The sequence below is a fragment of the Oncorhynchus nerka genome, linkage group LG4, assembly GCF_034236695.1.
Source record: "Oncorhynchus nerka isolate Pitt River linkage group LG4, Oner_Uvic_2.0, whole genome shotgun sequence".
Lineage (NCBI taxonomy): Eukaryota > Metazoa > Chordata > Actinopteri > Salmoniformes > Salmonidae > Oncorhynchus > Oncorhynchus nerka.
In genome coordinates this window covers 63,008,379-63,152,557 of record NC_088399.1, presented here as the reverse complement: position 1 = coordinate 63,152,557, position 144,179 = coordinate 63,008,379, and the positions used below count along the sequence as shown (strand labels likewise).

The 144,179-nt window shown below is 40.9% G+C and overlaps 1 protein-coding gene across 1 annotated transcript; it reads left to right on the top strand.

Moving 5' to 3' along the window:
- Positions 1-27,898: 27,898 nt before the first annotated feature.
- Positions 27,899-112,625, top strand: LOC115128773 (POU domain, class 2, transcription factor 2-like). Its single transcript, XM_065017734.1, has 15 exons — positions 27,899-27,998; positions 90,845-90,910; positions 91,615-91,649; positions 92,254-92,310; positions 100,792-100,905; positions 101,252-101,470; positions 101,712-101,820; positions 102,050-102,147; positions 102,478-102,639; positions 102,861-103,151; positions 103,452-103,643; positions 104,119-104,167; positions 104,372-104,519; positions 105,116-105,189; positions 105,746-112,625. The coding sequence occupies exons 1-15, from the start codon at positions 27,899-27,901 to the stop codon at positions 106,042-106,044; spliced, it is 2,013 nt and encodes a 670-aa protein (XP_064873806.1). The 3' UTR covers positions 106,045-112,625.
- Positions 112,626-144,179: the final 31,554 nt, after the last annotated feature.

The window sequence follows — 144,179 nt, the reverse complement described above, 5'->3', positions numbered from 1 at the left end:
ACATACTGTACCACCATCTAACCCTACATACTCTATATACCACCATCTAACCCTACATACTACATATACCACCATCTAACCCTACATACTGTATATACCACCATCTAACCCACATACTGTATATATACCACCATCTAACATACTGTATATATACCACCATCTAACCCTACATTATATACCACCATCTAACCCTACATACTGTATATACCACCATCTAACCCTACATACCACCATATATATACCACCATCTAACCCTACATACTGTATATATACCACCATCTAACCCTACATACTGTATATATACCACCATCTAACCCTATCTATACATATACCACCATCTAACCCTACATACTGTATATATACCACCATCTAACCCTACATACTGTATATATACCACCATCTAACCCTACATACTGTATATACCACCCCTACCATCTCTAACCCTACATACTGTATATATACCACCATCTCTAACCCTACATACTGTATTATACCACCATCTAACCCTACATACTGTATATATACCACCATCTAACCCTACATACTGTATATATACCACCATCTAACCCTACATACTGTATATATACCACCATCTAACCCTACATACTGTATATATACCACCATCTAACCCTACATACTGTATATACCACCATCTAACCCTACATACTGTATATACCACCATCTAACCCTACATACTGTATATATACCACCATCTAACCCTACATACTGTATATACCACCATCTAACCCTACATACATCTACCATACTGTATATATACCACCATCTAACCCCATACTATATACCACCATCTAACCCTACATACTGTATATATACCATCTAACCCTACATACTGTATATATACCACCATCTAACCCTACATACTGTATATATACCACCATCTAACCCTACATACTATTATATACCACCATCTAACATCTATATACCACCATCTAACCCTACATACTGTATATACCATCTAACCCTACATACTGTATATATACCACCATCTAACCCTACATACTGTATATACCACCATCTAACCACCATCTATACCATCTAACCCTACATACTGTATATATACCACCATCTAACCCTACATACTGTATATATACCACCATCTAACCCTACATACTGTATATATACCACCATCTAACCCTACATACTGTATATATACCACCATCTAACCCTACATACTGTATATATACCACCATCTAACCCTACATACTGTATATATACCACCATCTAACCCTACATACTGTATATATACCACCATCTAACCCTACATACTGTATATATACCACCATCTAACCCTACATACTGTATATATACCACCATCTAACCCTACATACTGTATATACCACCATCTAACCCTACATACTGTATATATACCACCATCTAACCCTACATACTGTATATATACCACCATCTAACCCTACATACTGTATATACCACCATCTATACCACTATCTAACCATACTATATATAACCCTACATACACCATCTAACCCTACATACTGTATATATATACCACCATCTAACCCTACATACTGTATATATACCACCATCTAACCCTCTACATACCACCATCTAACCCTACATACTGTATATATACCACCATCTAACCCTACATACTGTATATATACCACCATCTAACCCTACATACTGTATATATACCACCATCTAACCCTACATACTGTATATACCACCATCTAACACTACATACTGTATATACCACCATCTAACCCTACATACTGTATATACCACCATCTAACCCTACATACTGTATATATACCACCATCTAACCCTACATACTGTATATATACCACCATCTAACCCTACATACTATATATACCACCATCTAACCCTACATACTGTATATATACCACCATCTAACCCTACATACTACATACCACCATCTAACCCTACATACTGTATATACCATCTAACCCACATACTATATACCACCATCTAACCCTACATACTGTATATATACCACCATCTAACCCTACATACTGTATATATACCACCATCTAACCCTACATACTGTATATATACCACCATCTAACACTACATACTGTATATATACCACCATCTAACCCTACATACTGTATATATACCACCATCTAACCCTACATACTGTATATACCACCATCTAACCCTACATACTGTATATATATACCACCATCTAACCCTACATACTGTATATACCACCATCTAACCCTACATACTGTATATATACCACCATCTAACCCTACATACTGTATATATACCACCATCTAACCCTACATACTGTATATACCACCATCTAACCCTACATACTGTATATACCACCATCTAACCCTACATACTGTATATACCACCATCTATATACCACCATCTAACCCTACATACTGTATATATACCACCATCTAATACCACCATCTAACATACCCACCATCTAACCCTACATACTGTATATATACCACCATCTAACCCTACATACTGTATATATACCCATCTAACCCTACATACTACATACCACCATCTAACCCTACATACTGTATATACCACCATCTAACCCTACATACTGTATATACCACCATCTAACCCTACATACTGTATATATACCACCATCTAACCCTACATACTGTATGCCACCATCTAACCCTACATACTGTATATATAACCACCATCTAACCACTACATACTACTGTATATATACCACCATCTAACCCTACATACTGTATATACCACCATCTAACCCTACATACTGTATATATACCACCATCTAACCCTACATACTGTATATATACCACCATCTAACCCATACTCTATATACCACCATCTAACCCTACATACTGTATATATACCACCATCTAACCCTACATACTGTATATATACCACCATCTAACCCTACATACTGTATATACCACCATCTAACCCTACATACTGTATATATACCACCATCTAACCCTACATACTGTATATACCACCATCCATCTATATACCACTAACATACTGTATATACCCACCATCTAACCCTACATACTGTATATATACCACCATCTAACCCTACATACTGTATATACCACCATCTAACCCTACATACTGTATATACCACCATCTAACCCTACATACTGTATATACCACCATCTAACCCTACATACTGTATATACCACCATCTAACCCTACATACTGTATATATACCACCATCTAACCCTACATACTGTATATATACCACCATCTAACCCTACATACTGTATATATACCATCTAACCCTACATACTGTATATACCACCATCTAACCACCATATACCACCATAACCCTACATACTGTATATACCACCATCTAACCCTACCTGTATATACCACCATCTAACCCTACATACTGTATATATAACCACATACATCTCTAACCCTACATACTGTATATATACCACCATCTAACCCTACATACTGTATATATACCACCATCTAACCCTACATACTGTATATATACCACCATCTAACCCTACATACTGTATATATACCACCATCTAACCCTACATACTGTATATATACCACCATCTAACCCTACATACTGTATATATACCACCATCTAACCCTCTACATACTGTATATATCTAACCCACCATCTAACCCTACATACTGTATATATACCACCATCTAACCCTACATACTGTATATATACCACCATCTAACCCTACATACTGTATATACCACCATCTAACCCTACATACTGTATATACCACCATCTAACCCTACATACTGTATATACCACCATCTAACCCTACATACTGTATATACCACCATCTAACCCTACATACTGTATATATACCACCATCTAACCCTACATACTGTATATACCACCATCCATCTATATACCACCATCTAACCCTATACTGTATATATACCACCATCTAACCCTACATACTGTATATACCACCATCTAACCCTACATACTGTATATATACCACCATCTAACCCTACATACTGTATATATACCACCATCTAATACCCTACATACATATACCACCATCTAACCCTACATACTGTATATACCACCATCTAACCCTACTGTATATATACCACCATCTAACCCTACATACTGTATATATACCACCATCTAACATCTACATACTGTATATATACCACCATCTAACCCTACATACTGTATATATACCACCATACTTATATACTAACATACATACTATATATACCACCATCTAACCCTACATACTGTATATACCACCATCTAACCCTACATACTGTATATACCACTACATGTATATATACCACCATCTAACATACTGTATATATACCACCATCTAACCCTACATACTGTATATATACCACCATCTAACCCTACATACTGTATATACCACCATCTAACCCTACATACTGTATATATACCACCATCTAACCCTACATACTGTATATATACCACCATCTAACCCTACATACTGTATATACCACCATCTAACCCATCTACATACTGTATATATACCACCATCTAACCCTACATACTGTATATACCACCATCTAACCCTACATACTGTATATACCACCATCTAACCCTACATACTGTATATATACCACCATCTAACCCTACATACTGTATATATACCACCATCTAACCCTACATACTGTATATACCACCATCTAACCCTACATACTGTATATATACCACCATCTAACCCTACATACTGTATATATACCACCATCTAACCCTACATACTGTATATACCACCATCTAACTATATACCACCATCAAACCATACATACTGTATATACCACCATCTAACCACCATACATACTGTATATACCACCATCCACCATCTAACCACCATCTAACATACTATATATACCATCTAACCAACTAACCACCATCTATACATACTGTGTATCTACCACCATCTAACCCTACATACTGTATATATACCACCATCTAACCCTACATACTGTATATACCACCATCTAACCCTACATGCAGTATATATACCACCATCTAACCCTACACGCAGTATATACACCACCATCTAACCCTACATACTCTATATACCACCATCTAACCCTACATACTGTATATATACCACCATCTAACCCTACATACTGTATATATACCACCATCTAACCCTACATACTGTATATATACCACCATCTAACCCTACATACTGTATATATACCACCATCTAACCCTACATACTGTATATATACCACCATCTAACCCTACATACCCTCTAACCCTATACTGTATATATACCACCATCTAACCCTACATACTGTATATATACCACCATCTAACCCTACATACTGTATATACCATCTAACCCTACATACTGTATATATACCACCATCTAACCCTACATACTGTATATACCATCTAACCCTACATACTGTATATATACCACCATCTAGCCCTACATACTGTATATACCATCTAACCCTACATACTGTATATATACCACCATCTAACCCTACATACTGTATATACCATCTAACCCTACATACTGTATATATACCACCATCTAGCCCTACACTATCCCCAACACACCCCACCACCCCTTCCCACTACTTTGGCCCTAAGAGATCCTAAACCAGGTCATCGGCCTGGGAGGCTGGAACCACTCCTCTAAACCCCCCTGTAGTTCACCCAAAATCTTCTCTGCTGCTGCTGCTACCAATTCCTTTCCATCTGTGCAGTAAAATTAATAACCACATTAATGAACGCCAAGAAGCCAATGTTACTAACGCACAAACTGTTCGGGTCACTCTGTACTGGTCTACTAATCACAGGGACCCTCTCAGGCTCCCTCACACTTAGCCCACCATCCTCTACTTTCCTAACTGCCTCAGCATATGACACTTTCTATCACACCCTGATCTGTTTCACCTATCTTTGTGATTGTCTCCACACCCTCCAGGTGTTGCTGATTTCCCCCAGTGTATTTATCCCTGCGTTTCCTGTCTCTTTATGCAAGTTTGTCTTGTATGTTTCCAAGTCAACCAGCGGTTTTCCCGTTCTCCTGCTATTTGCATTTCCCTTTTTCTAGTCCTCTCGGTTTGACTCTTGCCTGTTTCTGGATTTTGTACCCGCCTGCCTGACCATTCTGCCTGCCTTGACTACGAGGGTGTCTGCCACTCTGTACCTCCTAGACTCTGATCTGGTTTTGACCTTTTTGCTTGTCCACGACCATTTTCTTGCCTACCCCTCCGGAGAGCAATGCAGGACACAGCTCTCGTCCCGAGCGACAAAACGTGTATCGCCTGAGGCTAGCCGTCACACAAGAATTTGGTTCTGGGGTTCGAGAAGATCACAGGTGTATCCTAGGGAAGGTTATGTACTGAGCTGAAACGTCTATGTTTTTCATATAGTTTCTCTCGTGAACCTGGACATGGCAGAAATTAACGATCTATAAAATATGCATTTGGCTATTTCCTATCACAGGCTTCATACTCCATTTTCAGTGGGCCTACCCCATCTTTTTGACATTGTTTATTTTTCATTTCAGAAATTCAATGTGTGAATGTCATATATTCAATTGGCACTGTCTCATATTCAATGCTGTAATAATTTGCTTATCTGGTTAAATGAATTCAAAGTAAATAAATGAAAAGTACTGTATTGACATTCACATTATATTATAGTCTTGAACTTTCATTTTGCATGGTTATTGTTGAATGAAACCTTACTTTAAAGCTTAGGCCCACGTAGTGGTTGGGTCATAAGCTGATGACCATCACCTGCTGCCCCGGCTTTAATCTCCCTCTGTCCACACACACAGACACGTGCCCCCTTTCCCCCTTTCTCTCTGCAGAGCCGGCAACTCAGTCGTCATGGAAACAGCCAAGATGCCGAGTAAGAGCGAGAGGGAGAGGGAGGACGAGGGCGAGATGGAGCACAAGAGCTGTAGAAAATGTAGCTGAAGTACATGTATATAATGTTTTTTTGAAGGCTACTTATGTATCTGGTGGTCCCCTTTTAACCCACCGGGTCTTAAACTGTGGCTGTTCAATGAAACTGCCTCAGTGGCTGTGCCCCCCTCACACACAGCAAAACTCAACTTACCTACATCTGCTTTTCCCTCAAGGCTGCTTCTCTCTCTCTCAAACCCCTTCCACACTTTTGCACTGCTGTCTTATGTATTAGTTTCACCACTTTCCTCTCTCACCTGCTTTCTTTCACTCTCTCTGTTTCTCTTTCTCTCTCTGAAAAAGCCAGATGGACAGAGGCCCTTTTATTCACAAGGGGCCTCATGCACGTGCCTCGGATAGAACACCTTAAAGCGTTTAATTCATGAGACAGCCCCCCCTCCTTCCTTCCTTAGAAGAGAGGCCCCAAACATCCTCCCTTACTCTAACTCTCTTACACACTCTCTCCCTCTCCTTTGACAGTGCAAAAGGCTAGACCAATCACTGATTCGCCATGCTGTTAGCTGGGAGAGGAGGGTGGCCCTTCCCACCAACATTGAATTGCAATCTGGCTATCTAAAAACTAAAAGTGAAGTTACTAGCTATATATACTCCCTCCTAAAGTGGAGCTCATATTTTACACCGTTGTATTGGAATAACTTCTGACTCTTTTTAACCTATTTGTAAGATTGTGCATTTTAACATTTTCACGAAGAGGTATTCCAAAAACGGTGTTTTGTCTTTGTAGACCTATGTGGTGGTTGTATCAATCCATGTATACACACAGCTCAGTTTCTGTGTGTACTTTACAAAGATTCAGGTTATATATTTTAAGATGAAGGTTAGCTACCACATAGCAAACTATGGTGAATGAAAAAGAACAAAGCTCTCCTGTATTTGTTATGGATTCGATTTTATAGACGTTCAGGGGCGTCCAATTGAATCCAGAAACCTTCTCTGAAAATTGAAATGATCTATCAATAGGAGCATGTAGTTAGAAAACATATTTTAGACCGTATGAAATAGGCCACGCGTACAAGGTTCAGTTACTAGAACATTCCATTCCTATAACACAGAAAATGCTTGATAATATCATTTTCATCAACTGCTATCCATCAATATTGCAAAGAAGATCGACAATACGACAGAAGACCATGAGATATAAATGAGTTACCGCTATTTAGCTCAATGTGTATGCCTTTCTAACTATATATTTATCCTCGTGTTACAATTCTGCCACTCTGAGCTGACTTGTGACCTATGGCAACGCACAGAAGATGGTCAGTCAGCCATAATGTTGGGGGTAAACTGCCGCTGTAGGCCACACATTTGGACACTGCCCACGCCATAGGTTCTGACCTGCAGGTGATCCACGCCACCATGGAGAGAGTACATTCCTCCCTACATCAACAAGGTTTTGTAAAGCTTAACATTTCACGAGGAAGGCTACCTACATAATCGAAATGTATTCGATTGAAATAGATGCGTTTTTACTGGTAGAGAGAAGCTATTTAATGATGCCTCAAAGTCGCACTGACGGTCGAGGTGCCTTTGTCCCGGAAATTGGATTATTTACTGCCATTGAGACGTAATTGTTATCGAATGTGGCCAATATTTATTCGGGAGCACTCCAGATGACTTCGGTAAACATGAAAATAATAAGGCTCAACGAGCGGACCGGTGTGTTCGCGGATATCCAAGGCCGATACGCTGTCATGGGAAAATCAATGAACACACTGAGTTAATTATGAGAAATCAATTAAGAGGAGGGAATTGTCCCTTTAAAAGAGCCGCAGCCATTTATACATTGACAAAGACAGAGGAGAGGAAGCGACTCACTTGGCTCGTCTGTCCGCATGCAGTTCAAAGCTCCTATATCCTTCTTACCCGCGCGTCTACTGTACGTTCTCTCGGCTAAGTGAAGCACAATGGGAGGAACATGGGAATCCGGTGTCTGTTGTATGACACTTGGCAGTTGATTGAAACCTAATTAAACTTGTTCATGGTATTATTTAATGTCAAGTGTTCATTTGTTGGCAATGTGAACGCCATTATATTATCTCTATGTCTCTCACACACACACACGCACACGATCACATGCACAGTCATTACATTGTCGTAGGACATATTATCACGACAGCTGTGATGTCAGAGAGACTAACACATATCATCTGAAATGTGCAGTGACCACAAGCCACTACTGTGTGTTCTAACACAGGTAGAACACACAGTAGTGGCTTGTGGTCACTACACATTTCAGAATAATTTCATTTCAAGCAGAAGCTATAAGCGGATAATAAAATGGAAATCCTATCGGCCAAGGGTGTGCCCCACAAGGGCAATTGGATTTCACGACTAATTAAAAACGGGGTAAATGTTTGCAGGGTTAATAACATAGCCAGAAACACATTTGCACTTTTCATTTTACTCGCAAAAAACAATGCAAAGATTGAAGTCACTAATTCACTAATTCTTCAGGCTGTTTTTGTTTCTATTATTCTGATTATTGTTATTATTATTGTTATTAATACTACATGCCAAACATGTTTAATTTTAAAGGCCCATACATAGCGTAAAGCACTATACCGTCAGGCTTCAATAAAGTAAAGAGTTACCATTATTAGTATTAACTTTTAACTCGTGTAAAAGCTACATGGTTGTAGATGAATTAACTGTGGACCTCATTTACATCCTTTGCTTCGATCTCAGTTTTATCCGGTTTCATCCATAGTTAGTGACGAGTTTGCGCCGCTATTCTATAGAAATTTGAAAAAGCTGACGTAAGTACACTTAGTTGGATATCAATTATAGAAATACAAATAAACCTAATGTGAGCGTTTTTTTTAACCAACCCTATTGAAAGTTAGCCTGCTTCATGTATTTCAGCTGCTAAATTCATATTTGATAAACACATTTCAATGTTTCTGCATTTAAAATGTCTCAAGTAGATATGCCAAATTATGTTAATATTCATATTCATATTGTAGGCTACCGAAGTGTGCATATGCTCACATGCAATTCATCTTAGTAGCCCTATGAATTCATTATTAAAGTTCTCTAGCCAAGTATAAAGGCAATGCGGTTGTATTTAAACAATTATTCATTGTATGAAGTGGGCTCTATTTTATTATCTCTGATTTTTTTTTATTCCAGTAAATTGAAGATTCATTCCAAATAATATTGAATTAAAATGCAATGCAGTGTAGCTGTAGGCAACAGGCTATTTGTCATCGTGTATTCGTTCTGATCAATGAATAGACGATTTGAATAAACTTGTCATGCACTTGGAAATGCGGCTTCATTGGTCAAGAGTTTGACTCATGCCTATGAACGAGAATGTCCTTCATGACTCAGTTAGACGGATATAGAAAGAGAATGAGCATGCTTCTCTTTTTACAAAGCAACACACGTAGTTAGTTGCTTCATGTTTTAACATTCATTTTGACACGGTTACATGTGGGAAAAGGTCAAACCTCATTGGATTTAGTTGGAAATTACCGTCAAAGCATTTTCGAATTTTGTTTACATTGCTAATTATTTGCATATGAATATTGCCTCTGAATTATGTGGATTAATATTCTGTATAGGCATGGTCGTTACTTTTGTCTTCTTCTTCAGTGTTGTAACGGTCGGAATGAAATGACAAACTGTTTCATCATTCTGCTGGAAATATATGATTTTCCAATCCACAACTGTGTCAAATGCATATAAACCAATTAGTAATATATATAATAATAACAATCACCATATTAATAATCATAATATACAGATAATAATTAAATAATAATATAATACTGCTATTTGAATGATCATATTAATGCGTTACGGACATTTCATTTATAGCTTTAACATGCATGAAAATAACGTGCGTGCCCTTTATACAAGCTGTGAACCAACATTTTCGTATCTTGAAGTAGGCCTCTACTGAATGTAGGACAACCTATTGTCCCAGAAGTCAAGGTTTCTCAAGAACGACCGTACCGCAGAATAACTTAGACAGATCCTCAAAACCTAATACACGCATCGAGATATAGCCTTCCCACTGCAATAGAACTGCAGAAATAATGGGCCGACATTTAACACAAGGAAACATCAAAACCAAACCGGTAAATCATTTCTGAAACTATTTTTCTAGATTGACAAGAATCTTTAAGCTTGCAGGAACCCACTAAATATCTAACTTATCATGGTAGACGTGTTGTTATTCCCGAAAGAGGGTGTTTTTATGAGTATTGTCTGCTTCATACATGTTGGGAGAGCGTCTGTCACCTACCGCAGCCAGACCCAGCCCATTAGAGGGACCAGGTGTCAAAGGGCAGGTGGTCACTCTCGCGATTGACGACAGACCGCAACTGCAACGTAGGCAGGCAGCCTCTATCGCGTCCCCATTGTGCTATAACGACGCTTTGTGCTATGTGGACACTATACATTTTGGTATGGGTTTTGTATTGTAGATATGTGGTAGTTGAGTCGTGGCCTGAGGGAACACATCATGTAATATTTGAAATTGTTTATAACTGCCTTAATGTTGCTGGACCCCAGGAAGATTAGCTGTTGCGGATCCTTAGTAAATACAAATATAATTACTATCGGCACCACTAACGACTATCAATATTGACCTTGTTCAAGTTTATTTTACACGTAAATAAAGTATTTGGGGAAAGCTATTGCTCTTCGGTAAAGGAATATCATACTGGAATAGTCAGCAAATGGGCAGCTTTTCCCAAAATTATATGTTCGCCTACAAGGTAAATGTGTTTTGCTTTTATACATGAATTCTGCAGAATTTGAAACTTTGACATTTATTTTATACCATTTCATAATTGTATTTCTCATATACGCAAGGAGTTATGTTTAATACGGGAGTTATTATGTTTAATAAGGGAGAGATTCTGTTTAATAAGGGAGTGCTTTTGTTTAATAAGGGAGTTATTATGTTTAATACGGAGTCATTTTGTTTAATAAGGGAGTTATTATGTTTAATAAGGGAGTTATTACGTTTAATGGAGTTATTTTGTTTAATAAGGGAGTTATTATGTTTAATACGGGAGTCATTTTGTTTAATAAGGGAGTTATTATGTTTAATACGGGAGTCATTTTGTTTAATAAGGGAGTTATTATGTTTAATACGGGAGTCATTATGTTTAATACGGGAGTCATTATATTTAATACGGGAGTCATTTTGTTTAATAAGGGAGTTATTATGTTTAATACGGGAGTTATTACGTTTATAAAAAAGGAGTTATTATGTGTATAAACTCCCTAATAAACAGCTACATATAGCCTTAATTCTCGGCAGCATCCATATACTCAATGATTCTACAGTCGCTAGTGTTACTCGTTGAATCGTGGAAACACTATCAAGAGCAGAGTCAGATAAATATGAATAACCCGATGGAAAGATTTTGACATGGGCCATTGGTTGTCAGACCACGAGTGGACTGGACGTGCGATAGTAAGCGACATTGAGTAGTCAATGTCCCTATGTCATGACTATTAGTATTAGTAACCAGAGGGTGATAGTGAAGCACCAGATATGACTTCTGACCAAAGAAAATGGCTGCCGCTGATAATCCACAGTGAGGAAATAATTCTGAATGAGAAATGGAAAGTCAATATTGTGTTAAACATCGATTTTAACAAGTAGCCCCATCTATACAAAGTGGTGAATAAATAATGTAGTATCTTGTACACACACACTATCTCAAACCCATAGCCACCACTGTCTGCAGGGTTCATTGTCCAGGTGATCGGGATGCAAGCAGGCGATCAAGCAGAGGGGGGGGTCAAGGTTCAATTTCATCCCAGACGGCTGACCTCATTCGACTGAGGCTGACCCCTGTGGTCAAGCTGCCGCTAGCAGGGGATGTGGAGTAGAGAGAGAGGGAGAGAGAGGGAGGAGGAAAGGGGTGAATATCTAACTTGCTCCCCCTGGACTGCTCCTGTAGCTCAGCCACTGGTGTGGTGGTCACCACTTCCTCTCCCTCCCTCATTCAGTCCTCTCCATACTACATCCCTCGATCCCTTTCTGTGTGGCGAATTAACACTTGACCTTGACTGGTGTACCCCGGCCTACTCCCTCAACCCCTGACCCTCCTCGCACCCCATACACCTGCTCTCTCAGCCCCTGACCCTTCTCACAGTCCTTTTTTAAACATTTTAATAATTTAGCAGACGCTCTTATCAAGAATGACTTACAGTACATTTTTGTACCTTTTCACACTCCACACACTCTTCATCCCTCAGCCCCTGACCCTCCTCACTCCACACACTCTTCATCCCTCAGCCCCTGACCCTCCTCACTCCACATTTATTTTTATTTATTTCACCTTTATTTAACCAGGTAAGCAAGTTGAGAACAAGTTCTCATTTACAATTGCGACCTGGCCAAGATAAAGCAAAGCAGTTCGACACATACAACGACACAGAGTTACACATGGAGTAAAACAAACATACAGTCAATAATACAGTAAAAAAAACAAGTCTATATACAATGTGAGCAAATTAGGTGAGAAGGGAGGTAAAGGCAAAAAAGGCCATGGTGGCAAAGTAAATACAATATAGCAAGTAAAACACTGGAATGGTAGTTTTGCAATGGAAGAATGTGCAAAGTAGAAATAAAAATAATGGGGTGCAAAGGAGCAAAATAAATAAATAAATTAAATACAGTTGGGAAACATACACATACTCCTCATCCCTCAGCCCCTGACCCTCCTCACTCCACACAGTCCTCATCCCTCAGCCCCTGACCCTCCTCACTCCACATACTCCTCAGCCCCTGACCCTCCTCACTCCACACACTCCTCATCCCTCAGCCCCTGACCCTCCTCACTCCACATACTCCTCATCCCTCAGCCCCTGACCCTCCTCACTCCACACAGTCCTCATCCCTCAGCCCCTGACCCTCCTCACTCCACATACTCCTCAGCCCCTGACCCTCCTCACTCCACACACTCCTCATCCCTCAGCCCCTGACCCTCCTCACTCCACATACTCCTCATCCCTCAGCCCCTGACCCTCCTCACTCCACATACTCCTCATCCCTCAGCCCCTGACCCTCCTCACACACCCCACATCCCACATCCCTCAGCCCCTGACCCTCCTCACTCCCCTCATCCCTCAGCTCCTGACCCACCTCACACCCCTGATTCCTCAGCCCCTGACTCTCCTCACACCCCACACCCTGACCCTCCTCACACCCCACACCCCTCATCCCTGACCCTCCTCACACCCCACACCTCACACCCCTGACCCTCCTCACACCCCACACCCTGACCCTCCTCACACCCCACACCCCCTCATCCCCTACTGCTTTAACACATGAATTCCATCTTTATGACACATGTTCACTCTGCAGTAAAACACACTCACATACACATGTAACGGATGTGAAACAGCTAGCTTAGTTAATGGTGGTGCGCGCTGAATAGCGTTTCAATCGGTGACGTCACTTGCTCTGAGACCTTGAAGTAGTAGTTCCCCTTGCAGCTTTTGTGGAGCGATGGGTAACGATGCTTCGTGGGTGACTGTTGTTGATGTGTGCAGAGGGTCCCTGGTTCGCGCCCGGGTATGGGCGAGGGGATGGTCTAAAGTTATACTGTTACACACACACAGACACTTTTCAGACTGCTACAGTTGCTGGTCGTCAGATTAGGAGTTTTGATTCTGTGGCGATAATTGAATGGCGTAAAAACTCACCATTTTGCTAAACTCACAATTCTATTGGTTGCTCACTGTTGTTATATTATCCTTTCAAAATACTTTAAACATTTTTTTAAAATTCACAATTACTCCCTTTACTGAAAAACTGTTAAGATTGAGCGAGACACATGTTGAGTGGAACACGTGCCCTCTAGACCCCCTTTGACACACCCACATCTCTGTAGTATACTAGTGGGGAGTCCCCTCCCAGTCACACCACTGGAGGTAGAGGTTTTCCATTGTCGACACAGAAGGCCCAGACTCGTTTGTCTGTCAAAAGAGTTGACACAACCAGGATATTTTGGGGGGGCTGATTCTCTTGGCACGGGGACTGCAGTGCAGTGAGAGACCACCGTCAAATGGATGGCGCCAGCGAGCGCCTGCCTCTCTCAATGTCCCCACCAATCTCACCAGCCCAGGGGTACAAATAGAAAGGTAAAGGGGGGGCGGTTTTGGAGGGGCGAGCCAATGATGAAAGGAGGGTGGAAATACGCCTCACGAAGCACTTGTCTTGATATCTCCCCCCCCTCCCTCCCAAAACACCCCTCTCTCTTTTTCTACCTCAATTTTGACTCGAATCCCTTCCTACTCCCCTGCATATGTTCCTTAATCCCAAATGTGTAGGACCCCCAGTCTCCCTTCTTTGTGCCTGTAATTCCGTAACCTCCCTTGATTCCTCTCTGGGCTGGACTCTGGCTCTCTCTCTTATCACTGCCCAACACTCTCAGCATGTCCTGTCCATGCCTCTCCCCATTCCTCACAGCACCTCGTCATCTCTGCTTTTTTTTAAATCTCTCTTTCTCTGACAAATTTCAGTTTCCTTCCATTTCTCTCTCGCGCTGTTGTCGTTCTCTCTCGCCGTTTTTGCGGTTGCTAGAACACGTTTGTACGCACTGGTTCATGGTCGCACACACACACACACACACACACACACACACACACACACACACACACACACACACACACACACACACACACACACACACACACACACACACACACACTTTATCCCTCCCCTGTGCTTTCCTATTGTCGGACAGAATTCCCATAGCTTTTGTCAAGCGATGCTCGAACACGTTAAGTCATGTTATTTTAAAGCCCCTTGTCAATGGATTTACTTGGAAAGTATCTTGCCCTATCAAAGGAGAAAAGGAATTAACAGAATAAGCACAATAAATCTAAACATTTGTATTGTATACCGTTCCCTATACCCGGCTGGTGTACTGCCTCTCACCAACACTCATAAAATACCTGCTTGCGTTCTAATTAACATCCTCGTCCAAAAACAAATAAAGATTCTACGGTGCCTCAGCAGGGCCATTAAATCCTGTGAGTGGATGTCTCTTAATCCGACGTACAGACATAATGTTCTGAGACTACCATTCTGAGGTAGAAGCAATTGCACCCCATTTTCTCTCTGAACAGGGTGTTCGATGCTGAGTGCATTTATTTCTACAGTGGAATGCTGACAGTGGAGAGGAACTGGACGCTGGCCCTCTTCCGTTTTTATAGCCGAAAATGATGTGCCCCTATGTTTGTCTATTATACATGCATTAATAGACATGAACATATCTATGTATAACAAGCAATATACATTTTTGTCAATTGTATTCAAATAATACAGGTATAATACGCTATGAGGTGGTTAATTATAGTGCGCTGTGAGACTTAATAATCCCATATAATGTTTTATTAATCTCCTAATGATCTTGACTAAATAACAACTATTTTGAATCTGTTGAAAATGTCATTGACATCCATATTATAAACAATATAAAAGGTTTAACTAAGTTAATTTTATTGAACTGGCTGGATATGTTCTGGCCATTGGCGGTTAGTTGTCAATATCAGGATTCCATTTAAAACGTTAAAAAAATAATTGAACTAAGTGAATACATTCTAAACAGGCTGAACTCAATTTATGTCATTCGTATTACTCTTTAAAAAAATCCTAAATAGATTGTTTAGTCTGCACAAGGTGCAGTGTTTTCATGAAATTATTTCTATAGTTGTTATTGAACCTTTTGCTCATGTGTTTGTATTTAGGCCTTTATTCTGTCTTTCTCTGTCTCTGTCTCTGTTTGTGTCTCTCTCTGTGTATCTGTCTGTGTCTCTGTCTCTCTCTGTGTCTCTCTCTGTGTCTCTCTCTGTGACTCTGTCGGTGTCTCTGTCGGTGTCTCTGTCTGTGTCTCTGTCTTCTTTTCTCGCTTTCTCTTTTCCTCTTTCTCTCTGTGTGTGGATCTGATTAAAATACCTATGTGTTCAGCTAGGTATCGGGGTATGGATGTGATTATGCAAGTGTGTGTGTATGGGGGCGAGTGTCATATCGATAGGTTAATAGCCCCAGTGTCAGATTCAATAACTCCCTGATTAGTTGTCAGTTCACTAATCCACCAACAAGTGAGGAGTTATTGGCCTCACCATTGATTTTTGCACCACAAATAATGCCAGGGAAAGCTGGGGTTCGGCGAGGGGGTGTAACTATTGATTGACCCCAAATAAACCCTGCACGCCCCCCTTTCACCCACCCCGCGGCACCCCTCTCTACTTTCCTGATTGGATACTAGTAGATACTATGGCGGAAAGCCGGAACCCTATTGGTTGGTCATAGCGTTTGGGGTGTAATAACTGATGATGTATTAGTTGGACGTGTTGATTGACAGGTGGACTCACATGGTCACACATGGATGAGTGACCCTTCATTTGGCCATCTGATGGACCGTTGAGCCAACTGGCCATGCTGACCAAGCAACACTCAGCAGGCAGACGCCACTTTATTCACACAGTGACCGTTAATTAAAGGAGTGAACGACCACCATTTTGTTTTTGTTTTCTCTGAAGATCCCCTTGAGCAGCGGTACGGCGTTTTTTTTGGTTTTCATTTGAGTGCCCAACGACTGCTACATGTTGTGAAACATCTTGAGTAAATTGAATCTCTCAGTCCTTAAAAGACGTCTCTTTTATTGTCAATGTCCTCGTTTCTCTCATATGGATACTTCTGTTCTTCTCACCACCTCTCTATTCTGTTCTTCTCACCACCTCTCTATTCTGTTCTTCTCTCAACCTCTCTATTCCGTTCTTCTCACCACCTCCATTCTGTTCTTCTCACAACCTCTCTATTCTGTTCTTTTCACCATCTCTCTATTCTGTTCTTCTCTCTTCTGTTCTTCTCACCATTCTCCAATCTGTTCTTCCCACCACCTCTCCATGCTGTTCTTCTCACAACCTCTCTATTCTGTTCTTCTCTCAACCTCTCTCTTCTGTTCTTCTCACCTCCTCTCTATTCTGTTCTTCTCACCATCTCTCTCTTCTGTTCTTCTCACCACCTCTCTCTTCTGTTCTTCTCACCACCTCTCTATTCTGTTCTTCTCACCATCTCTCTCTTCTGTTCTTTTCACCTCCTCTCTATTCTGTTCTTCTCTCGATCTCTATTCTGTTCTTCTCATCATCTCTCTCTTCTGTTCTTTTCACCATCTCTCTATTCTGTTCTTCTCTCGATCTCTATTCTGTTCTTCTCACCACCTCTCTATTCTGTTCTTCTCACCATCTCTCTATTCTGTTCTTCTCACCACCTCTCTATACTGTTCTTCTCACCACCTCTCTATTCTGTTCTTCTCACCACCTCTATTCTGTTCTTCTCTCCATCTCTCTATTCTGTTCTTCTCTCTATTCTGTTCTTCTCTCCATCTCTCTATTCTGTTCTTCTCTCCACCTCTATTCAGTTCTTCTCTCCGCCTCTATTCTGTTCTTCTCTCCATCTCTCTATTATGTCCTTCTCTCCATCTCTCTATTCTGTTCTTCTCTCCATCTCTCTATTCCCCCTCCTTCATTCCTCACTCAACATGTCCTTCCTCTCTCCTTTCACTCTAACAGATTCCCAACAGTACTCTCATCTTATCTCTCTCCCCCCTCTCTCTGTGTAAGCAAGAGAGAGGTTGTTAAACATTTTTCTTCTCTCTTAATTGTTTTGACTTGTGCCACTGGCATCCCGATTAGGGCTCATTGATTTCCCAGTGCTAAGTGCATTGATTCCTACATTTCTTATTGATCCTGGTTCTAAATCTACCCACACACACAGTCTCAGTGCACATGGCCACAGCACAGAGTGAATGAGAGTGAATGAGAGAGAGAGTGACAGAGAGAGAGAGAGAGAGAGAGTGAAACAGAGGGAGTGCAAGTGATAGAGGTTAGAGAGAGTAGGTGACCCGATTACATACAGTAGAATGAAAATAACTTGTCTGTGTTTAAATGAGATTCATGTTAAGAGTGGATATGAGAGAAAGATTTCAGAGGAAAATACCACACACACACACTTTCGCCTATAGCTACGGTCTCCGACCAGATTGAGCAATAGTGTCTCTTATCCCCTGAGAGTAGCTAAGGCTTTCAAACCGCCCGCCCTCCACAATGGCTGTGATCGAGGGGGGTCTACTCCCTGTGCAGGCCAGTCTGCATGTCATTGCATTAGATGGGGCCGTGATGCTCTGTTAGCACTAAGCTATTTGGACCCCCGGCTCACAGGACTCGGCATAGGCTCCGGCAGCATAAAGGCTCCACCAGGTGTGGCCACGAAAAGTCCCTTTTGCATGTCTTCAATCCATTACACCCCAACACAGGGATGAAAAAGGATGCGGAATATGTGTGAAATGTAGACTGGGGTGGAGGGAAGCGTGAGAGAAAAAAGTCTCAATAAGAATAAGAATGTGTGTGTGACTGTGAAATACGGATGTGCTCAGAATATGTATGAAATTACTTGGACAGTTAAGTTGGACAGTTTAAATTAAGGACAAGAACAGCAGGCTATGTGTGAAAGGAAGGCCGAGCCAAAGCCCACATTTGACACACATCCTTACTCTGACTTTGCCATGTATTCCATTGCATCAGCTGAGCTTGCAACCTGTCAGTATGGGTGCTGGTGTGCTCATGGCGTTGCTGCGGCGATGATCATGCTACTTGTGCCGTATTGACTGCTAACGTTTTACGGCCATGTTTATTTGTCTTCCCGCCGGTGTAAGTATAATAACGGACGCGTAGGGTGACTATTGGCAGGGGCCGGATGGGCTATTGACAACGTGTCAGCATTGATCATTTAGTCAAAGCTGCAAGGACAGCGAGACGGAGAGAGCGAAAGAGAGAGAGACCGAGACAGCGAGAGAGCGAGATCCTGGTAGATAAAATGTCAAAAGGACAGATAAGAAGGAATTGACGAGAGCTTGAGATGTATAATTGAATTGTTTTACTTAGAAACTGTGCGTGTGTGTGTGAGTCAGGGACAATAGAGCTCTGTTTCTCTGTATTAGGGGCTTGTTAGAGTAGCGAGCGAGGTGGTGATATAATTGTAAGCTGGTATTGATTGGGGGCGCCTTGTTATTGATGAGAGAGAATTTAATTCGGCCAACTCGTTTGTCAACATGACATTGCCATTTAATAATGAACTCTCTCTCTCACACACAGGCATGAGCAGTGTGTGGGCCAAATCACTAGGGAAGCCAAGCCCCACAAAAAAAGCCATATTGCAACCTATATGCTGTGATAATTGTGTTGTTTTCTCTATAAACTGTTAGTTCATATGTCACGTGACCGTGATATATAGGCCTAAAGGCCGAGACAATAAGAAGACACAGTGGCAGAATAAATTCAACCACACCTTTGTTTCCACAAGTCCACAAAGCATGTTGCCTGTAACAAACATGACCTACAGCACGGTCAAGTAAGTTAACGTTTCCCACATTTTCGGACTACTAAACAACTATTGATTTAGAACCACGGAGACTTACCGCATGTCGCAAAGAAAACAGGAGCTGCTTCCACTATTCCAGCACCATTTCAACTTCAACATCGTCAAATCACCTCATGCTTAATCTAATACAATTTTGTCCAATCAATGTAGGCTAAATATGATGCTAAATATGATGTGTGGGTGTGTGTGTGTGCAAGTAGAAAAAACATGTTGACTCACCCTACTTGTAGAGAAACGTCAACGCCATCCTCATCTATTTCATGTTGACGAAATGGTCTATCTCTGTCATACAGTACACACTTATTTTTTGTTGTCTTGGGCTACCTGGCTAAAATGTTTACTCGCTAGCCTAACTTCCATTAATGGGGAACGTTAGCTAGTTAACACTAGCCTACTACATCTAGATACGTATTGAACTTCCATCCTCTCAGGCAAGGTGCACAACAATGTAGGAATTAATGGTTGGATCAGATTCCCCGTTATAATCATTGGTCAGTACAGAGAATTAAGTAAAACCACAAGTCCAAATCCCTATCCCCATCCATGGCTTATTTAGGAAAGGGACTATTTTAGCTAGCTAGCCACCGGAGGACAACAACACAACGAGATGCAACAATTCAAGTTGTTTCTGTCAATTATCTATTTCTCTTGATGCAATGTGATAGGAGTGAAGCCAAATCCAAACTGGCTTCCCTTGACACTGTTTTTTTGGTGCGCCAGGACCATTCACAGTTGAACTCACTCAGTCTCGCTCAGCTCAATACTGATGGGCTATTATGCCAAATGCTCGATGGCTTCCCTTGCGTTCAATGCTACGGGCGGCTACAACGTCAACATATTTATGACCAGACAGCATCTGATAGATGGCCTACACATACAGAAGGGGCTCTGTTTCGCTCGCTCGGATGCTTTCTCCGGTGAAATACATTTAGCCTCTTGCAAATTGATGGAAAACTATGAAAACACAGAGAGATGAAAGATAAATTATTGGAGTGTTTTTCTTTCTTTCTTGGGGAAGCTTGGCTTCCCTTGGCTTCCCTTGCGCGCGCACACACACACACACACACACACACACACACACACACACACACACACATCGTCATTACATTCTCACAAGACTAACAAATATACATATAAATATGCATATAAAATAGCTGCAAAAAGAGTAGCAAGTTTTTCTATGTGCCAAAATATTAATTCACATATTTTTATATATTTTTTCATTTTAGTCATTTAGCAGACGCTCTTATCCAGAGCGACTTACAGGAGCAATTAGGAGGGAGTGCCTTGCTCAAAGGCACATTGACAGAGCCTTGGAATTCAAACCAGCAAACTTTCAGTTACTGGCCCAAAGCTCTAACTGCTAGGCTACCTGCCGCCTATAATAAACATATATTTTTTTTAAATAATTTAAACCAGAATACTTAACATTGCATATTGGGATTCAGTGTCATATATCATCTTGATATGATTTCAAATAAATAGATTATGGAGAAGAAGAGTCACATGGTGGTGATGAAGATGATGATAGGCTACACATACCTATATGTTCACTCACCTTATACAATAGCATGCATTGTCTGCATTTCCCAAGCTCTTTCTTCCATGATGTGAAAATGATCTGGCACAAAAGCAGACGGTTTCCCCTGCGAGCAACCAGCGTTTACTGAGCCTGGGCCAGCTAGCCGACTCCGGGAGTGTGAAAGAGAAGGCTGAAGGCAGGCAACATACTGTGGTCTACTACTCGGCTGTAGCCTGTGTGTGTGTGTGTCTAGTTCAACCTGCTTTAGTTTGTATGATGTTGACAGACCGTCTGTAGACAGGATTAGCAGGTGTGCCCAAATTACAGGAGTTTAAGTGGACCACTGCTTGGCTTCTTTCAGGCCAACATGGTCTCCGAGAATTTTGTATTATTCTGTACGTATAGCCGCAACACTCCATTTAGTAGGATATGTTACGTTTCATATGGTATGTATTAATCCGTCATCCATTTCGTATGACATGTTACAAATGACAATTTGTATGATATGTTACGAATGGCAATATGTACAATACAGTGCCTTCAGAAATGATTCATACCCCTTGACTTATTCCACATTTTGTTGTGTTACATTCTAAATGGATTAAATTGACTTTTGTCTACCCCATAATGACAAAGTGAAAACATGTTTTTAGAAATGTTTACAAATTGCTTGAAATACAGAAATATCTAATTTACATAATTATGCACACCCCTGAGTCAATACTTGCTAGAATCACCTTTGGCAGCGATTACAGCTTTGAACAACTGGATTGTACAATATTTGCATTCTTCTTCTTAAAATTCTTCATGATCTGTCAAGTTGGTTGTGGATCATTGCTCGACAGCCATTTTCAAGTCTTGTTATATATTTTCAAGACGATTTAAGTCAAAATTGTAACTATGCCACTCAGGAACATTCAATGTTGTCTTGGTAAGCAACTCATTTTGCCCTTTGTTTTAGATTATTGTCTTGCTGAAAGGTGAATTGTCTCCCAGTGTCCGTTGGAAAGTAGACTAAACCAGGTTTCCCTCTAGGATTTTTTTGTGTGCTGAACTCTATCACGTTTCTTTTTATCGACAAAAAAAACTCCCTAGCATAACCAATACATGATGCTGCCACCACCATGCTTAAAAATGATAATGTTGGTACTCAGTGATATGTTGTTTTGGATTTGCCCTAAACATAACGCTTTGTATTCTGGACATAAAGTTAATTTCTTTGCCAATTTTGTTTGCAGTTTTACTTTAGTACCTTATTTCAAACAGGAGGCACGTTTTGAAGAAGAAAAAAAGAAATCTGTACTGGCTTCTTTCTTTTCAATATGTCATTTAGTTTAGTGTTGTGGAGTAACTACAATGTTGTTGATCTATCCTCAGTTTCATCCTGTCACATCCATTCAACTCTGTCACTGTTTTGAAGTCGCCATTGGCCTCATGGTGAAATCCCCGAGCGGTTTCCTTCCTCTCCGGCAACTGAGTTAGGAAGGACGCCTGTATCTTTGTAGTGATTGATACACTATCCAAAGTATAATTAACAACTTCATCATGTTCAAAGGGATATTCAATGTATGCTTTTTTTTTACCAGTAGGTGCCCTTCTTTGCGAGGCATTGGAGAACTTCCCAAGTTAACTTTGTTATGTCTAGTCTGAGACTATCAAATCAAATCAAATTGTATTTGTCACATGCGCAGAATACAACAGGTTTAGACCTTACAGTGAAATGCTTACTTACAAGCCCTTCATCAGCAATGCAGTTTTAAGAACATACCTAACATTTAAAAAAAAGTAAGAGTTAAGAATAACAAATCATTAAAGAGCAGCAATAAATAACAATAGCGGGGCTATATACAGGGGGTACCAGTACAGAGTCAATGTGCAGGGGCACTGGTATTGAGGTAATACTTAGAGTTATTAAAGTGACTATGCATAGATAACAGCAGCGTAGAAGGGGAGGCAATGCAAATAGTATTGGTAGCCATTTGATTAGATGTTCAGGAGTCTCATGGCTTGGGGGTAAAAGCTGTTTAGAAGCCTCTTGGACCTAGACTTGGCGCTCTGGTACCGCTTGCCGTGCGGTTGCAGAGAGAACAGTCTAGGACTAGGGTGGCTGGAGTCTTTGACAATTTTTAGGGCCTTCCTCTGACATTGCCTGGTATAGAGGTCCTGGATGGCAAGAAGCTTGGTCCCGGTAATGTACTGGGCCGTACGCACTACCCTCTGTAGTGCCTTGCGGTCGGAGGCCGAGCAGTTGCCATAACAGGCAGTGATGCAACCAGATGCTCTCAATGGTGCAGCTGAAAAACATTTTGAGGATCTGAGCATCCATGCCAAATCTTTTCAGTCTCCTGAGGGGGAATAGGTTTTGTCGTGCCCTCTTCACGACTGTCTTGGGGTGCTTGGACCATGTTCGTTTTTGGTGATGTGGACACCAAGGAACTTGAAGCTCTCATCCTGCTCCACTACAGCCCCTTCGATGAGAATGGGGGCGTGCTCGGTCCTCCTTTTCCTGTAGTCCATAATCATCTCCTTTGTCTTGATCATGTTGAGGGAGAGGTTGTTGTCCTTGCACCACATGGTCAGCTCTCCGACCTCTTCCCTATAGGCTGTCTTATCGTTGTCGGTGATCAGGCCTACCACTGTTGTGTCATAGGCAAACTTAATGATGGTGTTGGAGTCATGTTTGGCCGTGCAGTCATGAGTGAACAGGGAGTTCACATGTTTGGGACTGTTCACGCACCCCTGAGGGGCCCCCGTGTTGAGGATCAGTGTGGCAGATGTGTTGTTACCTACCCTTACCACCTGCGGGCGGCCCGTCAGGAAGTCCAGGATCCAGTTGCAGAGGGAGGTGTTTAGTCCCTGGGTCCTTAGCTTAGTGATGCGCTTTGAGGGCACTATGGTGTTAAACACTCATCTGTAGTCAATGAATAGCATTCTCACATAGGTGTTCCTTTAGTCCATAGAGATTGCATAATCTGTGGATCTTTTGGGGCTGTATGCAAATTGGAGTGGGTCTTGGGTTTCTGGGATAATGGTGTTGATGTGAACCATGACCAGCCTTTCAAAGCATTTCATGGCTACAGACGGGAGTGCTACGGGTTGGTGGTCATTTAGGCAGGTTACCTTCGTGTTCTTGGGCACAGGGACTATGGTGGTCTGCTTGAAACATGTTGGTATTACAGACTCAGTCGGGGACAGGTTGAAAATGTCAGTGAAGACACTTGCCAGTTGGTCAGTGCATGCTCAGAGTACAGGTCCTGGTAATCCGTCTGGCCCTGCGGCCTTGTGGCTATGGAGTGTGTGATCACACAGTCGTCCGGAACAGCTGATGCTCTCATGCATGTTTCAGTGTTACTTGGCTCGAAGCGATCATAGAAGTTATTTAGCTCATCTGGTTGGCTTGTTCAACTGGGCAGCTCGCGGCTGTGCTTCCCTTTGTAATCTGTAATAGTTTGCTAGCCCTGCCACATCCGACGAGCGTCGGAGCCGGTGTAGTATGATTCGATCTTCGTCCAGTTTCTTAGTCCTGTATTATGTGCGCCAATGTTTGCCTTGGTAATGTTTGTGTAGCCTATGTTTGGCCATTGTTTCATTGGTGATTATGGCCAGGAGACTAAGATGGTGGCAAACCACATGCATGTTAAACAATGGTTATAAAATTTCTGAAAATTAAAGGAATCCCTTGATGGGTCTACCAAAATGTTCCTCTCCTCTCCTTCAAATCCACACTCCTTCCGCAGACGCACAAAACATACTATATTCTACCAGAAATAATTGCTTTTGTCTGGAAGGAGTTTGGTTGGGGGACCGGGGGTTCTCAGCGCGTGCCCTCTCTGCAAGGGGGGTTCGTGAAGGACAACTAGTCGCTTCTTTTTTTCTCCCTCTCCCTCGTTCGTTGGACATGCGGATGTCATCTGTCAAATGGAGAGGGGCGTAAACGGGGGAGAGGGGGAGAACGGGGACAATAAACCTCACCGCACCATTGTGGTGTCTATGCGGAGATGAAATCAAAAGCACGTCCAGAACAGATCCCCGTCTCCATTCTTAGGCTTGATAACGATATATATACAACTAGGAAATAGTAATTACGCTTTATCCACAACCGAGGTGATATACATTTTATGACTTTTTCACCCTCCAGTTTGGTTATTAGCATTGGCAATGCCTCAGGCTTTTTATGATATAGGCCCATAATTGATCGATAACTCATTAACAACAGCTCCCACCACAGAAGCACTGCGAGGGAGAGGGGAGGGAGCGAGAGAGAGAGAGAGGGGGGAGATCAGGCTCAGCGCTTTCGATTTTCCGGTATTGACTGCGATGTTTAGCGTATAGATTTTTCTATTTAAAAAAATCTATGTCGGCAATAATCTTGAGTGTAAGTGCGCGCTGTGGCTTTATAAATGACAGCATACAATGTATCGGCGGAGGGATGGGAGGGGGTGTGGCTGTGGGAATGGATGCCTATCCTCGGATGTACACGCTGGGCTACAGCTGTAGAAGTTCACCATTAAACTGACCAAAACACATGAGGTTAACAAATGCCCCCCCCCCACACACACACACACACACACAATTTAGCATCTCTATATCTCTAGTTCAATTACTCATACCGTAACACGGTGTTGCTATGCTGGCAATGCTGACCGTAACCTTGCATTGCGTAGATATAGCACACGTACATGTATGAGAAGTGCGAGAGACAAAAAAAATCACCTGCTGAAAAATATATCAAAGACCAACTCAGAATACGTGTCTATTGTGTAACCTAATCGATTAGGTGACCACCACGATTATCGCCGTCCTTATGATGAAGTGTAATCAAGAGATCAATACAGAGAATAAGAAGTCGTATATGGGGTTACTAAGAAAAGGGAGAGAGCAGGGGTAGAAGGGAGCGGGGGGAGGAGAAGAGAGAGGGGGAGAGAAAGAGGGGTGGGGGAGTGTAGGCTGTACGGCGGGTGCTCTCTCGCCTCAATGTTGCGAGAGCAGCGGTGTCAGAGCGCTTTCAGACTGGAGGGAGTCGGACCGAACGAACTGGGGTTCCCAAATAACTGGAACATAGAGACAGACACACAGACGGATGGCGGGACAGAGCCAAAGAAAATATACCGCATAACGGGTACCGTGTTTGTTTTTCGTTCAGCTTTCGTTTAGTAAAAAAAAAGAAGAAGCAGGTTTATGTATTTATGTTTTATTTATCGATTGATTGCGTTTTAATTACCGACCTGTGAAAGAGAGAGGGGGAGGAGCAAAAGCCAGATGGGGGTCCCTGTGTAGCCTTACTTATTATTTAATTATTTAAATGTATCAAATAATTTAATTGTAGGCTATATTTTATCATAATGCTGCTTTGTGTGCATGTATTCGTGAGCTGACCGCTAATAACCAAATATAAAGAACCCCAAATAACAACTTCACACTGAACAGTTGTTAAGCCTTTCTATTCCGACAATACACCTGCTATAACAGTAAGTTAAAAAAAATAATCGTTTTTTTAATGAAAGTAAAACTGGAGAGATGTTTATTTAGAAGCTTAAACCAAAGCAAAGCCGATCGAGGAAAAGGAGGCCGCACACCTGTCTTGATAAGCAAAACATATGGAAATACTTTCAAGAATATAAGAAAATAAAATTCGATACAGTTGATATCTAGGATGTTTTGTAGCTACATACAGACCGAACTTTTACCAATGACAAAATACCAGCGTTAGAGAGTCACACTACGTATTCTGTCAATGACTATCAACAGAAGCCTATTTTACATATAGCTGGCCTGGTGTCCCGACTGTCCGTCTGTGTGTTATTCTCAAGTGATGACCGTTGTCAGATCTATGGAGGGACCATACATCCACATCGATATGACAGAGGCACAAAACCAAAAATGTGAATGTAGCATAGGCTAGATACCAACTCAACCAAATATTCGTACCGCTCAACATATTTCGAAACGTCTACCTGGAAAGCATACGAAGAAAAGCAAAGAAGAACAGAAGACAAGCGCAATTCGAAGAAAACTGCAAATAAAAACCAAGACGACAGCGGATCATGTTTGTTCCCTTGCCGGTGCCGTTCGTCTTTCAGAGAACTGCTTCCGACTTCAGCGCCTGGCGTCTCAAGTCCCCGCTGGCTCTACGCTCCAGCTCCGGTAAGACCTTTGCTTATCCCGCTAGAGCTGTTTCATTGGCCATGCTCCTCCACATTCCACATGCATGAAAAAAACAGAGTCAGGAAATACCTGTCCACTGAACTAGCAAGTCCTTTAGATCACCTCTTGAATAATCAACAAGAATGAGAACATTTGGCTTGAATGGTTTATTCTCTCCGAGTCGAATCACCCGCACCCCCCCCACCCAAAACACATTCGAATGTTTGTATAAAAATACAAAGTGCAAAAAAACATCTTATTCCCCAAAAAATTTCAAGGAAATGTGGTTCATTATTTACATCCTTTAAACAGTTGCCTATGTGAGGTGTCCCACGCTGTTCCAAGACCCTTTTCTCTCCCCACTTCCATCCCCATCTGTCTTCTCCGCTCCGTCTGCCTCTGTCTATGCACCCGTCTCTCCCGTTTTCGTCTCATGGACGGTTAAGGGATTATTCATGTTAATTTATCGATCTGGCGGAGATCGATCCCATGGCCGCGGAAAAAAAGAGGGACAGAGGGTGAGACATCTTGCGACAAGGCTGGGAGTGGAAAAGATTGAACGAATTACAGGCCATTCTACTTCACTTCTCATTTTCTGCGTAAAGTTGATAGTCCTAGCCAATTTATGTTATCAATCAATACAATTAGGATGTTTGTTGTTGTTGACTGTTTTGTTGTTGCAACAACCTGTGGAGTATAATAACTATCTTGTCTTGAAGCATCTTTGACACTTTTTGGTGGTGGTGGTTCTATCTAACGACGAGAGCGAGGGAAGGGGGGCGGGAAGGTGATGCTGTCCCCGTCTCCATCCAAGTGGAAATTTCAAATGACAGATGGGACCGATTATAGGCACTTCTCCCGGGTTGTGATGATCATGCAGGCTATCTCCTTAACTACATGTCACCAGGAGAAAACGGTTGACATTTTTAATGAGTGCTGGTGGTGGAGGATGGCTTGACAGGTGCCCTGTATGTCCATTGCTTTTGCTGTGACCGAGAGGGGTGGGAAGAGGGGGACAGCCATTATAGGTCATTATTAAATGAAAGGAAAAGGTATAGGTTAGGAGGGAATAATAATGGACACATTTTGGAAGATGTTTAAAATGGAATAAAACAAATGGTGACATTAGTGATGCAGTTGAGGGTAGTTTGCACCTTTTTATTTTGTGAAAAGGGGTTATCCACTGATGATGCTAGATAATAATTGTATCCGCTTATGGGTTTACCCACGTATTTACCCCTAATGTTCAAGGTTGACCCACACATCCCTGGGTAACACGTTTCGTAGCTTATTCCAGTATAGAGGTGCATATAAAGTGAACATACTCCCATATGCATACTTGAATAGAAGGGTCTAAGTCAATACTCATCTAAAACATGAGGGCTAGAAAAGTGAATATACCCCCTCTTTTTCTTCTGTCTTCTTTCATTCCTCCAAGTCCCATGAGGAAATGGGTAAAAACATAACACAAAGATGGTTGGTCAGCTAGTAAAGAGCATCTCTCGCTCTCGCTCTCTCTCTCTCACACTCTCTCGCTCTCTCTCGCTCTCTCTCTCTCACACTCTCTCTCTCGCTCTCTCTCGCTCTCTCTCTCTCTCTCGCTCTCTCTCGCTCTCTCTCGCACACTCTCTCGCACACTCTCTCGCTCTCTCTCGCTCTCTCTCACTCTCTCTCAATCTCTCTCTCACTCTCTCTCAATCTCTCTCTCGCTCTCTCTCGCTCTCTCTCAATCTCTCTCAATCTCTCTCGCTCTCTCTCAATCTCTCTCTCGCTCTCTCTCTCTCGCTCTCTCTCAATCTCTCTCTCGCTCTCTCTGGCTCTCGGTCGAGTTGCCTGGCCTTCTGATCTAAGGATCAGATGATGGAGAGAGAGGGGGCTGCTGGGGGTTCAATCCCAGCATGCTTAGGGAGAGAGAGAGAGAGGCTAAAGTGGGGGTGTTAAGGAGTGAAATAACTGGAGAAAGAGGGAGAGAGATTGGGCTACCAAGTATATCTAAGCTAAGAGCTTATGGGTTGCGTTGAATGCTGTATTTATGGCAAACCCACTAACCCCATAAAAGGGTTTTTCCGGAAACCATTTCGACGGCAGTTTGTAATTATCGTGGTGTTTTTGTTTGGATTTGCATGTCCAGTCAGCAAACACCGCATTAGGCAAAATGAGATTGGCTCAGATTTGGAGTTCAGATTTGGTTTGAAATGCATTTGGAATTGGTTTAAGGGTCAGTTTCCAAGTTTAGAAGAAGCTGAAGTATAGTATCAGAGGTATATGTGTAGAACTAATAACATAGTAATACCATATTAATAGTAATAGCATATGTTATTATATCCATAGAAACATGAGGGAAATGTTACCGAAGTCTAATTGCAATAGATGGTTTTGGCAGAAATAAGTCTACAAAACGTCTCGTTTCTCAGGTACTTGACCTGCCATTACCCCGTTAGTGCCTTAGGCTTTGACGTTGGTCGAAGCCAGAACAAAGAAAACAAAATGCTGTTTTATTTGGCTTTAAATGTTCCAGAGTTCTTTTTGCCCATGAAAAGCTATCAAATTCAGAGTGAGTCTGTCTGTCTGGTAAGAAACTGTGAATGTTTGCAGCTGTGGTGATTCTTGCAGTCATCGAGTAAACTCCATGTTTTGACTGTCCAGACAAATTTTCATTGAAATGACGTGGAAACAACGTTGGTTAAACCAGTGTGTGCCCAGTGGGTAGAGTTTATTTGAAGAGTTCACAGTTGCAGAGGCATAATATCTAACAGGCACATTTCTGCTCCAGCTATCCGACCACTCCACCACACACTGTTACCTCCATGCTGCTATAGAACTGCCTCCAGCCCACACCCCAACTCCTCACCTCTCTCTGTCCAGGAGGAGGCTGTGCACCTGGGCTTGGCGAGGGGAGAGAGGGGGGTGGATGGGTGAAGGCTTGGAGGCCTGCATTAACTGGTTAGTATTTGTGTGTGTGTGTGACAGCTCGGGTCTGCGAGAGAGGACGGACAGGTTGTGTACTTGATAACCGCACATTGAGGGAAATTATAGAGTTGTGTTTTATCTGAACCAGTAAGAATTCACAGTTTTTTTTAACCCTGCTCTGCTATTGATCAGGCTTCATTGACTACTCACTGCCTGTGTGTGCGTGTGCGTGTGAGTGTGTGTGTGTGTGTGTGTGTGTGTGCGTGTGTATAGATCGGATTTAAGCGGAACTTCAGCGAGTCCCAGTGCTAACATGATTGCGAATGACAATATGTCCACCAGGGTTTGTTAGGGACATAATGGGGAATCAATAAACACAACAGAGATGTCAATACAACATGCTTTATTGCATTAAGCCACCTCTCCCATCTCTGCCCCTAACACCGACCCACTCTATTTGTCTCTATCTGCCTCTCTCTTAAACACACACAGTCACACACACACTTAAAAACATTTTTTTATTTTTTAGGTCTGAAGATAATGAACTCACTGCAGACCATTGATGTAGACTAGTTGTAGAGATGAGAAATATAAACGGAGCTCTAGATCAGTGTTTCCCGACCCTGGTCCTCGAGTATCTCCATCATTACACATCTTCGTTGTAGCCCTGGACAAACACCTATTGAGGGCTTGATGGTTAGTTGACAAGTTGAATCAGGTGTGCTTGTCCAGGGTTACAATACAAATGTGTGCTGTTGGGGATACTGGAGGACCAGGGTTGGGAAACACTGCTCTAGATATGTGAGGTAGATTTCGGCTCCCTAGCTTGGCTCCTACTGCCCATGTTACCATGGATACATTCATAGGCCATTAGATACATATAGTAATAAAGGTGAACACTGTCTCTCTTCTCTCTCTCCCTCCTCCACTCAGCTTCCCTTCAGAGCCTTGATGGTCACAAAGACCATTAGGAGCCAAATTGGCCTTATTCAGGACACAATGCTATATTTGACTAGCCTGAGTGAATTTGTGTACCGGTGTGTGCACGTCCTTGTACATCTTTGTGTGTGTCTATGTGTGTCTCCATGCAAGTGTCTTTGTGCATCTTTGCGTGCGTGTGTGGAATCTTTTGAGAGTGTGTGAGTACCAGTGTCCATCGCACATTATCCAAAGGATCGCCAAGCACAGCAGGGCCTCCTTTTTCAATGCACAAACCTCTCAGTGTTCAATGGTCAGTGTCTGTACGCCCGTGGAATGGAACTCATTCTCAACCCTTAATCGAATGCACTTGGTCACAGGCCCCCTTTTCTCAAACAAACAAATAGCGTACAAGCAGGCACGTTGTAGGGGGAGCAAGTAATGTTTGTGCCCACATCTCATTCTACACTCCCCTCTCCCTCCCACAATACATTGCCTTGGCCCTGCAATAGTACTGGAGATGAATAGACTAGCGAGCTAGCCCGCCGACTACGCCATAGTAAAAAACCTGCAGGCTTTTCTGCTGATTAGCGGCTGATCTGGGGTCAGGGTTAGCCACCTCTTAATTAAACAGAATAATTTGGTTTCACACTGTACAGCAACATAACACGGGGAGAGAGGAGGGCGGTGCTTTGGCCCTTTGTGACACACGCCAGGCTGTTATCCCATCCCCTCTTGTGTGCTTCTCAATGAGGCCTGGAATGAAAAGAGGGAAAAGTGCCCCGAAGGAAAAAAGGGCCTGCTCTTTTGATTCCCGGGGGCTTATCATAACGAGGAAGAATGTGGGACTTTTTTCTGTTTTAGGAAGCGAATAGCACCGGGGCTAAAGCACCTTGCTGATGAATTCAACTTTAGTTAGGGTGAGATTAAAAGGAAAAGAGAAGGATGCACAGTGTGTGTGTGTGTGTGTGTGTGTGTGTGTGTGTGTGTGTAGCTCCACTCCTCTGCACACATGTTGGCAACAACAAGCCGTATAGTTGGATTGAATAGACCCCAGAAACGTATCCTTTGTGTGGCCGTTTCATGTGTTTGTGTGGCCGTTTTGTGTGGTCATGTGTTTGTGTGGCCGGTTCTTGTGTTTGTGTGGCCGGTTCGTGTGTTTGTGTGGCCGGTTCGTGTGTTTGTGTGGCCGGTTCGTGTGTTTGTGTGGCCGGTTCGTGTGTTTGTGTGGCCGGTTTGTGTGTTTGTGTGGCCATTTAGTGTGTTTGTGTGGCCGGTTCATGTGTTTGTGTGGCCGGTTCATGTGTTTGTGTGGCTGTTTCATGTGTTTGTGTGGCCGTTTCATGTGTTTGTGTGGCTGTTTCATGTGTTTGTGTGGCCGTTTCATGTGTTTGTGTGGCCGTTTCATGTGTTTGTGTGGCTGTTTCATGTGTTTGTGTGGCCGTTTCATGTGTTTGTGTGGCTGTTTCATGTGTTTGTGTGGCTGTTTCATGTGTTTGTGTGGCTGTTTCATGTGTTTGTGTGGCTGTTTCATGTGTTTGTGTGGCTGTTTCATGTGTTTGTGTACCTTGGCGGGCAGACTGTTGCGGCGGTTGATACTTTTAGTTAATTAAAAGGGACTTGGTCCTGTTTGATTGAATGCCACCCCCCTCCCCCATTCCCCTCCACTGGTTAGGGCTGTTTTGGGAGAGATTTAGGCCCCCCCCCAATTTAATTTAGCGGATGGGAGTTATGATAATGAACGGATGGAAGGGGGGGGGGGGTCCCTTATTTACCTCAGGGACACTCTGTCCTTCCTCCCTCCTTCCTCCCTCCTGCCGTTGCGAGTGCAAGGGGTGACTGCCAGGGGTTTGAGTGAAAAATGTAATATCATGCACCCACAAATGTATGCGTGCAGCAGACAGAAGTAACGTGACAACAATGGAGCGGAGGCTCTGCGTCCAGCTTTTAATAAATCGGAGTGGTCGGGCGCTTCAAACTCTTCTGCTGTGGGCTTTCACCCCCCCCATCCAACCCCACCCCAGCCCCTCCCATTCTCAAATGCAGATGCACTTTAGATACACGGCACACAGTATGTACATACACAGGAATGTATTAACACTTGGTTGGACCAGAGTACCTGGAGGCTGTAGACAAGAGTACAGATACACAGATGCTACAGACACACCAAACTCATGCTCGTGTATGAACAATCAGATACCAATAGGCCATTGAGGAGTTTTAGTGTCTGCTGAGTGTGCTCACAAAGGGTAGTCGGCCTTTAATACGGACACACATTTGCTTATCGGAAGGAAAAAGTCCTTTCCTCTGTTCCGTGCCCGCCGCCTTATCACAGTCCCCCTCTGTTCTTTTTCATCCTCTCGTTTTGCTCCAGGAGAGGAGTGCTCCGTCCTGAAATGAAATGAATCTGTTGTAGTACACCGCCTCCTCCTCTCCCCCTAGCTCCCTCTCTTTCTCCCCCTCTTTCCCCCTACCCCCAGCTCAATGTCATTCTCTCTTTACAGTATGGGAAGGGTTGAAGTCGTCACTTTAACCTCTCCATATTGGATATGAATCTTTTAGCCAGCCTCACTCTCGCAGTAATACTATGAGAGCCCTAATCCACACACACATTTACACTTGCATGTTCATACACACACACACACACACACACACACACACACACACACACACACACACACACACACACACACACACACACACACAGTAGACAAACCCTCCTCTGGCCTTTTCTCCGGGGGGCTTCAATCAAACACATGGTTATAAATCTGTGTGCCTCACCAATGCAGCAGCAACACTTTTTAAAGGCTACATCATTTTGAAGGCCCCTAGTGTGACAATAGGTATTTAGAGACCCCTTTCCAGCCTTTCTTCTCCTCACAGCATATTGTTGTAGCCTATTTGGGCTGTGGCCTTGGTTGAAGCTACCCTTTATTAGGAGGAGTGTATTGAATGAGGAGGAGCCTGCATTACATAAAGAAGATAGAGAGCTATTTCTCCCTTCTCCCTAATTGCAACCCTCAGGGATTTGGGAGTGAAAGCATGCATGCATAGTGCTGAAGTAGGATAGGTAAAGCTGAAACCCCCATCACTACTCCACCGTATGAATATGGTAAATCTCCCATTCGCTCGTGGCATAATTCTCTATAGAAAATGGGTCCTAGTATACCGGTATTCCTAAGGGGGATTTCCTGAGAAGATTCTGTTATTTAGGCTAGCTCTCCCTTCTCCTTTTTCTGGGGGGGGCTTTTAAAAGGCTAGCTAGCTGCTGCCCAATCCAACTATCACAGTGTTGCACACAGACCAGAACTGCTGTAGTAGACCCAATGTTCACTCACTAGCCCTATCGCTATCTTCTTCAGTCCGCGCATGGCTTTTTGCAGTCGTCGTTCCCCATCCCTACGCCTCTGTGTAGCTAGCTAGCCGGAGCAAGGTACATTTAGCCGCTGCCCTAAGGCAGTACAGACCGTGGTCAGGCACTGATGATTTTAAACAGATCATTTGCATTCTTAACATTTCCACTGGAATTAAGCTTAGAATTATTGCCTACTCCCTCTTGACCCCTCCCTCTTGGGTCAATTCGAAGATGTCTCAATATAATGTATAATGAGTCTGACTATCTATTTACGAATTCATATTTTATTGTGCCAAACATGCTAAATATTGAATGGAGGAATAACGTGTGTTGTCCGTACAGACGTCCCCTAAATAGGCTTCAATCCCCATTTCACCCTGCTAGATATGCACAAATATTAGCGTTTGAATTTAGCTATGCTAAAATATGAATGCTAATATCCTCAGATGTTACGTGCCTCATTCACGTGAGCTGAGGCGTGAGTATGCGTTTAGATTAAATGGGCTAAGTGTGTGTGTGTTTACCAGCCCCCCTCTTGGAGCAAAGTCTGTGGCCCTAACCCCTCTGCCCTCTTTTGTTTCGCTGTGAGGGGTGCAGGGGGGGGGGGGGGGGGGGGGTTCGGTGGGCTGACCTCTAACCCTTTTCCCTCCTCACTGCCCCTCCCTCTGTTCTCCCTCCTTCTGCTAATTCATATGCAGCCGTCCCATCAACCCCCATTCTATTCTCCTCTTTCATCTGTCCACGCCTGGCCTATCTGTTGTGTCACGTCTCAAGTTCAAGGCCCGGAGCTTCGCAGTAGCTGGGCTATGCTGGCCATGACATTGAGTGAATTAGCTGTCTACTCTTTACATTAAAGACACCGATGAAGATATTTAGACATGGGGGTTGGAAGTGATCTTTTTATAAAGGGGGCTTGAAATTAAGAAATGGGTGTTACATTTTTGTTATGGACTCAAAGTGCAATATAAAATGGAACGGATGTTGGAAAGGCTTTCTGAGCAGATAGAGAATGAGCAGATGGGATCCAGATTAGTTGGATATCCACTGAGACTAGTTTGTTTTGTGATACAATTCTTAGTCAGATCGTTAGTTTGGTATTTTCTTTGTTACATTTGCTAGTGTTCCTACGTGCAAGCTTTCCAGTCCCGTGTGGCTCAGTTGGTAGAGCATGGCGCTTGCAACACCCAAGGGTTGAGGATTTGATTCCCACGCGGGACCAGTATGAAGAAATAAAAAAGTTGGAAAATATATGCTCTCACTCTGCGTAAAGAGCATTTGCTAAATGACAAAAATATCAACTCATGTGCACCCACACACACTGTTTGTGCAAATGCACACACTCCATTGCCAATGCTAGTACTTCGATGGTTCTCATTGACATTGAACATAACATGAGGACCAAATGTAAAACCGCTACGAGAAAATGTCTCTATTGTGGACCCACACTGGAAGAAAAAGCCAAATGATCGCAATGAATGAAAATGGCCATTGGGTAAAAACCCACATTCTGCGTTCTTTGTGGAAATTGCAGCCACACATCTCCCAAGGATGCCCGTCTGAATGCAATGGGGGAAGCCATTTGTGGCACCTCCGAGTGTTAGCAAATGACTGTGCTCATGGTATTCCTGGTCATAATGGAGCGCCGAGCAGCATAATTGAATGATTATTAAGGTGAACTCCAGGTGGTGCTCCTGCTGTATGACTGTAGTCGGGCCGTGGTCCAAGAGCTTTCCAGACGCGGTGGAAGTGTCACACCGCATCCTACAAATCTCACAAAGCACGGTGGCCGCAACCACAATACAACTGTATTTTTTCACATTTTTTACTCTTTTTTTTTTTAATGGTTCGTTGTAAACTATTTTGAAGGGGGTGAGCGAGAGCAGTAGAGAAAGAAGGCGTAAGCTGGGATCAAACCCCCGCCGGCTGGGGGGCATATACAGTCCAGGGTCGGCAGCACTAATACCATACGAGCCCCCGGCACTATACGACTGTATTTCAGGCACAAAGACCCTGTATTTCCCTGTAGTTTACCCTGTATTTCATCACATAGGAGAATATGATACTCTTTAGGTAACCTGTCAAATCTTTCTTTATGTCATGGCTCGGTAACCGGGAACTCTTGGCAGTCAAGAAGGCTCTGAAGGCGTAGAGGCTCTGGCTGGAGGGGTCCAAGCACCCTTCCTGGTGTGGATGGACCACCGCAACCTGGAGGACATCAGGGCAGCGAAGAGGCTAAACCCGAGACAGACCAGTTGGGCACTATTCTTCGCCAGGTCCCAACTCACGATTTCCTATAGGCCAGGCTCGAAGAATGTGAAGAAGGACGCCCTGTCTCGCCTCTATGACGCAGAGGAGAGGCAGGGAGAGAAGACCCCCATCATCCCTCCGTTCCACATCATCAGGCCAGTGGTGTGGGACATGGACGCCGACATACGGCAGGCCCTGCGTACAGAACCCGCACCTGCACAGTGCCCGGAGAGCTGCGCCTACGTGCCCACAGGTGTGCTGGACCGCCTCCTTTCCTGGGTGCACACGGCGCCTGTGTCGGGTCATCCTGGGATAGGCCGTACCATCGCCTGCCTGACAGAGAAGTACTGGTCTCTTCCTGCTCCATCAGTGCTCAGTCACCCAGACACCTCCTTTATGGAAAGCTCCTTCCCCTGCCGGTTCCACAACGACCCTGGTCTAACCTCTCGTGGACTTTGTCACTGACATTCCCATCTCCCAGGGGAACACCACCATTCTTGTCATTGTGGACCAGTTTTCCAAAGTTTGTCGCCTCCGTCCTCTGCCTGGGCTTCCGTCGGCCATGCAAACCGTGCAGGCTCTTTTTACGCATGTCTTCTGGCACTATGGAATCCCAAAGAATATTCTGTCAGATCGTGGCCATCAGTTCACCTTAGGGTATGGAAGGCGTTCATGGAACGCCTGGGGGTCACAGTCTCACCTCCAGGTATTGGGTGCGGAATTGAAGAGAGACATTTTATGAATTTGTAAAAATGGCCAAAAACCTGTTTTCACTGTGTTTTTAATGGGGTATTGTGTGTAAATTGTTGAGGGGGAAAAAATGTATTTAATACATTTTAGAATAAGGCTGTAAGGTAACACAATTTGGGAAAAGTCAAGGGGTCTGAATACTTTCCGAATGCGCTGTACAAGCTGTTGTATATGTTTATATTTGGATACACCGCATCACACCTTACAAGAAAACGTTCCTTTACTAATGAACCCAATTTTTTTAAACAGTTTTGTTTTTCATTGAATTTTGGGGCAGCACCCAACAAACTCAATCGAACGACAGGAGTTTTATTTCACACATCATATCTCTCATTTCTCTTGCACACTCTCTCGCTCGTGTAATGAGTACTACTGTACTTAAGAGGGGCTGTAGGGAGGATAGCAGGCTAGGAAATGAGAAATGACCCCCTCCAACACTCCTCTCCTTGATCCTTCCCCCAGGAAAGAATGAGAGAAAGAGAAGAGAGAGGTAGGAGGGGTGGGTCGGATGAAGGGGGACAGACAGAAGGCATTAAAATTCATGGGCTTTTTATTTTCTGTGCTGAAAATCAATACTGTCTACTATGGATGAGGTGAACAGTGGACAAAAGTGGTTGCGGGCCAGGGAGGGAGGGAGGAGTGGAGGAGAGAGGGGGGGGGTCGTCAATATTACCAGTGACACAGCCACTGCAGGCCAAGGTAAAAATAGGGCTGGACAGTGGTGGGGGAGGGGAACCAAGGGTTCATTAAGTCTGACCAACGGTGTTGGCTGCACAACAGGCCCTATTGTCTGAGCATCAGGACACACCAAACAGCACCCACACACCAGAAAAGTCCAGCCCTGACAGAGGACCATATAGGATTGTACATGTGCATACATATACCTGTCAGTCGGCATGCTTTGAAACAACACTCCTTGCCGTTCTATAGTGGTGGTAGTGGTGAGCTAGAGGGAAGATCTCCGCTGCACACACACACACACACGCATATATATATATATATATATATATATATATATATAGCATGAGGACCGGTGGTTACTATGGCGATAGGTGTGCACTAGGGCCGGTGGTTTTGAGGCGTAAACCGTCATAAATAATGGATCCACATTGAAATGCAACGGGTTGCACCTCTGGCATGTTGGGTAAAATTGGCTTTTTGAAAATGTATTTTTCATAAGGATCATCTCTGCACACGTGTGCTTTCCCATTTACATACGTTTGCATTTGAATTTCCTCAACAGGTCAACGAGGATAGATAAGGGTTTATTAAATTCAGTCACTCATGAATTGGGTGCCAAAGCAATATCAAAGTGACAACTAGTAACTAGAATGTCTTGTGCATAATATTTTCCAAACGTATTTGATTTTGCCGCAGTTAGAATGTTTTATGCAAAGTGAAAAGCTGGAAAATAAATTGTTATATCTTTACGTAATTATATTGAATCTCAAAGCATTCTGACTCTTTATCCCATTAATAGATATACAATACATTTTAGAATAAGGCTGCAATGATGAACTTACAGTAACATTATTTATCCATTTTGATCAATATTGATCATTATTTATATATATATTTTGCCAATACGGTGGTGTGTTCTTCATACTCAGGTGTGTCCTCAGGAGAAACATGCCAACGTCAGCTGAAGAAATGAGCTGGAGATTCAGTCAAAATATGGATGAGGCAGCTAACTCAATATGACTGAGAGAGAGTTGGTATGTGGAGACTTTTTGAACATCATAGTATAAGAATATTTGAGTGAAGGTTGGACATATATGAGTTTTTAGGGCACTTGGGAGTTGGAGTGAGTGAAATGTCATATAGGATGTATGCGATGTGAATGCATGTGCCTGCATGCTTACATGTGGTGCATACCTGTGTGGGCACTATATTAGGAGAACAGGATCCACGGCTAGATAATGCCAATAGCATTGGTTATTTCTCTATGTACCAGAGTATGGTCCACTTAGCTCCCCGAGAACGCAAAGTGCACAGAGTCAGAGTCTCAGACTCCGTCTGCGTATTGATAAGTAGGCTAATAAGTAGGCGTCCAGTCTAGGCAGGTGCAAGATGGATGTCGTGGATGGGAGGAACCATTTGAAGTGGCAATGTGTCTGGTTGGCAGTGGGCCAGGGCATCAATAAAGCCAACTAGAGTTTGAGAGCCAGTGAGAGCCATTGAAGGTCCATTTGTCTCAGGCGCAACAGCACTCCCCTGGACCCCGCAGTGACACAACCCCAAATTAGAACCACGGTGGGGGTATAGCACAGCCTCATTAACACTATACTGCAGGGGATGGTGCTCTGTGTGTGTGCGTGTGCGTGTGTGTGCGTCTGCGAGTGTGTGCAACTAATGAATTGCAAAGATAGAAGTGTCTCATTATGTGAAATAACATAGTAGTTATTGTTTGTGTTAACATATAGAAGCTATTGTGCGTGTTAAAAACTAGTAGTTATTGTTTGTGTTAACATATAGTGGTTATTGTGCGTGTTAACATATAGTAGTTATTGTGCGTGTTAACATATAGCAGTTATGTTACATGTTAACATACATTAGGTATTGTTTGTGTTAAGATATAGTAGTCATTGTTTGTTTTAAAATTTTCTAGTTATAGTTTGTGGTAACAGATAGTAGTTATTGTGCGTTTTAATATATAGTCGTTATTGTTTGTGTTAACATGTAGTAGTTATTGTGCGTTTTAGCATATAGTAGTTATTGTGCGTTTTAACAGAGTAGTTATTGTGCGTGTTAACATATTGTAGTTATTGTGCATGTTAACATATAGTAGTTATTGTTTGTGTTAACATGTAGTAGTTATTGTGCGTGTTAACATATTGTAGTTATTGTGCATTTTAACATATAGTAGTTATTGTTTGTGTTAACATGTAGTAGTTATTGTTTGTGTTAACATGTACTAGTTATTGTGCGTTTTAGCATATAGTAGTTATTGTGCGTTTTAACAGAGTAGTTATTGTGCGTGTTAACATATTGTAGTTATTGTGCATGTTAACATATAGTAGTTATTGTTTGTGTTAACATGTAGTAGTTATTGTTTGTGGTAACATGTAGTAGTTATTGTGCGTGTTAACATATACTAGTTATTGTGCATGTTAACATATAGTAGTTATTGTTTGTGGTAACATATAGTAGTTATTGTTTGTGTTAACATATAGTAGTTATTGTTTGTGGTAACATATAATAATTATTGTGCGTTTTAATATATATTAGTTGTAGTAGTTTTTGTTTGTGTTAACATATAGTCGTTATTGTGAGTGTTAACATATAGTAGTTATTGTGCGTTTTAACATATAGTAGTTATTGTTTGTTAACTTATGGTAGTTATTGTTTGTGTTAACATATAGTAGTTACTGTGCGTGTTAATATACATTTGTTTCTGTGCGTGTTTACATATAGTCGTTTTTGTGAGTGTTAACATATAGTAGCAATTGTTTGTGTTAACATATTGTAGATATTGTGCGTGTTACCAAATAGTAGTTATTGTTTGTGGTAACATATAGTAGTTATTGTGCGTGTTAACATATAATAGTAATTGTTTATGTTAACATTTAGTAGTTATGTTACATGTTAACATATAGTATGTATTGTTTGTGTTAACGTATAGTAGTTATTGTGCGTGATAACATATAATAGTTATTGTTTGTGTTAACATATAATATTTGTTGTTTGTTTTAACATACTAGTTATTGTTTGTGTTAACATATAGTAGTTATTGTGCATAGTAACATCTAGTAGTTATTGTTTGTGGTAATATATAGTAGTTATTGTGCATAGTAACATCTAGTAGTTATTGTTTGTGGTAATATATAGTAGTTATTGTGCGTTTTAATATGTAGTAGTTATTGTTTGTGTTAACATATAGTTGTTATTATCAAATCAAATCAAATTGATTTTGTATAGCCCTTCGTACATCAGCTGATATCTCAAAGTGCTGTACAGAAACTCAGCCTAAAACCCCAAACAGCAAGCAATGCAGGTATAGAAGCACGGTGGCTAGGAAAAAACTCGCTAGAAAGGCCAAAACCTAGGAAGAAACCTAAAGAGGAACCAGGCTATGTGGGGTGGCCAGTCCTCTTCTGGCTGTGCCGGGTGGAGATTATAACAGAGCATGGCCAAGATGTTCAAATGTTCATAAATTACCAGCATGGTCCAATAATAATAAGGCAGAACAGTTGAAACTGGAGCAGCAGCACGGCCAGGTGGACTGGGGACAGCAAGGAATCTTCATGTCAGGCATGGTCCTAGGGCTCAGGTCCTCCGAGAGAGAGAAAGAGAGAAAGATAGAATTAGAGAGAGCACACTTAAATTCACACAGGACACCGAATAGGACAGGGCAAGTACTCCAGATATAACAAACTGACCCTAGCCCCCCGACACATAAACTACTGCAGCATAAATACTGGAGGCTGAGACAGGAGGGGTCAGGAGACACTGTGGCCCCATCCGAGAACACCCCCGGACAGGGCCAAACAGGAAGGATATAACCCCACCCACTTTGCCAAAGCACAGCCCCCACACCACTAGAGGGATATCTTCAACCACCAACTTACCATCCTGAGACAAGGCCGAGTATAGCCCACAAAGATCTCCGCCACGGCACAACCCAAGGGGGGGGGGGCGCCAACCCAGACAGGCAGACCACAACAGTGAATCAACCCACCCAGGGACGGTATGAAAGAGCCCCAGTAAGTCAGTGACTCAGCCCCTGTAATAGGGTTAGAGGCAGAGAATCCCAGTGGAAAGAGGGGAACCGGCCAGGCAGAGACAGCAAGGGCGGTTCGTTGCTCCAGAGCCTTTTCGTTCACCCTCCCACTCCTGGGCCAGACTACACTCAATCATATGACCCACTGAAGAGATGAGTCTTCAGTAAAGACTTAAAGGTTGAGACCAAGTTTGCGTCTCTTACATGGGTAGGCAGACCATTCCATAAAAATGGAGCTCTATAGGAGAAAGCCCTGCCTCCAGCTGTTTGCTTAGAAATTCTAGGGACAATTAGGAGGCCTGCGTCTTGTGACTGTAGCGTACGTGTAGGTATGTACGGCAGGACCAAAACAGAGAGATAGGTAGGAGCAAGCCCATGTAATGCTTTGTAGGTTAGCAGTAAAACCTTGATATCAGCCCTTGCCTTGACAGGAAGCCAGTGTAGGGAGGCTTGCACTGGAGTAATATGATCAAATTTTTTGGTTCTAGTCAGGATTCTAGCAGCCGTATTTAGCACTAACTGAAGTTTATTTAGTGCTTTATCCGGGTAGCCGGAAAGTAGAGCATTGCAGTAGTCTAACCTAGAAGTGACAAAAGCATGGATTAATTTTTCTGCATCATTTTTGGACAGAAAGTTTCTGATTTTTGCAATGTTACGTAGATGGAAAAAAGCTGTCCTTGAAATGGTCTTGATACTGTATGTTCTTCAAAAGAGAGATCAGGGTCCAGAGTAACGCTGAGGTCATTCACAGTTTTATTTGAGACGACTGTACAACCATTAAGATTAATTGTCAGATTCAACAGAAGATCTCTTTGTTTCTTGGGACCTAGAACCAGCATCTCTGTTTTGTCCGAGTTTAAAAGTAGAAAGTTTGCAGCCATCCACTTCCTTATGTCTGAAACACATGCTTCTAGCAAGGGCAATTTTGGGGCTTCTCCGTGTTTCATTGAAATGTACAGCTGTGTGTCATCCGCATAGCAGTGAAAGTTAACATTATGTTTTCGAATAACATCCCCATGAGGTAAAATATATAGTGAAAACAATAGTGGTCCTAAAACGGAACCTTGAGGAACACCGATTGATTCGTCAGGGGACAAACCATTCACAGAGACAAACTGATATCTTTCCGACAGATAAGATCTAAACCAGGCCAGAACTTGTCCGTGTAGACCAATTTGGGTTTCCAATCTCTCCAAAAGAATGTGGTGATCGATGGTATCAAAAGCAGCACTAAGGTCTAGGAGCATGAGGACAGATGCAGAGCCTTGGTCTGATGCCATTAAAAGGTCATTTACCACCTTCAAAGGTGCAGTCTCAGTGCTATGATGGGGTCGAAAACCAGACTGAAGCATTTCGTATACATTGTTTGTCTTCAGGAAGGCAGTGAGTTGCTGCGCAACAGCCTTTTCTAATATTTTTGAGAGGAATGGAAGATTCGATATAGGCCGATAGTTTTATTATGTTCAACATAGGAGGGCCAAGCACAGGAAGCAGCTCTTTCAGTAGTTTAGTTGGAATAGGGTCCAGTATGCAGCTTGAAGGTTTAGAGGCCATGATTATTTTCATCATTGTGTCAAGTGATATAGTACTAAAACACTTGAGCGTCTCTCTTGATCCTAGGACCTGGCAGAGTTGTGCAGACTCAGGACAACTGAGCTTTGAAGGAATACACAGATTTAAAGAGGAGTCCGTAATTTACTTTCTAATAATCATGATCTTTTCCTCAAAGAAGTTCATGAATTTATCACTGCTGAAGTGAAAGCCATCCTCTCTTGGGGAATGCTGCTTTTTAGTTAGCTTTGCGACAGTATCAAAAAGGAATTTCGGATTGTTCTTATTTTCCTCAATTAAGTTAGAAAAATAGGATGATCGAGCAGCAGTAAGGGCTCTTCGGTACTGCACGGTACTGTCTTTCCAAGCTAGTCGGAAGACTTCCAGTTTGGTGTGGCGCCATTTCTGTTCCAATTTTCTGGAAGCTTGCTTCAGAGCTCGGGTATTTTCTGTGTACCAGGGAGCTAGTTTCTTATGAGAAATGTTTTTAGGGGTGCAACTGCTTCTAGGGTATTGCGCAAGGTTAAATTGAGTTCCTCAGTTAGGTGGTTAACTGATTTTTGTCATCTGGCGTCCTTGGGTAGACAGAGGGAATCTGGAAGTGTTGTCTGTGAATTTATACCACGACTTTTGATGTTCCTTGTTTGGGGTCTGAGCAGATTATTTGTTGCAATTGCAAACGTAATAAAATGGTGGTCCGATAGTCCAGGATTATGAGTAAAAACATTAAGATCCACAACATTTATTCCATGGGACAAAACTAGGTCCAGAGTATGACTGTGACAGTGAGTGGGTCCAGAGACATGTTGGACAAAACCCACTGAGTCGATGATGGCTCCGAAAGCCTTTTGGAGTGGGTCTGTGGACTTTTCCATGTGAATATTAAAGTCACCAAAGATTAGAATATTATCTGCTATGACTACAAGGCCCGATAGGAATTCAGGGAACTCAATGAGGAACGCTGTATATGGCCCAGGAGGCCTGTAAACAGTAGCTATAAGAAGTGATTGAGTAGGCTGTATAGATTTCAAAAGATGAAAAAGTCATTTTTGTTTTTGTAAATTGAAATTTGCTATCGTAAATGTTAGCAACACCTCCGCCTTTGCGGGATGCACGGGGGATATGGTCACTAGTGTAGCCAGGAGGTGAGGCCTCATTTAACACAGTAAATTCATCAGGCTTAAGCCATGTTTCAGTCAGGCCAATCACATCAAGATTATGATCAGTGATTAGTTCATTGACTATAATTGCCTTTGAAGTAAGGGATCTAACATTAAGTAGCCCTATTTTGAGATGTGATCTCTTTCAATAATGCCAGGAATGGAGGAGGTCTTTATCCTAGTGAGATTGCTAAGGCGAACACCGCCATGTTTAGTTTTGCCCAACCTAGGTCGAGGCACAGACACGGTCTCAATGGGGATAGCTGAGCTGACTACACTGACTGTGCTAGTGGCAGACTCCACTATGCTGGCAGGCTGGCTAACAACCTGCTGCCTGGCCTGCACCCTATTTCATTGTGGAGCTAGAGGAGTTAGAGCCCTGTCTATGTTGGTAGATAAGATGAGAGCACCCCTCCAGCTAGGATGGAGTCAGGCTTGGTCCTGTTTGTGGGTGAGTCCCAGAAAGAGGGCCAATTATATACAAATTCTATCTTTTGGGAGGGGCAGAAAACAGTTTTCAACCATTGATTGAGTTGTGAGGCTCATCACTCCCCCTAACTGGGAGGGGGCCAGAGACAATTACTCGATGCCGACACATCTTTCTAGCTGATTTACACGGTGAAGCTATGTTGTATGTTATGCATGTTAACATATAGTAGTTATTGTGCGTTTTACCATATAGTAGTTATTGTTTGTTAACTTATAGTAGTTATTGTTTGTGTTAACATATAGTAGTTATGCCGCGTGTTAATATACATTTGTTTCTGTGCGTGTTTACATATAGTCGTTTTTGTGAGTGTTAACATATAGTAGCAATTGTTTGTGTTAACATATAGTAGTTATTGTGATTGTTAGCACATAGTAGTTATTGTGCATGTTAACATGTAGTAGCTATTGTGCGTGGTGACATAAATGTTGTTATTGTGCGTGTTAACATATAGTAGTTTTTGTTTATGTTAACATATAGTAGTTATTGTGCGTGTTAACATATAATACTTATTGTGTGTGTTAACATTTAGTAGTTATGTTACATGTTTTTATTTATTTGTATTTATTTCACCTTTATTTAACCAGGTAGGCAAGTTGAGAACAAGTTCTCATTTACAATTGCGACCTGGCCAAGATAAAGCAAAGCAGTTCGACAGATACAACGACACAGAGTTACACATGGAGTAAAACAAACATACAGTCAATAATACAGTATAAACAAGTCTATATACAATGTGAGCAAATGAGGTGAGAAGGGAGGTAAAGGCAAAAAAGGCCATGGTGGCAAAGTAAATACAATATAGCAAGTAAAACACTGGAATGGTAGTTTTGCAATGGAAGAATGTGCAAAGTAGAAATAAAAATAATGGGGTGCAAAGGAGCAAAACAAATAAATAAATTAAATACAGTTGGGAAAGAGGTAGTTGTTTGGGCTAAATTATAGGTGGGCTATGTACAGGTGCAGTAATCTGTGAGCTGCTCTGACAGTTGGTGCTTAAAGCTAGTGAGGGAGATAAGTGTTTCCAGTTTCAGAGATTTTTGTAGTTCGTTCCAGTCATTGGCAGCAGAGAACTGGAAGGAGAGGCGGCCAAAGAAAGAATTGGTTTTGGGGGTGACTAGAGAGATATACCTGCTGGAGTTTGTGCTACAGGTGGGAGATGCTATGGTGACCAGTGAGCTGAGATAAGGGGGGACTTTACCTAGCAGGGTCTTGTAGATGACATGGAGCCAGTGGGTTTGGCGACGAGTATGAAGCGAGGGCCAGCCAACGAGAGCGTACAGGTCGCAATGGTGGGTAGTATATGGGGCTTTGGTGACAAAACGGATTGCACTGTGATAGACTGCATCCAATTTGTTGAGTAGGGTTTTGGAGGCTACTTTGTAAATGACATCGCCAAAGTCGAGGATTGGTAGGATGGTCAGTTTTACAAGGGTATGTTTGGCAGCATGAGTGAAGGATCCTTTGTTGCGAAATAGGAAGCCAATTCTAGATTTAACTTTGGATTGGAGATGTTTGATATGGGTCTGGAAGGAGAGTTTACAGTCTAACCAGACACCTAAGTATTTGTAGTTGTCCACGTATTCTAAGTCAGAGCCGTCCAGAGTAGTGATGTTGGACAGGCGGGTAGGTGCAGGTAGCGATCGGTTGAAGAGGATGCATTTAGTTTTACTTGTATTTAAGAGCAATTGGAGGCCACGGAAGGAGAGTTGTATGGCATTGAAGCTTGCCTGGAGGGTTGTTAACACAGTGTCCAAATAAGGGCCGGAAGTATACAGAATGGTGTCGTCTGCGTAGAGGTGGATCAGAGACTCACCAGCAGCAAGAGCGACCTCATTGATGTATACAGAGAAGAGAGTCGGTCCAAGAATTGAACCCTGTGGCACCCCCATAGAGACTGCCAGAGGTCCGGACAGCAGACCCTCCGATTTGACACACTGAACTCTATCAGAGAAGTAGTTGGTGAACCAGGCGAGGCAATCATTTGAGAAACCAAGGCTGTCGAGTCTGCCGATGAGGATGAGGTGATTGACAGAGTCGAAAGCCTTGGCCAGATCAATGAATACGGCTACACAGTAATGTTTCTTATCGATGGCGGTTAAGATATCGTTTAGGACCTTGAGCGTGGCTGAGGTGCACCCATGACCAGCTCTGAAACCAGATTGCATAGCAGAGAAGGTATGGTGAGATTCGAAATGGTCGGTAATCTGTTTGTTGACTTGGCTTTCGAAGACCTTAGAAAGGCATGGTAGGATAGATATAGGTCTGTAGCAGTTTGGGTCAAGAGTGTCCCCCTTTGAAGAGGGGATGACCGCAGCTGCTTTCCAATCTTTGGGAATCTCAGACGACACGAAAGAGAGGTTGAACAGGCTAGTAATAGGGGTGGCAACAATTTCGGCAGATAATTTTAGAAAGAAAGGGTCCAGATTGTCTAGCCCGGCTGATTTGTAGGGGTCCAGATTTTGCAGCTCTTTCAGAACATCAGCTGAATGGATTTGGGAGAAGGAGAAATGGGGAAGGCTTGGGCGAGTTGCTGTTGGGGGTGCAGTGCTGTTGACCGTGGTAGGAGTAGCCAGGTGGAAAGCATGGCCAGCCGTAGAAAAATGCTTATTGAAATTCTCAATTATGGTGGATTTATCAGTGGTGACAGTGTTTCCTATCTTCAGTGCAGTGGGCAGCTGGGAGGAGGTGTTCTTATTCTCCATGGACTTTACAGTGTCCCAGAACTTTTTTGAGTTAGTGTTGCAGGAAGCAAATTTCTGCTTGAAAAAGCTAGCCTTGGCTTTTCTAACTGCCTGTGTATAATGGTTTCTAGCTTCCCTGAACAGCTGCATATCACGGGGGCTGTTCGATGCTAATGCAGAACGCCATAGGATGTTTTTGTGTTGGTTAAGGGCAGTCAGGTCTGTTAACATATAGTGTATATTGTTTGTTTTAACATATAGTCGTTTTTGTTTCTGTTAACATATAGTAGTTATTGTGCATGTTAACATATAGTAGTTATTATGCATGTTAACATATAGTAGTTATTGTGCGTGTTAACATATAGTAGTTATTATGCATGTTAACATATAGTAGTTATTATGCATGTTAACATATAGTAGTTATTATGCATGTTAACATATAGTAGTTATTATGCGTGTTAACGTATTGTAGTTATTGTGCATGTTAACGTATAGTAGTTATCTTGCGTGTTAACATATAGTAGTTATTATGCGTGTTAACATACAATAGTTATTGTTTGTGTTTACATATAGCAGTTATTGTGCATGTTAACATCTAGTAGTAATTGTGCATGTTAACATCTAGTAGTAATTGTGCGTGTTAACATAGGAGTTATGTTGCGTGTTAACATATAGTAGTTATTGTGAGTTTTAACATATAGTAGTTATTGTTTGTGTTAACATATAGTAGTTATTGTTTGTGGTAACATATTTTAGTTATTGTGCATGTTAACATATAGTAGTTATTGTTTGTGGTAACATATTGTAGTTATTGTGCATGTTAACATATAGTAGTTATTGTTTGTGTTTACATATAGTAGTTATTGTTTGTGTTTACATATAGTAGTTATTGTGCTAGTTAACATACAGTAGTTAATACAGGTAATGAGTGGAGAACAGGAGTGCTTCTTAATTAAAGAAAAACTAACAGGTCTGTGAGAGCCGGAATTCTTACTGGTTGGTAGGTGAACAAATACTTATGTCCTGCAATAAAATGCAAATTAATTACTTAAAAATCAAACAATGTGATTTTCTGGATTTTTGTTTTAGATTCCGTCTCTCACAGTTGAAGTGTATATGGTAAATCGCACATTAACTGCACCTGTTTGAACTCGTCACCTGTATAAAAGACACCTATCCACACACTCAATCAAACAGACTCCAACCTATCCACAATGGCCAAGACCAGAACGCTGTGTAAGGACATCAGGGATAAAATTGTAGACCTGCACAAGGCTGGGATGGGCTACAGGACAATAGGCAAGCAGCTTGGTGAGAAGGCAACAACTGTTGGCGCAATTATTAGAAAATGGAAGAAGTTCAAGATGACAGTCAATCACCCTCGGTCTGGCGCTCCATGCAAGATCTCACCTCATGGGGCATCAATGACCATGAAGAAGGTGAGGGATCAGCCCAGAACCACACAGCAGGACCTGGTCAATGACCTGAAGAGAGCTGGGACCACAGTCTAAAAAAAAACATTAGTAACACTACGCCGTCATGGATTAAAATCCTGCAGCGCATGCAAGGTCCCCCTGCTCAAGCCAGCGCATGTCCAGGCCCGTCTGAAGTTTGCCAATGACCATCTGGATGATCCAGAGGAGGAATGGGAAAAGGTCATGTGGTCTGATGAGACAAAAATAGAGCTTTTTGTGTTTTTGTAAACTCCACTCTCCGTGTTTGGAGGAAGAAGAAGGATGAGTACAACCCCAAGAACACCACCCCAACCGTGAAGCATGGAGGTGGAAACATCATTCTTTGGGGATGCTTTTCTGCAAAGGGGACAGGACGACTGCACCGTATTGAGGGGAGGATGGATGGGGCCATGTATCGCGAGATCTTGGCCAACAACCTCCTTCCCTCAGTAAGAGCATTGAAGATGGGTCGTGGCTGGGTCTTCCAGCATGACAATGACCCGAAACACACAGCCCGGGCAACTAAGGAGTGGCTCCGTAAGAAGCATCTCAAGGTCCTGCAGTGGCCTGAACCCAATAGAAAATCTTTGGAGGGAGCTGAAAGTCCGTATTGCCCAGCGACAGCCCCGAAACCTGAAGGATCTGGAGAAGGTCTGTATGGAGGAGTGGGCCAAAATCCCTGCTGCAGTGTGTGCAAACCTGGTCAAGAACTACAGGAAACGTATGATCTCTGTAATTGCAAACAAAGGTTTCTGTAACAAATATTAAGTTCTGCTTTTCTGATGTATCAAATACTTATGTCATGCAGTAAAATGCAAATTAATTACTTAAAAATCATACAATGTGATTTTCTGGATTTTTGTTATAGATTCCGTCTCTCACAGTTGAAGTGTACCTATGATAAAAAGTACAGACTTCTACATGCTTTGTAAGTAGGAAAACCTGCAAAATCGGCAGTGTTTCAAAATCTTGTTCTCCTCACTGTAGTAGTTATTGTGCGTGTTAACATATAGTAGTTATTGTTTGTGTTAACATATAGTAGTTATTGTTTGAATTAACATATACTAGTTATTGTTTGTGGTAACCTTTTGTAGTTATTGCACGTGTTAACATATAGTAGTTATTGTGCGTGTTAACATATAGTAGTTATTGTTTGTGTTAACATATAGTAGTTATTGTGCATGTTAACATATAGTAGTTATTGTGCGTGTTAACATATAGTAGTTATTGTTTGTGTTAACATATAGTAGTTATTGTTTGTGTTAACATATAGTAGTTATTGTTTGTTTGTAACATAGTAGTGTTAACATATAGTAGTTATTGTGCATGTTAACATATAGTAGTTATTGTGCATGTTAACATGTATTTGTGTTAACATATAGTAGTTATTGTGTGTTAACATAGTAGTAGTTTGTGTTAACATTAGTAGTTATTGTGCATGTTAACATGTAGTAGTTATTGTTAAACATATAGTAGTTATTGTGCATGTTAACATATAGTAGTTATTGTTTGTGTTAACATATAGTAGTTATTGTGCGTGTTAACATATAGTAGTTATTGTGCGTGTTAACATATAGTAGTTAACATTAGTAGTTATTGTGTTTAACATATAGTAGTTATTGTGCATGTTAACATGTAGTAGTTATTGTTTGTTAACATTAACATATAGTAGTTATTGTTTGTGTTAACATATAGTAGTTATTGTGCGTGTTAACATATAGTAGTTATTGTGCGTGTTAACATATAGTAGTTATTGTTTGTGTTAACATATAGTAGTTATTGTGCATGTTAACATGTAGTAGTTATTGTTTGTGTTAACATATAGTAGTTATTGTGCATGTTAACATGTAGTAGTTATTGTTTGTGTTAACATATAGTAGTTATTGTGCGTGTTAACATATAGTAGTTATTGTGCGTGTTAACATATAGTAGTTATTGTTTGTGTTAACATATAGTAGTTATTGTGCGTGTTAACATATAGTAGTTATTGTTTGAGTTGACATATAGTAGTTATTGTGCATGTTAACATGTAGTAGTTATTGTTTGTGTTAACATATAGTAGTTATTGTGCATGTTAACATGTAGTAGTTATTGTTGTTGTGTTAACATATAGTAGTGTTATATAGTAGTTATTGTTTGTGTTAACATATAGTAGTTAACATGTAGTAGTTAGTTATTGTTTGTGTTAACATGTTAACATATAGTAGTTATTGTGCATGTTAACATGTAGTAGTTATTGTTTGTGTTAACATATAGTAGTTATTGTGCATGTTAACATATAGTAGTTATTGTTTGTGTTAACATATACTAGTTATTGTGCGTGTTAACATATAGTAGTTATTGTTTGCATGTTAACATATAGTAGTTATTGTTTGTGTTAACATGTTAACATGTTAACATATAGTAGTTATTGTTTGTGTTAACATATAGTAGTTATTTTGCATGTTAACATATAGTAACATGCATGTTAACATGTAGTAGTTATTGTGCATGTTAACATATTAGTTATTGTTTGTGTTAACATATAGTAGTTATTAGTGTGCATGTTAACATAGTAGTTATTGTTTGTGTTAACATATACAGTTATTGTTTGTAACATATAGTAGTTATTGTGCTGTTTTTGTAGTTATTGTGCATGTTAACATATAGTAGTTATTGTTTGTGTAACAACATTGTTTGTGTTAACATATAACTTATTGTGCGTGTTAACAGTAGTTATTGTGCATGTTAACATGTAGTAGTTATTGGAATTGAAGGGAAATATAGTATGTAAATATATCACTTAGCCACTGTTAAACAATGCTACCTTATATAATGTTACTTTAATACATATACTGTACCCTATATCATTATTTGAACTGCATCCTTATGTAATAACATGTATCACTAGCCACTTTAATTATGCCACTTTGTTTAACTCATCTCATATGTAGTTATTGTGCATGTTAACTTGTAGTATGCTGCTCTGTACCATCACTCATTCAAATATACTTATGTACATATTAGTTATCCCCTTACACTGTTAAGACAGTAGTTTTGGAATTGTTAGTTAGATTACTTGTGTTATTAGTGCATTGTCATGAACTAGTAAGCACAAGCATTTCGTTAACATGTAGTAGTTATTAAAATCTGCTAACATATAGTTATTGTGCATGTTACAAATAAAATTTTGATAGTTTGTTATTGTTTGTGTTAACATATAGTAGTTATTGTTTGTGTTAACATATAGTAGTTTGTGTTAACATATAGTAGTTATTGTTTGTGTTAACATATAGTAGTTATTGTGAGTGTTAACATATAGTAGTTATTGTGCATGTTAACATATAGTAGTTATTGTTTGTGTTAACATATAGTAGTTATTGTGCGTGTTAACATATAGTAGTTATTGTGCGTGTTAACATATAGTAGTTATTGTTTGTGTTAACATATAGTAGTTATTGTGCATGTTAACATATAGTAGTTATTGTTTGTGTTAACATATAGTAGTTATTGTGCATGTTAACATGTAGTAGTTATTGTGCATGTTAACATATAGTAGTTATTGTGCGTGTTAACATATAGTAGTTATTGTGCGTGTTAACATTAGTAGTTTATTAATAGTTTGTGTTAACATATAGTCGTTATTGTTAACATTGTGCGTGTAACATATAATAGTTATTGTATTGTGCGTGTTAACATATAGTAGTTATTGTTTGTGTTAACATATACTAGTTATTGTGTGTTAACATATAGTAGTTATTGTTTGTGTTAACATATAGTAGTTATTGTGCCTGTTAACATATAGTAGTTATTGTGTTGTGTGTTTGTTAACATATACTGTTAACATATAGTAGTTATTGTGCATGTTAACATATAGTAGTTATTGTGCGTGTTAACATATAGTAGTTATTGTTTGTGTTAACATATACTAGTTATTGTGCGTGTTAACATATAGTAGTTATTGTTTGAGTTGACATGTACTAGTTATTGTTTGTGTTAACATATAGTAGTTATTGTGCGTGTTAACATATAGTAGTTATTGTGCATGTTAACATATAATTAGTTGTTTTGCATGTTAACATATAGTAGTTATTGTTTGAATGTTACCATATTATTGTATGTTAACATATAGTAGTTATTGTGAGTGTTAACATATAGTAGTTAACATATAGTGCGTGTTAACATATAGTAGTTATTATTTGTGTTAACATATACTAGTTATTGAGCGTGTTAACATATAGTCGTTATTGTGCGTGTTAACATATAGTAGTTATTGTGTGTGTTAACATATAGTCATTATTGCTGAGTGTTAACATATAGTCGTTATTGTTAGTGTTAAGACATAGTTTTGGAGTTATTGTTTGTGTTAACATATAGTAGTTATTGTGAGTGTTAACATAGTAGTTATTGTGAGTGTTAACATATAGTAGTTATTGTTTGTGTTAGTTATTGTTTGAGTGTTAACATATAGTAGTTATTGTGAGTGTTAACATTACTAGTTATTGTGCGTGTTAACATATAGTAGTGTTATTGTGAGTGTTAACATATAGTAGTTATTGTGAGTGTTAACATATAGTAGTTATTGTGAGTGTTAACATATAGTAGTTATGTTAACATATAGTGTTATTGTGTTAACATATAGTAGTTTAACATTGTAGTTATTGTGTTAACATATAGTAGTTATTGTGAGTGTTAACATATAGTCGTTATTGTTTGTGTTAACATATACCAGTTATTGTTTGTGTTTACATATAGTTATTGTGAGTGTTAACATATATAGTAGTTATTGTGCGTGTTGACATATAGTAGTTATTGTGCATTTTCACATATAGTAGTTATTGTTTAGTTAACATGTATAGTATTATTGTGAGTGTTAACATATAGTAGTTATTGTGAGTGTTAACATATAGTAGTTATTTTGTGTTAACATATAGTCATTATTGTGAGTGTTAACATATAGTCGTTATTGTGAGTGTTAACATATAGTCGTTATTGTTTGTTAACATATAGTAGTTATTGTGAACATATACTGTTAACATATAGTCGTTATTGTAACATATAGTAGTTATTGTGAGTGTTAACATATAGTCGTTATTGTTTGTGTTAACATATAGTATTATTGTGAGTGTTAACATATAGTAGTTATTGTGTTAACATATATAGTGTTACAGTGTTAACATATAGTAGTTATTGTTTGTGTTAACATATAGTAGTTATTGTGAGTGTTAACATATAGTAGTTATTGTGATGTTAACATATAGTCACTTATTATAGCCACTTTAACATATAGTAGTTATTGTGAGTGTTAACATATAGTAGTTATTGTTTGTGTTAACATATAGTAGTTATTGTGAGTGTTAACATATTTATTGTTTGTGTTAGTATACTGTTAACATATAGTAGTTATTGTGACTGTTAACATATAGTCCTTATTGTGACATATAGTAGTTATTGTGAGTGTTAACATATAGTAGTTATTGTTTGTGTTAACATATACTAGTTATTGTGAGTGTTAACATATAGTAGTTATGTTGCCATATAGTAGTTATTGTGAGTGTTAACATATAGTAGTTATTGTTTGTGTTAACATATTCCTGTAGTTAACATATAGTAGTTATTGTGAGTGTTAACATATAGTAGTTATTGTTTGTGTTAACATATACTAGTTATTGTGAGTGTTAACATATAGTAGTTATTGTGAGTGTTAACATATAGTAGTTATTGTGAGTGTTAACATATAGTAGTTATTGTTTGTGTTAACATATAGTAGTTATTGTTTGTGTTAACATATAGTAGTTATTGTTTGTGTTAACATATAGTCGTTATTGTGAGTGTTAACATATAGTAGTTATTGTTTGTGTTAACATATACTAGTTATTGTTTGTGTTTACATATAGTAGTTATTGTTTGTGTTTACATATAGTAGTATTTATGCGTGTAAACATATAATAGTTCTTGTGCATTTTCACATATAGTAGTTATTGTGAGTGTTACCATATAGAAGTTATGATGAGTGGTAACATATAGTAGTTATTGTGAGTGGTAAAATATAGTAGTTATTGTGCATGTTAACATATAGTCGTTATTGTGCATGTTAACATATAGTCGTTATTGTGCGTGTTAACATATACTAGTTATTGAGCGTGTTAACATATAGTCGTTATTGTGAGTGTTAACATATAGTAGTTATTGTGTGTGTTAACATATAGTCATTATTGTGAGTGTTAACATATAGTCGTTATTGTGTGTGTTAACATATAGTCATTATTGTGAGTGTTAACATATAGTCGTTATTGTGAGTGTTAACATATAGTCGTTATTGTGAGTGTTAACATATACTAGTTATTGTGAGTGTTAACATATAGTCGTTATTGTGAGTGTTAACATATAGTCGTTATTGTGAGTGTTAACATATAGTAGTTATCGTGAGTGTTAACATATAGTAGTTATTGTGAGTGTTAACATATAGTAGTTATTGTGAGTGTTAACATATAGTCGTTATTGTTTGTGTTAACATATAGTCGTTATTGTGAGTGTTAACATATACTAGTTATTGTGCGTGTAAACATATAATAGTTATTGTGCATTTTCACATATAGTAGTTATTGTGAGTGTTACCATATAGAAGTTATGATGAGTGGTAACATATAGTAGTTATTGTGAGTGTTAACATATAGTAGTTATTGTGAGTGTTAACATATAGTCGTTATTGTGTGTGTTATCATATAGTCATTATTGTGAGTGTTAACATATAGTCGTTATTGTGAGTGTTAACATATAGTCGTTATTGTGAGTGTTAACATATACTAGTTATTGTGAGTGTTAACATATAGTCGTTATTGTGAGTGTTAACATATACTAGTTATTGTGCGTGTAAACATATAATAGTTCTTGTGCATTTTCACATATAGTAGTTATTGTGAGTGTTAACATATAGTAGTTATTGTGAGTGTTAACATATAGTAGTTATTGTGAGTGTTACCATATAGAAGTTATGATGAGTGGTAACATATAGTAGTTATTGTGAGTGGTAAAATATAGTAGTTATTGTTTGTGTTAACATATAGTCGTTATTGTGCGTGTTAACATATACTAGTTATTGAGCGTGTTAACATATAGTCGTTATTGTGAGTGTTAACATATACTAGTTATTGAGCGTGTTAACATATAGTCGTTATTGTGAGTGTTAACATAAAGTCATTATTGTGAGTGTTAACATATAGTCGTTATTGTGTGTGTTAACATATAGTCATTATTGTGAGTGTTAACATATAGTCGTTATTGTGTGTGTTAACATATAGTCGTTATTGTGAGTGTTAACATATAGTCGTTATTGTGAGTGTTAACATATACTAGTTATTGTGAGTGTTAACATATAGTCGTTATTGTGAGTGTTAACATATAGTCGTTATTGTGAGTGTTAACATATAGTCGTTATTGTGAGTGTTAACATATAGTAGTTATTGTGAGTGTTAACATATAGTAGTTATTGTGAGTGTTAACATATAGTAGTTATTGTGAGTGTTAACATATATAGTAGTTATTGTGAGTGTTAACATATAGTAGTTATTGTTTGTGTTAACATATAGTCGTTATTGTGAGTGTTAACATATACTAGTTATTGTGAGTGTTAACATATAGTCGTTATTGTGAGTGTTAACATATACTAGTTATTGAGCGTGTTAACATATAGTAGTTATTGTGAGTGTTAACATATAGTCGTTATTGTGAGTGTTAACATATAGTCGTTATTGTGAGTGTTAACATATAGTCGTTATTGTGAGTGTTAACATATAGTAGTTATTGTGAGTGTTAACATATAGTAGTTATTGTGAGTGTTAACATATAGTAGTTATTGTGAGTGTTAACATATATAGTCGTTATTGTGGGTGTTAACATATAGTCGTTATTGTGAGTGTTAACATATAGTCGTTATTGTGAGTGTTAACATATAGTCGTTATTGTGAGTGTTAACATATAGTCGTTATTGTGAGTGTTAACATATAGTAGTTATTGTTTGTGTTAACATATAGTCGTTATTGTGAGTGTTAACATATAGTAGTTATTGTTTGTGTTAACATATAGTAGTTATTGTTTGTTAACATATAGTAGTTATTGTTTCTGTTAACATGTAGTAGTTATTGTGAGTGTTAACATATACTAGTTGTTGTTTGCGGTAACATATAGTCGTTATTGTGTGTGTTAACATATAGTCGTTATTGTGAGTGTTAACATATACTAGTTATTGAGCGTGTTAACATATAGTAGTTATTGGTTGTGTTAACATATAGTAGTTATTGTGAGTGTTAACATATAGTCGTTATTGTGAGTGTTAACATATACTAGTTATTGAGCGTGTTAACATATAGTAGTTATTGTGAGTGTTAACATATAGTAGTTATTGTGAGTGTTAACATATAGTCGTTATTGTGAGTGTTAACATATACTAGTTATTGAGCGTGTTAACATATAGTAGTTATTGTGAGTGTTAACATATAGTAGTTATTGTGAGTGTTAACATATAGTCGTTGTTAGTATTTAGATATGTAGATGGGTGAGCCGGTCAAGGATCGATTCAGACAAAGTGGTAAATTGTATGACAAGCGACAGTTTATTCAGAGTGAAGATATCTGGTACAGCGTAATTACGGCTCTTCCGTTAGCTCGCATAGAACAGCAGGAGAGAGAGACCGTTAACATTCAGTACACCCCTAATATACAGAACAGAAAGTAGGTTGATTCTAGAAGATCGGATCTTTGGATTGGTTCAAGCTGGGGTGTAGTCTATAGTCTTCCGCCATTGGCTCAGTTGTCTGTCCGTCATCGTAGAATCCTCTTCGGGCACACAATGTTCGGCTAGAAAGGAGAGTATGTGTGTGCGCTGGTTTGGCAGTTAGTGTGTAATGTGGGAGCTATCCTGTAGGGGACCCCACAGGCTTTACTGTGAGTTGTAGCCATGTATTAGCAGTAGGCTGGTCACCTGCATAAGAAATAGCATTTCTTTACATCGTTATTGTGAGTGTTAACATATAGTAGTTATTGTGAGTGTTAACATATAGTCGTTATTGTGAGTGTTAACATATACTAGTTATTGAGCGTGTTAACATATAGTAGTTATTGTGAGTGTTAACATATAGTCGTTATTGTGAGTGTTAACATATACTAGTTATTGTGAGTGTTAACATATAGTCGTTATTGTGAGTGTTAACATATAGTCGTTATTGTTTGTGTTAACATATAGTAGTTATTGTTTGTTAACATATAGTAGTTATTGTTTGTGTTAACATGTAGTAGTTATTGTGAGTGTTAACATATACTAGTTGTTGTTTGCGGTAACATATAGTAGTTATTGTGTGTGTTAACATATAGTCGTTATTGTGAGTGTTAACATATACTAGTTATTGAGCGTGTTAACATATAGTAGTTATTGGTTGTGTTAACATATAGTAGTTATTGTGAGTGTTAACATATAGTCGTTATTGTGAGTGTTAACATATACTAGTTATTGAGCGTGTTAACATATAGTAGTTATTGTGAGTGTTAACATATAGTAGTTATTGTGAGTGTTAACATATAGTCGTTATTGTGAGTGTTAACATATACTAGTTATTGAGCGTGTTAACATATAGTAGTTATTGGTTGTGTTAACATATAGTAGTTATTGTGAGTGTTAACATATAGTTGTTATTGTGAGTGTTAACATATAGTCGTTATTGTGAGTGTTAACATATACTAGTTATTGAGAGTGTTAACATATAGTCGTTATTGTGACTGTTAACATATACTAGTTATTGAGCGTGTTAACATATAGTCGTTATTGTGAGTGTTAACATATAGTAGTTATTGTGAGTGTTAACATATAGTAGTTATTGGGAGTGTTAACATATAGTAGTTATTGTGAGTGTTAACATATAGTCGTTATTGTGAGTGTTAACATATAGTAGTTATTGTGTGTGTTAACATATAGTCGTTATTGTGAGTGTAAACATATACTAGTTATTGAGCGTGTTAACATATAGTAGTTATTGTGAGTGTTAACATATAGTAGTTATTGTGAGTGTTAACATATAGTCGTTATTGTGAGTGTTAACATGTAGTAGTTATTGTTTGTGTTAACATATAGTCGTTATTGTGTGTGTTAACATGTAGTAGTTATTGTGAGTGTTAACATATAGTAGTTATTGTTTGTGTTAACATATAGGAGTTATTGTTTGTTAACATATAGTAGTTATTGTGAGTGTTAACATGTAGTAGTTATTGTGAGTGTTAACATATAGTAGTTATTGTGCGTGTTAACATATTGTAGTTATTGTGTGTGTTAACATATTGTAGTTATTGTGAGTGTTAACATATTGTAGTTATTGTGAGTGTTAACATATAGTAGTTATTGTTTGTGTTAACATATAGTAGCTACGTTGCGTGTTAATATATAGTAGTTATTGGTTGTGTTAACATATAGTAGTTATTGTGTGTTTTATCATATAGTAGTTTTTGTGAGCGTTACCTTACAGTAGTCATGTTGAGTGGTAACACATAGTTGTCATTGTGCGTGTCAACATGTACTAGTTATTTTGCATGTTAACATGTAGTAGTTTTTGTTTGTGTTAACATGTACTAGTTATTTTGCATGTTAACATATAGTCGTTATTGTGAGTGTTAACATATAGTAGTTATTGTGCGTGTTAACATATAGTAGTTATTGTGAGTGTTAACATATAGTAGTTATTGTGAGTGTTAACATATAGTCGTTATTGTGAGTGTTAACATATAGTAGTTATTGTGAGTGTTAACATATAGTAGTTATTGTGAGTGTTAACATATAGTCGTTATTGTGAGTGTTAACATATAGTAGTTATTGTGCGTGTTAACATATAGTAGTTATTGTGAGTGTTAACATATAGTAGTTATTGTGAGTGTTAACATATAGTCGTTATTGTGAGTGTTAACATATAGTAGTTATTGTGCGTGTTAACATATAGTAGTTATTGTGAGTGTTAACATATAGTAGTTATTGTGAGTGTTAACATATAGTAGTTATTGTGAGTGTTAACATATAGTCGTTATTGTGAGTGTTAACATATAGTAGTTATTGTGCGTGTTAACATATAGTAGTTATTGTGAGTGTTAACATATAGTAGTTATTGTGAGTGTTAACATATACTAGTTATTGTGAGTGTTAACATATAGTAGTTATTGTGCGTGCATACATCAAGTTGTTTTGTGCGTGTTAACATATGCTAGTTATTGAGAGTGTTAACATATAATAGTTATTGCTTGTGTTAACATGTACTAGTTATTTTGCATGTTAACATATAGTAGTTATTGTTTGTGTTAATTAACATATAGTTGTTTTTGTTTGTGTTAACATATAGTAGGTATTGTTTGAGTTAACATGTACTAGTTATTTTGCGTGTTAACATATAGTAGTTATTGTGTGTGTTAACATATAGTTTTTATTGTGTGTGTTAACATATCGGAGTTATGTTGCACGTTAACATAATAGTTATTATTTGTGTTAACATGTAGTATTTATTGTGCGTGTTAACATATAGGAGTTATGTTTTGCACGTTAACATATAGTAGTTATTGCTTGGAACAGTTTGGTGACGAACAATGCCTTTTCCATCATGATGGAGCACCTTGCCATAAGGCAAAATTGATAACGAAGGGGCTCGTGGAACCAAACATCGATATTTTGGGTCCATGGCCAGGAAACTCCCCAGACCTTAATCCCATTGAGAACTTGGGGTCAATACTCAAGAGGGCGGGTGGACAAACAAAAACCAACAAATTCTGACAAACTCCAAGCATTGATTATTGAAGAACGGGCTGCCGTCAGTCAAGGTGGTGGCCCAGAAGTTAATTGACAGCATTCCAGGGCAGATTGCAGAGGTCTTGAAAAAGAAGGGTGAACTCTTCAAATATTGACTCTTTGCATCAACTCCATGTAATTGTCAATAAAAGCCTTGGAAACTTATGAAATGCTTGTAATTATATTTCAGCATTTCATAGTAACATCTGACACAAATATCTAAAGACGCTGAACCACCAAACTTTGTGGAAATTAATATTTGTGTCATTGTTTGTGTTAACATATTGATGTTATTGTGAGTGTTAACATATAGTAGTTATTGTTTGTTAACATATAGTAGTTATTGTGAGTGTTAACATGTAGTAGTTATTGTGAGTGTTAACATATAGTAGTTATTGTGAGTGTTAACATATAGTAGTTATTGTGAGTGTTAACATATAGTAGTTATTGTTTGTTAACATATAGTAGTTATTGTGAGTGTTAACATGTAGTAGTTATTGTGAGTGTTAACATGTAGTAGTTATTATGAGTGTTAACATGTAGTAGTTATTGTGAGTGTTAACATATAGTAGTTATTGTGAGTGTTAACATATAGTAGTTATTGTGAGTGTTAACATATAGTAGTTATTGTTTGTTAACATATAGTAGTTATTGTGAGTGTTAACATGTAGTAGTTATTGTGAGTGTTAACATATAGTAGTTATTGTGAGTGTTAACATATAGTAGTTATTGTGAGTGTTAACATATAGTAGTTATTGTTTGTTAACATATAGTAGTTATTGTGAGTGTTAACATGTAGTAGTTATTGTGAGTGTTAACATATAGTAGTTATTGTGAGTGTTAACATATAGTCGTTATTGTGAGTGTTAACATATAGTAGTTATTGTGAGTGTTAACATATAGTAGTTATTGTGAGTGTTAACATATAGTAGTTATTGTGAGTGTTAACATATAGTAGTTATTGTGAGTGTTAACATATAGTAGTTATTGTTTGTTAACATATAGTAGTTATTGTGAGTGTTAACATGTAGTAGTTATTGTGAGTGTTAACATGTAGTAGTTATTGTGAGTGTTAACATGTAGTAGTTATTGTGAGTGTTAACATATAGTAGTTATTGTGAGTGTTAACATATAGTAGTTATTGTGAGTGTTAACATATAGTAGTTATTGTTTGTTAACATATAGTAGTTATTGTGAGTGTTAACATGTAGTAGTTCTTGTGAGTGTTAACATATAGTAGTTATTGTGAGTGTTAACATATAGTAGTTATTGTGAGTTTTAACATATAGTAGTTATTGTTTGTTAACATATAGTAGTTATTGTGAGTGTTAACATGTAGTAGTTATTGTTTGTGTTAACATGTAGTAGTTATTGTTTGTGTTAACATATAGTCGTTATTGTGTGTGTTAACATATAGTCGTTATTGTGTGTGTTAACATGTAGTAGTTATTGTGCGTGTTAACATATTGTAGTTATTGTGTGTGTTAACATATTGTAGTTATTGTGAGTGTTAACATATTGTAGTTATTGTGAGTGTTAACATATAGTAGTTATTGTTTGTGTTAACATATAGTAGCTACGTTGCGTGTTAATATATAGTAGTTATTGGTTGTGTTAACATATAGTAGTTATTGTGTGTTTTATCATATAGTAGTTTTTGTGAGCGTTACCTTACAGTAGTCATGTTGAGTGGTAACACATAGTTGTCATTGTGCGTGTCAACATGTACTAGTTATTTTGCATGTTAACATGTAGTAGTTTTTGTTTGTGTTAACATGTACTAGTTATTTTGCATGTTAACATATAGTCGTTATTGTGCGTGTTAACATATAGTAGTTATTGTGAGTGTTAACATATAGTAGTTATTGTGAGTGTTAACATATACTAGTTATTGTGAGTGTTAACATATAGTAGTTATTGTGCGTGCATACATCAAGTTGTTTTGTGCGTGTTAACATATGCTAGTTATTGAGAGTGTTAACATATAATAGTTATTGCTTGTGTTAACATGTACTAGTTATTTTGCATGTTAACATACAGTAGTTATTGTTTGTGTTAATTAACATATAGTTGTTTTTGTTTGTGTTAACATATAGTAGGTATTGTTTGAGTTAACATGTACTAGTTATTTTGCGTGTTAACATATAGTAGTTATTGTGTGTGTTAACATATAGTTTTTATTGTGTGTGTTAACATATCGGAGTTATGTTGCACGTTAACATAATAGTTATTATTTGTGTTAACATGTAGTATTTATTGTGCGTGTTAACATATAGGAGTTATGTTTTGCGTTAACATATAGTAGTTATTGCTTGGAACAGTTTGGTGACGAACAATGCCTTTTCCATCATGATGGAGCACCTTGCCATAAGGCAAAATTGATAACGAAGGGGCTCGTGGAACCAAACATCGATATTTTGGGTCCATGGCCAGGAAACTCCCCAGACCTTAATCCCATTGAGAACTTGGGGTCAATACTCAAGAGGGCGGGTGGACAAACAAAAACCAACAAATTCTGACAAACTCCAAGCATTGATTATTGAAGAACGGGCTGCCGTCAGTCAAGGTGGTGGCCCAGAAGTTAATTGACAGCATTCCAGGGCAGATTGCAGAGGTCTTGAAAAAGAAGGGTGAACTCTTCAAATATTGACTCTTTGCATCAACTCCATGTAATTGTCAATAAAAGCCTTGGAAACTTATGAAATGCTTGTAATTATATTTCAGCATTTCATAGTAACATCTGACACAAATATCTAAAGACGCTGAACCACCAAACTTTGTGGAAATTAATATTTGTGTCATTGTTTGTGTTAACATATTGATGTTATTGTGAGTGTTAACATATAGTAGTTATTGTTTGTGTTAACATATAGTAGTTATTGTTTGTGTTAACATATAGTAGTTATTGTTTGTGTTAACATATAGTAGTTATTGTTTGTGTTAACATATAGTACTTATTGTGCATGTTAACATATAGTAGTTATTGTTTGTGTTAACATATAGTAGTTATTGTTTGTGTTAACATATAGTAGTTATTGTTTGTGTTAACATATAGTAGTTATTGTTTGTGTTAACATATAGTACTTATTGTGCATGTTAACATATAGTAGTTATTGTGCATGTTAACATATAGTAGTTATTGTGCATGTTAACATATAGTAGTTATTGTTTGTGGTAACATACAGTAGCTATTGTTTGCATTAACATATACGAGTTATTGTTTGTGGTAACATATAGTAGTTATAGTTTGTGGTAACATATAGTAGTTATTGTTTGTGGTAACATATAGTAGTTATAGTTTGTGGTAACATATAGTAATATTTGTTTGCATTAAGATATAGTAGTTATTGTTTGTGGTAACATATAGTAGTTATTGTTTGTGGTAACATATAGTAATATTTGTTTCCATTAACATATAGTAGTTATTGTTTGCATTAACATATACTAGTTATTGTTTGTGGTAACATATTGTAGTTATTGTTTGTGTTAACATATAGTGGTTATTGTTTGCGTTAACATATACTAGTTATTGTTTGTGGTAACATATAGTAGTTATGTTTTGTGTTAACATATAGTAGTTATGTTTTGTGTTAACATATAGTAGTTATTGTTGCGTGTTAGCATATAGTAGTTATGTTGCGTGTTAACATATAGTAGTTATGTTTTGTGTTAACATATAGTAGTTATGTTTTGTGTTAACATATAGTAGTTATGTTTTGTGTTAGCATATAGTAGTTATGTTTTGTGTTAACATATAGTAGTTATGTTTTGTGTTAACATATAGTAGTTATGTTTTGTGTTAACATATAGTAGTTATGTTTTGTGTTAACATATAGTAGTTATGTTTTGTGTTAACATATAGTAGTTATGTTTTGTGTTAGCATATAGTAGTTATGTTTTGTGTTAACATATAGTAGTTATGTTTTGTGTTAACATATAGTAGTTATGTTTTGTGTTAACATATAGTAGTTATGTTTTGTGTTAACATATAGTAGTTATGTTTTGTGTTAACATATAGTAGTTATGTTTTGTGTTAACATATAGTAGTTATGTTTTGTGTTAACATATAGTAGTTATGTTTTGTGTTAACATATAGTAGTTATGTTTTGTGTTAACATATAGTAGTTATGTTGCGTGTTAACATATAGTAGTTATGTTGCGTATTAACATATAGTTTATGGGTACACACAAACACATCACACACCCCATACACTTCTGAGGTGTCTGTCTTTTAGTTTCATCCTCGATAACACCGCCAAAAGCAAACCCTCCCACTCTCTCTCACACACACACACACACTCACAACTTGCTCTTAGGCCCGTCTGTTCCCTTAGCGACCGTTTCCAAGGTGCTCATTCCCCAGGGCCAGGGGAGGGGACTTGTGATGTTAGGCATGCCTAACGATACACCTGTAGCTGCTACTGCTTTCTTCCTCCTTCCCTTCATCCCTCCCTACCCGTATCCCTCCGCTTTGGTGCTCAGCCTCCTTTCCCACTTACAGCAGTCCATCTCATATAACCATAGAACATCAACTCAGCTCAAAGGAACTACTTTCTGAGGGCTAAATATTTTGTGTGCAGAGGATAAAATTTTGGTCACATACTCCGTTGTCAATGTGTTTATTTATATGTATTTTATTGTGATAGTTTTGCCTTTTGGTTCGTTTCTAGGGTCCTCAGTAGGCAGTGACTGCATACTGGTAAGAAGAACCTACTTCTGAGCAGGTGGGACACCATTATTTTAGCTGAATCTTTTCTAAGGTAAAACCGGATATGTTGTCAGAGCATTATGGGTACTATAGTACATCACGCTACATGTGTAACTACCCATGTCTTAAGGGATCAGCTTGACCCCTCACCCTGGGCCGTTGCCATGTTCTTTTTCTCTTACTACCCGAGAAAAATACCTCAATGTGTTCAGTTCACTGCTCTCTGATTCGCTGTGCCGGGATGGGTCTCGTAGTCTGAGATATTTAGCATCAACAAAGTGGAGGAGTGGAAGTAGGCCAGTTTTATGAACTCTGACACTCTGCTTCCCCCAGGCCCTCCCCTCTTTCGCTCCCATTTCTCATTTTTCTACCTCTGCCGCCACAACTGTTGCACTTCAAATTGTTTTCAAACTCTCAACCTCCCGTTTACTACTCCCCTGCCCTGTCTCTCTCCCCCTCATTCCCTCTCTCTCTCTCCCTCCCTCCCTCTCTCTATCTCTATTGATCGAGTCATAGTTTTCCGTCTTCAGTGTGCTGGCTGGCTGGCTTTAATCAATACAGATAATTGTCTGCTTTCTCCCGATGCCAAACAGTCTGTGTTTTTTCTCAATGAATCCAGGTCTTTCCCCTTCGCACCCCTCCCCACTCCCCTCGCCCGGGAATCCCTCCATTAATGACAGGAGATAACCTGCTTTCCTTACCGATTTTTCTCCCCCTCCCTCCTTCACCCCTGCTCCCTCGTTCATCGATCGGCGTGAGATATCACCTCTCGTGCCCCGTCTACGAATGTAAACACGGCGAACACGTGGCGTTTGTGAGTACAAACATACACTTGTATACACACACTTCATATCAGCTAGGCCCAGGCCCCATCATACCTCACTCTGCACGTACATCAAGCCTGGTACATGTTAATAGGCTACGTGACTGTTTAGGCAGTTAAGTGACTTTACTAAGTGCCAATGGACTCTGCTGTGATTAACATGTGTTTTGAGACTTCTGTTGGGCTTCACTCAACATTGTGCACTCCAATCAACTTTTGCCTGTCAGGTTTCACACATATTCACTGAAAGTGTTCTAGTTTTATTCACCCATTTTGTTTTTTACCTTGAATAATCAACATTGCCCAGAAACGGTCCTATTTATATTTGAGTTTGATGGTCAAAGTTCACTTTTATGATCATAAAAAAAGTTGCACAAAATGATAGACTTGACGTGCTCTTTGCTAACTTGACAAACACAAAACCGATAATGTGATTGGGAAACACTCCAATAAGTCCAACTAAATGCACTTAATACATTTACAGCATGGGCTTGATCATGCAATAGAATTATTACCTAGGTAGTTTCATACAGTGCGGGCAAGGCCACTCTTTAATGACATGGTCTATACGCAAAGCCCCTCAAATCATCTCAAAAGAACTAGACTTCACACTGAGCTGCAATGGGACACCACATACACAATTCTGGAATGGAGAGCGTGAATAGCATGCAACGGGCATATGAATAGAAGGTGAAAGGCTATGAACATTCCAGACATACATTAAGGCATTGTATGCAAGGCCAACGTATGCAGAACATAGAGGAACTAGAGCAAACAACATACGAATGTGCAAAGTAAAAATGTTACAAATATATGCGCAAGGCCAACCATTTCAGCATATTTAGCAAGAGTAGGTCTATAGAAATGTCATATGAAACTACAACAAAAGCATGAATAGAAAAATAACTACCTCAAGGACCATTATAGAGTTCAATGTATTTTTACATGTATTTTTTACAGTACATGTATTTTATACAGGTTGTACCTCCTGTAAACAATACAAATGCAGTATATTCGTTAAGATTTTTCCCATAGTCCTTCGCCCCTTGAATTAAAGCACATCCTGTTCTCTGTCCCCTAGCTGTTATGATCTGTGCTTCTTCTCACTCCGTTCAACAACTTGAGTGAAACAGAGAGACACAGTGAAGAGACATTGCGGCCATTTTGTTTCTCTTGTTTTGCCGCCTGCAATGTGAACGAGCCCTGATCCAATTTATACTGGTCAGTGGTGTGAAATGGCGGTCAGCCGGGGATAAGAAGAGCTCTCCAGCCACTCGGGCCTCGTTGCAGCTGTGTTTAACTGCCCATAGATGAACATGACACTGTGCTGGTCCAGTATGTAGCCTACCAGCATGCCTAGAGCCGCGGCACATGAACAGGACACACACACACACACACACACACACACACACACAGATCTCTCAAAACCTCTATACTCCTGTATTGTATGTGGCCCCTGTTGTTTTGTAACAAGTTCAAACCTCCGTCCTATATATGGAATCATTTTTTCTTTTTTCCATCGAGGTTATCAATGTTATAGTCTCCCCTGCGGTTTCAACTAATTCAAAAAACGAACACACACAATTACACACACAATTGCTGCTGCATTACACAGACTACCAGTATATAAGGAAACATTTTTGACCAGTACAATCAGTAATTGTATGATTGTATGATTGCTCCAATGGGCAGTTGCTATGTTCTTACACAGTTATGTTCCACTTTGACAATTTCTGTTCCTCACAAAATGGATTTCCAGGGATATGAGCTGAAGAGATGACAATACAAACATGGATTTGCTTGAAAAACCATGGGAACACTTTATTTACCTTATCTTACAGTACCTTACTTACCCTGCAGGTATAATGGTTTATAATATATATTTATATTTATTGAAGCCTTGATAATAATGCTTATAAAATATATGTTTTTTTGTTTCAAGCTATAAGTAGTAATTGTTTAGATCATCTGATTGATAGATAGCTAGATTGTTCCTACATCCTCTCCTATTGTGCTAGTCATTACAGATGTAGGATTTTAATTTGAGCCAGTTCTCTACCGCAGGAATATAACCCTGCAGCAACATGTTAATTATTATGTGGATTATAATTAAGGGACATTTTTGTAGAGGTTGATCCATTGTTTTTGTAAGGGAAAATCAAGTCTGAAATTTCAAAGTGGAATTTTTCAAACTTCAGAAGGCTTTTTAAACCTCAAATACACACTACGTGTTTTATATGTCCTGCATTGCAGGAAAGTTCTCCTGCAACAAGGGGGATCAAATTAAGCTCCTACATCCTGCTTTTTTAGGTTACTCTGTAAAAACCTGAATCTGCAGAAATCATTTAATCAATTTGTATTATGTTTGATCATTCAAACAGATTTTATTTGTCTGAGACACGTGCATTTGACCTCGTGTGATTATGAATGTAGTCAAAACTTAAGACGTATACAAGCCTGCTCTCTAAACAATTGGCCAGTTTGAGCATTTTACCAAACGGAACAAAACAGGACAAAGAACAGCAATGTATTTTCCATAGGACTTTCGGCCAACTCGAATCCTTGCCAACACACACGTACGTACGCTCATTCAAACGTGTTTTTTTTTTTGTCCTTGGCGACAATTGCTGTGCTTGACGACCATACAGTGCAGGCATGGCAACACAACGTTCACCATCTGAGAGAGGAGAAGGACCGTTGTGTGTGCCATTTGGTGAGTGAAATAAGTGGTGGTGAGATGGTCAGAGGGTCCGCCGATGGAGGGAAGGTAAAAATAGAGAGAGAAGAGACACTTTTGACTGGGGGGGGGCTGTGGCCAGCAACAGTCGCAAATACAAAATAAACTATGGCCCTCGGAATCAGCCATCCCGCCAACCCAAAATGGAGTTTGTTAACTGAACGACGAGACAGTGTTATAAGACAAGGCAGTCTTCTGTCTGTAGCCTGCCTAACTCAGGCTGGAGTCTGCCTCGGGGGAATTGTGGGTGCGGATCACAGGCCCAAGGGCGACACACTGCGATGTTGCAAGAGAACCGATCGTCCAATCGCACTCGCCGTGGAATTTGTTGTACGCCCGTTTGATTCCCCTGTTATCCCCCAAATTCTGAATCGGCCCCTCTTATCCCTAGTCCTACCGTGAGCGGTCACGCTTCAAGCTCAGGGATTTCTGGGCCGAATCCAGCAGCTTTCATAATAAATATATGCATCTGTTTCATACTTGTAAAAAAATATATTCATTCAGTGTTGGAATAGACTTTTCTACATAAAATGTGTATATATATACATATATATATATATATATTGTGCTTTTGCTGAGGGTCATTTTTACTGGCAATTGCTAGAATAACAAAAATATGAGGGGAGGGAATGACAAAGGAGGAAGGAATATGGAAGACCAGTGGGGGTGAATATATGGACACTTATGCTCATGTTTTCATTCACATTTATATTCTCTGGCCTCTGGGGTTTATGTGTGTGACTCGGGCATTGTGTTTGGAGTGCGGTTAGGTAAATAAAAAGCTGGGCGGTCTGCCTCTTAACCTCTGAAAACAGGGAGATGCAAATTTGAATCCCCCAGCGAGCCGAGCCAGAGAGCGAGGAGATAGGGGTGAGGGAAAGAAAGGGGGGAGCGGGGAAGAGGAGGAGGGTGCAGAGTGGAGGCAGTGGACGTTGTGAAAGTGCCTCCGAAGCCCGCGGGTCGCTGCAACCCCTGTGAGGGGCCCCGATCGATACAAACTCAGAGCAATAAAGCTTTCTCCCTGTCATCTCCGCAGAATACAAAGCAGAATGGGGAAGGAAGGGAGAAGGGGGGGTGAAAAGCTGTTCCGCTAGCCAGACCAATTTCCTAACCCCCCTCCCCCCCTCCATCCCCAACCCCAAACCACCACCTTCTTTCTTTCGCTCTCTCTTTCAGACCCTTCTTTTCCCCTCAGTTTTCCACAGCTCTTCATGCCCACTTACATCACGTGTTATATAATTAATGGTGTTTGAATAAATAGACTCAATAATTCATCACTGTGATTTTAAAGAGATTGATAGAGCAGAAGACTGAACTGAACAAGTGTGGGTCCAAAGGAAAGGTGAAACGCTGAAAGAAATGGAAGGTTGAAGGGAAAGGGGGGGTGAGAGGTTTGAAGGGAGGTGATGGCCTGAGAGAGAGAGAGAGAGAGAGCATTTAACAGGACAGGAAGAGAGAAAGACTGGAAGAGGTCAAATAATAAAGAGGTCAAATAACCTTTCTCTTTAATTCAGAGCCAATTTAAGTCTAGGACAATCGATACCCCTATAAACCGAGCAATCTAACGCAGACCATAACCCATACCGTAGATCACATTGTTTTGTTGGTTAGGAGGCGCTGTCATGTCGAATGACTGTCTGTCTGCGCTTTCATTAGACTTTTGATGCTGATGGATATTCACAGCAGTTTAGCCCTGTTTATGTCCATAGAAATAGAATCTATTCTATTCATTCAAGTCATTCTATTTCTACGTTTATCGCCCCTTGTTGTTCAAGACAAGAGTGTCGCTCGACATTATTATATCTGAAGCCTTTACACTTTCATTTTGGCCACATCCACATCTCTTTTTCTCCCTCTCTCTCTCTCTCTCTCTGGACTGTATGACCGTCAGCCTGTCTGTCTTGTCATTTCATTCTCTTGAGTCCTATCTGTTCCCTCTCTATTCTGAAGAGGCACTGTGTCTTTGTTACCCTCATTGTCACCCCCTCTTCCTTCTGTCAGTCCTCCTTTTATTAGAAAAGCCCAATACACTACTGCCACTACTGTCCTTTCCCTCCATGCTTGTGAATTGATCCCTTTATCCCAAGTTTCCTACACTCTCTCGCTCTCCCTCTCTTTCTCCTCCTCTTTCTCTCTCTCTCTCTCCATCTCTCCCCCCTCTCCCTCTAATACTCTGGTCATCCCTCTTTCCATTCTCTCTGCCACTGTCCCAACACCAGCTTTCCTCCCTCCCTCTCTCCACCTCTTCCTCCATCTTTTTGCGTCCCGGCATCCACCCCAACGGAGGAAAGGATGAAGGGAGGAAAGTAACACGCAGAGGCTATTTCCCCTTCTCCTCCCCCTCTCCTTCCATTTCTTTGTTTATCTTCATCCCTCCGTCCCGCTCCCTGGGGAGGTCAGTAATAATGTTGAGACGGAGTGAGGGAGGGAGGTGCGATTATTGTCTTGTTGGGAGTCAGAGGGATCGATCGGGCTAGAAATATGTGGTGCGAGAAAGAGGTACTGTATCGGATATAATAAACACTCCAGAGAGATGCATTCGCGCACACACACACACACACACACACACACACAAACGACACATATATCTGCACAAATAATTGCCTACCTGCACACACTCACTCTTGAGAGCCACTGAAAGACTCTGAAAGAAACTCAACATTGCTGTAAGAGACAAGCAAAAGAAAGACACAGTCCTTAAGGATTTTTTTCAAAGCCATCCAAATATGTGAAGACACCTTGCAATGGTTTCAGAATGTCTAAACAAGCTTTGCGTCATTCAGAGTTGTGTTTTCTTCCTATTCAAGCTTATCAATGAGTTGGGCTAATGGATTGAAAAACATATACTTATACTTAATGATTAACACGCACCGAAACACACACTTACACACTTCTACACACACGCAGGCACATACACACACAGGCCATACACAGTGATCTTTCACTGCTGTTGCCTGGCAACATGCCTATGTGTCCTATTGGAGCACAGAGCTGTCCAGTGATGTCACGACCAACGCTGCTGACCAGTGATGTCACGACCAACGCTGCTGACCAGTGATGTCACCAGCAACGCTGCTGACCAGTGAAGTCATGAGCAACGCTGCTGACCAGTGATGTCATGAGCAACGCTGCTGACCAGTGATGTCATGAGCAACGCTACTGACCAGTGATGTCACCAGCAACGCTGCTGAACAGTGATGTCATGAGCAACGCTGCTGACCAGTGATGTCATGATCAACGCTGCTGACCAGTGATGTCATGAGCAACGCTGCTGACCAGTGATGTCATGACCAACGCTGCTGACCAGTGATGTCATGAGCAACGCTGCTGACCAGTGATGTCATGAGCAACGCTGCTGACCAGTGATGTCATGAGCAACGCTACTGACCAGTGATGTCATGAGCAACGCTGCTGACCAGTGATGTCATGAGCAACGCTACTGATCAGTGATGTCATGACCAACGCTACTGACCAGTGATGTCATGAGCAACGCTGCTGACCAGTGATGTCATGAGCAACGCTGCTGACCAGTGATGTCATGAGCAACGCTGCTGAACAGTGATGTCATGAGCAACGCTGCTGACCAGTGATGTCATGAGCAACGCTGCTGACCAGTGATGTCATGAGCAACGCTACTGACCAGTGATGTCATGAGCAACGCTGCTGACCAGTGATGTCATGACCAACGCTGCTGACCAGTGATGTCATGAGCAACGCTGCTGACCAGTGATGTCATGATCAACGCTGCTGACCAGTGATGTCATGAGCAACGCTGCTGACCAGTGATGTCATGACCAACGCTACTGACCAGTGCTGCTGCACCATGTAGCTCTGTGAACCGGGGACAAATAGGAAAGGAGATAAGGTACGTGGTATAGGGAAAGATAGACGGATAGAGAGATAATGAAAGAGAGAGCGGAGTAGAGGAGAGCAGTGATAGGTGCAGAATGAGAGGGGGAAAAGTGATAGATGAGCAGCTTTCAATGTTGCTTTACAATCCAAGCTTTTCCGATGAATCTTATTAAGTCTACAAAGAAGTGGCCTAACGCTGCATCAATCCTTGTCAAGTAGTATATCCTCAGAAATGCACTGTTTTTTCATATTTTTACAGAGATTAATCTATTTACAGAAATGTGTAACTTTTTAAATATTTTTGATATAAAACATCCAGAACAGTCTACATCTGAAGTTGTGAAAAGCAGTGGTAGAAATTGCTGAATGTGTGCGCGTGTGGTCATCGACTCCTAACAACTCCGCTTACGAGCAACTCCCCGTGAAAGACCGTGCGGTCGGTCGTAAGTCTTTAGAAGAGACTGCGTTCGACTTTTAAACCTTTAGCTCCCCTCTGTAAAAACAGCCATTGTTCCGTTCCAATGTCTGTAAGCCAGGTCAACATGTAACCAGGTAGCGCTGCAGCTCCTTGCATCAGGTACTGAGTTACATTGGTCACTTGTGTGTCAGTGTGAGGCAGCTTGGCAGTGCAGTAGCAGTATAGGTTCTTGTCAATGGATAATGCAAAAGGTCATGTCTTCTTCTCCATCTACTCAGTGGGCCTGCTCAGATGCAATTCAGCAAGCCTTTACACCGATTTACCTATCTCTCTGACAGTTGGGATTCTTAGAACACAGATCCTATAGTTATATGTTGGTCCTCAGGACAATGATAGCACATACATGGGGAATACAGTCAGCAGTAACATTGGATCCTGTGGGGGCAGAGCACAAGTGAGCCCCATAGACCACAGGGTCCCGAGATGACTCCTCTCTCTGTGTGTGTGTGTGCGTGTGTGTGTGTGTGTGCGAGAGAGAGAGAGAGAGAGAGAGAGGCGGGGTTGGGGCCAGGGCAGAGCGAGGCAGGAGGCGCGGGGTGAATAGGTTGTTTGCTGTTGGTCGGGGCCATGTGGCTGACCTCTTGACATCCACACGCCTGTCTGGACCCTCCGCTCTCCCCAAAAAGGCCCCCCTGAACCCCCTCACACTGCCCCCCTCCACACACAACAAACACGTCGTCTGTCACAGTCCCCAGACAGGCGTGAACGAGGGGGAGCAAGACCCCTTCAGCCATCCTCCCTCCTATCCACTCCCCCTCTCCTCCTAATTCCCTGTCAGTGACCCTGAGCATCCCTCCCATCCCCCGCCTCGGCCCCGGTCAGCGTCCCGCGCCGCCCAAAGACAGATACATCATCTGCCGAGAGGCCCCCAACTCCCATTAGCACTGATAGACTGGGGGCCCTCGCAGCCTGCTGGCCGAGGTATATAGGGATGGGCTGGGGGGGTAAATTGGACCCCTGGTCAGAGGGGTGATGATGGGGGAAGTGGGGGGTTTTGCTGTATGACTGTTAAAAACACTTTTTACATGACTATTTTCATGTATTGTGTGGATGAGGTGATTGTGTGAATGTGTGTGAAAGCAGTTTTATAACTTTCATCTTCCAGTATTTCCATCTCCTCTTTTTAAATACATGTTGTGGAGATGCAATGGACTTGAACCATATACTTGACAGCATACACTTTGAGCAGTGCTTTGGTGGTTTTGTGATTTTCAAAGAGTTACAGACTGTCCGAGCTCTTACCAGGCCAGAAGCAGGCAATACTGTCTATGTAATAAAACGTCATCTAAGGTAGTTGAATTGTGAGCGTTTATGTGCTGCTGTTATGAGAAAATACAGTGTGATTTTTATTTTTATTTTTAAAAATTATTATTATTTTTTTTTTATTTTAAATATTTTTTTTTTTATTAACAACAAATCAATACATAAAGCACATGAGGGAACACAAGCATACATAGATTACAAACAATGGACAATCGAGCTAGGGGGTACAATATCACATTACAATTACACAAGGACCTTAAGGGACATGCATATACTTACAATTCTAACAGCTTTTTTGTTAGTAGAGCATTTAACCGTCTTAAAATACAGTTACATTTCTTTTTGTAGGGTACGAAAATTTGGTTTTCTGTTTGTAAATTTACATTTGTGTATATGAAATTTGGCCAAAAGAATAATGAAATTAATTACATAAAAATGATTCCGCTTATTTCTATTGTATGTAAAGAATCCAAACAGTACATCTCTCCACAATAGTGTAAAATCTTCATAAATGTGTTCAATTATAAACCTACTGATGTCTTGCCACAGTTTTCTTACATGCATACAATGCCAAAAAAGATGCACAACTGTTTCTGGGTGGTCATTACAAAAGGAGCAATTTGAGTTGATGTTTTCCTTAAACTTCTTCATATAGTGGTTGGCAGGATAATATTTATGAATAATTTTAAAGGAAACTTCCTTAATTTTGTTAACAAGTAGGTATGTTTGTGGCAACATCCAAACTTTTTTCCAACAGATATTATCAATAAATCCATTCCAATAAGGCATGACATAAGGTATAGATACAACATCCTGCTGAAACAAGGATCGTATCGCTCTGTTGTTGAATGGACCAAAAGAGAAACAAATCATTCCTACTGATGAGTCAACAGGGTCAACAGAAGGTAGGCTCTGAGGATCAGGTCTTGACATGTTCCTGAATAACATAGCAACACCTGAGGGAATGGCATCTAAAACAATTGCAAAATCTTTAGGTGTTACAGGGACCTTGTAAAGTGATAAGAATTCTTTATAACTGAGTAAAAGACCCTCTGCATTTACCAGTTGGCTCACCAATAGGATATTATTTCTGAACCAATATTCTAAAAACAGAGAGGTATTTTTATACAATATATCCCGATTATTCCATATATAATATCTGTGTGGAGAAAAATTGTGTTTATAAATTAAGGACCATGACAAGAAAACCTGCCGATGAAAAGCAGAAAGTTTCACTGGAACTTTGTCAATATTATAATTGCAAAACAACATGAAGTTAAGGCCACCAAAAGTAGAGAAGACATGATGAGGAATACAATTCCAGATAGAAGTGGGTCTTCTTAGGAATTGTTTTATCCAATTGATCTTGAAAGTATTAAAAGTAAAATCCAGAAAATTCAGTCCACCATTCTCATAAGTGTTCATTACAACAGTTTTCCTAATGTAATGGGTACGGTTTCTCCAAAGAAAGTTGAAAAGCATCTGGTCTATCTCCTTGCTTATTTTACGGTCAAGATATAAAGATAGAGCACCATATGTTAGTCTAGAGATACCTTCAGCCTTGGTTATTAGGACTCTACCTTTTAAAGATAAGTCCCTCTGTAGCCATTGATTTAGTTTCTTCTGGGTTTTTTTAATAAGAGGGTTCAAATTTAGTAAGCCTCTAGACTTCTGATCCTTTGTAATGGTTATGCCTAAATATGTAAGTTCTTCTTTTACTGGAATACCATAATATGAAGGTGTCACACAATCTTTGACAGCCATGAGTTCACATTTCTTAATGTTAAGATATAGACCAGACGCTTTGGAAAAGGATTGTATCACATTGATCGATATGGGAATTTGGTTAGTGTCTTTCAGAAAAAGTGTAGTATCGTCAGCCAGCTGGCTTATAATAATTTCTTTACCAGCTATGGAAATACCTTGTACAGGACTATTATTTAAAGAATTTGCAAGAAGTTGGGTGATTAATAAAAACAGGTACGGAGAGATAGGACAACCTTGCCTAATTCCTCTTTAACTCAAATCTAGGTGAGGTGCCATATTTCAATTTGATAGAGCTGTTACCATTTGCATAGAGTCTTAATAGCCTTACAGAAAAAATCCCCAAAGCCAAGTCTCTCAAGGGAGTGGAAGAGAAACTGATGCTCTACTGTGTCAAATGCTTTATAAAAATCTAAAAATAATATGAAGCTATCCTCAGTTATTAGGTCTGAGTAGTCAAGTACGTCTAATACTAGTCTGACATTGTTAGAAATATGTCTGTTCCTCATGAAGTTTACAATTGGCTCATTAATCCCCCTCCTCTCCCCTGTAACTATTCCCCAGGTCGTTGCTGCAAATGAGAACATGTTCTCAGTCAACTTACCTGGTAAAATAACGGATAAATAAAATAAATAAATAAAAATGAAGCCAGACTGTGTTTCATCAATGATTGCATCCAGAACTTCTTTAATTATTTTTGCAAGTAGTGAGGCTAATATCTTATAGTCATTATTAAGAAGACAAATTGGACGCCAGTTATCGATGAGCAGCACTTCTTTTTTAGGCTTAGGTATCAGTGTTATTAACCCCTGACTCATTGTAGGAGGGAGAACATTGTTTTTAATACTCTCTAAAAAGACTTCGAATAGGAAGGGAGCTACTTGTTCAGAAAATAATTTGTAAAATTCTGATGTAATTCCATCAACACCTGGTGATTTATTGTTCTTTAGATGTTTGATAGACTCTATAATCTCTTCAACTTTGATGGGTTCATCACACTGTTTAGATTCTATATCACTGATAGAGTGAACATTATTCAGTGAGTTAAAAAAACATATCTGTGGATTCCTGACAGTACGTAGAGCTATACAATTTTCTGTAAAAATTGCTGCAGTATTTAGCGATTAATTTTTGGTCATCTGTAATAACACCATCAATGTTTAACTTATGGATAGTGTTATTTTTAGAGTGAAATTTCTCAAGTCTAAAGAAATAGGATGAATTCTGTTCTCCCTCCTCAATCCATTTTTTCCTAGATCTAATAAAGGCTCCTTCTGCTTTTAATGTATATATATTATCCAGTTTATTTTGTAACTCAATTCGTTCCATCTTCTCCTCCCCCAAGAGGTCAGCTGGGGACCTCTGAGAAAGGGAAGTTATCTTAATGATCACCTTTTCCTCCTCAGCTCTTCTGGTCTTAGCAAGATTACTACCATATTTTCTAAGATATTTGGACACCTCAAATTTAAAGAGCTCCCAGTTCTTGCAATAAGATTTTTCTTCACAAGCCCTTTCCCAAAAGTGTGAGAGCAGATCTTTAACCTCACAAATGTAACTATATCATTATTTAATAATGAGCTATTTAGCTTCCAGTAGGATGCTCTACCAAGGTTTGTATCAGGGGTAAATATTTTGATATCAATGTAAATAGCCTTATGGTCTGTGAGGGGAGTAGTACAAATATTTGTAGTAACACACTCACTATCAATACATTTGGATATAAGCCAAAAATCTATTCTGGATTGTCTGGAGCCTGTTTTGTTACTCCAAGTGAATGATCTGTCAGCCGGAAACCTCTCTCTCCATATATCAGTAAGATCAAACTTTTCCATAAAAAGTATTAAACCCAAATTCTGATTGGTTGGCCTACCTGGGGGCCATCTATCAGTTGAATTATCTATTGTAATGTTAAAGTCCCCTCCTATCAATAATAACGAATTGGGAAATTTAGATAACCAATGAAGTATATGTTTCTCTATAGATTCAAGCAACTCATCATTCTCATGTTTGGTGTTGTACCCGTAGAAGTTTACAGTAATGAGTGTAATGTCATTGTAACTGATCACAAGACAAATAAAGTGACCAAAGGGGTCACATTCCGAGTGTAGAATATTACCACCAAAGGTATTTTTCATTGTAGTGACACCAGCAGAGCGTTCAGATCCATGGGAAAGCCAAATATCGTTGCCCCACTGTGACCTCCAGAAGTTGGCATCAGCAGAAATTGAGTGAGACTCTTGAAAAAAGCAAAAATCTGTTCGAAATTGTTTAGCAAATAAAAATAAGGCCTTGCGCTTCACACTGTTTCGTAACCCCCTAGCATTAAGAGATAATATAGACAAAGACAAAACAACAAAGATTATATAAAAGTATAAACTGTAGTAGGATGAGTCAAAGACGTAGGAGCAGTGAACGTAAATGATAAGGAACCGAGATCTGCACCATTTAAGTCAATTTAAAGTGAAAATAGCTTATTCCATAACCTTTGAAATGCAACTCAACTGGAAATTGTGTTCAAGACCAAACCAAGGGTTCTTGTAGTAAGAGAGACTAAAAACCCTCTTTAGTGTAATCAGGAACTATTCTGAGAAATCATACAAATAATAATTTAAATAAAAGGGTACCTACTATTTTAAGTACATATGAAAACTGATCATAAAATAATTGAATAACAGAATGTTTTACATATAAACGTTCCTTAAGACCTTTTTTGGAAATAAGTATTAATAACTAAATTGAACAATAACCGTGTAAAGTCAGAGCAGACCTGTATGCCATTTAAAACAGTATCTTAGTTACTGTATACATAAAACATAAATTCAGCTTTCAATCTTCTTCGTAAGTTTATAAACAAAATAGGACTTCTGGTCATACAAGAACAAACTAATTAATTGAAATACCTGAGTATTCCTTTAAAATAGTCACCTGATACTTGTTAGGTAAACAACATAAGGAAAATGAGAATACCATGGCTGAAACCATCAATCAACCTGTTCCTTCTGGTGAGATTTTAGGGAGGAATATGGATTTCTGAACCGTTGATGAAACCTCGTCCTCCGACGAAGTAAGCAGCCTTCCCCTCACTTCGTGCTATCTTGATCGTTGGCCACAACTTGTTCCTTCTTTCTATGTCTTCCGGGCTGAGATGCTCGGCGAAACGCATACCATGGCTCTGAAGGAAGGCGTTCTTCCTAGCAGCTTTCCAGACAGCATCCCTGTAGAATCTGGTAGTGAATAGGATGATGATACCCCTGGGTCTTGAATCGCTTTGCTGTTGCTTCTTGCCGAGGCGATGTACAACGTCGATGGTAATCACCAACTTTGTTCTTCTCTGCAGGCAAAACTTCTTGGCAGATACGGATAGCCTCTCCTCGCACATCTTCATTCTCCACCTCTGGCAAGCCGTAGAGTCTCAGGTTCCATTTTCTTGTGTATTGTTCCAGATCAGTGAGACGTCTATGGTAGACATTGTTATTCTTTTCCACCCTTTCCACATTTTTTTCAACTTTTGTCACTCTCGTTTTCACATCATTAATTTCACCACATGCAAACTCCAGTCTTTTTCAAGCCTTCGATAACCATGGTGTTCGCGGCTACCATTTTCTCAATGGCGTCACACCTGGAGTTGATGAGTAAGGAGAGGGTAGCCACGATGTCAGAGTTCATGTTGGGTTTTTTGGAGGGTGGAGGTTTGCACGGAGTAACCGGTAAAGAGGGGAATTCGTCATCTTCAGCATTCGAAAGAATGATATTATCCATAGGCCAAGTGTAGTTATGGCAGTTGTCTATAAGCACGTTTCTCTCTTGTTGATTAGCAATAGAACGGCTAACTTTTTCCTTTCTTTTTTTGTCACGACTTTGCATGGACATGCTGAAATAAATTATCCAATTATCATTCCAGTCACAGGAAAAGTCTTATATCTTGAACAAATAAAAATAATAATGACTACACTTTTTTAAAAACAATTTTCACAATCTTTCTGAAGTTTGGTACGGAGCTTGGTAAAAAAGCGTCTGTTCAAGCAGCCATCTTGGCCAATCTGTGAAAAATACAGTGTGATATGATGTGTCCTACAGCATTCAGTGACCTCCCTCAGAATCAGCAGGTTAGTGCTGCCACCATGTGGTGGTATTTAGCTACTGCAATTTCCTCAATACCTGTTAATCTGATCCAATTGATTCTCAAACGAAACGGAATTTCTGGTCGAAATTGTAATTACACACAGTATGTAATGATAAGAAAGTACTGTATCTGCCTACATAGGCGACTGTGAAGAAGTGAGAGTAAGAAATTGGAAAAGAAGAGCCGCATAGTGTGACTGAATGTGAGTGGAAGGATATTTCTCCTCGTATGACCAGTAGTTTCCATCAGCCACCCAAGCACTTTCCAACTGCGACACTTTCAGTCGTTCACTCGTTCTTTCCTTTTCGTCTTTGGGCTTGCTGTTTTCTCTTCTTCTGCCCAGCCTGTCACTTTCTTTCTCCCACTCTGTACGTTCCGAAACCACCTCTCCTTTCTTCCTCCTCCTCATTCTCAGACATTGAACTTGATACTGACCCTAAATACCCTTTTTTTCAATTACTTTGCTGCAATTTGTACAAGTATGTGGTACATTTTCACAACTCTAAGCACAAAAATCTAAACAGATCATCAAAATGTCTCATGTTTCAAAACTCGAAGTACATTTTCAATTGACTGAGTACAAGAAGCACCAAGCACCAAATCACTCTTGAATTTGTATACATATTCAATAAAAGTATCTGCTTTTCAAAATGCAATATCCACTTTACTTTGGATTTTCTTGTAATTTGTTTACAATACAATTAATTATCACTTAATCATACTGCTCAAAACTCATAACTACTGAAGCAAAAGTATGTTGTGCTAGTTAACGTACACCACCGGTCAAAAGTTTTAGAACACCTACTCATTCAAGGGTTTGTCTTTATTTTTTTTACTATTTTCAACATTTTAGAATAATAGTGAAGACATCAAGACAATGAAATAACACATAACACAAGTGTTAAACAAATCAACATATATTTGAGATTCTTCAAATAGCCACCCTTTGCCTTGATGACAGCTGTGCACACTCTCTGCATTATCTCAACCAGCTTCATCTGCAATGTTTTTCCAACAGTCTTGAAGGAGTTCCCACATATGCGTTCCCACATATGCTTAGCACTTGTTGGCTGCTTTTCCTTCACTCTGCGGTCTGACTCATCCCAAACCATCTCAATTTGGTTGAGGTGGGTATTGTGGAGGCCAGGTCATCTGATGCAGCATTCCATCACTCTCCTTCTTGGTAAAATAGCCCTTACACAGCCTGGAGGTATGTTGGGTCATTGTTCTGTTGAAAAACAAATGATTGTCCCACTAAGCCCAAACCAGATGGGATGGTGCATCTCTGCTGAATGATGTGGTAACCATGGAATACCTAGGATAGGATAAAGTAATCCTTCTCACCCCCCCCCCCCTCCCCTTAAAAGACCTAGATGCACTATTGTAAAGTGGCTGTTCCACTGGATGTCATAAGGTGAAAGCACATTTACATTTACATTTAAGTCATTTAGCAGACGCTCTTATCCAGAGCGACTTACAAATAAGCACCAATTTGTAAGTCGCTCTGGATAAGAGCGTCTGCTAAATGACTTAAATGTAAATGTAAATGTAATGTTGGTTAAGTGTGCCTTGAATTCAGACAGTGTCACCAGCAAAGCACCCTCACCCCATAACACCTCTTCCTCCATGCTTTACGGTGGGAAATACACATGCAGAGATCATCTGTTCACCCACACCAGGTCTCACAAAGACACAGCGGTTGGAACCAAAAATCTCCAATTTGGACTCCAGACCAAAGGACAGATTTCCACCGGTCTAACGTCCATTGCACGTGTTTCTTGGCCCAAGCAAGTCTCTTATTATTATTGGTGTCCTAGCAGTGGTTTCTTTGCCACAATTCGACCATGAAGGCCTGATTCACACAGTCTCCTCTGAACAGTTGATGTTGAGATGTGTCTGTTACTTGAACTCCGTGAAGCATTTATTTGGGCTGCAATTTCTGAGGCTGGTAACTTTCATGAACTTATCCTCTGCAGCAGAGGTGACTCTGGGTCTTCCATTCCTGTGGTGGTCCTCATGAGAGCCAGTTTCATCATAGTGCTTGATGGTTTTTGCGACTGCACTTGAAGAAACTATCAAAGTTCTTGAACTTTTCCGTACTGACTGACCTTCATGTCTTAAAGTAATGATGGACTGTCGTTTCTCCATGCTTATTTGAGCTGTTCTTGCCATAATATGGACTTGGTATTTGACCAAATAGGGCTATCTTCTGTATACCCCCCTAACTTGTCACAACACAACTGATTGGCTCAAATGCATTAAGGAAATAAATTCCACAAATTAACTTTTAAGAAGGCACACCTGCATTCCATGTGACTACCTCATGAAGCTGGTTGAGAGAATGCGAAGAGTGTGGAATGCTGTCATCAAGGCAAAGGGTGGCTATTTGAAGAATCTCAAATATAAAATACATTTTGATTTGTTCAACACTTTTTTGGTTACTACATGATTCCATATGTGTTATTTCATAGTTTTGATGTCTTCACTATTATTCTACAATGTAGAAAATAGTAAAAATAAAGAAAAACCCTTGAATGAGTAGGTGTTCTAAAACTTTTGAGAGGTAGTGTATATAGTTTGGTCATTTTGTTATTTTATTTAACGTTTATTTAACCAGGCAAGTCAGTTAAGAACAAATTCTTATTTACAATGACCGCCTACCCCGGGCCAAACCCTAACCTGGATGATGCTGGGCCAATTGTGTGCCGCCCTGTGGGACTCCCAATCACGGCCGGTTGTGATACAGCCTGGAATCGAACCAGACCGCTGCGCCACTCAGTAGCCACAAACATGTGTCAGAAGTGGGATAGGAACCCACGCCTTCATTCGGAGACCAGAACTGCTGATAACTGCTGAACACTGTATCAATTTGACATCAATTTATGTTGGAAGGTAAAACCAAATCATATATACAGTGCATTTGGAAAGTATTCAGACATCTTGACTTTTTCCACATTTTGATACGTTACAGCCTTATTCTAAAATGGATTAAATACATGTTTACCCTCATCAATCTACACACAATAACGACAAAGTGAAAACAGGTTTTTAGAAATATTTGCAAATGTATTAAAAATAAAAAACAGAAATACATTATTTACACAAGTATAATGACCCTTTACTATAAGACTCTAAATTGAGCTCAGGTGTATCCTGTTTCTATTGATCATCATTGAGATGTTTCTACAACTTGACGGAGTCCACCTGGGGTAAATTCAATTGATTGGACATGACTTGGAAAGGCACCCACCTGTCTAAGGTCCCACAGTTGACAGTAAACGTCAGAGCAAAAACCAAGCCATGAGGTCGAAGGAATTGCCCGTAGAGCTCCGAGACAGGATTGTGTCGAGGCACAGATCTGGGGAAGGGTGTCAAAAAATGTCTGCAGCATTGAGGGTCCCCAAGAACACAGTGGCATCTATCATTCTTAAATGGAAGAAGTTTGGAACCACCAAAACTCTTCCTAGAGCTGGCCACCCAGCCAAACTGAGCAATCGGGGGAGAAGGGCCTTGGTCAGGGAGATGACAAAGAACCCGATGGTCACTCTGACAGAGCTGCAGAGTTTCTTTATGGAGATAGAATAACCTTCCAGAAGGACAACCATCTCTGCAGCACTCCACCAATCAGGCGTTTATGGTAGAGTGGCCAGACGGAAGCCACTCCTCAGTAAAAGGCACATGACAGCCCGCTTGGAGTTTGCACCTAAAGTCTCTCGGACCATGAGAAACAAGAACTCTTTGGCCTGAATGCCAGGCGTCACGTCTGGAAGAAGCCTGTCACCATCCCTACGGTGAAGCATGGTGGTGGCAGCATCATGCTGTGGGGATGTTTTTCAGTGGCAGGGACTGGAAGACTAGTCAGGATTAAGGGAAAGATGAACGGAGCAAAGTACAGAGAGATCCTTGATGAAAACCTGCACCAGAGCGCTCAGGACCTCAGACTGGGGGCGAAGGTTCACCTTCCAAAAGGACAATGATCCTAAGCACATAGCCAAGACAACGCAGGAGTGGCTTCAGGACAAGTATCTGAATTTCTTTGAGTGGCCCAGCCACTCGAACCCGTTCGAACATCTCTGGAAAGACCTGAAATTAGCAACGCTCCCCAACGTGACAACACTTGAGAGGATTTGCAGAGAAGAATGGGAGAAACTCCCCAAATACAGGTGTGCCAAGCTTGTAGTGTCATACCCAAGAAGACTCAAGGCTGTAATCGCAGCCAAAGGTGCATCAACAAAGTACTGAGTAACTAATGTAAATACTGAAGTAAATGTGATATTTCTGTTTTGTATTTTTAATAAATCTGCAAAAAATGAAATTATAAATGTTTTGTCCAACATACGTACTGGATAAGGAAACTGTAAGACTGGCATATTTCTCAACATGTTCACAACCTGCCAATGGATACAAATGATAAGAAATGGTGCATGTCAAGTTAAAGTCAAATACTGTATGTAAATTATACTAACCATCTACTATTCTTTACATTCAGCACTTCAAAAAGGAGAGTTGTATATTGTATTTTTTGCTATTGGATTAAATGTTATTTAAAATGACTAAATGGTGAGCCTATGAGCAATTTGTATTTCACGGGAAAAAAACTTGTATTATGCATGAATGACTCAGGCTGAAAGATGTCTTAAACCCAAATGAATGCAGGACCAATGGTTCTGAACATAAGATTGAAAGTGCTATCAGTTCAGCGTTTTGTAATTAGGGTTTTGAAAATCTACCACTTACAATCAGAAAAATATGCCGAAGAGATTGAAAAAAAAACGGTCATAACATTGCCCCGATGCCCCCCCCACACACACACACACACTCCACTCCTCCCACTCTTATTTATACCAGTATTATTTATACCCCCTCTTTCTAGTGTTTTTTTCCTTCGCTCATGCACTACATATGTTTACAGGATGTGGCGGGAGGAGGATGGGGGTGTAGAGGGGGACGGTGAAAGAGTCGTAGTGGGAGGAGGAAGGATTAAGAGTGAGGTGATAAGGTGGTGTTCATCATCACCATCTCTTTAAACTCACATATTAGCATGTAGAACAGAGCTCAACCCTGAACCATAAGAGGCCTAATATTAACATTTATGATTTATTATTGCTCTAATTGTACTATTCAGGCTCAACTATAGCTATTTTCATATCTACTACATCTTAGGCCTTGCGTGAAAGCGTGAATGTGGAAAGAAAGACAATAAAAAGAGAGGAAAGGCAAAAAAAGAGAAAAAAAGCAGTAAGGTCAGTACTGAAGGAAAGACTTTCTTCCCTTAAGATGGTGGCGTTGGTGAACAATAATGTCTGATTCGCAGGTAAGTACTCCGCTCTTCGTCTTGTCCCAATTACTGGTTAATGGTCTCTCATGGGGTGGAGGCTTTGGGGGTTAATAGCGTTGCGGTCATTAACAAGCACTGCTAATTAGTGAACATCAAAACGAGCTCTGCCGGTCATAATGGAATGTCAGGTCATCTCTCCCGAGAAGGACCAACGTGTGTGTGTGTGCGTGCGTGCGTGTGTGTGTGTGTGCGCGCGCTTGCGCGCGTAAAGTATAGGCTCACGTACAGGCTACCATGGTAACATTTTACCGCTACTTCTAGTGTATAACCATTGTTAGGCGGTGTGTATTTGACAGTGTGTATTTGCATGTATTTGTGTTATTCTATAACACCTCCTCTTTCTGGGGATGGAGGCAATGCAATATGAAGACCTAGTGATGGAAAGTCAGGTGTGTAAAGTAGTAGGCTATTCCATAAAAATGAATCACAGGACAGAGGCAGGGACTGACATTAAGGTCAGAAAGACACAAGTTAGGACTATGTTTTGGTTGTCCGAAGATTATCATCACTTTCCTGAAAATGTGAATGAGCTGTTAACACGCAGTCATATACAGTAGGCCTAATGCCTGCCTTTCCCCTACACATAGGGGAGGAATAACAAAGATAACTAGGCTACTGGATTTGATTGATATTGGTTGTTGTCAGTAAAAAAAATTCAGAGCAGGCTCAATTTGCCCACCTGCCATAATTGCAAAAAAAATGCCTGCCTTTCACGGTAACAATGGGGGGGGGATTGGAATTCTTTGCAGTTTGGTTGTTTTCACTCAGAGCAGCAGGCTCAACTTTCGCGGCATATAATTGTAGAATAATTAGAGCCATTCGAATTGTAACAAATTTAAACCAGTGACTCACCATGGTGTCAGTGTTGAAGGTGGAAGAATTTTAGGCATCCAAAAATAGCTAACTGAAATGGTAAGCCTATGGATGCTGGGTGTAAGATGCTCAGAGTTTCGCTCATAAGCATTGAGGCTTATTACAGTAGACAACCTATTTGACCTTGCCTTCAAGTAGGCTTTGTTGGTCTCTAATGTAATAAAACAGTGCGTTCACTTTATTCTTTTGCAAACTATTTAGGCACATTGATTGGTAAAATAAATGGCTCGAAAATAATCATTGCTCTTGAGGAAATCTGCTGGTATGCACAAATAGACACGCGCAAATATGCAACCAGAGCTTGATAGTAGGAAGGACACCGCCAAAACCAAATCTTCCGATATATATTTGTATTTTCTCATGAATGTCGATAACCCAGGTAACTCTTGAATTATGTCAATGTTTGAAAATGTGAAGTTTGTAGGTTTTTATAACAGCTAGGGTAAACGTTTATCTATTCAAATGTTGCTAATTAGTGTACATCAAAACAAGCTCTGTCCGTGATAGTTGTAATGAAATGTCAGGTCATCTCTCCTGAAGAAGACCAACGTGTGTGTGTGTGTGTGTGTGTGTGTTTGTGTGTGTGTGTGTGTGTGTGTGTGTGTGTGTGCGCGCGTAAAGTATAGGCTCATGTACAGGCTACCAGGGTAACATTTTACCGCTACTTCTAGTGTATAACTATTGTTAGGCGGTGTGTATTTGACAGTGTGTATTTGCATGTCTTTGTGTTACTCTATAACACCGCCTCTCTTTCTGGGGATGGAGGCAATGCAATATGAAGACTAGTGATGGAAAGTCAGGTGTGTAAAGTAGTAGGCTATTCCATAAAAATGAATCACAGGACAGAGGCAGGGACTGACATTAAGGTCAGAAAGACACAAGTTAGGACTATGTTTTGGTTGTCCGAAGATTATCATCACTTTCCTGAAAATGTGAATGAGCTGTTAACACGCAGTCATATAAAGTAGGCCTAATGCCTGCCTTTCCCCTACACATAGGGGAGGAATAACAAAGATAACTAGGCTACTGGATTTTATTGATTTTGGTTGTTGTCAGTAAAAAAAAATCTCAGAGCAGGCTCAATTTGCCCACCTGCCATAAATTGCGTGTCTTTCACGTTATCAATGGAGAGGAACCAGAGGTCAGTTTTAGGATAGGCTATTGGAAAATGTGAAATTCTTTGCAGTTTGGTTGTTTTCCCTCAGAGCAGCAGGCTCAACATTTGCTGCATATAATTATAGGCCTATTAGTCTATAATTAGAGCCATTTATAATTGTAACAAAGCTAAACCAGTGACTCACCGTGATGTCAGTATTGAGGGTGGAAGAATTTAGGCATCCAAGAATAGCTCATAGAAACCGTAGACCTATAGAGGCTGAAAGGGTGGGTGGAAGATCCTCAAAAGTTTCGCTTGTGTGCATATTTGATCTCGTCTTCAAGTAGACTTTGTTGGTCACTAATGTAATAAAACCGTGCGTTCACTTGATCCTTTCGCAAACGATTTAGGCACATTGATTGGCCCAAATAAATGGCGCGAAAATAATCATTGCTCTTGAGGAAATCTGCAGGTATGCACAATTAGTCACGCGCAAATATGCAACCATAGCTTGATAGTAGGAAGGACACCGCCAAAACCAAAGCTTTCGATAGATATTTGTATTTTCTCACGAATGTCGATAACCCAGGTAACTGATATCATTGTTTGAAAATGTGACGTTTTTAGGCTTTCGTAACAGCTAGGCTAAACGTGTAGACATTCAAATGTGAATATTTAGATTAGAGGTAAACACAACGAATGGAAAATGTCGGAGTTGTTTTTCATGACACGACGTTCATTTCAGGTTCACAAGGCCAAAAATGTATTATTATTTGAATTGTAATTATTGCAGGTAATACACTGCAATTAAAACAACTGTAGACTGTTATACGATTTTGTAAGACATGCATGTAAATAGCTTAGCCTATTAGCTTGTTAAATGGCATGCGCTCCATCATACATCGTTATTTGTGTCTTAATTAACCGCTTTTTATTACTATTCAAGACGGATTATGAAAAATAGTTTTGATTTAAAAAAAGGCTATATTTGGAGCATAATACATTTCTGTCAAAAACTTGTGTGCAGAAATAAATTCACTTGCATTTGAACTTCTAATCTATTGTAGAAAAATGAATTGTTGTAAATCATTTGTCTAGGCCTATGCAAATAAATTCTCGAGGTTTTTGACACAGGTTCCCAAAAATATAGACTTACCCTATATGAAATGAGTTACATTCTCCAATTATGTGAAATATGTATTATTATCATTTGTATTGTGCATGTATTTATACAGTATGTAATGTATTTGGAAATCTTGAATACCACTTTCACATTTATGTTTGACGTTAATTATTTTATTAACGATTCTGTAAAAACATATGACTGTGTTATTCATGCTGCAATTTCCCCTCCAGAAAATCACATTCCTTTACCAACCCTGACTTTATTACAAATAGATGAGTTGGATTTATGGTGGGGAGATTTGAAAAGACATGATCTGTGCCGCCAGGTTTCATAACCATTTCACTTGCGTTCATTAAGCCAGCCTGATGGACATATAGTGTGTGGCCTCTCTCTCAATCCTTGTGTGCATAGCATGCGTTACGGCATAACATTGAACATGTCCCTGTGACACTCATAAGCGGGGAAGTCACTGTGCGAGCCAAGGAGGACTGGAAATGGAGGGCAGGGGAAGAAAAGGTGAGGGAGCTTTTCTCCCTGTGAATCTCTCATCCTCATCCCTCCATATACGCTGGGCGGGCTGGGGATGTTTGTCAGTTGGAAACATGTTATATTTAACCTGCTTCCTTCTCTCCCCTGCAGATATCATGATGTCAAAACCAGCAGAGGATGAGAAGCCTGGGGCAGACTTTCCAGGGGAGAGCACAGGTAACCATTTTGAGACTGCATTATGTGTTGCTTTGATATCAGTTATCGTCATGTGCCTTCATTGGGCCTGTTTCATGTTTGAATGAAAGGATGATGTGTGTGTGTCCACATCTGTTTATGTTGTCGTATTGATTGGGGAGAGTGGGCTAATCTGGTGTGTTGTTTTTGGATGTATTTCAATTTTAGTCATTTAGCAGGCGCTCTTATCCAGAGCGACTTACAGCAGCAATTAAGGTTTAAGTGCCTTGCTCAAGGGCACATTGACAGATGTTTCACGCAGTTAGGGATTCAAACCAGCGACCTTTCAGATACTGGCCCAACGCTCTTAACTGCTAGGCTAGCTGCCGCTCTATGACACAACACATCCACAATAAGAGACCTGAAATCTTCTTCTTTGGTCACGTTTCTCACATTTTCCGAACAGAAAGTGAGAATGTTTTTGTCAGACTTGTTTGTATGACTTATGCACGTGACACTATACCGCCATATAAGTCACTGCTCAGAGTCATGTTGTCACACACCTATGTGTTTAACTAGACAGCTTGGGCTGCGGAATGTTAGTAATTGACATTTGAAGTAACCTGTTTAAGGTTTTGCTGCAGCCCCAGGTATTTACAGTCAATCATATGACTGGGGTTATTAGAATTCCATCTTTATACTTTTCTCCTCTCTCTTTCTCACCCTCTTTTTTTTTTATCTTACAGACTCTGAGAGGAACAGTCCTGATGCCAATGATCAGGTCTGTCATTTCAATTTAATTAATTGTAAAATTACATTTGTTGTTGTTGATTTATTGTTATTCGTGTTTTTATTTATTGCTGTCGTTTGCTCTAAAGTTGTAATAAGATTATCTGTGCATATAGTAGAACCTCAAAGATCCAAAACTCAAAGTTAAGGACTAACCAGTCAACCCAACGGGCAATATTAAACCGGGACATAAATGCAAAAAAAACCCATATTAGGCTACAGACAAACAGAAATGTTGCTTATATTTGGTAAAAACATACCAGATATGTACAGTATCTGGCAAAACTATTTTTTTAAACATACGCAATCATAATTTTGTATAAAGGTTTGATTCTGTTTTAAGGTGAATTTAAAAGTGTTATAGATATTTCAGTGTTCAGAACCACCTCGATTCCCAAATTTGTCCTGAGGTCCTACTGCTGTACTTTTTTGGATAGGTTTGAATTAATGTAAAAATGAAAATGATTCGGAAACACATGGATTCAATTGATATTCTGTCAATCTGGAATGGCACCTGTGTTTATGGCTTCGCAGTTGAATAGATTTAAAGATCTGTGTCTGAATCGATTCTATTGTTGCCATTCGTCTCATCACAGGTTCAGCCAATGAAAACGAGTCCCTTCAGTCTTTCTCCTACCTTGAGCAGCATCAAGGTGAGTAAATTAGTGCACTCACATGCGAGAGAGACGGTGTGTGTGTGTTTGCACAGCCCACTTTATAAAGACATGCTGCAGAAGAGGGGGGGAAATGAGCTTTTCCTTTCTCTTCAGAAAGACAGACTATGGACATTGATGTATAGAAATGAAGGGAGATCGAGGAAAAAAGGAGTGATGGGCAGATGGATGGATAGGACAGGTCAGAAATCCTCAGCTAACTTGGAATATTCTAAAATTATTTAGACAACAGAGCTCAACATTTTATGCATGGTAATATATTTTGTACTGTATGTTGTGGCCCCCATTAGGGCTAAAATGCTGATCAAATTCATAAATACTGAACAAAAATATAAACGCAACAATAGGAGAACCTTCCTGAACAACAACCATCTCTGCAGCACTCCAAAAATCAGGCCTTTTGTTTTAACCTCTATTTAACTAGGCAAGTCAGTTAAAACCTTTTGTGACTAGGAGGCAGTATTTTCATTTTTTGAAAAATAACGTTCCCGTAGTAAACGGGATATTTTGTCAGGACAAGATGCTAGAATATGCATATAATTGACAGCTTAGGATAGAAAACACTCTAAAGTTTCCAAAACTGTAAAAATATTGTCTGTGACTATAACAGAACTGATATTGCAGGCGAAAGCCTGAGAAAAATCCAATCCGGAAGTGCCTCATGTTTTGAAAGCGCTGCGTTCCAATGCGTCCCTATTGAGCAGTGAATAGGCTATCAACCAGATTACTTTTTCTCCGTATTCCCCAAGGTGTCTACAGCATTGTGACGTAGTTTTACGCATTTATGTTGAAGAATACCTGTAAGCGGCTACATTGCGCAACTGGTCACCTGATGGCTCCCAGAGTGATTGTCGCGTAAAATACAGAGGTAGCCATTATTCCAATCGGTCCTACTGAAAAACCAATTGTCCCGGTGGATATATTATCGAATAAATATTTGAAAAACACCTTGAGGATTGATTATAAACAACATTTGCCATGTTTCTGTCGATATTATGGAGCTAATTTGGAATATTTTTCGCCGTTTTCGTGACTGCAATTTCCGGGCGATTTCTCAGCCAAACGTGAAGAACAAACGGAGCTATTTCGCCTACAAAAATAATATTTTTGGAAAAAAGGAACATTGGCTATCTAACTGGGAGTCTCGTGAGTGAAAACATCTGAAGCTCATCAAAGGTAAACGATTTAATTTGATTGCATTTCTGATTTCCGTGACCAAGTTACCTGCTGCTAGCTGGACAAAATGCTATGTTATCGATAAACTTACACAAATGCTTGTCTAGCTTTGGCTGTAAAGCATATTTTGAGAATCTGAGATGACAGGGTGATGAACAAAATACTAAGCTGTGTCTCAATATATTTCACTTGTGATTTTCATGAATAGGAATATTTTCTAGGAATATTTATGTCCGTTGCGTTAGTGTCAGTCGATGATTACGCTCTCTCATGCGGGATGGGGAGTCATTAGAGGTTAAGAACAAATTCTTATTTATAATTTATAATGACAGCCTACTGGGGAAATTTGGGTTAACTGCCTTGTTCAGGGGCAGAACAACAGATTTTTACCTTGTCAGCTTGGGGATTCGATCCAGCAACCTTTTGGTTACTGGCCCAATGCTCTAACCACTAGGATACCTGCCACCCCTCAGTAAAAGGCACATTTCAGCCCGCTTGGAGTTTACCAAAAGGCAGCTAAAGACTCTCAGACCGTGATAAACAAGATTCTCTGGTCTGATTCCAAGATTGAACTCTTTGGCCGAATGCCAACCGTCACGTCTAGAGAGAACCTGGCACCATCCCTACGGTGAAGCATGGTGGTGACTGCATCATGCTGTGGGGCAGTTTTTCAGTGGCAGGGACTGGGAGACTAGTCAGGATTGAGGGAAAGATGAACTGAGCAAAGTACAGAGAGATCCTTGATGAAAACCTGCATCAGAACGCTCAGGACCTCAGACTGGGGGCGAAGGTTCACCTTCCAACAGGACAATGTCCCTAAGCACACAGCCAAGACAACGCAGGAGTGGCTTCAGGACAAGTCTCTGAATATCCTTGAGTGGCCCAGCCAGAGCCTGTACTTGAACCCGATCGAACATCTCTGGAGAGACCTGGAAATAGCTGTGCAGCGACGCTCCCAATCCAACCTGACAGAGCTTGAGAGGATCTGCAGAGAAGAATGGGAGAAATTCCCCAAATACAGGTGTGCCAAGCTTGTAGTGTCATACCCAAGAAGACTCAAGGCTGTAATCGCTGCCAAAGGTGCTTCAACAAAGTACTGAGTAAAGGGTTTGAATACTAATGTAAATGTGATATTTCAGTTTTTTATTTTGAAGAAATCAGCAAAAAATTTCAATTTAACTGTTTTTGCTAAAGAATATATATTTTACAATAAGGCAACCTAACAAAATGTGGAAAAAGTCAAGGGGTCTTAATACTTTCCGAAGGCACTGTTTATGTGACCCACTGGCTTGATTCTTATGTAGCAAAATTTGAAATTATGTTTTTTACATTGGATAAAAGTAGAGACTCAGAGCTAGACAATGGTATATCATACACTACAGTTGAGGAACAATGGGAAAGTAATTATTAGTGATGCGATATCCAATATTTTCCTTGCCAAAAATAACCGATATAAAAAATGTGCAGCCTTTTAAGAATTCTAGTACAATTAAATAGCTAACACACCACATGAATGCAGCGGTCTAAGGCACTGCATCTCAGTGCAAGAAGCGTCACTACAGTCCCTGGTTCTAATCCAGGCTGTATCACATCCGGCCGTGATTGGGAGTCCCATAGGGCGGCGCACAATTGGCCCAGCGTCGTCCGGGCCGTCATTGTAAATAGAATTTGTTCCTAACTGACTTGCCTAGTTACTGTAAATAAAGGTTACACACCCACACACATCACACTGACCAAAAAGTTATTTTGTTGGCATTTACGTATGTCCCCATTACCAGTCAAACATAATTAAAACCTATTTCTTTCACTTACTTGCTGTGCTGTTTTGTTGTTCATTTGTTCAGTTTCATTCTCAACCAGGATGTCTGTAAAATGCCGTTTGGCTCTTTGCGTGTCAAAAAAGATACATGTCAAATAACACCATATAGCTAGGTATCCTCATCTAAAATAACCCAAATTTATAAGACCGTTCTTATTTGATTAATGGTTGTCGGACCCATCTACGTGAAGCTGGCCACAATAAGGATTAGCCACAATAGTGGACTTTGCGGGTAGCCTTCAAAATAAAAGTATGGCATAATTCTACTATTTGTATTCATTTGCATCACTGTCAATCACATATACTATATTTGAAGTCAAACCTCAAATTCCACTATTGTACCTAATCCTTATTGTAGCTAGCTTCGACCGGTCCAGTCGAGCGTCACTAGACAGATGAAGCTAGCTGGCTGCTAATATCTTTAGCTTTGGCCAACAGGGTTAAGTAGCTGGCTAGCTATTTATTTTCATGACCTGAAGTTAATTTCAATAGGTGAACAACAAGTGGCAACCTAGCTAATACTTACTCACAAGGATTCTTAAATAATTGCTAAGAATAATGAAAATGACTGCAGTTTCTACTAGTCATTGTTTGCAGGCTGGTTGTATTGGTGCTAGCTAGGTACCAAGCTAAAGCTAGCTATCCCAGAAGTTGCTGTCGAACAAATGATGCTTTATTACCAACGCAGTATTGTAAAGACATTGTTTTGTACAGCTTTGACAGTGCTACTGTATCTTTTTTGACACGCAAATACCTAAATGGCGTTCCATAGTATGTATGTCGTGAAGCTAATAGCAGTGACACTATTACTGTGTAACTCCGGTAGGGCAACATCTGAAAAATAGCGCACTTGGTAGTGTGTACCGGTGCTCGACCAGTCGGCGAAAGACAACATTACCCACGACAGAGTACGGTTGATTGTCAAGGGCAACGAATTCCATTATCTTGGCTTTAATGGATTTCGTCTTTGAGTTGTCTTGCTGAAATGTTCTTACTCTTTCAAATGACTTGTTGGCTGCTCGATCCACACAAGACATTGTGTGGGCTAGGTTAGGAATGCTGTTGCATGTGTAGCGCAAAATTTTATGTGGCGTTATTACGTTATATAGGTTATATAGGTATGCGCTGTAACTTTGACATCGGTTTTTAACATTGGCGTTAAACTAAACTAGACATATCGATTCCGATATGTTTGCCGATATATCGTGCATCCCTAGTAATTATGCTTTGTAAGTTGATAAACTTGTAACCCCACCTTTGAGACTCCGCCTGCATATTTGCAATCAAATGCCAGAATTTTCTCCATCTCCTTAGCTATCATACTCTGCTTCCACCGGACATTCCACTGATTTCAAAACTCTGTCCTTGTAACGTTCTGAGTGTAGTGGGTGAGAAGTCAGGCGCAGGAAGCAGAGAGTTCAGGGTAGTGCTACTTTAATGCACAACACGGCGAACATAAACCAACCCCACGAAAACACAGGGCGTATAACAAAACAAACGTCCCAAACATGGGGACTTAAACTGTCCAGCAAAACCCACGAAATGGGAAAACACGTAACCCACACACAGACGTGCGCACAAGTTACACAAAACAGAAGGTCACAATAATTAATCCCGCACAAAGAACCAGGCGGGCCGGCTGACTAATAAAGCCTCCCTAATTATACCCAACTCAAAACAGGTGTACTCAATAAACACATAAGGAGGGGGAGAAAAGAATCAGTGGCAGCTAGTAGGCCGGTGACGACGAGCGCCGAGCGCCACCCGAACGGGAATGGGAGCCACCTTCGTTCGGAGTCGTGACAGTCCTCCAGAAAGTGGAGAGCATTAGCAACACTTTTGCAGTTCTTTGTGATATCTTTCAAAAAATCTGCGTTAGAAAGGATTACCTACACATACTAAGCAGCTCATGTTATAGACAGAAGCATGCTACATGGCAGACCAATCCGAACTCATCTCTTGACATGTTCAGCCCATCCATTCTCTCAGCCAATCATGGCTAGCGGGAAGGTTCCTGACTTTCTCTGTGGCTAAACTAATTCTGCTCGTCATTTAACAATTTTATTTGTATTTCCAGATGACATACAAATTTGTTATTAAGGCAAATAAAAGTTCACATGTTCCAGAAGGCATTTCTTTTTTTAATAAACATGTTCAAATGCCTCTCCTGTGAAGTAATGAAGCGGGACCTACGCCTAGTCTCCTGAAACGAGTCACATATCCACTAAACAAAAATATAAATGCAACATCAGGGCCTAAAATTCACTGCCACTGTGTCATGTAAATGGAAAAAAACCTGCCAAGCCCTCAGATTTTTTACCAGCCCGAATATATTTTTGTTATAATTACATTAAAAAAACTGATGACCATGCTTTGTAATGTTTCTAAAACAATACATTTATTATTAAGAAGTAATGTGTTATTTTGCTCAATTTTTGTTGTTCTTGTGTGACCTGTGTCTTTTACCCCAAATATCAGATGATTAAAAACAAATCAGCTGCCCATTTAAGGGAGGGAGGTTACCGTGGTAATAGGGCCACTCAAGTCTGTATGTGTGTGTGTAAGATTTGGGATGTGACTAGTAATAGACCGCTTCTCTTCGCTATCAGTTGAAGCAAAAGATTCAAACTAACATTTGAAAACAGCCAAGCTTGTGAACAAAACAATGTATTAAGCCAAGAAACCGGAGGACTTTGCTGACTTGAGTAAATTATACCAACTATTATGCTTGTGCAAGCTCCTTGTATCTATCAGCCCTTCACTCACAGTGCACAAAGCTGTTGCTGCGCAAGGTGGGATCTAGGATTTGTATTTCTTTGTGCGATTAGCAGATATGAAACAAAACAGCAGAAATACTTTGAAAACAGCTTTGCACATATTCTAATACTGGAATTTTGACTATATTTTGTATTCACAAATGCAAATGTAATGCGCGCACTCTTGAGCCCTGAAAATGTACCACCTGCCAACGTGGCTGGTGAAATAGCCATTCTTACCCGCTAATACCTAAATCTACCCGCATTTGGCGGGTGCATTTTTCTTTGCCAAGATAATCCATCCACCTGACAGGTGTGCATTATCAAGAAGCTGGTTAAGCAGCCTCATTACAGAGGTGCACCTTATGCTGGGGACAATAAAAGGCCACTCTAAAATGTGCAGTTTTGTCACACAACACAATGCCACAGATGTCTCAAGTGTTGAGGGAGAGTGGAATTGCTATGCTGAGTGCAGGAATGGCCACCAGAGCTGTTGCCAGGAAATTTGATCTTAATTTCTCTACCATAAGCCACCTCCAACCTTGTTTTAGAGAACTTGGCAGTACATCCAACCGGCCTCACAACCGCAGACCACGTGTATGGCGTCGTGTGGGCGAGGTTTGCTGATGTCAATGAACAGAGTGCCCCATTGTGGTGGTGGGGTTATGGTATGTGCAGGCATAAGCTACGGACAACAAGCAAAATTGCATTTTATCGATGGCAATTTGAATGCACAGAGATACCGTGACGAGATCCTGAGGCCCATTGTCGCGCCATTCATCCACTGCCATCACCTTATGTTTCAGCATGATAATGCACGGCCCCATGTTGCAAGGATCTGTACACTATTCCTGGAAGCTGAAAATGTTCCAGTTCTTCCACGACCTGCATACTCACCAGACATGTCATCCATTGAGCATGTTTAGAATACTATGGATTGACGTGTTCAAGTACCCACCAATATCCAGCAACTTCGCACAGCCATTGAAAAGGAGTGGGACAACATTTAATCAGGAGTGGGACAACAGTTCACAGGCCACAATCAATTGAGTGGCCCAGCCAGAGCCCGGACTGGAACCCGATAGAACATCTCTGGAGAGACCTGAAAATAGCTGTGCAGCAACACTACCCATCCAACCTGACAGAGCTTGAGATGATCTGCAGAGAAGAATGGGAGAAACTCCACAAATACAGGTGTACCAAGCTTGTAGCGTCATACCTGTCACGATCGTCGAAATGAGCGGACCAAGGCGCAGCGTGAGTTGAGTTCCACATATTTAATACAAAGTTAAACTTCAAACAACGAACGTGAAAGCCGTGTGCCTGGACTGGGCAAGGCGCAGAGGAAGGCTCCAGCCTAGGAGCGGTACTGGACACCGTGCCTGAACTGATGACACACTCCTCAGGTCGAGTGCGTGGAGCCGGCACAGGTTTCACCGGACTGATGACACGCACTTTAGGGCGAGTGCAGGGAGCTGGCACAGGACGTACCGGGCTGGGAAGGCGCATTGGAGGCCTGGTGCGTGTTGCCGGCACAGATGGCACCGGACTGATGACACGCTCTTCAACACGCCTGCGCTGCAGCATACTCCTCGCCAACACCTCTCTCCGGTATCCCTCATTAAACTCCTCCACCGACTCCCAGACGGGCTCTGGCACTCTCCGCTGCTCAGCCGACTGCCCCCCCCCCCCCCCCCAAAAAAAAAAGCAATCTTGGGGTTTCTGTGGCCGCGGACCCCGGCGTCGTCGCTGTCCCTCTATATTCCTCTGCGACTCCCGCCAAAGAAGGGTCTCGCATCCTCCCATTATCTCCTCCAACAATGTCCAGCTCACTTTTGCCTCCCTGGCACGCTGTGTGGTCCTTGTGGGGTGGGATATTCTGTCACGATCGTCGAAATGAGAGGACCAATGCGCAACGTGAGTTGAGTTCCACATATTTAATACAAAGTGAAACTTCAAAAAAACAAACAACGGACGTGAAAGCCGTGGTGCAACATGCACACACACAAAACAATATCCCACAAAACAGGTGGGAACAAAGGACAACTTAAGTATGATCCCCAATTAGAGACAACGGTAATCATTGGGAACCATACGCAAAAACAAACATAGAAATACAAATACTAGAAACCCCCCCTAATCACACCCTGACCTAAAACACCACAGAGAACTCGGAGGGCTCAGGGCGTGACAATACCCAAGACTCGAGGCTGTAATCGCTGCCAAAGGTGCTTCATCAAAGTACTGAGTAAAAGGTCTGAATACTTATGTAAATGTAAAATGTTAGTTTAAATTTTTTTTAATACATTTGCAACAATTTCTAAAAAGCTGTTTTTGCTTTGTCATTATGGGGTATTGTGTGTAGATTGATCAATTTTAGAATAAGGCTGTAATGTAACAAAATGTGGAAAAACTCTAGGGGCCTGAATACTTTCTGAATAGGTCAAATTTGAGCTTGAATATTAGCTGTGTGGTTCATATATAGATAGATACATGTTTTATCTCATGAAACCACCCAAATCCTTAGATTTAGGCAAAATATATGTTTTTGCTCCAATCAGGTCATCCCTGGACCGTATTTCTGTCTATTTAAGGGACCCATTTTGGCAACTAAAATGAGGCCTGTGTACCAGATCCCCAAAAACATTTTTATGATTATTCTTTTGAGCTTTAACCTTATTCAATGTTTTGATATTATTCACCCTGCAGAGTAAAAGTGAGGCAGTACCTGAGATGATCTCCACCCATGTGCCGCCTCCTTCCCAGCAGCAGACGCCTCACCCTCACACACAACTCATGTTGGCAGGGAGTCAGCTGGCAGGGGTAAGCACTGGCACAGATGTAGTGTGTAGGCGGTTAGGGTGATGGACAATAAGCATTTTCTGCTTCGCTCATGCTCTTGCTTGCATCTCACCAAGGTTGGAGTGAATTACATTTTCATTCAATTCTGTCAATTAAGGAAGTAAACGGAAATTCAAATTCCAATCTTCCTCATTCCTGAATTGACTGAATTAAAATGGAATTCATCCCTTCTCTGCCTCTTACTGCCTGCTCAAACGCTGGGTGACACTATTCTTTTTCTCTATCTCTTCTGCTTTTTCCCCTCCTCTCTTTGGGCAAACCCTACCCTCTCCTCCACCACCTCCTCTTCTTCCCGCCTCTTCCTCAGCTGGCTGCCCTCTTGCCTGCGCAGCAGCAGCTGTTGCTTCAGCAGGCCCAGGCTCAGCTCCTGGCCGCCGCGGTGCAGCAGTCCAATGCGGCTCACGCTGCTCATGCCGCTCACGCAGCCGCCCAAGCCAATCAGCAGCAGCAGCAACAACAGCTGACCAAACAGGAGCAAGCCCCGCCCCAGCTCACCCTCTCTCAGCCTATCCAGCTCACCGCCCAGGTAGGAGCGGCCAGTCACGGATCAGATATGACCAGCTTTAAGCCAATCTAACTCACTAACCAACACTTGTCTGTCAGAAGTGTTTCTCTATTTACTCTTAGGTGTTGTTATTTTGAAGGCTGGGGCTGTGCACATTTGGGTTCTTTGCTAATTTCTTTGCATTGTATTGTGTGTATGTTGCTCTGTTCAGAAATCATACATGACTCGTTGACCCTTTTCTCTCTCTCGCTTCCTCCTGTAGGATATCCAGCAGCTGTTGCAGCTGCAGCAGTTAGTCCTGATGCCCGGCCACCACCTGCAGTCTCCTCAGTTCCTCCTGCCTCAGGCCCAGGGACAACAGGGGCAGCAGGGTAAGTGGGACCTACTAAGTAAGTGGGAACCACCATCATCAACACTGTCACTTCCTCTTGGCACAAAACATCATGTAGAGCTTGGTGTTCTGATCTAACTGCTTAGTTCTAAAACAAGTTAGAATAAAGTTGTAACAATACAGTTAAAAAACAATAAATTAGTGTTCATATAATTACAATACTTTAATAGTGTTAATAGTATTAACGGCCTCTCCGTTGTGTTCCTTAGGTTTGCTCTCGACACCTAATTTAATTCCGCTACCTCAACATCAGCAAAGCCAGGGGAGTCTTCTAACTATTCCACCCAGGCTGGGACTACAAGCACAGGTATAGTATTATTGAAAACCACCTCAAATATGTGTGTCCGTGTGTGTGTTGAGACTGGACTTTATAACATACATACTTGTAAGTAGGGTAGGGATCTGCCTCTACAAGCAGAAAACAAAGATCTCTGTGGAATCAGTGCTGGTGCATTGATCCAAACGCTGATCTAATCAAACACCAAACCCGTAACCCAGAGTGTGTTTGAATTGATCCACAGTTTAAACATTGCTAATGTCAGTGTGCCAGCCACCCCTCGCCATTCCACAGGAATGATATGGGTTTATGTCTCCCGTACTGTAGCGTCGCCATGGTGATGGCCTCTCATCTTTACAGAGGGACAAGAGCGGGGACGGCGGGGTGACCTCCGGGGCCTCGGCAGCCCCCATGACCTCAGTGACCTCTGGCCCTCACGGCGAGGAGCCCAGTGACCTGGAGGAGCTGGAGCAGTTCGCCCGCACCTTCAAACAGAGACGCATCAAACTGGGCTTCACACAGGTAAGTTTGTATGCGTGCGTGGGTGTGTGCGTGTGTTGTGATAAAGGGCAAGAGAACCATGAGCAATTTGATCAAGCTAGACTACATATGGGTCAGAGTGTGTGTTGGTGTGTGTGTGCGTGGGTCAGAATGTGGATGTGTGTTTGCAGTGAGGGGGGGGCAGGAGGAGCTAGAGGCCAGAATGAAGATGACTGTTTAACACAAATTCTCTCTTCCCTCAGGGTGACGTAGGCATGGCGATGGGGAAACTGTATGGGAATGACTTCAGCCAGACCACAATCTCTCGCTTCGAGGCCCTAAACCTGAGCTTTAAGAACATGTGCAAGCTCAAGCCTCTGCTTGAGAAGTGGCTAAACGATGCGGAGACCATGGCGATAGACAGCATGCTTCCCAGCCCGAACTCTCTCTCCTCCCCCATGATGGGGTTTGAGGGCATGCCGGGGCGTCGCAGGAAGAAACGCACCAGCATCGAGACCAACGTCCGCGTGGCCTTAGAGCGCAATTTCATCTTGGTGAGAAAGAGATACGTCCCACAACAGACTCCTAAGGAACACACTCAAATGACATTCTACTCCCTACCCTGCACTCACAGTGGAGTACATAAACCAATGACTCTGTTCGCAACAGTTTATTTCACTTTTTGATTAACATTTCATTTAACGTAAATAAATATTTACCCTTGCTTGGTATTTTCTAAATATTGCTGAAACTGTTGAGTGTAACATTGACAACATGTCAGCTTTATGCGATATAAAATGTTTGTGGCCTGTGACAACATGATTGACCATGATTTTTGACTGTGTTCCCTCCAGAACCAGAAGCCTAACTCAGAGGAGATTCTCCTGATGGGAAAGCAGCTCAACATGGAGAAGGAGGTGATTCGGGTCTGGTTCTGCAACCGGCGCCAGAAAGAGAAGCGCATCAACCCTTGCAGTGCCACCCCTCCCCTGCCCAGCCAGCCCCCTTCCATGACGCACAAAACCCCCTGCTACAGCCCGCACATGGTATGACCCCGCACTCACCCCATCCCCACTCTCCCCACCATGCCTGTCATTGGCAGGCCTTTGGTCCTTTGCCTCCCTGTTCCTTAGTTTGGAAACAAACTGTCTAACTGTCAGGCATCATGAGAGGAATAGATCTTTGACTCTCTGGATCTATGGACTTGCCCCACTCCCTCTGCATGACCCCATGTGTGACCCTGTGGCCTAACCCATCCTGCACTGCTCCACTCTCAGCACCGTGCAAATGACTACACTGTTGTATGAGGTGCCAAATGTTACAGACCAACCCACACGTCATCACAGTTACACCATGAGAGCATGTCTCTCTCCTCCTCACGGCCTATCCACCGCTCCTTTTCTTTCTTTCTTTCTTTCTTTCTTTCTTTCTTTCTTTCTTTCTTTCTTTTTCTTTCTTTCTTTCTTTCTTTCTTTCTTTCTTTCTTTCTTTCTTTCTTTCTTTCTGTTCCTCTCCCTCCAGGTGTCCAGTCAGGGGCTGCACCAGGCTGCCACCAGCCTCAGCACAACAGGTGAGGAAATAGATTTTTGGATACATTTGTGTTTTTGTGAAGCTAGGCCATAAGTGCCAGAGGTCTAAATTCCCTTTAGTGGACTAAGACATAGAGACGAGTGCAGATGCCCAGTACCATGGACATTGGGAAAACCTAGCAATGTAACCAAATGTACTGTATACCATTCATATTACCACTGATGGTTCGCACTCTCTTTCTCAGTGACCAGTCCATTACCCTCGGTGACCTGCCCTCTGACCCCCTGTGGCTCTGCAGCCACCAGCTCCACCCCCTCCTCTAGGACTCCGCCTCCACACAGCACAGCCAGCCCCGCTCCTTCCACCCTCAGTACCCACAGCCTGAACGCTGGGTGAGTGTCTTGTCTGTCTGTCTTGTCTGTCTTGTCTGTCTCTCTCTCTCTCTCTCTCTCTCTACTACTCTACACTTACTCAATCTAACACTGAACAATCCCTCATACTCAACAAACACACTTTCATATTCGCTGGGTTAGTGTCCCCTAATTATATAATTATACTCTATCCTCTCTGTCCCTTGAACACTCAACGACTACTGCTCACTAGAACACTGACTCCTAACACTGAATCCTCAATATCTGCTAAACTGTGTCCGCAGCCAATAAAGTCAACTTTGAGACTGGATGAGGTGATATTTACTGACTTGCTGGGAATTCGTGGTATGGGGCTACATGGGAAATGTCATGTCACCTGTTTAGCAGCAAATCTGAAAGTTCTCACACATATAAAGAAACATGAATATTTGTCAACCCAGAGTCAGACCCAGGCCAATGCATGAATTGAAAACATGTTGTGTATCCTTAATAGAAAAACATGAGGGTGTTTGATTAATGAACTTTCACTTAACCCTCTTGGTCCTTTTCTCTATCTCTGCATGTGTGAATGTGTGTGTATGTGCACATGGGGGAATATGGATCCATACATATTCCAGGAACACAATGATGAGAGTAAGCACAGGGATGAACCAGGCTCTCGTCAGCAGCAATCACCTGGCCACAATGCAAGGTGTGTTTGTCTGACAAAATCGGTGTGTATCCAGATTATGGACGGTATTCTGACTTCTGATAAGCACGCGCAACACTGCCTGGCGTAAATCATGACTTGTTGTCAATAGGATACAATTTTGAGTTAAGCGTGCAGATCTCAAGTCAGAAAAGAGGATGTCCCTCCATTTGCCATCATTTCAACATGCGAATTCAGTCAGATCAGTTGAAATTGCATGTCTTCACACCATCCCATTCCATCCATATCACCACCAAGTAGATCATGGGAGTGTCGTGTGTGTCTGTGTGTATGTGCCAGGCGTTTTTCTGTAAGCTCTGACTGGCTAAGCTCTCCTTGCTCTACTCATACTACGTTCTCTCATCTGTTGCAATGTCTCACCTTCATCATCACCATCCTTCATCTCACCATGTCATCAGTTACAGTGTCACCCAAATCGATGCCGATGTATCTCTGGTAGGTGTATTCACTTATTCTTTCTCCTCTACCTTTCTCTTCCCCCACCAATCCTTCCACCTGCCTCTCTCACCCCGTCCCCTGTAACTCTATCATGGTTCAGCTCTGGCTGCCAGTGGTGGGCAGCTGCCCATTTCCAGTCTTGAGGCCGGAGGTCAGATGATCCTGGGCGGGGCGGGGGTTCGCCCCTCCCTATTCCTCAACCGCCACACCCTCCTGCCTATGGCGTCCCACCAAGTCGGCGTGGGTTTGGTCGGCGGTCCCAGGGGAGCCTCTCCACCCCCCGGCGCCAGCGGGATGGACGTCGACTCCTGCTCCGCCTCTCCCTGCTCCAGCCCCGCCTCCTTCGGCTCGTTCAGCGAAGCCTCACCGCCGTCACTTGGCGGGGCCATGGCCGAGTGACGACGACACAACCCAAAGGATCCTATCAGAAGGAGGAGGAGGAGTTTTAGTGGAGCTTTACAGAAACACCTCACCTTTCAACCAAAGCCATCTCTCTCTCCCTCCATTTGTCGTCTCCGCTCTCTCTCCCGGAGTCTTTCAAAGCCAAAAAAAATACACAGATTGAAAGAGGAAGAAGAGAGCGAGGAAGAATGGAGAGGAGGAGAGAACAGGAGAATGGTGGAGATTTAAACCAAAAAAAAAAATATCTATACAGTTGGAGAGGTGGCATTGTGGAACACAGTGAATGCTAATGTACATTTATTCCTTTCTCTGGAAAATAAGAAATGAGCTGAAAAACCTGATGAAAAAGAGGGCAGGGATGAGAACTGAACTAAGACTGAGAGAGAGATGGGTGGCAAGGACAGGAAAAGAAGGAAAGAAAAGACTTTCAACAAGCTTCAGCAGATGGATGGAAAGAAAACCACGTTTTTAAAAAACCTACAGGGGAAAAACACACAAGACAAAAATGACAAACATGCCACAATCTCCAAAACCGAAATACCAAAAACTGAAACCAAAAAAACGGAGAGAAAAGCTTTACTTAAAAGACTTATGATTCTGATCTGTCCAGGATCAGCACATCAACCACACTTAACAAGGCCAAAAACATGTATCATTTCATCATAATATATTATTTTAAAGTTTTGTTTTCAACACTTTTACAACGCTTATTTTTAGTATTTTATATGATTTGAGCTTTGGGTTATGTCATAGCAAATGATTTGATATAGATATCTTAGTAGTGTCAGTTCTCCCACATATCTCTACCTACCTCTCTAGTGGCTCTACAGTTTTAACCTAGTTACAGTATTAAACTGTGTTGTGGATTTAGCAGTCACCTCAGACTAATAACAATTAGTAACTTTCCAACTTATTTTGTGGTTTATTTTCTTATTTCTGATTTTTCTAATGATCATCGTAATTATCATCATCCTCATTAGGGTTATTATCTTCAATATTTGTTTAATATGATGAGATATTTTTCTTTTTCTAGGCAGGTCAGTTAAGAACAACATCTTATTTACAATGACGGCCTACCCCGACCAAACCCGGATGACGCTGGGCCAATTGTGCGCCGCCCTACGGGACTCCCAATCACGGCCGGTTGTGATACAGCCTGGATATTATTGCCTCCTTTGTTTCATAACTTATTTTATACAGTGGATTCAAATTATTGACACCCTTGATAAAGATGAGCAATAATGACTCTGTAAAATGAATGACTAAAATACTGGGCTATATTGTATGCAACAAAAAAAAGGGAAGTTATGTTATACGAGTAATTGCTCAGAGAAAGAGATTCTGTTTAACTAGCAATACAAAAAAATACAAATAAAGATAGGGGTCAAAATTATTGGCAACCCTGTTTTCAATACTCCAGCATCCTCCCCTTGTGAGGATAAGGACGCTGAGCCTTTTTCTAAAATGTTTTATGATATTGGAGAACACGTTGGGAGGGATCTTTGACCATTTCTCCATACAGAATCTCTCCAGATCCTTGATATAATTTGTCTGCGCTTATGGCCTTCCATCTTCAATTCAAACCACAGGTTTTCAATGGGGTTCAAGTCTGGAGACTGAGATGGCCATAGCAAAATGTTGATGTGTGGTCAATTAACCATTTCTTTATGGATTTTGATTAGTGGTTGGGGTTATTGTCTTGCTGGAATAGTCCCATAACATCAATGATCCACCACCCTATTTTACCATATGAGGAATGTTTTCACCACTGGTGTGCTTGGCCAAAGAGATTCCTTTTCATGTTATCTGAATATAGAGCTCTTTGGCCAAGCACACCAGTGGTGGGTTTGGTGTTGAAAAACCGAAGCATATGCGTAAAAGTACCTCATACCAATGGTAAAATATGGTGGTGGATCTTTGATGTTATGGGGCTATTTTGCTTCCACTGGTCCTGGGGCCCTTGTTTTAAGGTCAACGGCATCATGAACTTTACCAAGTACCAGGGCATTTTAACCGAAAACCCGGTTGCCTCTGCCAGGAGGCTGACACTTGGCAGCAAGTGAAACTTCCAGCAAGACAATTACCCCAAGCGCTAATCAAAATCCACATAGAAATGGTTAATTGACCACAAAATCAACATTTTGCAATGGCCATCTCAGTCTCCGGACTTGAATCCCATTGAAAAATTGTTGTTTGAAGGCTCAGTGTAGTTATCCTCACAAGGGGAGGGTGCTAGAGTATTTTAAACATTCATTCTGACCACTATCTTTTTTAGATTTTCTTGTATGACATGTTAAAAAAGATATATTTCTCTGAGCAATTGTATTAGTGTAAAATATAATTTCTCCAGGTTTAAAAAAATAAAAATAGCTTAGTATTTTTATAATTTATTTTATACCGTTTTTTTAATCACCTTTATCAAGGGTGCCAATAAGGATGGACCTGACTGTATATGAACACCAAAATGTACTCTACTGCCTGTTGCTTCAAGCACACACACACACACACACACACACACTACACTAGAATGTATTGAGATGTTGAACTAAAATAGTCCTTTATGCCTTTCATTATATTTGTTTGTCTGTTTTTTTAAATACACTACCGTTCAAAAGTTTGGGGTCACTTAGAAATGTCCTTGTTTTTGAAAGAAAAGCTATTTTTGTCTATTAAAATAACATCAAATTGATCAGAAATTCAGTGTAGACATGGTTAATGTTGTAAATGACTATTGTAGCTGGAAACGACTGATTTTTAATGGAATACCTACATAGGCGTACAGAGGCCCATTATCAGCAACCATCACTCCAGTGTTCCAATGGCACCTTGTGTTAGCTAATCCAAGTTTATCATTTTAAAAGGGTGATTGGTCATTAGAAAACCCTTTTGCAATTATGTTAGCACTGCTGAAAACTTGTTTTGATTTAATAATAAAACGGGCCTTCTTTAGACTAGTTGAGTATCTGGAGCATCGGCATTTGTGGGTTCGATTACAGGCTCAAAATGGCCAGAAACAAAGCACTTTCTTCTGAAACTCATCAGTCTATTCTTGTTCTGAGAAATGAAGGCTATTCCATGCAAGAAATTGCCAAGAAACTGAAGATTTAGTACAACGCTGTATACTACTGTGTACTACTACTTCTGATCAATTTGATGTTAATTTAATGGATAAATAATGAGCTTTTCTTTCAAAAACAAAGACATTTCTAAGTGACCCCAAACTTTTGAACGGTAGTGTATATAATTTCCATATAATTCCACCAACTTCATATCATTCACTTCCAGTCAGTCACTCTTGGATACCAAAGCATTGTTTCTCCCGACTGGAAGAGCCGGGAAACAAGTGTTCAGACAGAAACCTCAGCAGTGTCAAAAACCAAACATCCAATAACAGGACGACTCCACACCAAAAAAAAGTGACAGCGTCCCTCCCAGTCCCCAACCCCCTGCCCTCCATCCCCTCTGTCCCTCTCCTTTGCCTCGAAAGATGGGGTGAAAGGGCCAAAAAAGAAGAGAAGAAAACAAGAAGACTACCCAGAGAAGTCAAAGGTAAAAAAAGGATCTGTTGAAAACTGCAGGGGAAAACCGAGGAGAAAGCTGGAACGGAGGACCCAAACCAAAAAAGAACCTAACCAAAACCTCCGTATGAGCAACTAAACTGAACAGATAAGAAACCAAAAACCAAATACAACAGGTTGTAGACAAAGAGGAGGAGGAAGAGAGAGGAAGGGTCAAGCCCTGTCTGTCTGTCACAGTCTGAGACAGAGGCTTTCCCTCTCATTCTCTCCTCCCTCCTCCATTTGTGACCTCCTTTGTTCACCCTTTTCCTGGACGGAATAGCTAATGACCTCGTGGAACTGAATTTCAAAATATATATTTTTCGTTTTTGCTTTTCATGGTCTGTCTGTCGATTGCTGTATGACTTTGTCTCATTGCTTTCTACTTGACTGGGTGATTTATTGCCTATTTTCATATCTTGTCTGGGTTATTTTTTGTTGTTGTGCTTTTTTCATTAGGTGGTTGGAAAGAATACTGTGAAAATGTAGCTTCCAAATCTTTCTTTGATCAAGAATGTCGTGAAAAAGCCAAAACTGAATACCAAAAGCGAAACTTTTTGACGCAGACATACCAAATACCAACCAAACCAATGCACAATTGTCAGAGAGGAACAGTTGGATAACTGTGTTTGTGCTAGGTTTTCTGGATAGATATATAGAAAGACTGGTAGAGCAAGAAAGGTACTGTGCGAGCGTGTGCATTCAGGCATGCTTCCATACATGATTGCCCGTATACCTGTGTGTGAGATATGGATGGTGTGTATGTGACAGGAGAGGAAAAGTGAGATCGAATGAGTGTGTGGAAAGATTTATTCTCTTGCATATTAACCAACCCATAAAGATTCAGTATACACTGTTCTGTCTAGTGTACCACAGAATAGTGTTTGATAAAGGCATGGAACTTCACGAGTGAAATGAAGCATACTTGGGCACATATAGGCAGATATTAAAGGCAACCAATGATAATATTGTGGGCAGGGGTGGGCGGAAATCAACTGAAAACCAGTTGACAGACACTTTTAGAGGGGATGTATCTGTTAGTGCTTCAATAGATTTTGTAGGAAAAAATATATATGTTCTACTGCTTATTTATTGCTAATGTATAAAAGGCTGTGAAGTGATCCTTGATACAAATGTTGATGATAACAATGACTTGATTTTAGACCAAAAGCTTTAAACTATCTCTTTGGGGATCTTTGTTTGAAGATGTGTATTTATTCATGTTCAGGGGAGGATACATTTCTTTGCAAATGATTTGTACGTTATGAACTCTCACCTGTTTATTTATTGATTCATTCTTTTATGTAATTTATTTGTTCTATTTCTGGATTGGGACCTTTGAGGTTCTATTTTGGAGAGAGGTGATCTTGAGATTAAGACAAGAAGACAAAATGCTTTAAAACACAAAGAAAAAGGCAGAGCTTTAAAACAAAAACTGAAACCAAATGTAAAGACTGTGGGTGTCATCTCATTGCCCATGTCAACTGATTAAAACCCTAACCTAACGGAGAGGAAGAGAGGGAGAGCCTATCAAACTGATCCATGAAATGGGTACATTTTAGAGTTACAGTGGCCCCTGAATTTTCTCCTTTCTCTTTTCTGCTTACACCTGTGAGTGTCAATAGGAGTTCAGACACGTCTAGATGCCTCTAGATGTTCACACTTTCTCCAGCTCGCCCTTTCTCTCTCTCTCTCTCTCTCTCTCTCTCTCTCTCTCGCTGTCTGGTCCCGTCTTTCATTTCAAGGCGAGGGCGACGTCATATATACCTCGTATTCTTTGATGAAAAACCAAATAGACAGAAGCTTTAATAAGACGTGTGACCCTGGTCGTCTTGGCTCAGGAGAGGGATACAAGAAGTGGCCTGGCTATTGAGTTTGATGAACAAGCCTTTAGAACACTTTATTTTTAAACGGTTTTAAAAAAGACGTTTGTAAGCAGTTTCCTCTGTTTTATAGGTCACTCCGCAGAAGTAGATGCACCACTCCTCTCTCCTTCAGTGGGTCTTTGATTTCTGTTGACAATGTTGTGAGGGTACTGGAGGTGTTTATGGCAATGTTTCTTCTGAGAAGGTGTGTGTGGGATATTAACATGATGCTAATAGTGTACAGTATGTGTGCCTGTGTAGGGCTCTCCTGTGGTGGACCGAGAATGATACCAAAGTCAAACCACCACAGTGAGACCACACACACAAAACACTCACACACACACACAGTTAATCCATGTGTATATAAACATTCAGGAGTCTTCATAAAGACTGTAAATGCTACATAATGGTGTTTATTACCCTTCATTGACATCAAAAGACATACTACTGTCTTCAAGAGCACTTAATGCTATGAAGCAATGCGCCTTGAATTGTGACCATTTTATACTGTAGTTATAAGTGGCTATGAATGTTTGTTGTATGTGCTTATTAAGAATATCCTCAATTTATAGGTCTCCATGAACTAAGATATTTCTTTGGCCTTGAGAACACAAATATGTCTGAACGTCACATCAAATCAAAGTGGATATAGTAAAAGAGAGAACAAACAGTGAATTTGGCACATATTCTTTGTTTATTTTTTAAACATGTTTTTTTCTACAGTACAGCTTAAATCCAAAGGTAATTTCATTAGTACGGCAAAGAAAGATTTTACTAATGAAAACCTCAATAGTGAAAACCAAAGAACTCCACCAACCTTTTTACACATAAAAAATTCCCATTTTTCTTTTTGATGGTAAAAACTCAAAAAGTTCTCTTTAATACAATGTTTGATGATGATGATAACTATGATGCTGATGATGATAACTAAAACACTGCTCTCTAACTTTGTATCTGTTACGACCCATTTCATTTCTGTTTGTGAGTAACCTGCTTTTACCTCAAGTTTCTCTCTGAGTTAGTAACCCGTTTTTTAAATTTTGTTCCCAACTGTTAGCCTGTCCCTTATTCATCACTATGGGTGTGCCTGTTGTTTGGGGGGGAGGGGGACAAATGAAACAGTAAGTGTTAGGAATAAAGTGCGAATTTAGACCAATCTGTCCATGTCTTTTATTTATTTGCCCTCTTGGTGTTCAAAACCAGTTATTGAATGTCTTGCATATGACTAAAGAGATATTTTTGCAGTGCCAGTATGTAGATTTAAAGTAGGATTTTGAACTTAATTTGAAGCTGAGTTCAATCAGTTAACAGTTAACATTGTTTTATTGAAAAAAGGGATCCAAATGGGTATTTCTGCATCAGGAGAAGAATAAAGTATATTATCTTCTCCCTGAAACCCTATTACCGGTTTTGGTCAAGAAAGCCCTAAGTCGGTGAACTCATGAATAACTGTCTATATGCAAAATAGAGTCCTTGATAAGAGTATATACACAAAGAAAAGTAGGTTAGAGGTCCAATGTCTCTAGACTAGATACACTACATGAACAAAAGTATGTGGACACCTGCCTCTCTGAACATCTCATTACAAAATCATGGGCATTAATATGGCGTTTGTCCCCTCTTTGCTGCGAAAATACCCTCCACTCTTCTGGGAAGGCTTTCCACTAGTTGTTGGAACATTGTTGCGGGCCATTGCTTCCATTCAGCCACACGAGCATTAGTGAGGTCCGGCACTGATGTTGGGCAATTACGCCTGGCTCACAGTCTGCGTTTCTATTCATCCCAAAGGTGTTCGATGGGGGCTCTGTGCAGCCCAGTCAAGTTCTTCCGCACCAATCTCAACAAACCATTTCTGTATGGACCTTTCTTTGTGAACGGGGGCATTGTCATGCTGAAACAGGAAAGGGCCTTCGCCAAACTGTTGCCACAAAGTTGGAAGCACAGTATCGTCTAGAATGTCATACAGTATGCTGTAACGTTAAGATTGCCCTTCACTGGAACTAAGGGGCCTAGCACCGAACCATGGAAAACAGCCTCAGACCAATATTCCTCCTCCACCAAACTTTACAGTTAGCACTATGCTTTGGGGCAGGAAGTGTTCTCTTGGTTATCCATCAAACCCAGATTCGTCCATCAGATTGCCAAATGGTGATGTGTGATTCGTCATGCCAGAGAAAGTGTTTCCACTGCTCCAGAATCCAATGATGTCGAGCTTTACACCACTCCAGCCGATGCTTAGCATTGCGCATGTTGATCATAGGCTTGTGTGTAGCTGCTCGGCCATGAAGCTCCCGATGAAGCTCCCGACAAACAGTTATTGTGCTGACGTTGCTTCCAGAGGCAGTGTGGAACTCTGTAGTGAGTTACGCGTTTCAGCACTCGGCGGTCCTGTTCTGTGAGCTTGTGTGGCCTACCACTTCGCGGCTGAGCCGTTGTTGCTCCTAGACGTTTCCACTTCACAATACCAGTACTTATAATTGACTGGGGCAGCTCTAGCAGGGCAGAAATGTGAAGAACTGACTTGTTGGAAAGGTGGCATCCTATGACGGTGCCATGTTGAAAGTCACTGAGCTCTTCAGTAAGGCCATTCTACTGCCAATGTTTGTCTATGGAGATTGCATGGCTGTGTGCTCGATTTTCTACACCTGTCAGCAACAGGTGTGGCTGAAATAGCCGAATCCACTCATTTGAAGGGGTGTCCACATACTTTGTGTATATATATATTATATAAATAATCAGTGCCGTTTAAGATGAGGGAGGACAATATTTTTTCATGAACATGGCCCTATTTCTATTACATTGGATGACTGTCATTCATATTGCATTCACTCAGTTCAATGTAACATGGATAGGTTTAGGCTACTACAGGATACTCAAATTTTCCCTATACCTATCATGAGGTTGCTACAAACTAGCCTATGAATGAAAGTTTGCAACATAGGTGCACACTGGTCGAGAGACAAATTTGAGGTGACAGACAGTGACACATGGACAGATGGTGACATTCAATACCACCTTGCACACTCTTGCCTGCATCTAGCTGATCTATGGTGTAATCGTTGGTCCAACAGTTGCAAACAAGAACTTCTATTGGACAAATTCAGGTATGTTTATTCTCGTTTTGTCCCGTTTAGGAAACATTTTTCAACAGAATCAGCGGAATAAATACATCCCTGATCACGCGTAAACACAGTTCACTTTCATAGTAGTCGAGTTGTATTCCTTCTCGCATCTATGCGCTCGCACCTCTTCCCATTGCTTGTGTACTTCAATGCACTTCACATCAACTGTATGTCACCAAGCGAAAAAACCTTTCCAAGCCTAACCGCTACACACAGTCTACTTCGTTGTCACCATCTAAAGTAACGTCATAGTCAGCATAGCTAATAGAATGAATGCTTTAGTAAACCCGCTACAAACATGCAGTAATGTTACAGTAAAAAGTCAGTATGCACTTACACCGGCGGGCCCAGGTGGCAATAAATGAGTAAAACCAAAAGCTTACCTTGAGTTCCAGTGTTGTGTTGGATAGTCATAGCCAGCTAGCTAACATAGCATCCCTCTGTAGGCTGAACCAGCTAGCTGCATTTTCTAGCTAAGTAAGTGAAACTGAAAGTGAGAAGAAAAAAAATGACACTCTATTTCTCAAAACTCTTCAACTGTTGTCTTTCTTTCTCTTTGAGTCAACTACCCACCACATTTTATGCACTGCAGTGCTAGCTAGCTGTAGCTTATGCTTTCAGTACTAGATTAGTTATCTGATCATTTGATTGGGTGGACAACATGTTAGTTCGTGCTGCAAGAGCTCTGATAGGTTGGAGGACATTCTTTGGAAGTTGTAATTTATTACTGTGTAAGTCTATGGAAGGGGGTGAGAACCATGAGCCTCCTAGGTTTTGTATTGAAGTCAATGTACCCAGAGGAGGATGGAAGCTAGCTGTCCTCCGACTACACCATGGTGCTACCCTACAGAGTGCTGTTGAGGATCCTGTAGATCTTCATTGCAAAACAGTGTGTTTAAATACATTTTTTGGTGACGTGATTATATTTCGTATAGTTTTATCTAAAAAGGATAACTTTTAAAATGTTTTAAAACATTTATTTTTATGAAATTCACTGAAAAGGATGGTCCTCCCCTTCCTCCTCTGAGTAGCCTCCACGTATGTATATATACTTTTAACCTCTTTCCACTGTTCAGTCATGCACGCTATTCTTACTTTATTTTGAAATAGGTGTAAGTTATTCAGGTATAATTTTATAATATCATCATGATTAACCCAAATTCAGCTATAGTATGCTATACCTACACTGTGGTTTAGAGTTTGGTCAGACTTTGTGCAGTCTTTCTAGTAAATTAGTGGGTGGCATAGTGTTTTTCAGTTTCAATCGAGGATATCGTGGATCGTCTGGGATTGATATACAATACTCATCCTACATGATGGATACATTAATTAATTGAGATTAGACTGTTGCTGCTTCCCAGAATCATGGAAGAAGCCTTACGGCTCACACATGACCTGAATTGGAAAATATCATCCTTCTTTTCAATATATGACAATAACAGGGGTAGAGCCCACAGAGGGAGATTACCAAGTAACCAAAACCAAACAGACTTGCGTCATCTTAATCGAGTGACAAATCTCACTTTAAATCATCCTTTCACAAGACTGCGTAGTGTCTGTCTGAGAGTTAATGCGGGTAACAATCTCCCGATGCTTTTGGTCTGGTGTGGTGAATGGTAACAAACTCCTGATGCTTTTGGTCTGGTGTGGTGGATCTGGGTGGCCTAGTAGTGTAGGAGGGAGGGAGGGAGGGAGAACTGACGAGGGATCTTTCCCGTCAGTCCCAGTCCTTCTTCCTCTCTTCTGGGAAGTCTTGTTTATCCTACATGTGTTAGCCGAGGAATCCATCAAGGGCTAGTAACGAATGGAGAGCCTGCCGGGCTGTTGCAGAGGGCGTCTGTGTGTGTGTTGGGCATGCACACACGTTCCACTGCCTAGTGAGGTGAGAAAGCCCCCCCCCGTAATACACAGTTGAGACTATTGGCTATTTCTCTACTAATGTTTATTGCCAGTGTGTCTCAAATTCACCAACAGACACCACATAGACTGGTGTGGGCTTAGTGAAATGCCACATTCATGCCCACACTGGCCCATTTAAATGTATAATGGAGCGTGGCATGGCCCAACACATTCTGCGTTGTTATTGGCAATTGCTCTGACGTCTGATACGTCGGGCTACTAATAAGAGCCACCACTAGATGGACACCTACACAAGAATGAGAAAACATGCTTTGAGAAGGCCTGGCTGAGCTACGTGTAGGAACAGTCAATCATGGCACCCATGTACTGCTGCCGATTTAACATATACAAAAGTGTTTTTCAGGTATGATTTTGAAGGGGACCTAATCTTTTATTCGGACCAATATAGAACGGAGTATAAAACTTTTCCTTGAAAATCAGAGCAGGGCCTTCTGCATGACAAATAAAACAAATGTACTGGAAGTTGAGTACTTTGCATTCCTGACTTGAGAATAACTGGTAGCGTCAACCTGTACAGACGCGTCATGCAGGTTTAAGCTCATTTGAATACATATTTGAATTAGAGGTAAACACAAGTATTTGTGCAGGTAACACTGTGTACTGAGGAACAATTCACTTCTTTAAATGTTATGCCTAAACGGGCAAATGTGTACGGTTTGGTTAGATTCTGACGTGAATAAGAAAGGGCCCGTTTGACTTTTTCCTGTTTGAAAGATATCCTGCAGCTGCATGATGAATGCCATATACCGGTAAGTGTATTCCGGTGGGAACTAACAAAGGATTTCCACTGTGTTAATGGATGAATCACACGTTTATGTGTAGGAAGTTTCATTGTGATAATGAATGAATCACATGCAGAGGACCTATATTGACCTGTAGTCTACTTCATTTCTGCCTGTCACAAATAACTATCACAACAAATACCACTGTAATCATTTACACAGAGTCAGTTAGTTACAGAGAAGACTTCCTCTCTTAACATGACCTGACCCAGAATAAAATCAAATAAGGCTGCTACACTTCCGGGAAAAGCTCAGGGCCCTTAGTATAAACTATGGCTATAACTATCCTCCTGATTCTTTCCTGATCAGGATGATCACCTTTGGGACCCGAGGATGAGCTGCTCTATGTCTTTTGATGACTGCCACCCTCTCCATGTGTCATCTCTTGTAGACACGCGTAGTCCCGGATGACGCAACTGTCTGTCTGCTCAGTGTGCGACCACACATGGTTGAAGTTGGCGCTCGCCTCTGGACCGCCGGCTGGCTGGTTCTCCGCTCAGCAGTCCTGGCACTCTGTGCCAACCGCCATGCTTATTTTCCTTATGTGCCCAAAGGGAGCCATCGCATGTAGACTCCACCCTAGCCGAAAAACGACGAAACCTCCCAGAGCTGCAATTTAAGGTTGAGGCAGAAGTTTCTGTTCCCCAGTCCAGGATTTTTTTAATCCTATGTAAATAGTGGGTGTGTTGAAATTCAGTCTGATTTCAGACCTAGTTTACAGAAAGCAAGAGATGGCAGGCGTAAAACGACGATAGAGTAAGGGTAGAGAGAGAGGGTAGAGAAAGAGTGAGGGCAGAGAGAGAGAGAAGTGGGAAGTGGTGTGCATGTTACCAATCGGAATAGGAAGGGGAAGTTCCTCGGTGAGATACAGGAGACCCTGTCCTCACATACACACTGAACTCAATATAGACTGACATCGTTCCACGCATACCTCTGACTTCTGCCTCTCTCACTCTCCCTCCCCCTTTCTCCAGCCCTCTCACACTGTCATATACACACACACACACTTTCCCGTAACTTTTTCCCCCCACTCTCCCACCCTATTCCTCTCGTAAACTTTCCCTCTCCCATACTGTTAATCTCTCTCTCTCCTCTCTCTCTCTCTCTACACTTCTGTACATTATAGATTTGGCGCACAGCCGGAAAAATAGGTCAACTATCTCTCTCACATTCCTCTCCGCAGTTTCTCTTCCTCAAGGATTCAGTGTGGCCTCTCTCTCTCTTTGAGGTTCCACAGTACTTTATTTAAACTTCCTTGGGAGGTTACGTGTTTGAGTTATTTTATATGTGTGCCGCTTTAGAAATGCTTACTATAGCCAAACAATTTGTATAGAAATTGTAATTATACGCATAGAGCAGCTTCACAGAGACGTGTTTGTTTGCAATGTGCAGATATCGTGCATTTTAGAACCTCTAAAATGTAATGCTGGGCTAGAAATTCATTTGTGAAACTGTCCGATTTCCTCCAATGAACTTCCAACAGTCTAATAACGGGATCATTTGAGGGTCTTTCTTGCCCCTCTGTCTTTGTATTCTCCTTCTAGAATCTAGACCTTTGTTTGCCTTTTCATAAACCCCTCTCTCCCCCCCTGAACCGTCCCCTTTATAACCTCCCTTGCCTCTTCCGCCCCCGGCTCTTATCTTCCAGGGCCTCGTTATCCCCTCTTCTTCCATTTCGGTCCCCTCTTTCCCCAGGGCAAGAGCGTAGTAATCCCATTACACATGTGTGAATACCAGCTGGGAGAGAGAGGGAAGGAGCGGGAAGAGGAGAAAATGAACTATGTGTGTGTCTATATAGTACGGGTGTCTGTCTCCCCTTTCTCCAGTCTAAAGTATGTAATCTAATGTTGGAAGTATTTCAGTGCTGGTAAGAGGCGACAGGGCACAGGCAAGCACAGTAGAGGTTAGCTTGGGAAGGGTTTGTAAGGTGAGGACGCCAGACAGCAGAGACAGACCCAATGTGTTTCCTGAAGAGTTCAAGCGCCAAGAAAATAAACAAGCCTTTTGATCACAAAGGCCCTATTCACTCCGTCTCCCTCTCTCGCTCTCTGCTTCTCCCCCTCCCCCCTCCGTCCTAGGCCTTCCACTTACCCTTGCTACTCTCGCCATTAAATCTCCACTTTCCCTCTCTCCCCCGGACCCTTCTCTTTCTTAATCCCCTTTCCTCCTTTAAAACCCTTCCTCCCTCTCTTCCCTCCATCTCACCCCTCTTTTCCTAAGGAGCTGTGCCTCAGCTGTGTGTCTGTCACTTGTATGACTTGAGGGCCTCAGTTCATATTGTCTTTGGGCTTTGAAAAAGCCTTGAAGATATGTGTGCCCCCTATCATCTCGTGGGGGAAGGAGAGCTGTATAGTGTTGAGGAGACTGTGACACTGAAAATATCTTCATCGTCATAACATCATTGACACTCAAATGGTAGTGAGTGACAAATGCCATCCTCACTTAACTCTCCTTCATCCCCTACTCAATGGCTCTTTTGTGTGTGCCTATTTGTTTTTTAAATGAATGCAGATGTGTTGGTGTGAATTGGTCTCTCCCCATATCAGTGTCGGCACTTGTGTGTTCTGTTGTTCATTGTGATTCCCTCAGCACCACTTAGGAAAGGAAAAGAGATTACCTCATTACAATACTGTGGTTTAAAATAATACATTTGATGTAACCTCTGGTCAGATTATATAACCTTAGCTAATCATCAGGTTGCTTACCCTATATTTCAAATCTCACAATATGGATAGACTAACATTGATTAACCGTTATGAACTATTTTGTTGTGTTACAGCCTGAATTTAAAATGTTTTGTGTCACTGGCATCGAGTACAACAGGTTTAGAGACCTTACAGTGAAATGCTTACTTACAAGCCCTTAACCAACAATGCAGTTTTAAGAAAAATAAGTGTTTACTAAAGTATTTACTAAAATGGTGACTTTAAAACAGTTTCAGAGTTTAATGGCTGTGATAGGAGAAAACTGAGGATGGATCAACAACATTGTCAATTCTAGGTCCTTCACAATACTAACCTAAATGAAAGAGTGAAAATAATAAAACAAATATTCCAAAACATGCATCCTGCTTGCAACAAGGCACTTAAGTAATACTGCAAAAAGTGTGGCAAAGCTTTTAAGTCCTGAATACAAAGTGTTATGTTTGGGACAAATCCAGAGTAACACTCTCCATATTTTCAAGCATAGCGGTGATGCATCATGTTATGGGTATGCTTGTAATCGTTAAGGACTGGGGAGTTGTTCAGGATAAAAAAGAAACGGAATGGAGCTAAGCACAGGCAAAATCCCAGAGGAAAAGCTGATTTAGCCGCTTTTCACCAGACACTGGGAGATTAATTCACCTTTCAGCAGGACAATAATCTAAAACACAAAGCCAAATCTACACTGGAGTTGCTTACCAAGAAGACAGTGAATGTCCATGAGTGGCCGAGTTACAGTTTTGACTTAAATCTACTTGAAAATCTATGGCAAGACATGAAATTGTTTATCTAGCAAAGATTAACAACTAATTAGACAAAGCTTGAATAATTTTGAAAAGAATAATGGGCAAGTGTTGCCCAATCCAGGTGTGGAAAGCTCTTTTGTATTTAACTAGGCAAGTCAGTTAAGAACAAATTTACAATGACGGCCTACTCCGGCCAAACCCGGACGACGCTGGGCCAATTGTGCGCCGCCCTATGAGACTCCCAATAACGGCCGGATGTGATACAGCCTGGATTCAACCCAGGGACTGTAGTGATGCCTCTTGCACTGAGATGCAGTGCCTGAGACCACTCTTAGAGACATACCCAGAAGGATTCACAGCTGTAATTGCTGAAAAAGGTGCTTCTACAAAGTATTGACTCAGGGGTGTGAATACTCATGTAAATTAGATATTTCTGTATTTCATTTTCAATAAATTTGCTAACATTTCTAAAAACATGTTTTCACTTTGTCATTATGAGGTAATGTGTGTAGATGGGTGAGATTAGTTTTATATATATATATATATACAAACACATTTTTAATTCAGGCTGTAAAACAACAAATATGTGAAATAAGTCAAGGGGTATGAATAGTGTCTGAAGGCGCTGTTGGTCCTGAAAATATGCCCAGTCTCTCTGTCCCCCCCAGCGTCTGTCTGTCACTCTGATTAGGGACGCCAAGGTCACCCCACAAAGGAGGAGAAGAACCCTTAACGTTCTTCTAACGTTCTGATTAATCGTCTCAAACTCAACCAGGGCTTATCAATGCACTAAGGTTCAGAAAAGGTTTTATGGAAGGACAAGTCCAAACATGACTATCAATGGCTCAAGATCAGGGGAGAATGAGTGCTCCCTCTCGTTGAAGCCGTGGAATATCAAGGCAGACCGCGGTACTGCAGTCATTGTTTGCAGAAAACAGGAGTGATCCCCTATTAATTAAAGTGAATGGGAAAATGGCAATCTTTGAGGTCAGTCTTCATGTAAATAAAAAAAAAACATTAAAATCCAAGACAATCGTGGTACCAATAATTCATTCTATATACCAGATGTATGTCGTTGAACTATTATTTTAAAATCACACAAAGAAAACGTTCTAAGGATAATTTAGTTGCTAATGGCATCCTTTAGTATCCCAGTGGGCCTTCAACTGGAATTAAGACGTCTGCATGCTTCGCAGTTCATGCATATATCATGATGACATTTTGTGACGTTTATCTCTCTCGTTATTTTGGCTGTTCGGCCACACAACATTTTATCTTGACGTATGCCGAAGTTGGTAACCTGTTGTCATTCGACGAGAGACAACTCGTCCTCGTGCACATTTGTTCACTTGAGAAATACTGCACCAAACATCCTAGTCAGATGCAAAATTGCGTGACTGAGATCTCCTCTGCAAAAACGTAAAAATGAATGACAGATTTCTTTAGTTATCTTTTTGAGGTGCATACTGCCTATGGTATCTCAAAATGGCCACGAACTGAAGCACGCTGATGCCTTTAATCAATGAGAGGGGGCAACACTGAGCTAGCCTGCAATGTCACTTCCTGGAGTACCTAAAACTGTGCATGTTATGCAAAGATGGTGGATAAATAAAGATAGTTTACTCAGGCCATTTACCTTTTTATTTTTTATTGTCAGTTCCGGTCTACTTAACAGCGTGGGTGACCCACAGACATCAATGCAATAGTAGCTGGGTCTGGTCTACTTAGTTAATTGACTTTCATTGAACCATAAAAAAAAACAGCTAGTGGGGTGTCTCACTTCCTCTTCCGTCTCTGATGTTGTGTCCGTGAGACGCCATTTTAACCGACTTAATCTGGCTTCGTTGCTCCTTGAGTCTTTACACAGGAATGAATGGTGTCATGTGATTGATGGCTTTGTCAGTCATTGTTGAAAATCAATGAGACAGGAGCTAGAGCATTGCAGAGCTGTTACCTCACCCTAGACAAGTTGGCTGGGGGGGGGGGTCACAGTCTCTTCACACTCTTTGGAGAAGGAATGGGAGTGAGGGATGAAAAGAATAAAGGAATATGGATTGAGGTTTGGTTTGGTTTGGTAGAAGGGTGGTAGAAGAGAGGCAGAGTGGTGGAGGACTGTTTCTGCTACGTTAAAACTGTTCTGTTACCCGGGTCCCTGTGTGTGACAGCTTATGAAATGTCATCTACTTCCCTTCAGTATCCACACACAACCAATTAGAGGAAACAAGAGCAGGGGAGGGAGAGACAGAGGGAGAGTTGGATGAATAGAAAGAGAATGCCACATACAGAATAAGGCTGTAACGTAACAAAATGTGGTAAAAAGTGAAGGGGTCTGAATACTTTCTGAATGCACTACACGATCCCCTCATGTTCCCCACTTCAATTTCCCTCCATCCGTTTCTTCAACTCTGCATATTTCATCTGCTCTCCAACCCTCCCCTTGGGCCTCATCAACTTCTAATTTCTCTTGTAACTTCATTTACAGTATGTTCTCTCCTGGATCTTTAAAGAAATACTCTTATAACGAAAAGGTTGAAAGGATAGACTGAATAAAAAGGAGTGCAATTAAAAACAACTTATTTGGTAGAAAACAGCCGATGTGGCATCAATATCAGTCCGAAGAATGTATTCGTGTCAATTGAGTACAAAGTGTAAATAAGATCATAAAGTCAGTCTTGTTCAAAATTGAGATTCGCGAGATAATTAGGAAAAAATGGTATGTCACAAAATGAAGGGTAGCGTAACAGTTTTCCTTGGTTTGGGTTTATTTCAAAACTGCTGGCAGCACTCAAGTAATCGTCAATTCGAAGCACATGGTCAATTTGGTTTGGCATTTGATATCCCTATGGGGCTAGTTAGGGACTATCAGTATATTACACAATGTACATTTTAGAAATGTCAAAAGCTTCAAATTTCAATGACTTAAAAACCGACTATAAATTGTAGTAATTAATATACAAATATTGAACACATTTAATGAGACAACTAAAAGTCGTGCAACATTCCCAGAGATAGGCTATCCAAAGTTAAACCAATTTTGCCATGGTTGCTCATTGGCAGCTGAAGCTAATTAGTGAAGGAAGTTGGCTAGCTTGCTAGCTAGTGTAGGCTACTACCATACACAAGATTTGTTTAGACTTTCAAGTTATCTAGGGTGAGTGACTAACTGTGTACTGTTTTGGCAGAGTGAAAGTACAAACTCATCAAGGCGGTGGCCCGTTCTTGTAGGTTCATGCTCTACAACATCCGCAGAGTACGACCCTGCCTCACACAGGAAGCAGCGCAGGTCCTAATCCAGGCACTTGTCATCTCCCGTCTGGATTACTGCAACTCGCTGTTGGCTGGGCTCCCTGCCTGTGCCATTAAACCCCTACAACTCATCCAGAACGCCGCAGCCCGTCTGGTGTTCAACCCTCCCAAGTTCTCTCACGTCACCCCGCTCCTCCGCTCTCTCCACTGGCTTCCAGTTGAAGCTCGCATCCGCTACAAGACCATGGTGCTTGCCTACGGAGCTGTGAGGGGAACGGCACCTCAGTACCTCCAGGCTCTGATCAGGCCCTACACCCAAACAAGGGCACTGCGTTCATCCACCTCTGGCCTGCTCGCCTCCCTACCACTGAGGAAGTACAGTTCCCGCGCAGCCCAGTCAAAACTGTTCGCTGCTCTGGCCCCCCAATGGTGGAACAAACTCCCTCACGACGCCAGGACAGCGGAGTCAATCACCACCTTCCGGAGACACCTGAAACCCCACCTCTTTCAGGAATACCTAGGATAGGATAAAGTAATCCTTCTCACCCCCCTTAAAAGATTTAGATGCACTATTGTAAAGTGGCTGTTCCACTGGATGTCTTAAGGTGAACGCACCAATTTGTAAGTCGCTCTGGATAAGAGCGTCTGCTAAATGACTTAAATGTAAATGTAAATGTAACTCTTCACACGTTCGAACCAGAGGAGGCTGGAATGGAATTAACGGAAGGGTATCTATCAAACATATGGAAACCATATGGAAACCATACCATCATTCCATTCCTGCCATCACAATGAGTCTGTCCTCCTATAGCTCATCCCCCCCAGCCTCCTCTGGTTTGAACACACACCTACACACACACACAAAAGCACGCCTCCAAGAACCAAATCTCATTCTCAGTTGCATTTCCTAATGAGGAGAATTGAAACCAAGGCTAAATCGGGAAGTTCCCCTTTAAGAGAAAGACCCATCAGCAATGTTACATCAAATTTTTGTCGGCAAACTTGACCGTTGTGAAAATTCTGTGCAACTTTCAGTGCGCATTTACTGTGAACACTGAGGCTGTACCCACTTTAAGTTACAGTTTTAACAGTGGCCAAGTAGGCTACTGTGGCTATTTGAACATAATGTAGGCCTACCAGAGTGGCCTACCATCAAAAACAATGGAGAAAATGCATTGCATAACATTCTAACATGGAAATAGCTGTTCTATCATTCAGCCTACAGTAGCTGCCAATGTGTGGGACTCAATGTGGGCCTACATTCCATGAGACTTTTGGAAAAAAAACATGCAGGGCTTGACATTAACCTGTTTATCTACTTGTCCTTCAAGAGGTGACTGAAAATGTTGTTTTGTTGTTTGATGCAAGAAATCACTTTACAAAATAAAATGTATTATTATTCCCATACCATTAATACAGAAAATCAGACACATTATTCTACCCTCTGCCTATTTTCTACTAGGTTATTCAAGCTGGTCTCAAAATACAACACTGCCCCTTTAAGACAAAAAAACTCTTTACCTGACTTGCTTTTTAAATATGTCTAGAAATGTGGATGTTTCATGCTCTTGTAGGAAGCAATCACTCCCCGATTGACGACTACAAATTATCTATGACTGGGATAATAACTTACTAACTAGTAAAGGATATGAACAAAATGTGGCTTCATGCAGATCTTGCTTTGATCTCAAAACAAGTGCATCTACTCACGGCCACAAATGTAAGGGTCTATTTGCATATTGGCCTACTGCAGCTCTGATTGGTTATGCCGCACCGATCTGTGTAGAGTCGTGCCCAATAGAATCCTGCTCTGATGCGGTCTGCCTACAACAAAATCTCTTGCATAGTTCGTTTTGTTTTGGTATGTGGAAAGTGGAACGTGGCTAATATTGCGTTGACTCAATCACAATAGAGAATGCTATTCATTGACTACAGCTCATTGTTCAACACCATAGTTCAACACCAAAGCTCATCACTAAGTTAAGGACCCTGGGACTAAACACCTCCCTCTGCAACTGGATCCGGGACTTCGTGACGGGCTGCCCCCAGGTGGTAAGGGTAGGTAAGAACACATCCGCCACGCTGATCCTCAACACGGGGGCCCCTCAGGGGTGCGTACTCTGTCCCCTCCTGTACTCCCTGTTCACTCATGACTGCATGGCCAAGCACGACTCCAACACCATCATTAAGTTTGGGCTCCCGAGTGGCGCAGCGATCTAAAGCACTGCATCTCAGTGCAAGAGGCGTCACTATATTCCCTGGTTTGAATCCAGGCTGTATCACATCCAGCCGTGATTGGGAGTCCCATAGGGCGGCGCACAATTGGCCCAGTGTAGTCTAGGTTTGGCAGGGGTAGGCCGTCATTGTAAATTAGAATTTGTTCTTAACTGGCTTGCCTAGTTAAATAAAGGTTAAATAAAATAAAATAAATAAAAGTTTGCCGTGACACAACAGTAGTATGCCTGATCACCGACAACGATGAGACAGCCTATAGGGAGGAGGTCAGAGACCTGGCCATGTGGTGCCAGGATAACAACCTCTCCCTGTCACGCCCTGATCTGTTTCGCCTGTCCTTGTGCTCGTCTCCATCCCCTCCAGGTGTCGCCCATCTTCCCTATTATCCCCTTGGTATTTATACCGGTGTTTTCTTTCTGTCTTTTGCCAGTTTATCTTCTTTGTTCAACCCTACCAGCATTTTGTCTCTGCTCCTGTTTTTCCCTAGTCTCTCGTTTTCCTCATCCTCCTGGTTTTTGACCTTTGCCTGTACCGGCCCGCCTGACCGCTGCCTGTCACTGACCCTGAGCCTGCTTGCCGTCCTGTACCTTGGCCTCTGCCAGTCTTAAACTGTCGTTTGCCTGCCCCTGTGGTTACAATAAGCATTGTTACTTCACACAGTCTGCACGTGGGTCTTACCTTGATTCCTGATACTCCCTCAACATGATGAAGACAAAAGGAGATGATTGTGGACTACAGGAAAAGGAGGACCAAGCACGCATCCATTCTCATCGACGGAGCTGCAGTGGAGCAGGTTGAGCGCTTTAAGTTCCTTGGTGTCCACATCACCAACAACCTATCATGGTCCAAACACACCAAGACAGTCGTGAAGAGGGCATGACAAAGCCTATTCCCTCTCATGAGAGTAAAAAGATTTGTCATGGGTCCTCAGATCCTACAGCTGCACCATCGAGAGTATCACTGCCTGGTATGGCAACTGCTCGGCCTCCTACCGCAAGGCACTACAGAGGGTAGTGCGTACGGCCCAGTACATCACAGGGGCCAAGCTTCCTGCCATCCAGGAACTCTATACCATCTGGTGTCAGAGGAAGGCCCCCCAAAAATTCAAAGACTCCACCCATAGACTGTTCTCTCTGCTACTGCACGGCAAGCGGTGCCGGAGCACCAAGTCTAGGTCCAAAAGGCTTCTTAATTTTAACAGCTTCTACCCCCAAGCCATAAGACTCCTGAACAGCTAATCAAATGGTTACTCAGACTAGATGCATTGTCCCCCCCCCCCCCCCCCCCCACACACTTTTACGCTGCTGCTACTCTCTGCTTATTATCTATGCATAGTCACTTTAACTCTACCTACATGTACATATTACCTCTTTGGCGCATATGACAAATCAGATTTGATTTGAATTGCCACAGCAAAAGGGAAACGTTGATAGTGTTAATAACTAAGAAGGAAAACTCTAGAAAGTTGAGTGAAGTTCAATCTCCTGCTTCTCTCTGCGGGCTGATATTTCTTCTAAGCTCTGTGCGGCAGTCCTGCGCAGATTAGAGGGAACATTGCACATCAGACCAGCAGACTTTCACTGACTATGATAAGAGGACATGTTGATGATGCATTCAGGTTCACATTGGGCCCACAATATTGCACTAGCCTTTATCTTACCATCAATACACAAAATATGCTGCTTTTTGACTGGAACACCAGTGTTACACTAGTGCATAGTATATACAGCCTCGTGGTATACTAGGGAAATTGTGTTTTCATAGCTAGGCTGACAGTAAGACCTTGCGAAGAGCACAACAACCTCTGCATAATCAAAACTGTTGCTTTGTCAGAAGGTGGTCAAATTTACAGTTAGCCAGTGGTATGTAAATTACAGCTGAAAAGTACCAGGCGCCTGGCTTTGACCCAGAGTGAGAGTAGGTCCGCAGGAGTCATGGCCCAGTGACACACAGGTGGAGGCCTGCGTAGATGGAAACAGAAAAGGGTCAAACAAAATAATAACAACTGGGGTCAATCCTGTATGTCAAGTTTGTTGATGCTTGCTTTTATTTGTTGGGGGGGGGGGGGGGGGGGATTTTCTGCTGCTTTCCTAGTTTCCTGTTTGTTTCTCGCAATTGGCCTATTTTAAAAACGATGTCGCAGGTGAAAATGTATTGGTTGTTGGATTTTGGGCTACTTCCTATCATCCAGAAGGCGAGGTCAGTATGGGTGCATCAAAGCTGGGACCGACAGGCTGAAAAACAGCTTCTATCTCAAGGCCATCAGACTGTTAAACAGCCATCACTAACATAGAGAGGCTGCTGCCAACATACAGACTCAGATCTCTGACCACTTAAATAAACTGACTTAATAAAGCTATCGCTAGTCCCTTTAAATAATGCCACTTTAATAATGTTTACATGGAGGTATCGCTAGTCCCTTTAAATAACGCCACTTTAATAATGTTTACATGGAGGTATCGCTAGTCCCTTTAAATAACGCCACTTTAATAATGTTTACATGGAGCTATCGCTAGTCCCTTTAAATAACGCCACTTTAATAATGTTTACATGGAGGTATCGCTAGTCCCTTTAAATAACGCCACTTTAATAATGTTTACATGGAGGTATCGCTAGTCCCTTTAAATAATGCCACTTTAATAATGTTTACATGGAGGTATCGCTAGTCCCTTTAAATAACGCCACTTTAATAATGTTTACATGGAGGTATCGCTAGTCCCTTTAAATAACGCCACTTTAATAATGTTTACATGGAGCTATCGCTAGTCCCTTTAAATAACGCCACTTTAATAATGTTTACATGGAGGTATCGCTAGTCCCTTTAAATAACGCCACTTTAATAATGTTTACATGGAGGTATCGCTAGTCCCTTTAAATAACGCCACTTTAATAATGTTTACATGGAGGTATCGCTAGTCCCTTTAAATAATGCCACTTTAATAATGTTTACATGGAGGTATCGCTAGTCACTTTAAATAACGCCACTTTAATAATGTTTACATGGAGGTATCGATAGTCCCTTTAAATAATGCCACTTTAATAATGTTTACATGGAGGTATCGCTAGTCACTTTAAATAACGCCACTTTAATAATGTTTACATGGAGGTATCGCTAGTCCCTTTAAATAACGCCACTTTAATAATGTTTACATGGAGGTATCGCTAGTCCCTTTAAATAACGCCACTTTAATAATGTTTTACATATCCTACATAACTCATCTCATATGTATATACTGTATTCTACACCGTCTACTGCATCTTTCCTATGCCGCACGGCCATCGCTCATCCATATATTTATATGTACATATTCTTATTCATCCCTTTACATGTGTGTGTATTTGTGTGTATAAGGTAGCTGTGAATTTGTTAAGATTACTTCTTAGATTTTACTGCATAGTCGGGAACTAGAAGCACAAGCATTTCGCTACACTCACATTAACATCTGCTAACCATGTGTATGTGACATTTGATTTGATTTGAAATTGCACCGCGGCTGCCATGCCAATTTCTTACAATAACCTCAGCAACAACAAAAAAACTGCCTTTATCAGGACCCTGTCTTTCAAAGATAATTTGTAAAAATCCAAATAACTTCACAGATCTTCATTGTAAAGGGTTTAAACACTGTTTCCCATGCTTGTTCAATGAACCATAAACAATTAATGAACATGCACCTGTGGAACGATCGTTAAGACACTAACAGCTTACAGACGGTAGGTAATTAAGGTCACAGTTATGAAAACTGTGAAAAGCGCCACAGGGAGACAGGACGGACATCTGATCGTCCTCGCAGTGGCAGACCACGTGTAACACCTGCACAGGATCGGTACATCCAAACATCACACCTGCGGGACAAGTACAGGATGGCAACAACAACTGCCAGAGTTACACCAGGAACAGACAATCCCTCCATCAGTGCTTACTCTCCGCAATAGGCTGGACTGAGGGCTTTCTAGGCCTGTTGTAAGGCAGGTCCTCACCAGACATCACCGGCAATAACGTCGCCTATGGGCACAAACCCACCGTCGCTGGACCAGAAAGGACTGGCAAAAAGTGCTCTTCACTGACGAGTTGTGGTTTTGTCTCACCAGGGGTGATGGTCGAATTCATGTTTATGGTTGAAGGAATGAGCGTTACACCGAGGCCTGTACTCTGGAGAGGGATCGATTTGGAGGTGGAGGGTCCATCATGGTCTGGGGCGGTGTGTCACAGCATCATCGGACAAAGCTTGTTGTCATTGCAGGCGATCTCAACGCTGTGTGCTACAGGGCGTTGAGATTTTTTTGTTACAGGGCGTTTCTGTTTTTGCTAAGTTTACATATATATATATATATACACTGCTCAAAAAATAAAGGGAACACTAAAATAACACATCCTAGATCTGAATGAATGAAATATTCTTATTAAATACTTTTTTCTTTAAAAAGTTGAATGTGCTGACAACAAAATCACACAAAAATTATCAATGGAAATCAAATTTATCAACCCATGGAGGTCTGGATTTGGAGTCACACTCAAAATTAAAGTGGAAAACCACACCACAGGCTGATCCAAAGTTGATGTAATGTCCTTAAAACAAGTCAAAATTAGGCTCAGTAGTGTGTGTGGCCTCCACGTGCCTGTATGACCTCCCTACAAGCCTGGGCATGCTCCTGAAGAGGTGGCAGATGGTCTCCTGAGGGATCTCCTCCCAGACCTGGACTAAAGCATCCGCCAACTCCTGGACAGTCTGTGGTGCAACGTGGCGTTGGTGGATGGAGCAAGACATGATGTACCAGATGTGCTCAATTGGATTCAGGTCTGGGGGACGGGCGGGCCAGTCCATAGCATCAATGCCTTCCTCTTGCAGGAACTGCTGACACACTCCAGCCACATGAGGTCTAGCATTGTCTTGCATTAGGAGGAACCCAGGGCCAACCGCACCAGCATATGGTCTCACAAGGGGTCTGAGGATCTCATCTCGGTACCTAATGGCAGTCAGGCTACCTCTGGCGAGCACATAGAGGGCAAATGGCAAATGCCAAACGTCCTGCACGGTATTGGGCTGTAAGCACAACCCCCACCTGTGGACGTTGGGCCCTCATACCACCCTCATGGAGTCTGTTTCTGACCGTTTGAGCAGACACATGCACATTTGTGGCCTGCTGGAGGTCATTTTGCAGGGCTCTGGCAGTGCTCCTCCTTGCACAAATGCGGAGGTAGCGGTCCTGCTGCTGGGTTGTTGCCCTCCTATGGCCTCCTCCACGTCTCCTGATGTACTGGCCTGTCTCCTGGTAGCGCCTCCATGCTCTGGACACTACGCTGACAGACACAGCAAACCTTCTTGCCACAGCTCGCATTGATGTGCCATCCTGGATGAGCTGCACTACCTGAGCCACTTTTGTGGGTTGTAGACCCGCTCTCTCCACTGGCTTCCAGTTGAAGCTCGCATCCGCTACAAGACCATGGTGCTTGTCTACGGAGCTGTGAGGGGAACGGCACCTCAGTACCTCCAGGCTCTGATCAGGCCCTACACCCAAACAAGGGCACTGCGTTCATCCACCTCTGGCCTGCTCGCCTCCCTACCACTGAGGAAGTACAGTTCCCGCGCAGCCCAGTCAAAACTGTTCGCTGCTCTGGCCCCCCAATGGTGGAACAAACTCCCTCACGACGCCAGGCCTGAGGAGTCAATCACCACCTTCCGGAGACACCTGAAACCCCACCTCTTTCAGGAATACCTAGGATAGGATAAAGTAATCCTTCTCACCCCCCTTAAAAGATTTAGATGCACTATTGTAAAGTGGCTGTTCCACTGGATGTCTTAAGGTGAACGCACCAATTTGTAAGTCGCTCTGGATAAGAGCGTCTGCTAAATGACTTAAATGTAAATGTAAATGTAGACTCCGTCTCATGCTACCACTAGAGTGAAAGCACCGCCAGCATTCAAAAGTAACCAAAACATCAGCCAGGAAGCATAGGAACTGAGAAGTGGTCTGTGGTCACAAACTGCAGAACCACTCCTTTATTGGGAGTGTCTTGCTAATTGCCTAAAATTTCCACCTGTTGTCTATGCCATTTGCACAACAGCATGTGAAATGTATTGTCAATCAGTGTTGCTTCCTAAGTGGACAGTTTGATTTCATTTCAAAGAAGTGTGATTGACTTGGAGTTACATTGTGTTGTTTAAGTGTTCCCTTTATTTTTTTGAGCAGTGTATATTTCACTGTGACCTGCTGCTGCTAACTGTCAGGAAGTGAGGGAGCCTGTTTCTGCTCACACCTACTGAAATGGTCTGAGCCTAAACCACACAAAAACAACAATAGACCCTATGGAACACAGGGGTTATGCTAATTTAGTATAGAGCAGACCTAACGCACTCTATTAAATTAGTCAAAACATGAACATTTTATATCTGGCTGGAAATTAATAAGGAAATTATCTCAACAGATTAGGCAACAACAAATTCAACAAATTTAAACCATGGGGAGGGGGTCACACTCAGACAAACAGAGAGGGGGCAAATTATTGTGGCCCTGGTGGCACAAAATAATCAAAAGGTCTGACTGCACAGAGATGCTTGAAAAATGGTCATAACGGGGAACCAGCGTGTCTGTGTTTCAGGGTTGGGGGGGTGTATCTGGGTGCCATCAGCTAGGACCTGACATTGGTTAATCAAATCTCCCCATTCTTGCTCAATTTGTATGCCTTCTCAAACAGCTACAGCTGTATATGCATTCACACATCAAGTCTTCTCTTGATGTTGAACATCTGAGCTTGTGGTTGTTTGTGGGGGAAGGGTGGGGAGTCTGTCTGTCTGTGTGTGTGTGAGTGTGTATCCCACATCTGTTGCTATGGGGTAATGACGTTAGGGACAATATAGGGTGAATCACAAATTGTTGCCAATATAAGAGTTGCTTGCAAAAAATGTCATTTTTGTAATGCCAATCCTGGTTATGGGAAACAATTCTTCGTATGAACTGTCAACATTATTATGCATATTATTTGTTAATTGTGGAATTAAATTAAAAGATATGCAAGATTTGTTTATATACAGTTGAAGTTTACATACACTTAGGTTGGAGTCATTAAAACTAGTTTTTCAACCACTCCACACATCTCTTGTTAACAAACTATAGTTTTGGCAAGTCGGATAGGACATCTACATTGTGCATGACACATGTAATTTTTCCAACAATTGTTTACAGACAGATTATTTCACTTATAATTCACTGTATCACAATTCCAGTGAGTCAGAAGTGTACATACACTAAGTTGACTGTGCCTTTAAACAGCTTGGAAAATTCCAGAAAATGTAATGGTTTTAGAAGCTTCTGATAGGCTAATTGACATCATTTGAGTCAATTGGACGTGTACCTGTGGATGTATTTCAAGGCCTGCCTTCAAGCACAGTGCCTCTTTGCTTGACATCATGGGAAAATCAAAAGAAATCAGCCAAGACCTCAGAAAAAATATTGTAGACCTCCACAAGTCTGGATCATCCTTGGGAGCAATATCCAAACGCCTGAAGGTACCACGTTCATCTGTACAAACAATAGTACGCAAGTATAAACACCATGGAACCACGCAGCCGTCATACCGCTCAGGAAGGAGACGCGTTCTGTCTCCTAGATATGAATGTACTTTGGTGCGAAAAGTGCAAATCAATCCCAGAACAACAGGTACAGATGCTGAAGGAAACAGGTACAAAAGTATCTATATTCACAGTAAAAATAGTACTATATCTACATAACCAGAAAGGCCGCTCAGCAAGAAGCCACTGCTCCAAAACCGCCATAAAAAGCCAGACTATTGTTTGCACATGGGGACAAAGATCGTACTTTTTGGAGAAATGTCCTCTGGTCTGATGAAACAAAAATAGAACTGTTTGGCCATAATGACCATCGTCATGTTTGGAGGAAAAAGGGGGAGGCTTGCAAGCAGAAGAACACCTTCTCAACCGTGAAGCACAGGGGTGGCAGGATCTTGTTGTGGGAGTGCTTTGCTGCAGGAGGGACTGGTGCACCTCACAAAATAGATGGCAACATGTGAAAGGAAAATGATGTGGATATATTGAAGCAACATCTCAAGACATCAGTCGGGAAGTTAAAGCTGGGTCGCAAATGGGTCTTCCAAATGGACAATGACCCCAAGCATACTTCCAAAGTTGTGGCAAAATGGTTTAAGGACAACAAAGTCAAGGTATTGGAGTGGCCATCACAAAGCAATAACCTCAACCCTATAGAAAATGTGTGGGCAGAACTGAAAAAGTGTGTGCGAGCAAGGAGGCCTACAAACCTGACTCAGTTACACCAGCTCTGTCAGGAGGAATGGCCCAAAATGTACCCAACTTATTGTGGGAAGCTTGAGGAAGGCTACCTGAAACATTTGACCCAAGTTAAACAATTTAAAGGCAATGCTACCAAATACTAATTGGGTGTATGTAAACTTCTGACCCACTGGGAATGTGATGAAAGAAATAAAAGCTGAAATAAATCACTCTCTACTATTATTCTGACATTTCACATTCTTAAATTAAAGTGGTGATCCCAACTGCCCTAAGACAGGGAACTTTTACTCGGATTAAATGTTAGGAATTGTAAAAAATTTAGTTTAAATGTATTTTTCTAAGGTGTATGTAAACTTCCGACTTCAACTGTATGTGTATATATACAGTGGGGCAAAAAAATATAAATATTTAGTCAGCCACCAATTGTGCACGTTCTCCCACTTAAAAAGATAAAAGGCCTGTAATTTTCATCATAGGTACACTTCAACTATGACAGACAAAATTAAGGAACAAATGTTCAGAAAATCACATTGTAGGGTTTTTAATGAATTTATTTGCAAATTATGGTGGAACATAAGTATTTGGTCAATAACAAAAGTTTATCTCAATACTTTGTTATATACCCTTTGTTGGCAATGACAGAGGTCAAACGTTTTCTGTAAGTCTTCACAAGATTTTCACACACTGTTGCTGGTATTTTGGCCCATTCCTCCATGCAGATCTCCTCTAGAGCAGTGATGTTTTGGGGCTGTTGCTGGGCAACACGAACTTTCAACTCCCTCCAAATATTCTCTATGGGGTTGAGATCTGGAGACTGGCTAGGCCACTCCAGGACCTTGAAATGCTTCTTACGAAGCCACTCCTTCGTTGCCCGGGCGGTGTGTTTGGGATCATTGTCATGCTGAAAGACCCAGCCATGTTTCATCTTCAATGCCCTTGCTGATGGAAGGAGGTTTTCACTCAAAATCTCACGATACATGGCCCCATTCATTCTTTCCTTTACACGGATCAGTCGTCCTGGTCCCTTTGCAGAAAAACAGCCCCAAAGCATGATGTTTCCACCCCCATGCTTCACAGTAGGTATGGTGTTCTTTGGATGCAACTCAGCATTCTTTGTCCTTCAAACACGACGAGTTGAGTTTTTACCAAAAAGTTATATTTTGGTTTCATCTGACCATATGACATTCTCCCAATCTTCTTCTGGATCATCCAAATGCTCTCTAGCAAACTTCAGACGGGCCTGGACATGTACTGGCTTAAGCAGAGGGACACGTCTGGCACTGCAGGATTTGAGTCCCTGGCGGCGTAGTGTGTTACTGATGGTAGGCTTTGTTACTTTGGTCCCATCTCTCTGCAGGTCATTCACTAGGTCCCCCGTGTGGTTCTGGGATTTTTGCTCACCGTTCTTGTGATCATTTTGACCCCACGGGGTGAGATCTTGCGTGGAGCCTCAGATCGAGGAAGATTATCAGTGGTCTTGTATGTCGTCCATTTCCTAATAATTGCTCCCACAGTTGATTTCTTCAAACCAAGCTCCTTACCTATTGCAGATTCAGTCTTCCCAGCCTGGTGAAGGTCTACATTTTTGTTTCTGGTGTCCTTTGACAGCTCTTTGGTCTTGGCCATAGTGGAGTTTGGAGTGTGACTGTTTGAGGTTGTGGACAGGTGTATTTTATACTGATAACAAGTTCAAACAGGTGCCATTAATACAGGTAACGAGTGGAGGACAGAGGAGCCTCTTAAAGAAGAAGTTAAGGGTCTGTGAGAGCCAGAAATCTTGCTTGTTTGTAGATGACCAAATACTTATTTTCCACCATAATTTGCAAATAAATTCATTAAAAATCCTACAATGTGATTTTCTGGATATTTTTTTTCTCATTTTGTCTGTCATAGTTGAAGTGTACCTATGATGAAAATTACAGGCCTCTCTCATCTTTTTAAGTGGGAGAACTTGACAATTGGTGGCTGACTAAATACTTTTTTTGCCCCACTGTATATATATATATATATATATAACTGTATACAATACAATTGTGGTGAGTGCATTGGAAATTCTTTCGGCAGTTAATCTGCTTCAGTTCTGTGGGTGGCACTGTGTGCTCTTTTTAAAGGATGGGTCCCAATCTCTCAAAGGCCCTAGGACACAGGTGGACATGGGTGGTCTCCCAGTCAATGGGACGACAATCCAATTTGGGATTGGGGGAGGTTTTAGCGGGTGGAATAGTGGAGAATAAGTGGAGCTTTACTCAGTAGCAGTGCAAATACCATGGAACAGCTATATGGACACTCAATCATTGTGGTGCTTTTTAATGGAAAGTATTCAGACCCAACTACTTTTTCTATATTTTGTTACATTACAGTCTTATTCTAAAGTGGATTAAATAAAATGTTTATTAATCTACACAAGATATCCCATAATGAAAAGCAACATTTTCTTTCTGAAATCTTTTCAAATGTATTACAAATAAAAAGCATAAGTATTCAGACCCTTTGCTATGAGACTCGAAATTGAGCTCAGTTGCATCCTGTTTCCATTGATCATCCTTGAGATGTTTCTACAACTTGATTGGAGTCCACCTGTGGTAAATTCAATTGATTGGACATGATTTGGAAAGGCATGCACCTGTCTATATAAGGTCCCACAGTTGACAGTGCATGTCAGAGCAGAAACCAAGCCATGATGTTGAAGGAATTGTCAATAGAGCTCTGAGATAGTGTTCTGTCGAGGCACAGATCTGAGGAAGGGTACCAAAACATTTCTGCAGCGTTGAAGGTCCCCAAGAACACATTGGCCTCCATCATTCTTAAATGATGATCCATGCTTCTTTTAAAATATATACACTACCAGTCAAAAGTTTCTACATTGTAGAACAATTCTTCAAGTAGCCACCCCTTGCCTTGATGACAGCTCTTGGCATTCTCTCAACCAGCTTCATGAGGTAGTCACCTGGAATGCATTTCAATTAACAGGTGTGCCTTGTTACAAGTTAATTTGTGGAATTTTTTTCCTTCTTCATGCGTTTGAGCCAATCAGTTGTGTTGTGACAGGGTAGGGGTGGTATACAGAAGATAACCCAATTTGGTAAAAGACCAAGTCCATTTTATGGCAGTAACAGCTCAAATAAGCAAAGATAAATTACAGTCCATCATTACTTTACGACATGAAGGTCAGTCAATCTGGACAATTTCAATAACTTTGAAAGTGCATTCACAAACACCATCAAGCGTTATGATGAAACTAGCTTTCATGAGGACCGCCACAGGAAATGAAGACCCAGAGTTACCTCTGCTGCAGAGGATAAGTTCATTAGAGTTAACAGCCTCAGATATCGGCAATTAACTGCACCTCAAATTTCACCTCACAGAGTTGAAGTAACAGACACATCTCAACATCAACTGTTTGTCAGGCTGTGGGTAACTGGTGCATGGAATCAGGAGCAGGAGAGCAGAGATGAGTGTAAAAGGTCATTTATTCCACAAACAGCACCAGTATAAAACAAATACTACAGGTGCGTGAAATTACCGGTCAAATTACCGGAGTAATAACGAACCCGGCAAACAATACCAGCCAACAAGTAACGACCTGAACATTATATACAAACACGCACACAAACATGGGGGAAACAGAGGGGTAAATAATGAACATGTAATTGGGGAATAGAAACCAGGTGTGTAGAAAACAAAGACAAAACAAATGGAAAATGAAAAGTGGATCGGCGATTGCTAGAAAGCCGGTGATGTCGACCGCCGAACGTCACCCGAGCAAGGGGAGGGACCGACTTTGGCGGAAGTCGTGACACTGTTCAGAGGAGACTGCGTGAATCAGGCCTTCATGGGTTAATTGTTGCAAAGAAACCACTACTAAAGGACACCAACAAGGAGAAGAGACTTGCTTGGGCAAAGAAACATGAGCAATGGACATTAGAAGGGTGGAAATCTGTCTTTTGTTCTGATGAGTCCAAAATTGCGAGTTTTCATTCCAACAGCCGTGTGTTTGTGAGACGCAGAGTAGGTGAACGGATGGTATCTGCATGTGTGGATCCAACCATGAAGCATGTAGGAACAGATGTGACAGTGTGTGGGTGCATTGCTGGTGACAATGTCTGTGATTTTTTTATTTTATTCAAGGCACACTTAACCAGCATGGCAACCATAGCATTCTGCAGCGATATGCCATCCCATCTGGATTGCGCTTAGTGGGACATTTATTTTTCAACAGGACTATGACCCAAAACACTTCCAGGCTGTGTAAGGGCTATTTGACCAAGAAGGAGAGTGATGGAGTGCTGCATCATATGACATGGCCTCCACAATCATCCGACCTCAACAATTGAGATGGGGGATTTTTATGAGTAGGACCAGAGAGTGAAGGAAAAGCAGGCAACAAGTGCTCAGCATATGTGGGAACTCCTTCAAGACTGTGGAAAAAAAGCATTCCAGGTGAATACCACATGGAGCTGGTTGAGAGAATGCAAAGCTGTCATCAAGGCAAAGGGTGGCTACTTTGAATAATCAAAAATATATTTTTTAATTTGTTTAACACTTTTTTGGTTACTACATGATTCCATGTGTTATTTCATAGTTTTGATGTCTTCACTTTTATTCTATAATGTAGAAAATAGTACAAATAAATAAAAACCCTTGACTGAGTATGTGTCCAAACTTTTGACTGGTACTGTATATATTTACAAACAATATATATGGTGGATTGGAAATTATGCAGACAATTACATTGATGGAAGCAACAATCTGCAAAATTAAAGCTTATCTACCCCCTAAACAAACAAAATAAAAAAACATTTAAAAAAAACAAACACATTCAATCCCTTTTAGACAACTTCCTGGACTAAATGTTTCACTGTAATAGTGAAGGTGTAAACTTGGCAGTAGAAAACCTAGACAGTATATTTGACCTCTCTGCTAAACATTTCAAGCAGACAACCTAAGAAAATTAACAATGACAAATGGTTTGATGAAGAATGTAAAAACCTAAGAACGAAATTGAGAAACAGATCCAACCAAAAACATAGAGACCCAGAAAACTTGAGCCTTCACTATGGTGAATCACTAAAACAATACAGAAACACACTACAGAAAAAGGAAAAGCACATCAGAAATCAGCTCAATGTAATTTAAGAATCCATAGAATCTAATCTAATCTAAACAAACAACAACACAAAGAGTTATGTATCCAAAATGAAGATGTATGGATAAACCACTTCTCCAATCTTTTTGGCTCTATAACAAAGAACAAACAGCAAAAACATATACACGATGAAATACAAATCTTAGAACCAACTATTAAAGACTACCAGAACCCACTAGACCCTACAATTACATTGAATGAACTACAGGACAAAATACAAACCCTCCAACTGTAACGGATCTCTTCGTCGTCTGACGACGAGTATGAAATATCGGACCAATGCGCAGAGTGGTAAGTGTCCATGTTAATTTATTAACTGAACACACAAAACAAAATCACGAAGTGAATGGAAGAAACGAAACAGTTCTGCAAGGTGACATACACTAAATAAGAAAACAACCACCCACAAACAAGAGTGGGAAAACAGGCTACCTAAGTATGGTTCTCAATCAGAGACAATGATTGACAGCTGCCTCTGGCCTGGTATGGTTCCCAATCAAACACATAGAAATACCCAAACATAGAACAAAAACATAGAACAAAAACATTGAATGCCCACCCCCTGACCAACCTAAAATAGAAACATACAAAAGGAACTAAGGTCAGGACGTGACACCAACCCAAAAAGGACAGCGGTGTTGATGATATCCTAAATGAAATTATAAAATATACAGACAAAATTCCAATTGACTATACATCATCCTCAGCTTTGGCATCTTCCCCAATATTTGGAACCAAGGATTGATCACCCCAATCCACAAAAGTGGAGACAAATTTGACCCTAATAACTACCGTGGGATATGCATCAACAGCAACCTTGAGAAGATCCTCTGCATTATCATTAACAGCAGACTCATACATTTCCTAATTGAAAACAATGTACTGAGCAAATGTCAAATTGGCTTTTTACCAAATGACTGTACGACAGACCACCTATTCACCCTGCACACCCTAATTGACAAACAAAGGTAGTCTTCTCATGCTTTGTTGATTTCAAAAAAGCTTTTGACTCAATTTGGCATGAGGGCCTGTTATAAAAATTGATGGAAAGCAGTGTTTGGGGAAAAACATTCGACATTATAAAACCCATGTACACAAATTGTGATTAAAATTGGCAGAAAACACACACATTTCTTTCCACAGGGCTGTGGAGTGAGACAGGGATGCAGCTTGAGCCTCACCCTCTTCAACATATATATCAGCGAATTGGCAAGGGCGCTAGAACAGTCTGCAGCACCCGGCCTCACCCTACTAGAATCCGAAGTCAAATGTCTACTGTTTGCTGATGACCTGGTGATTCTGTCCCCAACCAAGCAGGGCCTACAGCAGCACCTAGATTTTCTGCACAGAATCTGTCAGACCTGGGCCCTGACAGTAATAATGGTATTCCACAAATACAAGTTCTATCTAGACACCGTTGCCCTAGAGCACACAAAAATCTATACATACCTCGGCCTAAACATCAGCATCACAGGTAACTTCCACAAAGCTGTCAATGATCTGAGAGACAAGGCAAGAAGGGCCTTCTGCGCCAACAAAAGGAACATAAAATTTAACATACTAGTTAGGATCTGGCTAAAAATACTTGAATCAGTTATAGAACCCATTGATCTTCATGGTTGTGAGGTCTGGGGTCCACACACCAGCCAATAATTCACAAAATGGGACAAACACTAAATTGAGACACTGCATGCAGAATTCTGCAAACATATCCTCAGTGTACAATGTAAAACACCAAATAATGGCCGATACCCGCTAATTATCAAAATCCAGAAAAGAGATGTTCAATTCCTCAACCACCTAAACGGAAGAGATTCCCAAACAAAGCCATCACTTACAGAGAGATGGACCTGGAGAAGAGTCCCATAAGCAGCTGGTCCTGGGGCTCTGTTCACAAACACAAACAGACCCCCCCCCCCCCCCCCCCCCAGAGCCACAGGACAGCAACACAATTAGACCCAACCAAATGATCAGAAAACAAAAAGATCATTATTTGACACAATGGAAAGAATTAACAAAAAAAAACAGAGCAATCTAGAATGCTATTTGGTCCTAAACAGTGAGTACACTGACAGACCCAAAATGAAGGAAAGCTTTGACTATGTACAGACTCAGTGAGGGTAACCGGTGTGAAATGGCTAGCTAGTTAGCGGGGTGCGCGCTAATAGCGTTTCAATCGGTGACGTCACTCGCTCTGAGACCTTGAAGTAGTTGTTTCCCTTGCTCTGCAAGGGCTGCCGCTTTTGTGGAGTGATGGTTAATGATGCTTTGAGGGTGGCCGTTGTCTACGTGTGCAGAGGGTCCCTGGTTCGAGCCCAGGTAGGGGCGAGGAGAAGGATGGAAGCTATACTGTTACATTGACGCTGTTGACCCGGATCACTGGTTGTTGTGGAAAAGGAGGAGGTCAAAAGGGGGGAGTGTAACCGGTGTGAAATGGCTAGCTAGTTAGCAGGGTGCACGCTAATAGCGCTTCAATCGGTGACGTCACTCGCTCTGAGACCTTGAAGTAGTTGTTTCCCTTGCTCAGCAAGGGCCACGGCTTTTGTGTAACAATGCTTCGAGGGTGGCTGTTGTCTATGTTTGCAGAGGGCTCCTGGTTTGAGCCCAGGTAGGGGCAAGGAGAGGGACGGAAGCTACACTGTTACATAAGCATAGCCTTGTTATAGAGAGAGGCTGCCATAGGCAGACCTGGCTCTCGAGAAGACATGCTATGTGCGCACCGCCCACAAAATAAGGTGGAAACTGAGCTGCACTTCCTAACCTCCTGCTAAATGTATGACCAATTAGAGACACATATTTCCCTCAGATTACACAGACCCACAAAGAATTTGAAAACAAATGCAATTTTGATAAACTCCCATATCTATTGGGTGAAATACCAGTGTGCCATCACAGCAGCAAGATGTGTGACCTGTTGCCACAAGAAAAGGCCAACCAGTGAAGAACAAACCCCATTGTAAATTAAACCCATATTTATGTTTATTTATTTTCCCTTTTGTACTTTAATTATTTGCACATCCTTACAACATTGTATATAGCCATAATCTGACATTTGAAATATCTCTACTCCTTTGGAATGTTTGTGTGTGTAATATTTACTGTTTATTTTAGATTGTTTATTTCACTTTAGTTTATTATCTATTTCACTTGCTTTGGGATTCAAAATAAATAATAAATAAATATAGAACAAAACACACATCACGACAAGAGACAACACAATACTACATAAAGAGAGACCTAAGACAACAACATAGCAATGCAGCAACACATGACAACACAGCATGGTAGCAACACAACATGACAACAACATGGTAGCAGCACAAAACATGGTACAAACATTATTGGGCACAGACAACAGCAAAGGTCACAAAGGTAGAGACAACAATACATCACACAAAGCAGCCACAACTGTCAGTAAGCGTCCACTTTTGAGTCTTTGAATGACATTAAGATAAAACTGTCCAGTTTGAGTGTTTTTTGCAGCTATGTGTCCTCACAATTTCAACATTCACCTTCTGCTACCATTTCTGTCAAGCCGTCTACCCATACAGTTTGACTCGTACTTCGATAAAGCCAACATATGCACCACACAGAACGCATTGCAACTGCCTCTGCAACGCAATGCAACAAGGCAAACGCAGCGTTCCATTGGAAATGAATGTACTTGTGGTGTCTCAAAATGCGAAAACCCTTTTAGTGTGTTGAGGCGTGAGAGGAGACAGAGGCACGCGCGCACGTTTTGACAACTTTTTACCAGTTGTTGGCAAGCTATTTAGATTGTCATTATGGCGACACCTATTTCCAACCCTTTTTTCCCCATACAACATATTAACTTTCTAGAACTGATGGGCATGAATAAACAACGGCAAGAAAGCACAGGAAAATGACTCAAGGGGCTCTTAGAGCGCACTAGAAAAATTCGCTCGGGGTGGTTTAAACTGCATTCCAATGTATTGTGTCTCGAGCGCTGCACGAGTGGAATTTTGAAATGGAAGTTATGGAACTCCCTTGTGTGCTTCTGTTATATGGAAAAATCCACAATGAAACTGACATTAAATGTGGAGAATGAAACATTTGCATCTGTTGGCCATCAATTAGCCTATTAATTTACATACCTATGTAGGCTACTGTAGCCTACCATTTTATACACTAAATATGTTGAAATCACTGGAGTCATTGCATATCAATTTGTGCCACTTGTTTAGCCTACCTAGAGCTGGCAAACTGATTTAATAAATAGCATATAGCTTCAGTTTATTGTTGTAAGCTTGTTTTATTAATGCAGTTATTAATGGCCATGTTTAGTTAATGAAATTGGAAGTTATCAATTGTGATCATGGTCACAGTTCTATCGCAATTGCTGATCAACTGTTGTTAGAAATCAAATAATTTCAAATACATTTTTATTAGGTAACAGTCAGTCGGACTAGGCTATAGGCAACAACACATAGCCCATTGACAAGCATATGCAAGCATAGCCTGTTCCAAATGGCTATATTGGACAAAGGAAGCACTTCTTACCTCGAAATCGCCTCGCTGTTCAT

Coding starts and splice junctions, on each gene's coding strand:
- LOC115128773 (XM_065017734.1), top strand. CDS start 27,899: ATGTTTGTTCCCTTGCCGGTGCCGTTCGTCTTTCAGAGAACTGCTTCC. Junction 91,650..92,253: donor GTCCTGATGCCAATGATCAG/GTCTGTCATTTC, acceptor GTCTCATCACAG/GTTCAGCCAATGAAAACGAG. Junction 92,311..100,791: donor CTACCTTGAGCAGCATCAAG/GTGAGTAAATTA, acceptor TTCACCCTGCAG/AGTAAAAGTGAGGCAGTACC.